Source organism: Petromyzon marinus, unplaced genomic scaffold, assembly GCF_048934315.1.
Source record: "Petromyzon marinus isolate PM22_M1 ecotype Great Lakes invasive population unplaced genomic scaffold, UKy_Petmar_22M1.pri1.0 PM_Scaffold_10, whole genome shotgun sequence".
In the NCBI taxonomy this organism is placed as follows: Eukaryota; Metazoa; Chordata; class Hyperoartia; order Petromyzontiformes; family Petromyzontidae; genus Petromyzon; species Petromyzon marinus.
This window is the reverse complement of record NW_027423058.1, coordinates 2,506,351-2,650,529: the sequence shown is the minus strand read 5'-3', so window position 1 is coordinate 2,650,529 and position 144,179 is coordinate 2,506,351.

Here is a 144,179-nt window from a genome sequence, read left to right as displayed (position 1 = left end):
ATAGGGTTAAGTGTTAATCAGTGAGACTCCCACAGGGTTCAGTGTTAATCAGTGAGACTCCCTTAGGGTTCAGTGTTAATCAGTGAGACTCCCTCAGGGTTCAGTGTTAATCAGTGAGACTCCCATAGGGTTAAGTGTTAATCAGTAAGACTCCCAGAGGGTTCAGTGTTAATCAGTGAGACTCCCATAGGGTTCAGTGTTAATCAGTGAGTCCCCCACAAGGTTCAGTGTTAATCAGTGAGACTCCCACAGGGTTCAGTGTTAATCAGTGAGACTCCCATAGGCTTCAGTGTTAATCAGTGAGACTGCCATAGGTTTCAGTGTTAATCAGTGAGACTCCCACAGGGTTCAGTGTTAATCAGTGAGACTCCCATAGGGTTCAGTGTTAATCAGTGAGACTCCCACAGGTTTCAGTGTTAATCAGTGAGACTCCAATAGGGTTAAGTGTTAATCAGTGAGACTCCCACAGGGTTCAGTGTTAATCAGTGAGACAGCCTTAGGGTTAAGTGTTAATTAGTGAGACTCCCTCAGGGTTCAGTGTTAATCAGTGAGACTCCCATAGGGTTAAGTGTTAATCAGTGAGACTCCCATGGGGTTCAGTGTTAATCAGTGAGACTCCCATAGGCTTCAGTGTTAATCAGTGAGACTCCCACATGGTTCAGTGTTAATCAGTGAGACTCCCACAGGGTTCAGTGTTAATCAGTGAGACTCCCACAGGGTTCAGTGTTAATCAGTGAGACTCCCATAGGGTTCAGTGTTAATCAGTGAGACTCCCATAGGGTTCAGTGTTAATCAGTTAGACTCCCATACGGTTCACTGTAAATCAGTGAGACTCCCACAGGGTTCATGTGTTAATCAGTGAGACTCCCATAGGGTTCAGTGTTAATCAATGAGACTCCCATAGGGTTCAGTGTTAATCAGTGAGACTCCCACAGGTTTCAGTGTTAATCAGTGAGACTCCCACAGGGTTCAGTGTTAATCAGTGAGACTCCCTCAGGGTTCATGTGTTAATCAGTGAGACTCCCATAGGGTTCATTGTTAATCAGTGAGACTCCCACAGGATTCAGTGTTAATCATTGAGACTCCCACAGTGTTCGGTGTTAATCAGTGAGACTCCCACAGGGTTCAGTGTTAATCAGTGAGACTCCCATAGGGTTCAGTGTTAATCAAGTGACACTCCCACAGTGTTCAGTGTTAATCAGTGAGACTCCCACAGGGTTCAGTGTTAATGAGTGAGACTCCCGTAGGGTTAAGTGTTAATCAGTGAGACTCCCATAGGGTTCAGTGTTAATCAGTGAGAATCCCATAGAGTTCAGTGTTAATCAGTGAGACTCCCACAGGGTTCAGTGTTAATCAGTGAGACTCCCATAGGGGTCAGTGTTAATCAATGAGACTCCCATAGGGTTCAGTGTTAATCAGTAAGACTCCCACAGGTTTCAGTGTTAATCAGTGAGACTCTCACAGGGTTCAGTGTTAATCAGTGAGACTCCCATAGGGTTCAGTGTTAATCAGTGAGTCCCCCACAAGGTTCAGTGTTAATCAGTGAGACTCCCACAGGGTTCAGTGTTAATCAGTGAGACTCCCACAGGGTTCAGTGTTAATCAGTGAGACTGCCATAGGTTTCAGTGTTAATCAGTGAGACTCCCACAGGGTTCAGTGTTAATCAGTGAGACTCCCACAGGGTTCAGTGTTAATCAGTGAGACTCTCACAGGGTTTATGGGTAATCAGTGAGACTCCCACAGGGTTCAGTGTTAATCAGTGAGACTCCCACAGGGTTCCGTGTTAATCAGTGAGACTCCCACAGGGTTCAGTGTTAATCAGTAAGACTCCCATAGGGTTCAGTGTTCATCAGTGAGACTCTCACAGGGTTCAGTGTTAATCAGTAAGACTCCCAGAGGGTTCAGTGTTAATCAGTGAGACTCCCATAGGGTTCAGTGTTAATCAGTGAGTCCCCCACAAGGTTCAGTGTTAATCAGTGAGACTCCCACAGGGTTCAGTGTTAATCAGTGAGACTCCCACAGGGTTCAGTGTTAATCAGTGAGACTGCCATAGGTTTCAGTGTTAATCAGTGAGACTCCCACAGGGTTCAGTGTTAATCAGTGAGACTCCCATAGGGTTCAGTGTTAATCAGTGAGACTCCCACAGGTTTCAGTGTTAATCAGTGAGACTCCAATAGGGTTAAGTGTTAATCAGTGAGACTCCCACAGGGTTCAGTGTTAATCAGTGAGACAGCCTTAGGGTTAAGTGTTAATTAGTGAGACTCCCTCAGGGTTCAGTGTTAATCAGTGAGACTCCCATAGGGTTAAGTGTTAATCAGTGAGACTCCCATGGGGTTCAGTGTTAATCAGTGAGACTCCCATAGGCTTCAGTGTTAATCAGTGAGACTCCCACATGGTTCAGTGTTAATCAGTGAGACTCCCACAGGGTTCAGTGTTAATCAGTGAGACTCCCACAGGGTTCAGTGTTAATCAGTGAGACTCCCATAGGGTTCAGTGTTAATCAGTGAGACTCCCATAGGGTTCAGTGTTAATCAGTGAGACTCCCATACGGTTCACTGTAAATCAGTGAGACTCCCACAGGGTTCATGTGTTAATCAGTGAGACTCCCATAGGGTTCAGTGTTAATCAATGAGACTCCCATAGGGTTCAGTGTTAATCAGTGAGACTCCCACAGGTTTCAGTGTTAATCAGTGAGACTCCCACAGGGTTCAGTGTTAATCAGTGAGACTCCCTCAGGGTTCATGTGTTAATCAGTGAGACTCCCATAGGGTTCATTGTTAATCAGTGAGACTCCCACAGGATTCAGTGTTAATCATTGAGACTCCCACAGTGTTCGGTGTTAATCAGTGAGACTCCCACACTCTTCAGTGTTAATCAGTGAGACTCCCTCAGGGTTCAGTGTTAATCACTGAGACTCCCACAGGGTTCAGTGTTAATCAGTGAGACTCCCATAGGGTTCAGCGTTAATCAGTGAGAATCCCATAGAGTTCAGTGTTAATCAGTGAGACTCCCACAGGGTTCAGTGTTAATCAGTGAGACTCCCACAGGTTTCAGTGTTAATCAGTGAGACTCCAATAGGGTTCAGTATTAATCAGTGAGACTCCCTTAGGGTTTCAGTGTTAATCAGTGAGACTCCAATAGGGTTAAGTGTTAATCAGTGAGACTCCCACAGGGTTCAGTGTTAATCAGTGAGACTCCCACAGGGTTCAGTGTTAATCAGTGAGACTCCCATAGGGTTAAGTGTTAATCAGTGAGACTCCCATGGGGTTCAGTGTTAATCAGTGAGACTCCCACAGGGTTCAGTGTTAATCAGTGAGACTCCCATAGGGTTCAGTGTTAATCAGTGAGACTCCCATAGGGTTCAGTGTTAATCAGTGAGACTCCCATACGGTTCACTGTAAATCAGTGAGACTCCCACAGGGTTCATGTGTTAATCAGTGAGACTCCCATAGGGTTCAGTGTTAATCAGTGAGACTCCCATAGGGTTCAGTGTTAATCAGTGAGACTCCCATACGGTTCACTGTAAATCAGTGAGACTCCCACAGGGTTCATGTGTTAATCAGTGAGACTCCCATAGGGTTCAGTGTTAATCAATGAGACTCCCATAGGGTTCAGTGTTAATCAGTGAGACTCCCACAGGGTTCAGTGTTAATCAGCGAGACTCCCTCAGGGTTCATGTGTTAATCAGTGAGACTCCCATAGGGTTCATTGTTAATCAGTGAGACTCCCACAGGATTCAGTGTTAATCATTGAGACTCGCACAGTGTTCGGTGTTAATCAGTGAGACTCCCACACTCTTCAGTGTTAATCAGTGAGACTCCCTCAGGGTTCAGTGTTAATCACTGAGACTCCCACAGGGTTCAGTGTTAATCAGTGAGACTCCCATAGGGTTCAGTGTTAATCAGTGAGAATCCCATAGAGTTCAGTGTTAATCAGTGAGACTCCCACAGGGTTCAGTGTTAATCAGTGAGACTCCCATAGGATTCAGTGTTAATCAGTGAGACTCCCACAGGTTTCAGTGTTAATCAGTGAGACTCCAATAGGGTTAAGTGTTAATCAGTGAGACTCCCATAGGCTTCAGTGTTAATCAGTGAGACTCCCATAGGGTTCAGTGTTAATCAAGTGACACTCCCACAGTGTTCAGTGTTAATCAGTGAGACTCCCACAGGGTTCAGTGTTAATGAGTGAGACTCCCGTAGGGTTAAGTGTTAATCAGTGAGACTCCCATAGGGTTCAGTGTTAATCAGTGAGAATCCCATAGAGTTCAGTGTTAATCAGTGAGACTCCCACAGGGTTCAGTGTTAATCAGTGAGACTCCCATAGGGGTCAGTGTTAATCAATGAGACTCCCATAGGGTTCAGTGTTAATCAGTAAGACTCCCACAGGTTTCAGTGTTAATCAGTGAGACTCTCACAGGGTTCAGTATTAATCAGTGAGACTCCCTTAGGGTTTCAGTGTTAATCAGTGAGACTCCAATAGGGTTAAGTGTTAATCAGTGAGACGCCCATAGGGTTCAGTATTAATCAGTGAGACTCCCTTAGGGTTTCAGTGTTAATCAGTGAGACTCCAATAGGGTTAAGTGTTAATCAGTGAGACTCCCACAGGGTTCAGTGTTAATCAGTGAGACTCCCTTAGGGTTCAGTGTTAATCAGTGAGACTCCCTCAGGGTTCAGTGTTAATCAGTGAGACTCCCATAGGGTTAAGTGTTAATCAGTAAGACTCCCAGAGGGTTCAGTGTTAATCAGTGAGACTCCCATAGGGTTCAGTGTTAATCAGTGAGTCCCCCACAAGGTTCAGTGTTAATCAGTGAGACTCCCACAGGGTTCAGTGTTAATCAGTGAGACTCCCATAGGCTTCAGTGTTAATCAGTGAGACTGCCATAGGTTTCAGTGTTAATCAGTGAGACTCCCACAGGGTTCAGTGTTAATCAGTGAGACTCCCATAGGGTTCAGTGTTAATCAGTGAGACTCCCACAGGTTTCAGTGTTAATCAGTGAGACTCCAATAGGGTTAAGTGTTAATCAGTGAGACTCCCACAGGGTTCAGTGTTAATCAGTGAGACAGCCTTAGGGTTAAGTGTTAATTAGTGAGACTCCCTCAGGGTTCAGTGTTAATCAGTGAGACTCCCATAGGGTTAAGTGTTAATCAGTGAGACTCCCATGGGGTTCAGTGTTAATCAGTGAGACTCCCATAGGCTTCAGTGTTAATCAGTGAGACTCCCACATGGTTCAGTGTTAATCAATGAGACTCCCACAGGGTTCAGTGTTAATCAGTGAGACTCCCACAGGGTTCAGTGTTAATCAGTGAGACTCCCATAGGGTTCAGTGTTAATCAGTGAGACTCCCATAGGGTTCAGTGTTAATCAGTGAGACTCCCATACGGTTCACTGTAAATCAGTGAGACTCCCACAGGGTTCATGTGTTAATCAGTGAGACTCCCATAGGGTTCAGTGTTAATCAATGAGACTCCCATAGGGTTCAGTGTTAATCAGTGAGACTCCCACAGGTTTCAGTGTTAATCAGTGAGACTCCCACAGGGTTCAGTGTTAATCAGTGAGACTCCCTCAGGGTTCATGTGTTAATCAGTGAGACTCCCATAGGGTTCATTGTTAATCAGTGAGATTCCCACAGGATTCAGTGTTAATCATTGAGACTCCCACAGTGTTCGGTGTTAATCAGTGAGACTCCCACAGGGTTCAGTGTTAATCAGTGAGACTCCCTCAGGGTTCAGTGTTAATCAGTGAGACTCCCACAGGGTTCAGTGTTAATCAGTGAGACTCCCATAGGGTTCAGCGTTAATCAGTGAGAATCCCATAGAGTTCAGTGTTAATCAGTGAGACTCCCACAGGGTTCAGTGTTAATCAGTGAGACTCCCACAGGTTTCAGTGTTAATCAGTGAGACTCCAATAGGGTTCAGTATTAATCAGTGAGACTCCCTTAGGGTTTCAGTGTTAATCAGTGAGACTCCAATAGGGTTAAGTGTTAATCAGTGAGACTCCCACAGGGTTCAGTGTTAATCAGTGAGACTCCCACAGGGTTCAGTGTTAATCAGTGAGACTCCCATAGGGTTAAGTGTTAATCAGTGAGACTCCCATGGGGTTCAGTGTTAATCAGTGAGACTCCCACAGGGTTCAGTGTTAATCAGTGAGACTCCCATAGGGTTCAGTGTTAATCAGTGAGACTCCCATAGGGTTCAGTGTTAATCAATGAGACTCCCACAGGGTTCATGTGTTAATCAGTGAGACTCCCATAGGGTTCAGTGTTAATCAGTGAGACTCCCATAGGGTTCAGTGTTAATCAGTGAGACTCCCATACGGTTCACTGTAAATCAGTGAGACTCCCACAGGGTTCATGTGTTAATCAGTGAGACTCCCATAGGGTTCAGTGTTAATCAATGAGACTCCCATAGGGTTCAGTGTTAATCAGTGAGACTCCCACAGGGTTCAGTGTTAATCAGCGAGACTCCCTCAGGGTTCATGTGTTAATCAGTGAGACTCCCATAGGGTTCATTGTTAATCAGTGAGACTCCCACAGGATTCAGTGTTAATCATTGAGACTCCCACAGTGTTCGGTGTTAATCAGTGAGACTCCCACACTCTTCAGTGTTAATCAGTGAGACTCCCTCAGGGTTCAGTGTTAATCACTGAGACTCCCACAGGGTTCAGTGTTAATCAGTGAGACTCCCATAGGGTTCAGTGTTAATCAGTGAGAATCCCATAGAGTTCAGTGTTAATCAGTGAGACTCCCACAGGGTTCAGTGTTAATCAGTGAGACTCCCATAGGATTCAGTGTTAATCAGTGAGACTCCCACAGGTTTCAGTGTTAATCAGTGAGACTCCAATAGGGTTAAGTGTTAATCAGTGAGACTCCCATAGGCTTCAGTGTTAATCAGTGAGACTCCCATAGGGTTCAGTGTTAATCAAGTGACACTCCCACAGTGTTCAGTGTTAATCAGTGAGACTCCCACAAGGTTCAGTGTTAATGAGTGAGACTCCCGTAGGGTTAAGTGTTAATCAGTGAGACTCCCATAGGGTTCAGTGTTAATCAGTGAGAATCCCATAGAGTTCAGTGTTAATCAGTGAGACTCCCACAGGGTTCAGTGTTAATCAGTGAGACTCCCATAGGGGTCAGTGTTAATCAATGAGACTCCCATAGGGTTCAGTGTTAATCAGTAAGATTCCCACAGGTTTCAGTGTTAATCAGTGAGACTCTCACAGGGTTCAGTATTAATCAGTGAGACTCCCTTAGGGTTTCAGTGTTAATCAGTGAGACTCCAATAGGGTTAAGTGTTAATAAGTGAGACGCCCATAGGGTTCAGTATTAATCAGTGAGACTCCCTTAGGGTTTCAGTGTTAATCAGTGAGACTCCAATAGGGTTAAATGTTAATCAGTGAGACTCCCACAGGGTTCAGTGTTAATCAGTGAGACTCCCTTAGGGTTCAGTGTTAATCAGTGAGACTCCCTCAGGGTTCAGTGTTAATCAGTGAGACTCCCATAGGGTTAAGTGTTAATCAGTAAGACTCCCAGAGGGTTCAGTGTTAATCAGTGAGACTCCCATAGGGTTCAGTGTTAATCAGTGAGTCCCCCACAAGGTTCAGTGTTAATCAGTGAGACTCCCACAGGGTTCAGTGTTAATCAGTGAGACTCCCATAGGCTTCAGTGTTAATCAGTGAGACTGCCATAGGTTTCAGTGTTAATCAGTGAGACTCCCACAGGGTTCAGTGTTAATCAGTGAGACTCCCATAGGGTTCAGTGTTAATCAGTGAGACTCCCACAGGTTTCAGTGTTAATCAGTGAGACTCCAATAGGGTTAAGTGTTAATCAGTGAGACTCCCACAGGGTTCAGTGTTAATCAGTGAGACAGCCTTAGGGTTAAGTGTTAATTAGTGAGACTCCCTCAGGGTTCAGTGTTAATCAGTGAGACTCCCATAGGGTTAAGTGTTAATCAGTGAGACTCCCATGGGGTTCAGTGTTAATCAGTGAGACTCCCATAGGCTTCAGTGTTAATCAGTGAGACTCCCACATGGTTCAGTGTTAATCAGTGAGACTCCCACAGGGTTCAGTGTTAATCAGTGAGACTCCCACAGGGTTCAGTGTTAATCAGTGAGACTCCCATAGGGTTCAGTGTTAATCAGTGAGACTCCCATAGGGTTCAGTGTTAATCAGTGAGACTCCCATACGGTTCACTGTAAATCAGTGAGACTCCCACAGGGTTCATGTGTTAATCAGTGAGACTCCCATAGGGTTCAGTGTTAATCAATGAGACTCCCATAGGGTTCAGTGTTAATCAGTGAGACTCCCACAGGTTTCAGTGTTAATCAGTGAGACTCCCACAGGGTTCAGTGTTAATCAGTGAGACTCCCTCAGGGTTCATGTGTTAATCAGTGAGACTCCCATAGGGTTCATTGTTAATCAGTGAGACTCCCACAGGATTCAGTGTTAATCATTGAGACTCCCACAGTGTTCGGTGTTAATCAGTGAGACTCCCACACTCTTCAGTGTTAATCAGTGAGACTCCCTCAGGGTTCAGTGTTAATCACTGAGACTCCCACAGGGTTCAGTGTTAATCAGTGAGACTCCCATAGGGTTCAGCGTTAATCAGTGAGAATCCCATAGAGTTCAGTGTTAATCAGTGAGACTCCCACAGGGTTCAGTGTTAATCAGTGAGACTCCCATAGGGTTCAGTGTTAATCAGTGAGACTCCCACAGGTTTCAGTGTTAATCAGTGAGACTCCCATAGGGTTCCAGTGTTAATCAGTGAGACTCCAACAGGGTTAAGTGTTAATCAGTCAGACTCCCACAGGGTTCAGTGTTAATCAGTGAGACTCCCTTAGGGTTCAGTGTTAATCAGTGAGACTCCCTCAGGGTTCAGTGTTAATCAGTGAGACTCCCATAGGGTTAAGTGTTAATCAGTAAGACTCCCAGAGGGTTCAGTGTTAATCAGTGAGACTCCCATAGGGTTCAGTGTTAATCAGTGAGTCCCCCACAAGGTTCAGTGTTAATCAGTGAGACTCCCACAGGGTTCAGTGTTAATCAGTGAGACTCCCACAGGGTTCAGTGTTAATCAGTGAGACTGCCATAGGTTTCAGTGTTAATCAGTGAGTCTCCCACAGGGTTCAGTGTTAATCAGTGAGACTCCCATAGGGTTCAGTGTTAATCAGTGAGACTCCCACAGGTTTCAGTGTTAATCAGTGAGACTCCAATAGGGTTAAGTGTTAATCAGTGAGACTCCCACAGGGTTCAGTGTTAATCAGTGAGACAGCCTTAGGGTTAAGTGTTAATTAGTGAGACTCCCTCAGGGTTCAGTGTTAATCAGTGAGACTCCCATAGGGTTAAGTGTTAATCAGTGAGACTCCCATGGGGTTCAGTGTTAATCAGTGAGACTCCCATAGGCTTCAGTGTTAATCAGTGAGACTCCCACATGGTTCAGTGTTAATCAGTGAGACTCCCACAGGGTTCAGTGTTAATCAGTGAGACTCCCACAGGGTTCAGTGTTAATCAGTGAGACTCCCATAGGGTTCAGTGTTAATCAGTGAGACTCCCATAGGGTTCAGTGTTAATCAGTGAGACTCCCATACGGTTCACTGTAAATCAGTGAGACTCCCACAGGGTTCATGTGTTAATCAATGAGACTCCCATAGGGTTCAGTGTTAATCAATGAGACTCCCATAGGGTTCAGTGTTAATCAGTGAGACTCCCACAGGTTTCAGTGTTAATCAGTGAGACTCCCACAGAGTTCAGTGTTAATCAGTGAGACTCCCTCAGGGTTCATGTGTTAATCAGTGAGACTCCCATAGGGTTCATTGTTAATCAGTGAGACTCCCACAGGATTCAGTGTTAATCATTGAGACTCCCACAGTGTTCGGTGTTAATCAGTGAGACTCCCACACTCTTCAGTGTTAATCAGTGAGACTCCCTCAGGGTTCAGTGTTAATCACTGAGACTCCCACAGGGTTCAGTGTTAATCAGTGAGACTCCCATAGGGTTCAGTGTTAATCAGTGAGAATCCCATAGAGTTCAGTGTTAATCAGTGAGACTCCCACAGGGTTCAGTGTTAATCAGTGAGACTCCCATAGGATTCAGTGTTAATCAGTGAGACTCCCACAGGTTTCAGTGTTAATCAGTGAGACTCCAATAGGGTTAAGTGTTAATCAGTGAGACTCCCATAGGCTTCAGTGTTAATCAGTGAGACTCCCATAGGGTTCAGTGTTAATCAAGTGACACTCCCACAGTGTTCAGTGTTAATCAGTGAGACTCCCACAGGGTTCAGTGTTAATGAGTGAGACTCCCGTAGGGTTAAGTGTTAATCAGTGAGACTCCCATAGGGTTCAGTGTTAATCAGTGAGAATCCCATAGAGTTCAGTGTTAATCAGTGAGACTCCCACAGGGTTCAGTGTTAATCAGTGAGACTCCCATAGGGGTCAGTGTTAATCAATGAGACTCCCATAGGGTTCAGTGTTAATCAGTAAGACTCCCACAGGTTTCAGTGTTAATCAGTGAGACTCTCACAGGGTTCAGTATTAATCAGTGAGACTCCCTTAGGGTTTCAGTGTTAATCAGTGAGACTCCAATAGGGTTAAGTGTTAATCAGTGAGACGCCCATAGGGTTCAGTATTAATCAGTGAGACTCCCTTAGGGTTTCAGTGTTAATCAGTGAGACTCCAATAGGGTTAAGTGTTAATCAGTGAGACTCCCACAGGGTTCAGTGTTAATCAGTGAGACTCCCTTAGGGTTCAGTGTTAATCAGTGAGACTCCCTCAGGGTTCAGTGTTAATCAGTGAGACTCCCATAGGGTTAAGTGTTAATCAGTAAGACTCCCAGAGGGTTCAGTGTTAATCAGTGAGACTCCCATAGGGTTCAGTGTTAATCAGTGAGTCCCCCACAAGGTTCAGTGTTAATCAGTGAGACTCCCACAGGGTTCAGTGTTAATCAGTGAGACTCCCATAGGCTTCAGTGTTAATCAGTGAGACTGCCATAGGTTTCAGTGTTAATCAGTGAGACTCCCACAGGGTTCAGTGTTAATCAGTGAGACTCCCATAGGGTTCAGTGTTAATCAGTGAGACTCCCACAGGTTTCAGTGTTAATCAGTGAGACTCCAATAGGGTTAAGTGTTAATCAGTGAGACTCCCACAGGGTTCAGTGTTAATCAGTGAGACAGCCTTAGGGTTAAGTGTTAATTAGTGAGACTCCCTCAGGGTTCAGTGTTAATCAGTGAGACTCCCATAGGGTTAAGTGTTAATCAGTGAGACTCCCATGGGGTTCAGTGTTAATCAGTGAGACTCCCATAGGCTTCAGTGTTAATCAGTGAGACTCCCACATGGTTCAGTGTTAATCAATGAGACTCCCACAGGGTTCAGTGTTAATCAGTGAGACTCCCACAGGGTTCAGTGTTAATCAGTGAGACTCCCATAGGGTTCAGTGTTAATCAGTGAGACTCCCATAGGGTTCAGTGTTAATCAGTGAGACTCCCATACGGTTCACTGTAAATCAGTGAGACTCCCACAGGGTTCATGTGTTAATCAGTGAGACTCCCATAGGGTTCAGTGTTAATCAATGAGACTCCCATAGGGTTCAGTGTTAATCAGTGAGACTCCCACAGGTTTCAGTGTTAATCAGTGAGACTCCCACAGGGTTCAGTGTTAATCAGTGAGACTCCCTCAGGGTTCATGTGTTAATCAGTGAGACTCCCATAGGGTTCATTGTTAATCAGTGAGATTCCCACAGGATTCAGTGTTAATCATTGAGACTCCCACAGTGTTCGGTGTTAATCAGTGAGACTCCCACAGGGTTCAGTGTTAATCAGTGAGACTCCCTCAGGGTTCAGTGTTAATCAGTGAGACTCCCACAGGGTTCAGTGTTAATCAGTGAGACTCCCATAGGGTTCAGCGTTAATCAGTGAGAATCCCATAGAGTTCAGTGTTAATCAGTGAGACTCCCACAGGGTTCAGTGTTAATCAGTGAGACTCCCACAGGTTTCAGTGTTAATCAGTGAGACTCCAATAGGGTTCAGTATTAATCAGTGAGACTCCCTTAGGGTTTCAGTGTTAATCAGTGAGACTCCAATAGGGTTAAGTGTTAATCAGTGAGACTCCCACAGGGTTCAGTGTTAATCAGTGAGACTCCCACAGGGTTCAGTGTTAATCAGTGAGACTCCCATAGGGTTAAGTGTTAATCAGTGAGACTCCCATGGGGTTCAGTGTTAATCAGTGAGACTCCCACAGGGTTCAGTGTTAATCAGTGAGACTCCCATAGGGTTCAGTGTTAATCAGTGAGACTCCCATAGGGTTCAGTGTTAATCAATGAGACTCCCACAGGGTTCATGTGTTAATCAGTGAGACTCCCATAGGGTTCAGTGTTAATCAGTGAGACTCCCATAGGGTTCAGTGTTAATCAGTGAGACTCCCATACGGTTCACTGTAAATCAGTGAGACTCCCACAGGGTTCATGTGTTAATCAGTGAGACTCCCATAGGGTTCAGTGTTAATCAATGAGACTCCCATAGGGTTCAGTGTTAATCAGTGAGACTCCCACAGGGTTCAGTGTTAATCAGCGAGACTCCCTCAGGGTTCATGTGTTAATCAGTGAGACTCCCATAGGGTTCATTGTTAATCAGTGAGACTCCCACAGGATTCAGTGTTAATCATTGAGACTCCCACAGTGTTCGGTGTTAATCAGTGAGACTCCCACACTCTTCAGTGTTAATCAGTGAGACTCCCTCAGGGTTCAGTGTTAATCACTGAGACTCCCACAGGGTTCAGTGTTAATCAGTGAGACTCCCATAGGGTTCAGTGTTAATCAGTGAGAATCCCATAGAGTTCAGTGTTAATCAGTGAGACTCCCACAGGGTTCAGTGTTAATCAGTGAGACTCCCATAGGATTCAGTGTTAATCAGTGAGACTCCCACAGGTTTCAGTGTTAATCAGTGAGACTCCAATAGGGTTAAGTGTTAATCAGTGAGACTCCCATAGGCTTCAGTGTTAATCAGTGAGACTCCCATAGGGTTCAGTGTTAATCAAGCGACACTCCCACAGTGTTCAGTGTTAATCAGTGAGACTCCCACAGGGTTCAGTGTTAATGAGTGAGACTCCCGTAGGGTTAAGTGTTAATCAGTGAGACTCCCATAGGGTTCAGTGTTAATCAGTGAGAATCCCATAGAGTTCAGTGTTAATCAGTGAGACTCCCACAGGGTTCAGTGTTAATCAGTGAGACTCCCATAGGGGTCAGTGTTAATCAATGAGACTCCCATAGGGTTCAGTGTTAATCAGTAAGATTCCCACAGGTTTCAGTGTTAATCAGTGAGACTCTCACAGGGTTCAGTATTAATCAGTGAGACTCCCTTAGGGTTTCAGTGTTAATCAGTGAGACTCCAATAGGGTTAAGTGTTAATAAGTGAGACGCCCATAGGGTTCAGTATTAATCAGTGAGACTCCCTTAGGGTTTCAGTGTTAATCAGTGAGACTCCAATAGTGTTAAATGTTAATCAGTGAGACTCCCACAGGGTTCAGTGTTAATCAGTGAGACTCCCTTAGGGTTCAGTGTTAATCAGTGAGACTCCCTCAGGGTTCAGTGTTAATCAGTGAGACTCCCATAGGGTTAAGTGTTAATCAGTAAGACTCCCAGAGGGTTCAGTGTTAATCAGTGAGACTCCCATAGGGTTCAGTGTTAATCAGTGAGTCCCCCACAAGGTTCAGTGTTAATCAGTGAGACTCCCACAGGGTTCAGTGTTAATCAGTGAGACTCCCATAGGCTTCAGTGTTAATCAGTGAGACTGCCATAGGTTTCAGTGTTAATCAGTGAGACTCCCACAGGGTTCAGTGTTAATCAGTGAGACTCCCATAGGGTTCAGTGTTAATCAGTGAGACTCCCACAGGTTTCAGTGTTAATCAGTGAGACTCCAATAGGGTTAAGTGTTAATCAGTGAGACTCCCACAGGGTTCAGTGTTAATCAGTGAGACAGCCTTAGGGTTAAGTGTTAATTAGTGAGACTCCCTCAGGGTTCAGTGTTAATCAGTGAGACTCCCATAGGGTTAAGTGTTAATCAGTGAGACTCCCATGGGGTTCAGTGTTAATCAGTGAGACTCCCATAGGCTTCAGTGTTAATCAGTGAGACTCCCACATGGTTCAGTGTTAATCAGTGAGACTCCCACAGGGTTCAGTGTTAATCAGTGAGACTCCCACAGGGTTCAGTGTTAATCAGTGAGACTCCCATAGGGTTCAGTGTTAATCAGTGAGACTCCCATAGGGTTCAGTGTTAATCAGTGAGACTCCCATACGGTTCACTGTAAATCAGTGAGACTCCCACAGGGTTCATGTGTTAATCAGTGAGACTCCCATAGGGTTCAGTGTTAATCAATGAGACTCCCATAGGGTTCAGTGTTAATCAGTGAGACTCCCACAGGTTTCAGTGTTAATCAGTGAGACTCCCACAGGGTTCAGTGTTAATCAGTGAGACTCCCTCAGGGTTCATGTGTTAATCAGTGAGACTCCCATAGGGTTCATTGTTAATCAGTGAGACTCCCACAGGATTCAGTGTTAATCATTGAGACTCCCACAGTGTTCGGTGTTAATCAGTGAGACTCCCACACTCTTCAGTGTTAATCAGTGAGACTCCCTCAGGGTTCAGTGTTAATCACTGAGACTCCCACAGGGTTCAGTGTTAATCAGTGAGACTCCCATAGGGTTCAGCGTTAATCAGTGAGAATCCCATAGAGTTCAGTGTTAATCAGTGAGACTCCCACAGGGTTCAGTGTTAATCAGTGAGACTCCCATAGGGTTCAGTGTTAATCAGTGAGACTCCCACAGGTTTCAGTGTTAATCAGTGAGACTCCCATAGGGTTCCAGTGTTAATCAGTGAGACTCCAACAGGGTTAAGTGTTAATCAGTCAGACTCCCACAGGGTTCAGTGTTAATCAGTGAGACTCCCTTAGGGTTCAGTGTTAATCAGTGAGACTCCCTCAGGGTTCAGTGTTAATCAGTGAGACTCCCATAGGGTTAAGTGTTAATCAGTAAGACTCCCAGAGGGTTCAGTGTTAATCAGTGAGACTCCCATAGGGTTCAGTGTTAATCAGTGAGTCCCCCACAAGGTTCAGTGTTAATCAGTGAGACTCCCACAGGGTTCAGTGTTAATCAGTGAGACTGCCATAGGTTTCAGTGTTAATCAGTGAGTCTCCCACAGGGTTCAGTGTTAATCAGTGAGACTCCCATAGGGTTCAGTGTTAATCAGTGAGACTCCCACAGGTTTCAGTGTTAATCAGTGAGACTCCAATAGGGTTAAGTGTTAATCAGTGAGACTCCCACAGGGTTCAGTGTTAATCAGTGAGACAGCCTTAGGGTTAAGTGTTAATTAGTGAGACTCCCTCAGGGTTCAGTGTTAATCAGTGAGACTCCCATAGGGTTAAGTGTTAATCAGTGAGACTCCCATGGGGTTCAGTGTTAATCAGTGAGACTCCCATAGGCTTCAGTGTTAATCAGTGAGACTCCCACATGGTTCAGTGTTAATCAGTGAGACTCCCACAGGGTTCAGTGTTAATCAGTGAGACTCCCACAGGGTTCAGTGTTAATCAGTGAGACTCCCATAGGGTTCAGTGTTAATCAGTGAGACTCCCATAGGGTTCAGTGTTAATCAGTGAGACTCCCATACGGTTCACTGTAAATCAGTGAGACTCCCACAGGGTTCATGTGTTAATCAATGAGACTCCCATAGGGTTCAGTGTTAATCAATGAGACTCCCATAGGGTTCAGTGTTAATCAGTGAGACTCCCACAGGTTTCAGTGTTAATCAGTGAGACTCCCACAGAGTTCAGTGTTAATCAGTGAGACTCCCTCAGGGTTCATGTGTTAATCAGTGAGACTCCCATAGGGTTCATTGTTAATCAGTGAGACTCCCACAGGATTCAGTGTTAATCATTGAGACTCCCACAGTGTTCGGTGTTAATCAGTGAGACTCCCACACTCTTCAGTGTTAATCAGTGAGACTCCCTCAGGGTTCAGTGTTAATCACTGAGGCTCCCACAGGGTTCAGTGTTAATCAGTGAGACTCCCATAGGGTTCAGCGTTAATCAGTGAGAATCCCATAGAGTTCAGTGTTAATCAGTGAGACTCCCACAGGGTTCAGTGTTAATCAGTGAGACTCCCATAGGGTTCAGTGTTAATCAGTGAGACTCCCACAGGTTTCAGTGTTAATCAGTGAGACTCCAATAGGGTTAAGTGTTAATCAGTGAGACTCCCATAGGGTTCAGTATTAATCAGTGAGACTCCCATAGGGTTCAGCGTTAATCAGTGAGAATCCCATAGAGTTCAGTGTTAATCAGTGAGACTCCCACAGGGTTCAGTGTTAATCAGTGAGACTCCCATAGGGTTCAGTGTTAATCAGTGAGACTCCCACAGGTTTCAGTGTTAATCAGTGAGACTCCAATAGGGTTAAGTGTTAATCAGTGAGACTCCCATAGGGTTCAGTATTAATCAGTGAGACTCCCTTAGGGTTTCAGTGTTAATCAGTGAGACTCCAATAGGGTTAAGTGTCAATCAGTGAGACTCCCACAGGGTTCAGTGTTAATCAGTGAGACTCCCTTAGGGTTCAGTGTTAATCAGTGAGACTCCCTCAGGGTTCAGTGTTAATCAGTGAGACTCCCATAGGGTTAAGTGTTAATCAATGAGACTCCCATGGGGTTCAGTGTTAATCAGTGAGTCTCCCATAGGCTTCAGTGTTAATCAGTGAGTCCCCCACAAGGTTCAGTGTTAATCAGTGAGACTCCCACAGGGTTCAGTGTTAATCAGTGAGACTCCCACAGGGTTCAGTGTTAATCAGTGAGACTGCCATAGGTTTCAGTGTTAATCAGTGAGACTCCCACAGGGTTCAGTGTTAATCAGTGAGACTCCCATAGGGTTCAGTGATAATCAGTGAGACTCCCACAGGTTTCAGTGTTAATCAGTGAGACTCCAATAGGGTTAAGTGTTAATCAGTGAGACTCCCACAGGGTTCAGTGTTAATCAGTGAGACAGCCTTAGGGTTAAGTGTTAATTAGTGAGACTCCCTCAGGGTTCAGTGTTAATCAGTGAGACTCCCATAGGGTTAGGTGTTAATCAGTGAGACTCTCATGGGGTTCAGTGTTAATCAGTGAGACTCCCATAGGCTTCAGTGTTAATCAGTGAGACTCCCATAGGGTTCAGTGTTAATCAAGTGACACTCCCACAGTGTTCAGTGTTAATCAGTGAGACTCCCACAGGGTTCAGTGTTAATGAGTGAGACTCCCGTAGGGTTAAGTGTTAATCAGTGAGACTCCCATAGGGTTCAGTGTTAATCAGTGAGAATCCCATAGAGTTCAGTGTTAATCAGTGAGACTCCCACAGGGTTCAGTGTTAATCAGTGAGACTACCATAGGGGTCAGTGTTAATCAATGAGACTCCCATAGGGTTCAGTGTTAATCAGTAAGACTCCCACAGGGTTCAGTGTTAATCAGTGAGACTCTCACAGGGTTCAGTGTTAATCAGTGAGACTCCCATAGGCTTCAGTGTTAATCAGTGAGTCCCCCACAAGGTTCAGTGTTAATCAGTGAGACTCCCACAGGGTTCAGTGTTAATCAGTGAGACTCCCACAGGGTTCAGTGTTAATCAGTGAGACTGCCATAGGTTTCAGTGTTAATCAGTGAGACTCCCACAGGGTTCAGTGTTAATCAGTGAGACTCCCATAGGGTTCAGTGTTAATCAGTGAGACTCCCACAGGTTTCAGTGTTAATCAGTGAGACTCCAATAGGGTTGAGTGTTAATCAGTGAGACTCCCATGGGGTTCAGTGTTAATCAGTGAGACTCCCATAGGCTTCAGTGTTAATCAGTGAGACTCCCACGTGGTTCAGTGTTAATCAGTGAGACTCCCACAGGGTTCAGTGTTAATCAGTGAGACTCCCACAGGGTTCAGTGTTAATCAGTGAGACTCCCATAGGGTTCAGTGTTAATCAGTGAGACTCCCATAGGGTTCAGTGTTAATCAGTGAGACTCCCATACGGTTCACTGTAAATCAGTGAGACTCCCACAGGGTTCATGTGTTAATCAGTGAGACTCCGATAGGGTTCAGTGTTAATCAATGAGACTCCCATAGGGTTCAGTGTTAATCAGTGAGACTCCCACAGGTTTCAGTGTTAATCAGTGAGACTCCCATGGGGTTCAGTGTTAATCAGTGAGACTCCCATAGGCTTCAGTGTTAATCAGTGAGACTCCCATAGGGTTCAGTGTTAATCAAGTGACACTCCCACAGTGTTCAGTGTTAATCAGTGAGACTCCCACAGGGTTCAGTGTTAATGAGTGAGACTCCCGTAGGGTTAAGTGTTAATCAGTGAGACTCCCATAGGGTTCAGTGTTAATCAGTGAGAATCCCATAGAGTTCAGTGTTAATCAGTGAGACTCCCACAGGGTTCAGTGTTAATCAGTGAGACTACCATAGGGGTCAGTGTTAATCAATGAGACTCCCATAGGGTTCAGTGTTAATCAGTAAGACTCCCACAGGGTTCAGTGTTAATCAGTGAGACTCTCACAGGGTTCAGTGTTAATCAGTGAGACTCCCATAGGCTTCAGTGTTAATCAGTGAGTCCCCCACAAGGTTCAGTGTTAATCAGTGAGACTCCCACAGGGTTCAGTGTTAATCAGTGAGACTCCCACAGGGTTCAGTGTTAATCAGTGAGACTGCCATAGGTTTCAGTGTTAATCAGTGAGACTCCCACAGGGTTCAGTGTTAATCAGTGAGACTCCCACAGGGTTCAGTGTTAATCAGTGAGACTCCCATAGGGTTCAGCGTTAATCAGTGAGAATCCCATAGAGTTCAGTGTTAATCAGTGAGACTCCCACAGGGTTCAGTGTTAATCAGTGAGACTCCCATAGGGTTCAGTGTTAATCAGTGAGACTCCCATGGGGTTCAGTGTTAATCAGTGAGACTCCCACATGGTTCAGTGTTAATCAGTGAGACTCCCACAGGGTTCAGTGTTAATCAGTGAGACTACCACAGGGTTCACTGTTAATCAGTGAGACTCCCATAGGGTTCAGTGTTAATCAGTGAGACTCCCACAGGGTTCAGTGTTAATGAGTGAGACTCCCTAGGGTTAAGTGTTAATCAGTGAGACTCCCTTAGGGTTCAGTGTTAATCAGTGAGACTCCCATAGGGTTAAGTGTTAATCAGTGAGACTCCCATGGGGTTCAGTGTTAATCAGTGAGACTCCCATAGGCTTCAGTGTTAATCAGTGAGTCCCCCACAAGGTTCAGTGTTAATCAGTGAGACTCCCACAGGGTTCAGTGTTAATCAGTGAGACTCCCACAGGGTTCAGTGTTAATCAGTGAGACTGCCATAGGTTTCAGTGTTAATCAGTGAGACTCCCACAGGGTTCAGTGTTAATCAGTGAGACTCCCATAGGGTTCAGTGTTAATCAGTGAGACTCCCACAGGTTTCAGTGTTAATCAGTGAGACTCCAATAGGGTTAAGTGTTAATCAGTGAGACTCCCACAGGGTTCAGTGTTAATCAGTGAGACAGCCTTAGGGTTAAGTGTTAATTAGTGAGACTCCCTCAGGGTTCAGTGTTAATCAGTGAGACTCCCATAGGGTTCACTGTAAATCAGTGAGACTCCCATAGGGTTCAGTGTTAATCAGTGAGAATCCCATAGAGTTCAGTGTTAATCAGTGAGACTCCCACAGGGTTCAGTGTTAATCAGTGAGACTACCATAGGGGTCAGTGTTAATCAATGAGACTCCCATAGGGTTCAGTGTTAATCAGTAAGACTCCCACAGGGTTCAGTGTTAATCAGTGAGACTCTCACAGGGTTCAGTGTTAATCAGTGAGACTCCCATAGGCTTCAGTGTTAATCAGTGAGTCCCCCACAAGGTTCAGTGTTAATCAGTGAGACTCCCACAGGGTTCAGTGTTAATCAGTGAGACTCCCACAGGGTTCAGTGTTAATCAGTGAGACTGCCATAGGTTTCAGTGTTAATCAGTGAGACTCCCACAGGGTTCAGTGTTAATCAGTGAGACTCCCATAGGGTTCAGTGTTAATCAGTGAGACTCCCACAGGTTTCAGTGTTAATCAGTGAGACTCCAATAGGGTTAAGTGTTAATCAGTGAGACTCCCATGGGGTTCAGTGTTAATCAGTGAGACTCCCATAGGCTTCAGTGTTAATCAGTGAGACTCCCACGTGGTTCAGTGTTAATCAGTGAGACTCCCACAGGGTTCAGTGTTAATCAGTGAGACTCCCACAGGGTTCAGTGTTAATCAGTGAGACTCCCATAGGGTTCAGTGTTAATCAGTGAGACTCCCATAGGGTTCAGTGTTAATCAGTGAGACTCCCATACGGTTCACTGTAAATCAGTGAGACTCCCACAGGGTTCATGTGTTAATCAGTGAGACTCCCATAGGGTTCAGTGTTAATCAATGAGACTCCCATAGGGTTCAGTGTTAATCAGTGAGACTCCCACAGGTTTCAGTGTTAATCAGTGAGACTCCCATGGGGTTCAGTGTTAATCAGTGAGACTCCCATAGGCTTCAGTGTTAATCAGTGAGACTCCCATAGGGTTCAGTGTTAATCAAGTGACACTCCCACAGTGTTCAGTGTTAATCAGTGAGACTCCCACAGGGTTCAGTGTTAATGAATGAGACTCCCGTAGGGTTAAGTGTTAATCAGTGAGACTCCCATAGGGTTCAGTGTTAATCAGTGAGAATCCCATAGAGTTCAGTGTTAATCAGTGAGACTCCCACAGGGTTCAGTGTTAATCAGTGAGACTACCATAGGGGTCAGTGTTAATCAATGAGACTCCCATAGGGTTCAGTGTTAATCAGTAAGACTCCCACAGGGTTCAGTGTTAATCAGTGAGACTCTCACAGGGTTCAGTGTTAATCAGTGAGACTCCCATAGGCTTCAGTGTTAATCAGTGAGTCCCCCACAAGGTTCAGTGTTAATCAGTGAGACTCCCACAGGGTTCAGTGTTAATCAGTGAGACTCCCACAGGGTTCAGTGTTAATCAGTGAGACTGCCATAGGTTTCAGTGTTAATCAGTGAGACTCCCACAGGGTTCGGTGTTAATCAGTGAGACTCCCACAGGGTTCAGTGTTAATCAGTGAGACTCCCATAGGGTTCAGCGTTAATCAGTGAGAATCCCATAGAGTTCAGTGTTAATCAGTGAGTCCCCCACAAGGTGCAGTGTTAATCAGTGAGATTCCCATAGGGTTCAGTGTTAATCAGTGAGACTCCCATAGGGTTCAGTGTTAATCAGTGAGACTCCCATAGAGTTCAGTGTTAATCAGTGAGACTCCCATAGGGTTCATTGTTAATCAATGAGACTCCCACCGGGTTCAGTTTTAATCAGTAAGACTCCCATGGGGTTCAGTGTTAATCCTGTGGGAGTCTCATTGATTAACACTGAACCCTATTGGAGCCTCACTGATTAACACTGAACCCTGTGGGAGTCTCACTGATTAACACTTAACCCTATTGGAGCCTCACTGATTAACACTGAACCCCATGGGAGTCTCACTGATTAACACTTAACCCTATTGGAGCCTCACTGATTAACACTGAAACCCTAAGGGAGTCTCACTGATTAACACTGACCCCTATGGGAGTCTCACTGATTAACACTGAACCCTATGGGAGTCTCACTGATTAACACTTAACCCTATTGGAGTCTCACTGATTAACACTGAAACCTGTGGGAGTCTCACTGATTAACACTGAACCCTATGGGAGTCTCACTGATTAAAACTGAACCCTGTGGGAGTCTCACTGATTAACACTGAACCCTGTGGGAGTCTCACTGATTAACACTGAACCCTATGGGAGTCTCACTGATTAACACTGAACCCTGTGGGAGTCTCACTGATTAACACTGAACCCTGTGGGAGTCTCACTGATTAACACTGAAACCTATGGGAGTCTCACTGATTAACACTGAACCCTGTGGGAGTCTCACTGATTAACAATGAACCCTATGGGAGTCTCACTGATTAACACTGAACCCTGTGGGAGTCTCACTGATTAACAATGAACCCTGTGGGAGTCTCACTGATTAACACTGAACCCTGTGGAAGTCTCACTGATTAACACTGAACCCTATGGGATTCTCACTGATTAACAATGAACCCTATGGGAGTCTCACTGATTAATACTGAACCCTGTGGGAGTCTCAGTGATTAACACTGAACCCTATGGGAGTCTCACTGATTAACACTGAACACTGTGGGAATCTCACTGATTAACACTGCACACTGTGGGAGTCTCACTGATTAACACTGAACCCTGTGGGAGTCTCACTGATTAACACATGGACCCAGTGGGAGTCTCACTGATTTACACTGAACCCTATGGGAGTCTCATTGATTAACACTGAACCCCATGGGAGTCTCACTGATTAACACTGAACCCTGTGGGAGTCTCACTGATTAACACTGAACCCTGTGGGCGTCTCACTGATTAACACTGAACCATATGGGAGTCTCATTGATTAACACTGAACCCCATGGGAGTCTCACTGATTAACACTTAACCCTATGGGAGTCTCACTGATTAACACTGAACCCTGAGGGAATCTCACTGATTAACACTGAACCCTAAGGGAGTCTCACTGATTAACACTTAACCCTATTGGAGTCTCACTGATTAACACTGAAACCTGTGGGAGTCTCACTGATTAACACTGAACCCTATGGGAGTCTCATTGATTAACACTGAACCCTATGGGAGTCTCAATGATTAACACTGAATCCTGTGGGAGTCTCACTGATTAACACTGAACCCTAAGGGAGTCTCACTGATTAACACTGAACCCTGTGGGAGTCTCACTGATTAACACTTAACCCTATTGGAGTCTCACTGATTAACACTGAAACCTGTGGGAGTCTCACTGATTAACACTGAACCCTATGGGAGTCTCACTGATTAACACTGAACCCTGTGGGAGTCTCACTGATTAACACTGAAACCTATGGCAGTCCCACTGATTAACACTGAACCCTGTGGGAGTCTCACTGATTAACACTGAACCTTGTGGGGGACTCACTGATTAACACTGAAACTTGTGGGGGACTCACTGATTAACACTGAAACCCTAAGGGAGTCTCACTGATTAACACTGAACCCTATGGGAGTCTCACTGATTAACACTTAACCCTATTGGAGTCTCACTGATTAACACTGAAACCTGTGGGAGTCTCACTGATTAACACTGAACCCTATGGGAGTCTCACTGATTAAAACTGAACCCTGTGGGAGTCTCACTGATTAACACTGAACACTGTGGGAGTCTCATTGATTAACAGTGAACCCTATGGGAGTCTCAATGATTAACACTGAACCCTATGGGAGTCTCACTGATTAACATTGAACCCTATGGGAGTCTCACTGATTAACACTGAACCCTGTGGGAGTCTCACTGATTAACACTGAACCCTATGGGAGTCTCACTGATTAACACTGAACCCTGTGGGAGTCTCACTGATTAACACTGAACCCTGTGGGAGTCTCACTGATTAACACTGAACCCTGTGGAAGTCTCACTGATTAACACTGAACCCTATGGGATTCTCACTGATTAACACTGAACCCTATGGGAGTCTCACTGATTAACACTGAACCCTGTGGGAGTCTCAGTGATTAACACTGAACCCTATGGGAGACTCACTGATTAACACTGAACACTGTGGGAGTCTCACTGATTAACACTGAACCCTGTGGGAGTCTCACTGATTAACACATGGACCCTGTGGGAGTCTCACTGATTTACACTGAACCCTATGGGAGTCTCACTGATTAACACTGAACCCTATGGGAGTCTCACTGATTAACACTGAACCCTGTGGGAGTCTCACTGATTAACACTGAACCCTGTGGGCGTCTCACTTATTAACACTGAACCATATGGGAGTCTCATTGATTAACACTGAACCCTATGGGAGTCTCAATGATTAACACTGAACCCTGTGGGAGTCTCACTGATTAACACTGAACCCTATGGGAGTCTCACTGATTAACACTGAACAGTATGGGATTCTCACTGATTAACACCGAACACTGTGGGAGTCTCAATGATTAACACTGAATCCTGTGGGAGTCTCACTGATTGACAATGAACCCTATGGGAGTCTCACTGATTAACAAATGAACCATGAGGGAGTCTCAATGATTAACACTGAACCCTGTGAGAGTCTCACTGATTAACACTGAAACCTGTGGGAGTCTCACTGATTAACACTGAATCCTGTGGGAGTCTCACTGATTAACACTGAACCCTAAGGGAGTCTCACTGATTAACACTGAACCCTGTGGGAGTCTCACTGATTAACACTTAACCCTATTGGAGTCTCACTGATTAACACTGAAACCTATGGGAGTCTCACTGATTACCACTGAAGCCTATGGGAGTCTCACTGATTAACACTGAACCCCATGGGAGTCTTACTGATTAAAACTGAACCCGGTGGGAGTCTCATTGATTAACACTGAAACCTGTGGGAGTCTCACTGATTAACACTGAACCCTATGGGAGTCTCACTGATTAACAGTGAACCCTGTGGGAGTCTCACTGATTAACACTGAACCCTGTGGGAGTCTCACTGATTAACACTGATCCCTGTGGGAGTCTCACTGATTAACACTGAAGCCTATGGGAGTCTCACTGATTAACACTGAACCCCATGGGAGTCTCACTGATTAACACTTAACCCTATGGGAGTCTCACTGATTAACACTGAACCCTGAGGGAATCTCACTGATTAACACTGAACCCTAAGGGAGTCTCACTGATTAACACTTAACCCTATTGGAGTCTCACTGATTAACACTGAAACCTGTGGGCGTCTCACTGATTAACACTGAACCCTATGGGAGTCTCATTGATTAACACTGAACCCTATGGGAGTCTCAATGATTAACACTGAACCCTGTTGGAGTCTCAGTGATTAACACTGAACCCTATGGGAGTCTCACTGATTAACACTGCCCCCTGTGGGAGTCTCACTGATTAACACTGAACCCTATGGGAGTCTCACTGATTAACAGTGAACCCTGTGGGAGTCTCACTGATTAACACTGAATCCTGTGGGAGTCTGACTGACTAACACTGAACCCTGTGGGAGTCTCATTGATTTACACTGAACCCTGTTGGAGTCTCAGTGATTAACACTGAACCCTATGTGAGTCTCACTGATTAACACTGCCCCCTGTGGGAGTCTCACTGATTAACACTGAACCCTATGGGAGTCTCACTGATTAACAGTGAACCCTGTGGGAGTCTCACTGATTAACACTGAATCCTGTGGGAGTCTCACTGATTAACACTGAACCCTGTGGGAGTCTCACTGATTAACACTGAAGCCTATGGGAGTCTCACTGATTAACACTGAACCCCATGGGAGTCTCACTGATTAACACTGAACCCTATAGGAGTCTCACTGATTAACACTGAACCCTGTGGGAGTCTCACTGATTAACACTGAAACCTATGGCAGTCTCACTGATTAACACTGAACCCTGAGGGAGTCTCACTGATTAATACTGAACAGTGTGGGATTCTCACTGATTAACACCGAACACTGTGGGAGTCTCAATGATTAACACTGAATCCTGTGGGAGTCTCACTGATTAACAATGAACCCTATGGGAGTCTCACTGATTAACAAATGAACCCTGAGGGAGTCTCAATGATTAACACAGAACCCTGTGAGAGTCTCACTGATTAACACTGAAACCTGTCGAAGTCTCACTGATTAACACTGAACCCTATGGGAGTCTCATTGATTAACACTGAACCCTATGGGAGTCTCACTGATTAACACTGAACCCTATGGGAGTCTCACTGATTAACACTGAACCCTATGGGAGTCTCACTCATTAACACTGAACCCTGTGGGAGTCTCACTGATTAACACTGAACACTGTGGGAGTGTCACTTGATTAACACTGAACCCTGTGGGAGTCTCACTGATTAACACTGAACCCTATGGGAGTCTCACTGATTAACACTGCCCCCTGTGGGAGTCTCACTGATTAACACTGAACCCTAAGGGAGTCTCACTGATTAACACTTAACCCTATTGGAGCCTCACTGATTAACACTGAAACCCTAAGGGAGTCTCACTGATTAACACTGAACCCTATGGGAGTCTCACTGATTAACACTTAACCCTATTGGAGTCTCACTGATTAACACTGAAACCTGTGGGAGTCTCACTGATTAACACTGAACCCTATGGGAGTCTCACTGATTAAAACTGAACCCTGTGGGAGTCTCACTGATTAACACTGAACCCTATGGGAGTCTCACTGATTAACACTGAACCCTGTGGGAGTCTCACTGATTAACACTGAACCCTGTGGGAGTCTCACTGATTAACACTGAAACCTATGGGAGTCTCACTGATTAACACTGAACCCTGTGGGAGTCTCACTGATTAACAATGAACCCTATGGGAGTCTCACTGATTAACACTGAACCCTGTGGGAGTCTCACTGATTAACAATGAACCCTGTGGGAGTCTCACTGATTAACACTGAACCCTGTGGAAGTCTCACTGATTAACACTGAACCCTATGGGATTCTCACTGATTAACACTGAACCCTATGGGAGTCTCACTGATTAATACTGAACCCTGTGGGAGTCTCAGTGATTAACACTGAACCCTATGGGAGTCTCACTGATTAACACTGAACACTGTGGGAGTCTCACTGATTAACACTGCACACTGTGGGAGTCTCACTGATTAACACTGAACCCTGTGGGAGTCTCACTGATTAACACATGGACCCAGTGGGAGTCTCACTGATTTACACTGAACCCTATGGGAGTCTCACTGATTAACACTGAACCCTGAGGGAATCTCACTGATTAACACTGAACCCTAAGGGAGTCTCACTGATTAACACTTAACCCTATTGGAGTCTCACTGATTAACACTGAAACCTGTGGGAGTCTCACTGATTAACACTGAACCCTATAGGAGTCTCATTGATTAACACTGAACCCTATGGGAGTCTCAATGATTAACACTGAATCCTGTGGGAGTCTCACTGATTAACACTGAACCCTAAGGGAGTCTCACTGATTAACACTGAACCCTGTGGGAGTCTCACTGATTAACACTTAACCCTATTGGAGTCTCACTGATTAACACTGAAACCTGTGGGAGTCTCACTGATTAACACTGAACCCTATGGGAGTCTCACTGATTAACACTGAACCCTGTGGGAGTCTCACTGATTAACACTGAAACCTATGGCAGTCTCACTGATTAACATTGAACCCTATGGGAGTCTCGCTGATTAACACTGAACTCTATGGGATTCTCACTGATTAACACTGAACCCTATGGGAGTCTCACTGATTAACACTGAACCCTGTGGGAGTCTCAGTGATTAACACTGAACCCTATGGGAGTCTCACTGATTAACACTGCCCCCTGTGGGAGTCTCACTGATTAACACTGAACCCTAAGGGAGTCTCACTGATTAACACTTAACCCTATTGGAGCCTCACTGATTAACACTGAAACCCTAAGGGAGTCTCACTGATTAACACTGAACCCTATGGGAGTCTCACTGATTAACACTTAACCCTATTGGAGTCTCACTGATTAACACTGAAACCTGTGGGAGTCTCACTGATTAACACTGAACCCTATGGGAGTCTCACTGATTAAAACTGAACCCTGTGGGAGTCTCACTGATTAACACTGAACACTGTGGGAGTCTCATTGATTAACAGTGAACCCTATGGGAGTCTCACTGATTAACACTGAACCCTATGGGAGTCTCACTGATTAACATTGAACCCTATGGGAGTCTCACTGATTAACACTGAACCCTGTGGGAGTCTCACTGATTAACACTGAACCCTATGGGAGTCTCACTGATTAACACTGAACCCTGTGGGAGTCTCACTGATTAACACTGAACCCTGTGGGAGTCTCACTGATTAACACTGAAACCTATGGGAGTCTCACTGATTAACACTGAACCCTGTGGGAGTCTCACTGATTAACAATGAACCCTATGGGAGTCTCACTGATTAACACTGAACCCTGTGGGAGTCTCACTGATTAACAATGAACCCTGTGGGAGTCTCACTGATTAACACTGAACCCTGTGGAAGTCTCACTGATTAACACTGAACCCTATGGGATTCTCACTGATTAACAATGAACCCTATGGGAGTCTCACTGATTAATACTGAACCCTGTGGGAGTCTCAGTGATTAACACTGAACCCTATGGGAGTCTCACTGATTAACACTGAACACTGTGGGAGTCTCACTGATTAACACTGCACACTGTGGGAGTCTCACTGATTAACACTGAACCCTGTGGGAGTCTCACTGATTAACACATGGACCCAGTGGGAGTCTCACTGATTTACACTGAACCCTATGGGAGTCTCACTGATTAACACTGAACCCTATGGGAGTCTCACTGATTAACACTGAACCCTGAGGGAGTCTCACTGATTAACACTGAACCCTGTGGGAGTCTCACTGATTAACACTGAACCCTGTGGGCGTCTCACTGATTAACACTGAACCATATGGGAGTCTCATTGATTAACACTGAACCCCATGGGAGTCTCACTGATTAACACTTAACCCTATGGGAGTCTCACTGATTAACACTGAACCCTGAGGGAATCTCACTGATTAACACTGAACCCTAAGGGAGTCTCACTGATTAACACTGAACCCTGTGGGAGTCTCACTGATTAACACTGAAGCCTATGGGAGTCTCACTGATTAACACTGAACCCCATGGGAGTCTCACTGATTAACACTGAACCCTGTGGGAGTCTCACTGATTAACACTGAAACCTATGGCAGTCTCACTGATTAACACTGAACCCTATGGGAGTCTCGCTGATTAACACTGAACTCTATGGGATTCTCACTGATTAACACTGAACCCTATGGGAGTCTCACTGATTAACACTGAACCCTGTGGGAGTCTCAGTGATTAACACTGAACCCTGAGGGAGTCTCACTGATTAATACTGAACAGTGTGGGATTCTCACTGATTAACACCGAACACTGTGGGAGTCTCACTGATTAACACTGCCCCCTGTGGGAGTCTCACTGATTAACACTGAACCCTATGGGAGTCTCACTGATTAACAGTGAACCCTGTGGGAGTCTCACTGATTAACACTGAATCCTGTGGGAGTCTGACTGACTAACACTGAACCGTATGGGAGTCTCATTGATTTACACTGAACCCTGTGGGAGTCTCACTGATTAATACTGAACCCTGTGGGAGTCTCACTGATTAACACTGAAACCTATGGGAGTCTCACTGATTAACACTGAACCCTGTGGGAGTCTCACTGATTAACAATGAACCCTATGGGAGTCTCACTGATTAACACTGAACCCTGTGGGAGTCTCACTGATTAACAATGAACCCTGTGGGAGTCTCACTGATTAACACTGAACCCTGTGGAAGTCTCACTGATTAACACTGAACCCTATGGGATTCTCACTGATTAACACTGAACCCTATGGGAGTCTCACTGATTAATATTGAACCCTGTGGGAGTCTCAGTGATTAACACTGAACCCTATGGGAGTCTCACTGATTAACACTGAACACTGTGGGAGTCTCACTGATTAACACTGCACACTGTGGGAGTCTCACTGATTAACACTGAACCCTGTGGGAGTCTCACTGATTAACACATGGACCCAGTGGGAGTCTCACTGATTTACACTGAACCCTATGGGAGTCTCACTGATTAACACTGAACCTTATGGGAGTCTCACTGATTAACACTGAACCCTGAGGGAGTCTCACTGATTAACACTGAACCCTGTGGGAGTCTCACTGATTAACACTGAACCCTGTGGGCGTCTCACTGATTAACACTGAACCATATGGGAGTCTCATTGATTAACACTGAACCCCATGGGAGTCTCACTGATTAACACTTAACCCTATGGGAGTCTCACTGATTAACACTGAACCCTGAGGGAATCTCACTGATTAACACTGAACCCTAAGGGAGTCTCACTGATTAACACTTAACCCTATTGGAGTCTCACTGATTAACACTGAAACCTGTGGGAGTCTCACTGATTAACACTGAACCCTATGGGAGTCTCATTGATTAACACTGCCCCCTGTGGGAGTCTCACTGATTAACACTGAACCCTATGGGAGTCTCACTGATTAACAGTGAACCCTGTGGGAGTCTCACTGATTAACACTGAATCCTGTGGGAGTCTGACTGACTAACACTGAACCCTGTGGGAGTCTCATTGATTTACACTGAACCCTGTTGGAGTCTCAGTGATTAACACTGAACCCTATGTGAGTCTCACTGATTAACACTGCCCCCTGTGGGAGTCTCACTGATTAACACTGAACCCTATGGGAGTCTCACTGATTAACAGTGAACCCTGTGGGAGTCTCACTGATTAACACTGAATCCTGTGGGAGTCTCACTGATTAACACTGAACCCTGTGGGAGTCTCACTGATTAACACTGAAGCCTATGGGAGTCTCACTGATTAACACTGAACCCCATGGGAGTCTCACTGATTAACACTGAACCCTATGGGAGTCTCACTGATTAACACTGAACCCTGTGGGAGTCTCACTGATTAACACTGAAACCTATGGCAGTCTCACTGATTAACACTGAACCCTGAGGGAGTCTCACTGATTAATACTGAACAGTGTGGGATTCTCACTGATTAACACCGAACACTGTGGGAGTCTCAATGATTAACACTGAATCCTGTGGGAGTCTCACTGATTAACAATGAACCCTATGGGAGTCTCACTGATTAACAAATGAACCCTGAGGGAGTCTCAATGATTAACACAGAACCCTGTGAGAGTCTCACTGATTAACACTGAAACCTGTCGAAGTCTCACTGATTAACACTGAACCCTATGGGAGTCTCATTGATTAACACTGAACCCTATGGGAGTCTCACTGATTAACACTGAACCCTATGGGAGTCTCACTGATTAACACTGAACCCTATGGGAGTCTCACTCATTAACACTGAACCCTGTGGGAGTCTTACTGATTAACACTGAACACTGTGGGAGTGTCACTTGATTAACACTGAACCTTATGGGAGTCTCACTGATTAACACTGAACCCTGAGGGAGTCTCACTGATTAACACTGAACCCTGTGGGAGTCTCACTGATTAACACTGAACCCTGTGGGCGTCTCACTGATTAACACTGAACCATATGGGAGTCTCATTGATTAACACTGAACCCCATGGGAGTCTCACTGATTAACACTTAACCCTATGGGAGTCTCACTGATTAACACTGAACCCTGAGGGAATCTCACTGATTAACACTGAACCCTAAGGGAGTCTCACTGATTAACACTTAACCCTATTGGAGTCTCACTGATTAACACTGAAACCTGTGGGAGTCTCACTGATTAACACTGAACCCTATGGGAGTCTCATTGATAAACACTGAACCCTATGGGAGTCTCAATGATTAACACTGAATCCTGTGGGAGTCTCACTGATTAACACTGAACCCTAAGGGAGTCTCACTGATTAACACTGAACCCTGTGGGAGTCTCACTGATTAACACTTAACCCTATTGGAGTCTCACTGATTAACACTGAAACCTGTGGGAGTCTCACTGATTAACACTGAACCCTATGGGAGTCTCACTGATTAACACTGAACCCTGTGGGAGTCTCACTGATTAACACTGAAACCTATGGCAGTCTCACTGATTAACACTGAACCCTATGGGAGTCTCGCTGATTAACACTGAACTCTATGGGATTCTCATTGATTAACACTGAACCCTATGGGAGTCTCACTGATTAACACTGAACCCTGTGGGAGTCTCAGTGATTAACACTGAACCCTGAGGGAGTCTCACTGATTAATACTGAACAGTGTGGGATTCTCACTGATTAACACCGAACACTGTGGGAGTCTCAATGATTAACACTGAACCCTGTTGGAGTCTCAGTGATTAACACTGAACCCTATGGGAGTCTCACTGATTAACACTGCCCCCTGTGGGAGTCTCACTGATTAACACTGAACCCTATGGGAGTCTCACTGATTAACAGTGAACCCTGTGGGAGTCTCACTGATTAACACTGAATCCTGTGGGAGTCTGACTGACTAACACTGAACCCTGTGGGAGTCTCATTGATTTACACTGAACCCTGTTGGAGTCTCAGTGATTAACACTGAACCCTATGTGAGTCTCACTGATTAACACTGCCCCCTGTGGGAGTCTCACTGATTAACACTGAACCCTATGGGAGTCTCACTGATTAACAGTGAACCCTGTGGGAGTCTCACTGATTAACACTGAATCCTGTGGGAGTCTCACTGATTAACACTGAACCCTGTGGGAGTCTCACTGATTAACACTGAAGCCTATGGGAGTCTCACTGATTAACACTGAACCCCATGGGAGTCTCACTGATTAACACTGAACCCTATGGGAGTCTCACTGATTAACACTGAACCCTGTGGGAGTCTCACTGATTAACACTGAAACCTATGGCAGTCTCACTGATTAACACTGAACCCTGAGGGAGTCTCACTGATTAATACTGAACAGTGTGGGATTCTCACTGATTAACACCGAACACTGTGGGAGTCTCAATGATTAACACTGAATCCTGTGGGAGTCTCACTGATTAACAATGAACCCTATGGGAGTCTCACTGATTAACAAATGAACCCTGAGGGAGTCTCAATGATTAACACAGAACCCTGTGAGAGTCTCACTGATTAACACTGAAACCTGTCGAAGTCTCACTGATTAACACTGAACCCTATGGGAGTCTCATTGATTAACACTGAACCCTATGGGAGTCTCACTGATTAACACTGAACCCTATGGGAGTCTCACTGATTAACACTGAACCCTATGGGAGTCTCACTCATTAACACTGAACCCTGTGGGAGTCTTACTGATTAACACTGAACACTGTGGGAGTGTCACTTGATTAACACTGAACCCTGTGGGAGTCTCACTGATTAACACTGAACCCTATGGGAGTCTCACTGATTAACACTGCCCCCTGTGGGAGTCTCACTGATTAACACTGAACCCTTAGGGAGTCTCACTGATTAACACTTAACCCTATTGGAGCCTCACTGATTAACACTGAAACCCTAAGGGAGTCTCACTGATTAACACTGAACCCTATGGGAGTCTCACTGATTAACACTTAACCCTATTGGAGTCTCACTGATTAACACTGAAACCTGTGGGAGTCTCACTGATTAACACTGAACCCTATGGGAGTCTCACTGATTAAAACTGAACCCTGTGGGAGTCTCACTGATTAACACTGAACACTGTGGGAGTCTCATTGATTAACAGTGAACCCTATGGGAGTCTCACTGATTAACACTGAACCCTATGGGAGTCTCACTGATTAACATTGAACCCTATGGGAGTCTCACTGATTAACACTGAACCCTGTGGGAGTCTCACTGATTAACACTGAACCCTATGGGAGTCTCACTGATTAACACTGAACCCTGTGGGAGTCTCACTGATTAACACTGAACCCTGTGGGAGTCTCACTGATTAACACTGAAACCTATGGGAGTCTCACTGATTAACACTGAACCCTGTGGGAGTCTCACTGATTAACAATGAACCCTATGGGAGTCTCACTGATTAACACTGAACCCTGTGGGAGTCTCACTGATTAACAATGAACCCTGTGGGAGTCTCACTGATTAACACTGAACCCTGTGGAAGTCTCACTGATTAACACTGAACCCTATGGGATTCTCACTGATTAACACTGAACCCTATGGGAGTCTCACTGATTAATACTGAACCCTGTGGGAGTCTCAGTGATTAACACTGAACCCTATGGGAGTCTCACTGATTAACACTGAACACTGTGGGAGTCTCACTGATTAACACTGCACACTGTGGGAGTCTCACTGATTAACACTGAACCCTGTGGGAGTCTCACTGATTAACACATGGACCCAGTGGGAGTCTCACTGATTTACACTGAACCCTATGGGAGTCTCACTGATTAACACTGAACCTTATGGGAGTCTCACTGATTAACACTGAACCCTGAGGGAGTCTCACTGATTAACACTGAACCCTGTGGGAGTCTCACTGATTAACACTGAACCCTGTGGGCGTCTCACTGATTAACACTGAACCATATGGGAGTCTCATTGATTAACACTGAACCCCATGGGAGTCTCACTGATTAACACTTAACCCTATGGGAGTCTCACTGATTAACACTGAACCCTGAGGGAATCTCACTGATTAACACTGAACCCTAAGGGAGTCTCACTGATTAACACTTAACCCTATTGGAGTCTCACTGATTAACACTGAAACCTGTGGGAGTCTCACTGATTAACACTGAACCCTATGGGAGTCTCATTGATAAACACTGAACCCTCTGGGAGTCTCAATGATTAACACTGAATCCTGTGGGAGTCTCACTGATTAACACTGAACCCTAAGGGAGTCTCACTGATTAACACTGAACCCTGTGGGAGTCTCACTGATTAACACTTAACCCTATTGGAGTCTCACTGATTAACACTGAAACCTGTGGGAGTCTCACTGATTAACACTGAACCCTATGGGAGTCTCACTGATTAACACTGAACCCTGTGGGAGTCTCACTGATTAACACTGAAACCTATGGCAGTCTCACTGATTAACACTGAACCCTATGGGAGTCTCGCTGATTAACACTGAACTCTATGGGATTCTCACTGATTAACACTGAACCCTATGGGAGTCTCACTGATTAACACTGAACCCTGTGGGAGTCTCAGTGATTAACACTGAACCCTGAGGGAGTCTCACTGATTAATACTGAACAGTGTGGGATTCTCACTGATTAACACCGAACACTGTGGGAGTCTCAATGATTAACACTGAACCCTGTTGGAGTCTCAGTGATTAACACTGAACCCTATGGGAGTCTCACTGATTAACACTGCCCCCTGTGGGAGTCTCACTGATTAACACTGAACCCTATGGGAGTCTCACTGATTAACAGTGAACCCTGTGGGAGTCTCACTGATTAACACTGAATCCTGTGGGAGTCTGACTGACTAACACTGAACCCTGTGGGAGTCTCATTGATTTACACTGAACCCTGTTGGAGTCTCAGTGATTAACACTGAACCCTATGTGAGTCTCACTGATTAACACTGCCCCCTGTGGGAGTCTCACTGATTAACACTGAACCCTATGGGAGTCTCACTGATTAACAGTGAACCCTGTGGGAGTCTCACTGATTAACACTGAATCCTGTGGGAGTCTCACTGATTAACACTGAACCCTGTGGGAGTCTCACTGATTAACACTGAAGCCTATGGGAGTCTCACTGATTAACACTGAACCCCATGGGAGTCTCACTGATTAACACTGAACCCTGTGGGAGTCTCACTGATTAACACTGAAACCTATGGCAGTCTCACTGATTAACACTGAACCCTATGGGAGTCTCGCTGATTAACACTGAACTCTATGGGATTCTCACTGATTAACACTGAACCCTATGGGAGTCTCACTGATTAACACTGAACCCTGTGGGAGTCTCAGTGATTAACACTGAACCCTGAGGGAGTCTCACTGATTAATACTGAACAGTGTGGGATTCTCACTGATTAACACCGAACACTGTGGGAGTCTCACTGATTAACACTGCCCCCTGTGGGAGTCTCACTGATTAACACTGAACCCTATGGGAGTCTCACTGATTAACAGTGAACCCTGTGGGAGTCTCACTGATTAACACTGAATCCTGTGGGAGTCTGACTGACTAACACTGAACCGTATGGGAGTCTCATTGATTTACACTGAACCCTGTGGGAGTCTCACTGATTAATACTGAACCCTGTGGGAGTCTCACTGATTAACACTGAAACCTATGGGAGTCTCACTGATTAACACTGAACCCTGTGGGAGTCTCACTGATTAACAATGAACCCTATGGGAGTCTCACTGATTAACACTGAACCCTGTGGGAGTCTCACTGATTAACAATGAACCCTGTGGGAGTCTCACTCATTAACACTGAACCCTATGGGAGTCTCACTGATTAATATTGAACCCTGTGGGAGTCTCAGTGATTAACACTGAACCCTATGGGAGTCTCACTGATTAACACTGAACACTGTGGGAGTCTCACTGATTAACACTGCACACTGTGGGAGTCTCACTGATTAACACTGAACCCTGTGGGAGTCTCACTGATTAACACATGGACCCAGTGGGAGTCTCACTGATTTACACTGAACCCTATGGGAGTCTCACTGATTAACACTGAACCTTATGGGAGTCTCACTGATTAACACTGAACCCTGAGGGAGTCTCACTGATTAACACTGAACCCTGTGGGAGTCTCACTGATTAACACTGAACCCTGTGGGCGTCTCACTGATTAACACTGAACCATATGGGAGTCTCATTGATTAACACTGAACCCCATGGGAGTCTCACTGATTAACACTTAACCCTATGGGAGTCTCACTGATTAACACTGAACCCTGAGGGAATCTCACTGATTAACACTGAACCCTAAGGGAGTCTCACTGATTAACACTTAACCCTATTGGAGTCTCACTGATTAACACTGAAACCTGTGGGAGTCTCACTGATTAACACTGAACCCTATGGGAGTCTCATTGATAAACACTGAACCCTATGGGAGTCTCAATGATTAACACTGAATCCTGTGGGAGTCTCACTGATTAACACTGAACCCTAAGGGAGTCTCACTGATTAACACTGAACCCTGTGGGAGTCTCACTGATTAACACTTAACCCTATTGGAGTCTCACTGATTAACACTGAAACCTGTGGGAGTCTCACTGATTAACACTGAACCCTATGGGAGTCTCACTGATTAACACTGAACCCTGTGGGAGTCTCACTGATTAACACTGAAACCTATGGCAGTCTCACTGATTAACACTGAACCCTATGGGAGTCTCGCTGATTAACACTGAACTCTATGGGATTCTCACTGATTAACACTGAACCCTATGGGAGTCTCACTGATTAACACTGAACCCTATGGGAGTCTCACTGATTAATACTGAACCCTGTGGGAGTCTCAGTGATTAACACTGAACCCTATGGGAGTCTCACTGATTAACACTGAACACTGTGGGAGTCTCACTGATTAACACTGCACACTGTGGGAGTCTCACTGATTAACACTGAACCCTGTGGGAGTCTCACTGATTAACACATGGACCCAGTGGGAGTCTCACTGATTTACACTGAACCCTATGGGAGTCTCACTGATTAACACTGAACCTTATGGGAGTCTCACTGATTAACACTGAACCCTGAGGGAGTCTCACTGATTAACACTGAACCCTGTGGGAGTCTCACTGATTAACACTGAACCCTGTGGGCGTCTCACTGATTAACACTGAACCATATGGGAGTCTCATTGATTAACACTGAACCCCATGGGAGTCTCACTGATTAACACTTAACCCTATGGGAGTCTCACTGATTAACACTGAACCCTGAGGGAATCTCACTGATTAACACTGAACCCTAAGGGAGTCTCACTGATTAACACTTAACCCTATTGGAGTCTCACTGATTAACACTGAAACCTGTGGGAGTCTCACTGATTAACACTGAACCCTATGGGAGTCTCATTGATAAACACTGAACCCTCTGGGAGTCTCAATGATTAACACTGAATCCTGTGGGAGTCTCACTGATTAACACTGAACCCTAAGGGAGTCTCACTGATTAACACTGAACCCTGTGGGAGTCTCACTGATTAACACTTAACCCTATTGGAGTCTCACTGATTAACACTGAAACCTGTGGGAGTCTCACTGATTAACACTGAACCCTATGGGAGTCTCACTGATTAACACTGAACCCTGTGGGAGTCTCACTGATTAACACTGAAACCTATGGCAGTCTCACTGATTAACACTGAACCCTATGGGAGTCTCGCTGATTAACACTGAACTCTATGGGATTCTCACTGATTAACACTGAACCCTATGGGAGTCTCACTGATTAACACTGAACCCTGTGGGAGTCTCAGTGATTAACACTGAACCCTGAGGGAGTCTCACTGATTAATACTGAACAGTGTGGGATTCTCACTGATTAACACCGAACACTGTGGGAGTCTCAATGATTAACACTGAACCCTGTTGGAGTCTCAGTGATTAACACTGAACCCTATGGGAGTCTCACTGATTAACACTGCCCCCTGTGGGAGTCTCACTGATTAACACTGAACCCTATGGGAGTCTCACTGATTAACAGTGAACCCTGTGGGAGTCTCACTGATTAACACTGAATCCTGTGGGAGTCTGACTGACTAACACTGAACCCTGTGGGAGTCTCATTGATTTACACTGAACCCTGTTGGAGTCTCAGTGATTAACACTGAACCCTATGTGAGTCTCACTGATTAACACTGCCCCCTGTGGGAGTCTCACTGATTAACACTGAACCCTATGGGAGTCTCACTGATTAACAGTGAACCCTGTGGGAGTCTCACTGATTAACACTGAATCCTGTGGGAGTCTCACTGATTAACACTGAACCCTGTGGGAGTCTCACTGATTAACACTGAAGCCTATGGGAGTCTCACTGATTAACACTGAACCCCATGGGAGTCTCACTGATTAACACTGAACCCTGTGGGAGTCTCACTGATTAACACTGAAACCTATGGCAGTCTCACTGATTAACACTGAACCCTATGGGAGTCTCGCTGATTAACACTGAACTCTATGGGATTCTCACTGATTAACACTGAACCCTATGGGAGTCTCACTGATTAACACTGAACCCTGTGGGAGTCTCAGTGATTAACACTGAACCCTGAGGGAGTCTCACTGATTAATACTGAACAGTGTGGGATTCTCACTGATTAACACCGAACACTGTGGGAGTCTCACTGATTAACACTGCCCCCTGTGGGAGTCTCACTGATTAACACTGAACCCTATGGGAGTCTCACTGATTAACAGTGAACCCTGTGGGAGTCTCACTGATTAACACTGAATCCTGTGGGAGTCTGACTGACTAACACTGAACCGTATGGGAGTCTCATTGATTTACACTGAACCCTGTGGGAGTCTCACTGATTAATACTGAACCCTGTGGGAGTCTCACTGATTAACACTGAAACCTATGGGAGTCTCACTGATTAACACTGAACCCTGTGGGAGTCTCACTGATTAACAATGAACCCTATGGGAGTCTCACTGATTAACACTGAACCCTGTGGGAGTCTCACTGATTAACAATGAACCCTGTGGGAGTCTCACTCATTAACACTGAACCCTATGGGAGTCTCACTGATTAATATTGAACCCTGTGGGAGTCTCAGTGATTAACACTGAACCCTATGGGAGTCTCACTGATTAACACTGAACACTGTGGGAGTCTCACTGATTAACACTGCACACTGTGGGAGTCTCACTGATTAACACTGAACCCTGTGGGAGTCTCACTGATTAACACATGGACCCAGTGGGAGTCTCACTGATTTACACTGAACCCTATGGGAGTCTCACTGATTAACACTGAACCTTATGGGAGTCTCACTGATTAACACTGAACCCTGAGGGAGTCTCACTGATTAACACTGAACCCTGTGGGAGTCTCACTGATTAACACTGAACCCTGTGGGCGTCTCACTGATTAACACTGAACCATATGGGAGTCTCATTGATTAACACTGAACCCCATGGGAGTCTCACTGATTAACACTTAACCCTATGGGAGTCTCACTGATTAACACTGAACCCTGAGGGAATCTCACTGATTAACACTGAACCCTAAGGGAGTCTCACTGATTAACACTTAACCCTATTGGAGTCTCACTGATTAACACTGAAACCTGTGGGAGTCTCACTGATTAACACTGAACCCTATGGGAGTCTCATTGATAAACACTGAACCCTATGGGAGTCTCAATGATTAACACTGAATCCTGTGGGAGTCTCACTGATTAACACTGAACCCTAAGGGAGTCTCACTGATTAACACTGAACCCTGTGGGAGTCTCACTGATTAACACTTAACCCTATTGGAGTCTCACTGATTAACACTGAAACCTGTGGGAGTCTCACTGATTAACACTGAACCCTATGGGAGTCTCACTGATTAACACTGAACCCTGTGGGAGTCTCACTGATTAACACTGAAACCTATGGCAGTCTCACGGATTAACACTGAACCCTATGGGAGTCTCGCTGATTAACACTGAACTCTATGGGATTCTCACTGATTAACACTGAACCCTATGGGAGTCTCACTGATTAACACTGAACCCTGTGGGAGTCTCAGTGATTAACACTGAACCCTGAGGGAGTCTCACTGATTAATACTGAACAGTGTGGGATTCTCACTGATTAACACCGAACACTGTGGGAGTCTCAATGATTAACACTGAACCCTGTTGGAGTCTCAGTGATTAACACTGAACCCTATGGGAGTCTCACTGATTAACACTGCCCCCTGTGGGAGTCTCACTGATTAACACTGAACCCTATGGGAGTCTCACTGATTAACAGTGAACCCTGTGGGAGTCTCACTGATTAACACTGAATCCTGTGGGAGTCTGACTGACTAACACTGAACCCTGTGGGAGTCTCATTGATTTACACTGAACCCTGTTGGAGTCTCAGTGATTAACACTGAACCCTATGTGAGTCTCACTGATTAACACTGCCCCCTGTGGGAGTCTCACTGATTAACACTGAACCCTATGGGAGTCTCATTGATTAACAGTGAACCCTGTGGGAGTCTCACTGATTAACACTGAACCCTGTGGGCGTCTCACTGATTAACACTGAACCATATGGGAGTCTCATTGATTAACACTGAACCCCATGGGAGTCTCACTGATTAACACTTAACCCTATGGGAGTCTCACTGATTAACACTGAACCCTGAGGGAATCTCACTGATTAACACTGAACCCTAAGGGAGTCTCACTGATTAACACTTAACCCTATTGGAGTCTCACTGATTAACACTGAAACCTGTGGGAGTCTCACTGATTAACACTGAACCCTATGGGAGTCTCATTGATAAACACTGAACCCTATGGGAGTCTCAATGATTAACACTGAATCCTGTGGGAGTCTCACTGATTAACACTGAACCCTAAGGGAGTCTCACTGATTAACACTGAACCCTGTGGGAGTCTCACTGATTAACACTTAACCCTATTGGAGTCTCACTGATTAACACTGAAACCTGTGGGAGTCTCACTGATTAACACTGAACCCTATGGGAGTCTCACTGATTAACACTGAACCCTGTGGGAGTCTCACTGATTAACACTGAAACCTATGGCAGTCTCACGGATTAACACTGAACCCTATGGGAGTCTCGCTGATTAACACTGAACTCTATGGGATTCTCACTGATTAACACTGAACCCTATGGGAGTCTCACTGATTAACACTGAACCCTGTGGGAGTCTCAGTGATTAACACTGAACCCTGAGGGAGTCTCACTGATTAATACTGAACAGTGTGGGATTCTCACTGATTAACACCGAACACTGTGGGAGTCTCAATGATTAACACTGAACCCTGTTGGAGTCTCAGTGATTAACACTGAACCCTATGGGAGTCTCACTGATTAACACTGCCCCCTGTGGGAGTCTCACTGATTAACACTGAACCCTATGGGAGTCTCACTGATTAACAGTGAACCCTGTGGGAGTCTCACTGATTAACACTGAATCCTGTGGGAGTCTGACTGACTAACACTGAACCCTGTGGGAGTCTCATTGATTTACACTGAACCCTGTTGGAGTCTCAGTGATTAACACTGAACCCTATGTGAGTCTCACTGATTAACACTGCCCCCTGTGGGAGTCTCACTGATTAACACTGAACCCTATGGGAGTCTCACTGATTAACAGTGAACCCTGTGGGAGTCTCACTGATTAACACTGCATCCTGTGGGAGTCTCACTGATTAACACTGAACCCTGTGGGAGTCTCACTGATTAACACTGAAGCCTATGGGAGTCTCACTGATTAACACTGAACCCCATGGGAGTCTCACTGATTAACACTGCACCCTATGGGAGTCTCACTGATTAACACTGAACCCTGTGGGAGTCTCACTGATTAACACTGAAACCTATGGCAGTCTCACTGATTAACACTGAACCCTGAGGGAGTCTCACTGATTAATACTGAACAGTGTGGGATTCTCACTGATTAACACCGAACACTGTGGGAGTCTCAATGATTAACACTGAATCCTGTGGGAGTCTCACTGATTAACAATGAACCCTATGGGAGTCTCACTGATTAACAAATGAACCCTGAGGGAGTCTCAATGATTAACACAGAACCCTGTGAGAGTCTCACTGATTAACACTGAAACCTGTCGAAGTCTCACTGATTAACACTGAACCCTATGGGAGTCTCATTGATTAACACTGAACCCTATGGGAGTCTCACTGATTAACACTGAACCCTATGGGAGTCTCACTGATTAACACTGAACCCTATGGGAGTCTCACTCATTAACACTGAACCCTGTGGGAGTCTCACTGATTAACACTGAACACTGTGGGAGTGTCACTTGATTAACACTGAACCCTGTGGGAGTCTCACTGATTAACACTGAACCCTATGGGAGACTCACTGATTAACACTGCCCCCTGTGGGAGTCTCACTGATTAACACTGAACCCTTAGGGAGTCTCACTGATTAACACTTAACCCTATTGGAGCCTCACTGATTAACACTGAAACCCTAAGGGAGTCTCACTGATTAACACTGAACCCTATGGGAGTCTCACTGATTAACACTTAACCCTATTGGAGTCTCACTGATTAACACTGAAACCTGTGGGAGTCTCACTGATTAACACTGAACCCTATGGGAGTCTCACTGATTAAAACTGAACCCTGTGGGAGTCTCACTGATTAACACTGAACACTGTGGGAGTCTCATTGATTAACAGTGAACCCTATGGGAGTCTCACTGATTAACACTGAACCCTATGGGAGTCTCACTGATTAACATTGAACCCTATGGGAGTCTCACTGATTAACACTGAACCCTGTGGGAGTCTCACTGATTAACACTGAACCCTATGGGAGTCTCACTGATTAACACTGAACCCTGTGGGAGTCTCACTGATTAACACTGAACCCTGTGGGAGTCTCACTGATTAACACTGAAACCTATGGGAGTCTCACTGATTAACACTGAACCCTGTGGGAGTCTCACTGATTAACACTGAACCCTATGGGAGTCTCACTGATTAACACTGAACCCTGTGGGAGTCTCACTGATTAACAATGAACCCTGTGGGAGTCTCACTGATTAACACTGAACCCTATGGGAGTCTCACTGATTAACACTGAACCCTATGGGATTCTCACTGATTAACACTGAACCCTATGGGAGTCTCACTGATTAATACTGAACCCTGTGGGAGTCTCAGTGATTAACACTGAACCCTATGGGAGTCTCACTGATTAACACTGAACACTGTGGGAGTCTCACTGATTAACACTGCACACTGTGGGAGTCTCACTGATTAACACTGAACCCTGTGGGAGTCTCACTGATTAACACATGGACCCAGTGGGAGTCTCACTGATTTACACTGAACCCTATGGGAGTCTCACTGATTAACACTGAACCCTATGGGAGTCTCACTGATTAACACTGAACCCTGAGGGAGTCTCACTGATTAACACTGAACCCTGTGGGAGTCTCACTGATTAACACTGAACCCTGTGGGCGTCTCACTGATTAACACTGAACCATATGGGAGTCTCATTGATTAACACTGAACCCTATGGGAGTCTCAATGATTAACACTTAACCCTGTGGGAGTCTCACTGATTAACACTGAACCCTATGGGAGTCTCACTGATTAACACTGAACCCTGTGAGAGTCTCACTGATTAACACTGAACAGTATGGGATTCTCACTGATTAACACCGAACCCTATGGGAGTCTCACTGATTAACACTGAACCCTGTGGGAGTCTCACTGATTAACACTGAACCCTATGGGAGTCTCACTGATTAACACTGAACCCTGTGGGAGTCTCACTGATTAACACTGAACCCTGTGGGAGTCTCACTGATTAACACTGAAACCTATGGGAGTCTCACTGATTAACACTGAACCCTGTGGGAGTCTCACTGATTAACAATGAACCCTATGGGAGTCTCACTGATTAACACTGAACCCTGTGGGAGTCTCACTGATTAACAATGAACCCTGTGGGAGTCTCACTGATTAACACTGAACCCTGTGGAAGTCTCACTGATTAACACTGAACCCTATGGGATTCTCACTGATTAACACTGAACCCTATGGGAGTCTCACTGATTAATACTGAACCCTGTGGGAGTCTCAGTGATTAACACTGAACCCTATGGGAGTCTCACTGATTAAAACTGAACACTGTGGGAGTCTCACAGATTAACACTGCACACTGTGGGAGTCTCACTGATTAACACTGAACCCTGTGGGAGTCTCACTGATTAACACATGGACCCAGTGGGAGTCTCACTGATTTACACTGAACCCTATGGGAGTCTCACTGATTAACACTGAACCCTATGGGAGTCTCACTGATTAACACTGAACCCTGAGGGAGTCTCACTGATTAACACTGAACCCTGTGGGAGTCTCACTGATTAACACTGAACCCTGTGGGCGTCTCACTGATTAACACTGAACCATATGGGAGTCTCATTGATTAACACTGAACCCTATGGGAGTCTCAATGATTAACACTGAACCCTGTGGGAGTCTCACTGATTAACACTGAACCCTATGGGAGTCTCACTGATTAACACTGAACAGTATGGGATTCTCACTGATTAACACCGAACACTGTGGGAGTCTCAATGATTAACACTGAATCCTGAGGGAGTCTCACTGATTGACAATGAACCCTATGGGAGTCTCACTGATTAACAAATGAACCCTGAGGGAGTCTCAATGATTAACACTGAACCCTGTGAGAGTCTCACTGATTAACACTGAAACCTGTGGGAGTCTCACTGATTAACACTGAATCCTGTGGGAGTCTCACTGATTAACACTGAACCCTGTGGGAGTCTCACTGATTAACACTTAACCCTATTGGAGTCTCACTGATTAACACTGAAACCTGTGGGAGTCTCACTGATTACCACTGAAGCCTATGGGAGTCTCACTGATTAACACTGAACCCCATGGGAGTCTCACTGATTAACACTTAACCCTATGGGAGTCTCACTGATTAACACTGAACCCCATGGGAGTCTCACTGATTAACACTTAACCCTATGGGAGTCTCACTGATTAACACTGAACCCTGAGGGAGTCTCACTGATTAACACTGAACCCTATGGGAGTCTTACTGATTAAAACTGAACCCGGTGGGAGTCTCATTGATTAACACTGAAACCTGTGGGAGTCTCACTGATTAACACTGAACCCTATGGGAGTCTCACTGATTAACAGTGAACCCTGTGGGAGTCTCACTGATTAACACTGAACCCTGTGGGAGTCTCACTGATTAACACTGAACCCTGTGGGAGTCTCACTGATTAACACTGAAGCCTATGGGAGTCTCACTGATTAACACTGAACCCCATGGGAGTCTCACTGATTAACACTTAACCCTATGGGAGTCTAACTGATTAACACTGAACCCTGAGGGAATCTCACTGATTAATACTGAACCCTAAGGGAGTCTCACTGATTAACACTTAACCCTATTGGAGTCTCACTGATTAACACTGAAACCCTAAGGGAGTCTCACTGATTAACACTGAACCCTATTGGAGTCTCACTGATTAACACTTAACCCTATTGGAGTCTCACTGATTAACACTGAAACCTGTGGGAGTCTCACTGATTAACACTGAACCCTATGGGAGTCTCACTGATTAAAACTGAACCCAGTGGGAGTCTCACTGATTAACACTGAACACTGTGGGAGTCTCATTGATTAACAGTGAACCCTATGGGAGTCTCACTGATTAACACTGAACCCTATGGGAGTCTCACTGATTAACATTGAACCCTATGGGAGTCTCACTGATTAAAACTGAACCCTGTGGGAGTCTCACTGATTAACACTGAACCCTATGGGAGTCTCACTGATTAACACTGAACCCTGTGGGAGTCTCACTGATTAACACTGAACCCTGTGGGAGTCTCACTGATTAACACTGAACCCTATGGGAGTCTCACTGATTAACACTGAACCCTATGGGAGTCTCACTGATTAACACTGAACCCTGAGGGAGTCTCACTGATTAATACTGAACAGTGTGGGATTCTCACTGATTAACACCGAACACTGTGGGAGTCTCAATGATTAACACTGAATCCTGTGGGAGTCTCACTGATTAACAATGAACCCTATGGGAGTCTCACTGATTAACAAATGAACCCTGAGGGAGTCTCAATGATTAACACAGAACCCTGTGAGAGTCTCACTGATTAACACTGAAACCTGTCGAAGTCTCACTGATTAACACTGAACCCTATGGGAGTCTCATTGATTAACACTGAACCCTATGGGAGTCTCACTGATTAACACTGAACCCTATGGGAGTCTCACTGATTAACACTGAACCCTATGGGAGTCTCACTCATTAACACTGAACCCTGTGGGAGTCTCACTGATTAACACTGAACACTGTGGGAGTGTCACTTGATTAACACTGAACCCTGTGGGAGTCTCACTGATTAACACTGAACCCTATGGGAGTCTCACTGATTAACACTGCCCCCTGTGGGAGTCTCACTGATTAACACTGAACCCTTAGGGAGTCTCACTGATTAACACTTAACCCTATTGGAGCCTCACTGATTAACACTGAAACCCTAAGGGAGTCTCACTGATTAACACTGAACCCTATGGGAGTCTCACTGATTAACACTTAACCCTATTGGAGTCACACTGATTAACACTGAAACCTGTGGGAGTCTCACTGATTAACACTGAACCCTATGGGAGTCTCACTGATTAAAACTGAACCCTATGGGAGTCTCACTGATTAACACTGAACCCTATGGGATTCTCACTGATTAACATTGAACCCTATGGGAGTCTCACTGATTAACACTGAACCCTGTGGGAGTCTCACTGATTAACACTGAACCCTATGGGAGTCTCACTGATTAACACTGAACCCTGTGGGAGTCTCACTGATTAACACTGAACCCTGTGGGAGTCTCACTGATTAACACTGAAACCTATGGGAGTCTCACTGATTAACACTGAACCCTGTGGGAGTCTCACTGATTAACAATGAACCCTATGGGAGTCTCACTGATTAACACTGAACCCTGTGGGAGTCTCACTGATTAACAATGAACCCTGTGGGAGTCTCACTGATTAACACTGAACCCTGTGGAAGTCTCACTGATTAACACTGAACCCTATGGGATTCTCACTGATTAACACTGAACCCTATGGGAGTCTCACTGATTAATACTGAACCCTGTGGGAGTCTCAGTGATTAACACTGAACCCTATGGGAGTCTCACTGATTAACACTGAACACTGTGGGAGTCTCACTGATTAACACTGCACACTGTGGGAGTCTCACTGATTAACACTGAACCCTGTGGGAGTCTCACTGATTAACACATGGACCCAGTGGGAGTCTCACTGATTTACACTGAACCCTATGGGAGTCTCACTGATTAACACTGAACCCTATGGGAGTCTCACTGATTAACACTGAACCCTGACGGAGTCTCACTGATTAACACTGAACCCTGTGGGAGTCTCACTGATTAACACTGAACCCTGTGGGCGTCTCACTGATTAACACTGAACCATATGGGAGTCTCATTGATTAACACTGAACCCTATGGGAGTCTCAATGATTAACACTGAACCCTGTGGGAGTCTCACTGATTAACACTGAACCCTATGGGAGTCTCACTGATTAACACTGAACAGTATGGGATTCTCACTGATTAACACCGAACACTGTGGGAGTCTCAATGATTAACACTGAATCCTGTGGGAGTCTCACTGATTGACAATGAACCCTATGGGAGTCTCACTGATTAACAAATGAACCCTGAGGGAGTCTCAATGATTAACACTGAACCCTGTGAGAGTCTCACTGATTAACACTGAAACCTGTGGGAGTCTCACTGATTAACACTGAATCCTGTGGGAGTCTCACTGATTAACACTGAACCCTGTGGGAGTCTCACTGATTAACACTTAACCCTATTGGAGTCTCACTGATTAACACTGAAACCTGTGGGAGTCTCACTGATTACCACTGAAGCCTATGGGAGTCTCACTGATTAACACTGAACCCCATGGGAGTCTCACTGATTAACACTTAACCCTATGGGAGTCTCACTGATTAACACTGAACCCCATGGGAGTCTCACTGATTAACACTTAACCCTATGGGAGTCTCACTGATTAACACTGAACCCTGAGGGAGTCTCACTGATTAACACTGAACCCTATGGGAGTCTTACTGATTAAAACTGAACCCGGTGGGAGTCTCATTGATTAACACTGAAACCTGTGGGAGTCTCACTGATTAACACTGAACCCTATGGGAGTCTCACTGATTAACAGTGAACCCTGTGGGAGTCTCACTGATTAACACTGAACCCTGTGGGAGTCTCACTGATTAACACTGAACCCTGTGGGAGTCTCACTGATTAACACTGAAGCCTATGGGAGTCTCACTGATTAACACTGAACCCCATTGGAGTCTCACTGATTAACACTTAACCCTATGGGAGTCTAACTGATTAACACTGAAACCTGAGGGAATCTCACTGATTAATACTGAACCCTAAGGGAGTCTCACTGATTAACACTTAACCCTATTGGAGTCTCACTGATTAACACTGAAACCCTAAGGGAGTCTCACTGATTAACACTGAACCCTATTGGAGTCTCACTGATTAACACTTAACCCTATTGGAGTCTCACTGATTAACACTGAAACCTGTGGGAGTCTCACTGATTAACACTGAACCCTATGGGAGTCTCACTGATTAAAACTGAACCCAGTGGGAGTCTCACTGATTAACACTGAACACTGTGGGAGTCTCATTGATTAACAGTGAACCCTATGGGAGTCTCACTGATTAACAGTGAACCCTATGGGAGTCTCACTGATTAACATTGAACCCTATGGGAGTCTCACTGATTAAAACTGAACCCTGTGGGAGTCTCACTGATTAACACTGAACCCTATGGGAGTCTCACTGATTAACACTGAACCCTGTGGGAGTCTCACTGATTAACACTGAACCCTGTGGGAGTCTCACTGATTAACACTGAACCCTATGGGAGTCTCACTGATTAACACTGAACCCTATGGGAGTCTCACTGATTAACACTGAACCCTGTGGGAGTCTCACTGATTAACAATGAACCCTGTGGGAGTCTCACTGTTTAACACTGAACCCTGTGGAAGTCTCACTGATTAACACTGAACCCTATGGGATTCTCACTGATTAACACTGAACCCTATGGGAGTCTCACTGATTAACACTGAACCCTGTGGGAGTCTCAGTGATTAACACTGAACCCTATGGGAGTCTCACTGATTAACACTGAACACTGTGGGAGTCTCACTGATTAACACTGCACACTGTGGGAGTCTCACTGATTAACACTGAACCCTGTGGGAGTTTCACTGATTAACACTGAACCCTATGGGAGTCTCACTGATTAACACTGAACACTGTGGGAGTCTCACTTGATTAACACTGAACCCTGTGGGAGTCTCACTGATTAACACTGAACCCTGTGGGAGTCTCATTGATTAACACTGAACCCTGTGGGAGTCTCACTGATTAACACTGAACCCGGTGGGAGTCTCACTGATTAACACTGAAGCCTGTGGGAGTCTCACTGTTTAACACTGAACCCTATGGGAGTCTCACTGATTAACACTGAACCCTATGGGAGTCTCACTGATTAACACTGAACCCTGTGGGAGTCTCACTGATTAACAATGAACCCTGTGGGAGTCTCACTGTTTAACACTGAACCCTGTGGAAGTCTCACTGATTAACACTGAACCCTATGGGATTCTCACTGATTAACACTGAACCCTATGGGAGTCTCACTGATTAACACTGAACCCTGTGGGAGTCTCAGTGATTAACACTGAACCCTATGGGAGTCTCACTGATTAACACTGAACACTGTGGGAGTCTCACTGATTAACACTGCACACTGTGGGAGTCTCACTGATTAACACTGAACCCTGTGGGAGTTTCACTGATTAACACTGAACCCTATGGGAGTCTCACTGATTAACACTGAACACTGTGGGAGTCTCACTTGATTAACACTGAACCCTGTGGGAGTCTCACTGATTAACACTGAACCCTGTGGGAGTCTCATTGATTAACACTGAACCCTGTGGGAGTCTCACTGATTAACACTGAACCCGGTGGGAGTCTCACTGATTAACACTGAAGCCTGTGGGAGTCTCACTGATTAACACTGAACCCTATGGGAGTCTCATTGATTAACACTGAACCCTATGGGAGTCTCACTGATTAACACATGGACCCTGTGGGAGTCTCACTGATTTACACTGAACCCTATGGGAGTCTCACTGATTAACACTGAACCCTATGGGAGTCTCACTGATTAACACTTAACCCTATTGGAGTCTCACTGATTAACACTGAACCCGGTGGGAGTCTCACTGATTAACACTGAAGCCTGTGGGAGTCTCACTGATTAACACTGAACCCTATGGGAGTCTCACTGATTAACACTGAACCCTATGGGAGTCTCACTGATTAACACTGAACCCTGTGGGAGTCTCACTGATTAACAATGAACCCTGTGGGAGTCTCACTGTTTAACACTGAACCCTGTGGAAGTCTCACTGATTAACACTGAACCCTATGGGATTCTCACTGATTAACACTGAACCCTATGGGAGTCTCACTGATTAACACTGAACCCTGTGGGAGTCTCAGTGATTAACACTGAACCCTATGGGAGTCTCACTGATTAACACTGAACACTGTGGGAGTCTCACTGATTAACACTGCACACTGTGGGAGTCTCACTGATTAACACTGAACCCTGTGGGAGTTTCACTGATTAACACTGAACCCTATGGGAGTCTCACTGATTAACACTGAACACTGTGGGAGTCTCACTTGATTAACACTGAACCCTGTGGGAGTCTCACTGATTAACACTGAACCCTGTGGGAGTCTCATTGATTAACACTGAACCCTGTGGGAGTCTCACTGATTAACACTGAACCCGGTGGGAGTCTCACTGATTAACACTGAAGCCTGTGGGAGTCTCACTGATTAACACTGAACCCTATGGGAGTCTCATTGATTAACACTGAACCCTATGGGAGTCTCACTGATTAACACATGGACCCTGTGGGAGTCTCACTGATTTACACTGAACCCTATGGGAGTCTCACTGATTAACACTGAACCCTATGGGAGTCTCACTGATTAACACTGAACCCTGAGGGAGTCTCACTGATTAACACTGAACCCTGTGGGAGTCTCACTGATTAACACTGAACCCTGTGGGCGTCTCACTGATTAACACTGAACCATATGGGAGTCTCAATGATTAACACTGAACCCTGTGGGAGTCTCACTGATTAACACTGAACCCTATGGGAGTCTCACTGATTAACACTGAACAGTATGGGATTCTCACTGATTAACACCGAACACTGTGGGAGTCTCAATGAATAACACTGAATCCTGTGGGAGTCTCACTGATTGACAATGAACCCTATGGGAGTCTCACTGATTAACAAATGAACCCTGAGGGAGTCTCAAAGATTAACACTGGACCCTGTGAGAGTCTCACTGATTAACACTGAAACCTGTGGGAGTCTCACTGATTAACACTGAATCCTGTGGGAGTCTCACTGATTAACACTGAACCCTAAGGGAGTCTCACTGATAAACACTGAACCCTGTGGGAGTCTCACTGATTAACACTTAACCCTATTGGAGTCTCACTGATTAACACTGAAACCTGTGGGAGTCTCACTGATTACCACTGAAGCCTATGGGAGTCTCACTGATTAACACTGAACCCCATGGGAGTCTCACTGATTAACACTTAACCCTATGGGAGTCTCACTGATTAACACTGAACCCCATGGGAGTCTCACTGATTAACACTTAACCCTATGGGAGTCTCACTGATTAACACTGAACCCTGAGGGAGTCTCACTGATTAACACTGAACCCTATGGGAGTCTTACTGATTAAAACTGAACCCGGTGGGAGTCTCATTGATTAACACTGAAACCTGTGGGAGTCTCATTGATTAACACTGAAACCTGTGGGAGTCTCACTGATTAACACTGAACCCTATGGGAGTCTCACTGATTAACACTGAACCCTGTGGGAGTCTCACTGATTAACACTTAACCCTATTGGAGCCTCACTGATTAACACTGAACCCCATGGGAGTCTCACTGATTAACACTTAACCCTATGGGAGTCTCAGTGATTAACACTGAACCCTGAGGGAGTCTCACTGATTAACACTGAACCCTAAGGGAGTCTCACTGATTAACACTGAACCCTGTGGGAGTCTCACTGATTAACACTGAACCCCATGGGAGTCTCACTGATTAACACTTAACCCTATGGGAGTCTCACTGATTAACACTGAACCCTGAGGGAGTCTCACTGATTAACAGTGAACCCTATGGGAGTCTCACTGATTAACACTGAACCCTATGGGAGTCTCACTGATTAACATTGAACCCTATGGGAGTCTCACTGATTAAAACTGAACCCTGTGGGAGTCTCACTGATTAACACTGAACCCTATGGGAGTCTCACTGATTAACACTGAACCCTGTGGGAGTCTCACTGATTAACACTGAACCCTGTGGGAGTCTCACTGATTAACACTGAACCCTATGGGAGTCTCACTGATTAACACTGAACGCTGTGGGAGTCTCACTGATTAACAATGAACCCTATGGGAGTCTCACTGATTAACACTGAACCCTGTGGGAGTCTCACTGATTAACAATGAACCCTGTGGGAGTCTCACTGATTAACACTGAACCCTGTGGAAGTCTCACTGATTAACACTGAACTCTATGGGATTCTCACTGATTAACACTGAACCCTATGGGAGTCTCACTGATTAACACTGAACCCTGTGGGAGTCTCAGTGATTAACACTGAACCCTATGGGAGTCTCACTGATTAACACTGAACACTGTGGGAGTCTCACTGATTAACACTGCACACTGTGGGAGTCTCACTGATTAACACTGAACCCTGTGGGAGTCTCACTGATTAACACTGAACCCTATGGGAGTCTCACTGATTAACACTGAACACTGTGGGAGTCTCACTTGATTAACACTGAACCCTGTGGGAGTCTCACTGATTAACACTGAACCCTGTGGGAGTCTCATTGATTAACACTGAACCCTGTGGGAGTCTCACTGATTAACACTGAACCCTGTGGGAGTCTCACTGATTAACACTGAAGCCTGTGGGAGTCTCACTGATTAACACTGAACCCTATGGGAGTCTCATTGATTAACACTGAACCCTATGGGAGTCTCACTGATTAACACATGGACCCTGTGGGAGTCTCACTGAATTACACTGAACCCTATGGGAGTCTCACTGATTAACACTGAACCCTATGGGAGTCTCACTGATTAACACTGAACCCTGAGGGAGTCTCACTGATTAACACTGAACCCTGTGGGAGTCTCACTGATTAACACTGAACCCTGTGGGCGTCTCACTGATTAACACTGAACCATATGGGAGTCTCATTGATTAACACTGAACCCTATGGGAGTCTCAATGATTAACACTGAACCCTGTGGGAGTCTCACTGATTAACACTGAACCCTATGGGAGTCTCACTGATTAACACTGAACAGTATGGGATTCTCACTGATTAACACCGAACACTGTGGGAGTCTCAATGATTAACATTGAATCCTGTGGGAGTCTCACTGATTGACAATGAACCCTATGGGAGTCTCACTGATTAACAAATGAACCCTGAGGGAGTCTCAAAGATTAACACTGGACCCTGTGAGAGTCTCACTGATTAACACTGAAACCTGTGGGAGTCTCACTGATTAACACTGAATCCTGTGGGAGTCTAACTGATTAACACTGAACCCTAAGGGAGTCTCACTGATTAACACTGAACCCTGTGGGAGTCTCACTGATTAACACTTAACCCTATTGGAGTCTCACTGATTAACACTGAAACCTGTGGGAGTCTCACTGATTACCACTGAAGCCTATGGGAGTCTCACTGATTAACACTGAACCCCATGGGAGTCTCACTGATTAACACTTAACCCTATGGGAGTCTCACTGATTAACACTGAACCCCATGGGAGTCTCACTGATTAACACTTAACCCTATGGGAGTCTCACTGATTAACACTGAACCCTGAGGGAGTCTCACTGATTAACACTGAACCCTATGGGAGTCTTACTGATTAAAACTGAACCCGGTGGGAGTCTCATTGATTAACACTGAAACCTGTGGGAGTTTCATTGATTAACACTGAAACCTGTGGGAGTCTCACTGATTAACACTGAACCGTATGGGAGTCTCACTGATTAACACTGAACCCTGTGGGAGTCTCACTGATTAACACTTAACCCTATTGGAGCCTCACTGATTAACACTGAACCCCATGGGAGTCTCACTGATTAACACTTAACCCTATGGGAGTCTCACTGATTAACACTGAACCCTGAGGGAGTCTCACTGATTAACACTGAACCCTAAGGGAGTCTCACTGATTAACACTGAACCCTGTGGGAGTCTCACTGATTAACACTGAACCCCATGGGAGTCTCACTGATTAACACTTAACCCTATGGGAGTCTCACTGATTAACACTGAACCCTGAGGGAGTCTCACTGATTAACACTGAACCCTATGGGAGTCTTACTGATTAAAACTGAACCCTGTGGGAGTCTCATTGATTAACACTGAAACCTGTGGGAGTCTCATTGATTAACACTGAAACCTGTGGGAGTCTCACTGATTAACACTGAACCCTATGGGAGTCTCACTGATTAACACTGAACCCTGTGGGAGTCTCACTGATTAACACTTAACCCTATTGGTGCCTCACTGATTAACACTGAACCCCATGGGAGTCTCACTGATTAACACTTAACCCTATGGGAGTCTCACTGATTAACACTGAACCCTGAGGGAGTCTCACTGATTAACACTGAACCCTAAGGGAGTCTCACTGATTAACACTGAACCCTGTGGGAGTCTCACTGATTAACACTGAACCCCATGGGAGTCTCACTGATTAACACTTAACCCTATGGAAGTCTCACTGATTAACACTGAACCCTGAGGGAGTCTCACTGATTAACACTGAACCCTATGGGAGTCTTATTGATTAAACTGAACCCTGTGGGAGTCTCATTGATTAACACTGAAACCTGTGGGAGTCTCATTGATTAACACTGAAACCTGTGGGAGTCTCACTGATTAACACTGAACCCTTTGGGAGTCTCACTGATTAACACTGAACCCTGTGGGAGTCTCACTGATTAACACTTAACCCTATTGGAGCCTCACTGATTAACACTGAAACCCTAAGGGAGTCTCACTGATTAACACTGAACCCTATGGTAGTCTCACTGATTAACACTGAACCCTGTGGGAGTCTCACTGATTAATACTTAACCCTATTGGAGCCTCACTGATTAACACTGAAACCCTAAGGGAGTCTCACTGATTAACATTGAACCCTATGGGAGTCTTACTGATTAACACTTAACCCTATGGGAGTCTCACTGATTAACACTGAACCCTGAGGGAGTCTCACTGATTAACACTGAACCCTATGGGAGTCTTACTGATTAACACTGAACGCTGTGGGAGTCTCACTGATTAACCCTGAACCCTGTGGGAGTCTCACTGATTAACACTGAACCCTGTGGGAGTCTCACTGATTACCACTGAAGCCTATGGGAGTCTCACTGATTAACACTGAACCCCATGGGAGTCTCACTGATTAACACTTAACCCTATGGGAGTCTCACTGATTAACACTGAACCCCATGGGAGTCTCACTGATTAACACTTAACCCTATGGGAGTCTCACTGATTAACACTGAACCCTGAGGGAGTCTCACTGATTAACACTGAACCCTATGGGTGTCTTACTGATTAAAACTGAACCCTGTGGGAGTCTCATTGATTAACACTGAAACCTGTGGGAGTCTCATTGATTAACACTGAAACCTGTGGGAGTCTCACTGATTAACACTGAACCCTATGGGAGTCTCACTGACTAACACTGAACCCTGTGGGAGTCTCACTGATTAACACTTAACCCTATGGGAGTCTCACTGATTAACACTGAACCCCATGGGAGTCTCACTGATTAACACTTAACCCTATGGGAGTCTCACTGATTAACACTGAACCCTGAGGGAGTCTCACTGATTAACACTGAACCCTATGGGAGTCTTACTGATTAAAACTGAACCCGGTGGGAGTCTCATTGATTAACACTGAAACCTGTGGGAGTCTCATTGATTAACACTGAAACCTGTGGGAGTCTCACTGATTAACACTGAACCCTATGGGAGTCTCACTGATTAACACTGAACCCTGTGGGAGTCTCACTGATTAACACTTAACCCTATTGGAGCCTCACTGATTAACACTGAACCCCATGGGAGTCTCACTGATTAACACTTAACCCTATGGGAGTCTCACTGATTAACACTGAACCCTGAGGGAGTCTCACTGATTAACACTGAACCCTAAGGGAGTCTCACTGATTAACACTGAACCCTGTGGGAGTCTCACTGATTAACACTGAACCCAATGGGAGTCTCACTGATTAACACTGAACCCTATGGGAGTCTCACTGATTAACACTGAACCCTGAGGGAGTCTCACTGATTAACACTGAACCCTATGGGAGTCTTACTGATTAAAACTGAACCCTGTGGGAGTCTCATTGATTAACACTGAAACCTGTGGGAGTCTCATTGATTAACACTGAAACCTGTGGGAGTCTCACTGATTAACACTGAACCCTATGGGAGTCTCACTGATTAACACCGAACCCTGTTGGAGTCTCACTGATTAACACTGAAGCCTGTGGGAGTCTCACTGATTAACACTGAACCCTATGGGAATCTCATTGATTAACACTGAACCCTATGGGAGTCTCACTGATTAACACATGGACCCTGTGGGAGTCTCACTGATTTACACTGAACCCTATGGGAGTCTCACTGATTAACACTGAACCCTATGGGAGTCTCACTGATTAACACTGAACCCTGAGGGAGTCTCACTGATTAACACTGAACCCTGTGGGAGTCTTACTGATTAACACTGAACCCTGTGGGCGTCTCACTGATTAACACTGAACCATATGGGAGTCTCATTGATTAACACTGAACCCTATGGGAGTCTCAATGATTAACACTGAACCCTGTGGGAGTCTCACTGATTAACACTGAACCCTATGGGAGTCTCACTGATTAACACTGAACAGTATGGGATTCTCACTGATTAACACCGAACACTGTGGGAGTCTCAATGATTAACACTGAATCCTTTGGGAGTCTCACTGATCGACAATGAACCCTATGGGAGTCTCACTGATTAACACTGAACCCTGAGGGAGTCTCACTGATTAACACTGAACCCTATGGGTGTCTTACTGATTAAAACTGAACCCTGTGGGAGTCTCATTGATTAACACTGAAACCTGTGGGAGTCTCATTGATTAACACTGAAACCTGTGGGAGTCTCACTGATTAACACTGAACCCTATGGGAGTCTCACTGACTAACACTGAACCCTGTGGGAGTCTCACTGATTAACACTTAACCCTATGGGAGTCTCACTGATTAACACTGAACCCCATGGGAGTCTCACTGATTAACACTTAACCCTATGGGAGTCTCACTGATTAACACTGAACCCTGAGGGAGTCTCACTGATTAACACTGAACCCTATGGGAGTCTTACTGATTAAAACTGAACCCGGTGGGAGTCTCATTGATTAACACTGAAACCTGTGGGAGTCTCATTGATTAACACTGAAACCTGTGGGAGTCTCACTGATTAACACTGAACCCTATGGGAGTCTCACTGATTAACACTGAACCCTGTGGGAGTCTCACTGATTAACACTTAACCCTATTGGAGCCTCACTGATTAACACTGAACCCCATGGGAGTCTCACTGATTAACACTTAACCCTATGGGAGTCTCACTGATTAACACTGAACCCTGAGGGAGTCTCACTGATTAACACTGAACCCTAAGGGAGTCTCACTGATTAACACTGAACCCTGTGGGAGTCTCACTGATTAACACTGAACCCCATGGGAGTCTCACTGATTAACACTTAACCCTATGGGAGTCTCACTGATTAACACTGAACCCTGAGGGAGTCTCACTGATTAACACTGAACCCTATGGGAGTCTTACTGATTAAAACTGAACCCTGTGGGAGTCTCATTGATTAACACTGAAACCTGTGGGAGTCTCATTGATTAACACTGAAACCTGTGGGAGTCTGACTGATTAACACTGAACCCTATGGGAGTTTCACTGATTAACACCGAACCCTGTTGGAGTCTCACTGATTAACACTGAAGCCTGTGGGAGTCTCACTGATTAACACTGAACCCTATGGGAATCTCATTGATTAACACTGAACCCTATGGGAGTCTCACTGATTAACACATGGACCCTGTGGGAGTCTCACTGATTTACACTGAACCCTATGGGAGTCTCACTGATTAACACTGAACCCTATGGGAGTCTCACTGATTAACACTGAACCCTGAGGGAGTCTCACTGATTAACACTGAACCCTGTGGGAGTCTTACTGATTAACACTGAACCCTGTGGGCGTCTCACTGATTAACACTGAACCATATGGGAGTCTCATTGATTAACACTGAACCCTATGGGAGTCTCAATGATTAACACTGAACCCTGTGGGAGTCTCACTGATTAACACTGAACCCTATGGGAGTCTCACTGATTAACACTGAACAGTATGGGATTCTCACTGATTAACACCGAACACTGTGGGAGTCTCAATGATTAACACTGAATCCTTTGGGAGTCTCACTGATCGACAATGAACCCTATGGGAGTCTCACTGATTAACAAATGAACCCTGAGGGAGTCTCAATGATTAACACTGAACCCTGTGAGAGTCTCACTGATTAACACTGAAACCTGTGGGAGTCTCACTGATTAACACTGAACCCTGTGGGAGTCTCACTGATTAACACTTAACCCTATTGGAGTCTCACTGATTAACACTGAAACCTGTGGGAGTCTCACTGATTACCACTGAAGCCTATGGGAGTCTCACTGATTAACACTGAACCCCATGGGAGTCTCACTGATTAACACCGAACCCTGTTGGAGTCTCACTGATTAACACTGAAGCCTGTGGGAGTCTCACTGATTAACACTGAACCCTATGGGAATCTCATTGATTAACACTGAACCCTATGGGAGTCTCACTGATTAACACATGGACCCTGTGGGAGTCTCACTGATTTACACTGAACCCTATGGGAGTCTCACTGATTAACACTGAACCCTATGGGAGTCTCACTGATTAACACTGAACCCTGAGGGAGTCTCACTGATTAACACTGAACCCTGTGGGAGTCTTACTGATTAACACTGAACCCTGTGGGCGTCTCACTGATTAACACTGAACCATATGGGAGTCTCATTGATTAACACTGAACCCTATGGGAGTCTCAATGATTAACACTGAACCCTGTGGGAGTCTCACTGATTAACACTGAACCCTATGGGAGTCTCACTGATTAACACTGAACAGTATGGGATTCTCACTGATTAACACCGAACACTGTGGGAGTCTCAATGATTAACACTGAATCCTTTGGGAGTCTCACTGATCGACAATGAACCCTATGGGAGTCTCACTGATTAACAAATGAACCCTGAGGGAGTCTCAATGATTAACACTGAACCCTGTGAGAGTCTCACTGATTAACACTGAAACCTGTGGGAGTCTCACTGATTAACACTGAACCCTGTGGGAGTCTCACTGATTAACACTTAACCCTATTGGAGTCTCACTGATTAACACTGAAACCTGTGGGAGTCTCACTGATTACCACTGAAGCCTATGGGAGTCTCACTGATTAACACTGAACCCCATGGGAGTCTCACTGATTAACACTTAACCATATGGGAGTCTCACTGATTAACACTGAACCCCATGGGAGTCTCACTGATTAACACTTAACCCTATGGGAGTCTCACTGATTAACACTGAACCCTATGGGAGTCTTACTGATTAAAACTGAACCCTGTGGGAGTCTCATTGATTAACACTGAAACCTGTGGGAGTCTCATTGATTAACACTGAAACCTGTGGGAGTCTCACTGATTAACACTGAACCCTATGGGAGTCTCACTGATTAACACTGAACCCTGTGGGAGTCTCACTGATTAACACTTAACCCTATTGGTGCCTCACTGATTAACACTGAACCCCATGGGAGTCTCACTGATTAACACTTAACCCTATGGGAGTCTCACTGATTAACACTGAACCCTGAGGGAGTCTCACTGATTAACACTGAACCCTAAGGGAGTCTCACTGATTAACACTGAACCCTGTGGGAGTCTCACTGATTAACACTGAACCCCATGGGAGTCTCACTGATTAACACTTAACCCTATGGGAGTCTCACTGATTAACACTGAACCCTGAGGGAGTCTCACTGATTAACACTGAACCCTATGGGAGTCTTATTGATTAAACTGAACCCTGTGGGAGTCTCATTGATTAACACTGAAACCTGTGGGAGTCTCATTGATTAACACTGAAACCTGTGGGAGTCTCACTGATTAACACTGAACCCTATGGGAGTCTCACTGATTAACACTTAACCCTATTGGAGCCTCACTGATTAACACTGAAACGCTAAGGGAGTCTCACTGATTAACACTGAACCCTATGGTAGTCTCACTGATTAACACTGAACCCTGTGGGAGTCTCACTGATTAATACTTAACCCTATTGGAGCCTCACTGATTAACACTGAAACCCTAAGGGAGTCTCACTGATTAACATTGAACCCTATGGGAGTCTTACTGATTAACACTTAACCCTATGGGAGTCTCACTGATTAACACTGAACCCTGAGGGAGTCTCACTGATTAACACTGAACCCTATGGGAGTCTTACTGATTAACACTGAACGCTGTGGGAGTCTCACTGATTAACCCTGAACCCTGTGGGAGTCTCACTGATTAACACTGAACCCTGTGGGAGTCTCACTGATTACCACTGAAGCCTATGGGAGTCTCACTGATTAACACTGAACCCCATGGGAGTCTCACTGATTAACACTTAACCCTATGGGAGTCTCACTGATTAACACTGAACCCCATGGGAGTCTCACTGATTAACACTTAACCCTATGGGAGTCTCACTGATTAACACTGAACCCTGTGGGAGTCTCACTGATTAACACTGAACCCTGTGGGAGTCTCACTGATTAACACTGAAGCCTGTGGGAGTCTCACTGATTAACACTGAACCCTATGGGAGTCTCATTGATTAACACTGAACCCTATGGGAGTCTCACTGATTAACACATGGACCCTGTGGGAGTCTCACTGATTTACACTGAACCCTATGGGAGTCTCACTGATTAACACTGAACCCTATGGGAGTCTCACTGATTAACAGTGAACCCTGAGGGAGTCTCACTGATTAACACTGAACCCTGTGGGAGTCTCACTGATTAACACTGAACCCTGTGGGCGTCTCACTGATTAACACTGAACCATATGGGAGTCTCATTGATTAACACTGAACCCTATGGGAGTCTCAATGATTAACACTGAACCCTGTGGGAGTCTCACTGATTAACACTGAACCCTATGGGAGTCTCACTGATTAACACTGAACAGTATGGGATTCTCACTGATTAACACCGAACACTGTGGGAGTCTCAATGATTAACACTGAATCCTGTGGGAGTCTCACTGATTGACAATGAACCCTATGGGAGTCTCACTGATTAACAAATGAACCCTGAGGGAGTCTCAATGATTAACACTGAACCCTGTGAGAGTCTCACTGATTAACACTGAAACCTGTGGGAGTCTCACTGATTAACACTGAATCCTGTGGGAGTCTCACTGATTAACACTGAACCCTAAGGGAGTCTCACTGATTAACACTGAACCCTGTGGGAGTCTCACTGATTAACACTTAACCCTATTGGAGTCTCACTGATTAACACTGAAACCTGTGGGAGTCTCACTGATTACCACTGAAGCCTATGGGAGTCTCACTGATTAACACTGAACACCATGGGAGTCTCACTGATTAACACTGAACCCCATGGGAGTCTCACTGATTAACACTGAACCCCATGGGAGTCTCACTGATTAACACTGAACCCCATGGGAGTCTCACTGATTAACACTTAACCCTATGGGAGTCTCACTGATTAACACTGAACCCTGAGGGAGTCTCACTGATTAACACTGAACCCTATGGGAGTCTTACTGATTAAAACTGAACCCTGTGGGAGTCTCATTGATTAACACTGAAACTTGTGGGAGTCTCATTTATTAACACTGACACCTGTGGGAGTCTCACTGATTAACACTGAACCCTATGGGAGTCTCACTGATTAACACTGTACCCTGTGGGAGTCTCACTGATTAACACTTAACCCTATTGGAGCCTCACTGATTAACACTGAACCCCATGGGAGTCTCACTGATTAACACTTAACCCTATGGGAGTCTCACTGATTAACACTGAACCCTGAGGGAGTCTCACTGATTAACACTGAACCCTAAGGGAGTCTCACTGATTAACACTGAACCCTGTGGGAGTCTCACTGATTAACACTGAACCCCATGGGAGTCTCACTGATTAACACTGAACCCTGAGGGAGTCTCACTGATTAACACTGAACCCTATGGGAGTCTTACTGATTAAAACTGAACCCTGTGGGAGTCTCACTGATTAACACTGAACCCTGTGGGAGTCTCACTGATTAACACTGAACCCTGTGGGAGTCTCACTGATTGACACTGAACCCTGTGGGAGTCTCACTGATTAACACTGAACCCTGTGGGAGTCTCACTGATTAACACTGAACCCTGTGGGAGTCTCACTGATTAACACTGAAGCCTGTGGGAGTCTCACTGATTAACACTGAACCCTATGGGAGTCTCATTGATTAACACTGAACCCTATGGGAGTCTCACTGATTAACACATGGACCCTGTGGGAGTCTCACTGATTTACACTGAACCCTATGGGAGTCTCACTGATTAACACTGAACCCTATGGGAGTCTCACTGATTAACAGTGAACCCTGAGGGAGTCTCACTGATTAACACTGAACCCTGTGGGAGTCTCACTGATTAACAATGAACCCTGTGGGCGTCTCACTGATTAACACTGAACCATATGGGAGTCTCATTGATTAACACTGAACCCTATGGGAGTCTCATTGATTAACACTGAAACCTGTGGGAGTCTCATTGATTAACACTGAAACCTGTGGGCGTCTCACTGATTAACACTGAACCATATGGGAGTCTCATTGATTAACACTGAACCCTATGGGAGTCTCAATGATTAACACTGAACCCTGTGGGAGTCTCACTGATTAACACTGAACCCTATGGGAGTCTCACTGATTAACACTGAACAGTATGGGATTCTCACTGATTAACACCGAACACTGTGGGAGTCTCAATGATTAACACTGAATCCTTTGGGAGTCTCACTGATCGACAATGAACCCTATGGGAGTCTCACTGATTAACAAATGAACCCTGAGGGAGTCTCAATGATTAACACTGAACCCTGTGAGAGTCTCACTGATTAACACTGAAACCTGTGGGAGTCTCACTGATTAACACTGAACCCTGTGGGAGTCTCACTGATTAACACTTAACCCTATTGGAGTCTCACTGATTAACACTGAAACCTGTGGGAGTCTCACTGATTACCACTGAAGCCTATGGGAGTCTCACTGATTAACACTGAACCCCATGGGAGTCTCACTGATTAACACCGAACCCTGTTGGAGTCTCACTGATTAACACTGAAGCCTGTGGGAGTCTCACTGATTAACACTGAACCCTATGGGAATCTCATTGATTAACACTGAACCCTATGGGAGTCTCACTGATTAACACATGGACCCTGTGGGAGTCTCACTGATTTACACTGAACCCTATGGGAGTCTCACTGATTAACACTGAACCCTATGGGAGTCTCACTGATTAACACTGAACCCTGAGGGAGTCTCACTGATTAACACTGAACCCTGTGGGAGTCTTACTGATTAACACTGAACCCTGTGGGCGTCTCACTGATTAACACTGAACCATATGGGAGTCTCATTGATTAACACTGAACCCTATGGGAGTCTCAATGATTAACACTGAACCCTGTGGGAGTCTCACTGATTAACACTGAACCCTATGGGAGTCTCACTGATTAACACTGAACAGTATGGGATTCTCACTGATTAACACCGAACACTGTGGGAGTCTCAATGATTAACACTGAATCCTTTGGGAGTCTCACTGATCGACAATGAACCCTATGGGAGTCTCACTGATTAACAAATGAACCCTGAGGGAGTCTCAATGATTAACACTGAACCCTGTGAGAGTCTCACTGATTAACACTGAAACCTGTGGGAGTCTCACTGATTAACACTGAACCCTGTGGGAGTCTCACTGATTAACACTTAACCCTATGGGAGTCTCACTGATTAACACTGAACCCTGAGGGAGTCTCACTGATTAACACTGAACCCTAAGGGAGTCTCACTGATTAACACTGAACCCTGTGGGAGTCTCACTGATTAACACTGAACCCCATGGGAGTCTCACTGATTAACACTTAACCCTATGGGAGTCTCACTGATTAACACTGAACCCTGAGGGAGTCTCACTGATTAACACTGAACCCTATGGGAGTCTTATTGATTAAACTGAACCCTGTGGGAGTCTCATTGATTAACACTGAAACCTGTGGGAGTCTCATTGATTAACACTGAAACCTGTGGGAGTCTCACTGATTAACACTGAACCCTATGGGAGTCTCACTGATTAACACTTAACCCTATTGGAGCCTCACTGATTAACACTGAAACGCTAAGGGAGTCTCACTGATTAACACTGAACCCTATGGTAGTCTCACTGATTAACACTGAACCCTGTGGGAGTCTCACTGATTAATACTTAACCCTATTGGAGCCTCACTGATTAACACTGAAACCCTAAGGGAGTCTCACTGATTAACATTGAACCCTATGGGAGTCTTACTGATTAACACTTAACCCTATGGGAGTCTCACTGATTAACACTGAACCCTGAGGGAGTCTCACTGATTAACACTGAACCCTATGGGAGTCTTACTGATTAACACTGAACGCTGTGGGAGTCTCACTGATTAACCCTGAACCCTGTGGGAGTCTCACTGATTAACACTGAACCCTGTGGGAGTCTCACTGATTACCACTGAAGCCTATGGGAGTCTCACTGATTAACACTGAACCCCATGGGAGTCTCACTGATTAACACTTAACCCTATGGGAGTCTCACTGATTAACACTGAACCCCATGGGAGTCTCACTGATTAACACTTAACCCTATGGGAGTCTCACTGATTAACACTGAACCCTGTGGGAGTCTCACTGATTAACACTGAACCCTGTGGGAGTCTCACTGATTAACACTGAAGCCTGTGGGAGTCTCACTGATTAACACTGAACCCTATGGGAGTCTCATTGATTAACACTGAACCCTATGGGAGTCTCACTGATTAACACATGGACCCTGTGGGAGTCTCACTGATTTACACTGAACCCTATGGGAGTCTCACTGATTAACACTGAACCCTATGGGAGTCTCACTGATTAACAGTGAACCCTGAGGGAGTCTCACTGATTAACACTGAACCCTGTGGGAGTCTCACTGATTAACACTGAACCCTGTGGGCGTCTCACTGATTAACACTGAACCATATGGGAGTCTCATTGATTAACACTGAACCCTATGGGAGTCTCAATGATTAACACTGAACCCTGTGGGAGTCTCACTGATTAACACTGAACCCTATGGGAGTCTCACTGATTAACACTGAACAGTATGGGATTCTCACTGATTAACACCGAACACTGTGGGAGTCTCAATGATTAACACTGAATCCTGTGGGAGTCTCACTGATTGACAATGAACCCTATGGGAGTCTCACTGATTAACAAATGAACCCTGAGGGAGTCTCAATGATTAACACTGAACCCTGTGAGAGTCTCACTGATTAACACTGAAACCTGTGGGAGTCTCACTGATTAACACTGAATCCTGTGGGAGTCTCACTGATTAACACTGAACCCTAAGGGAGTCTCACTGATTAACACTGAACCCTGTGGGAGTCTCACTGATTAACACTTAACCCTATTGGAGTCTCACTGATTAACACTGAAACCTGTGGGAGTCTCACTGATTACCACTGAAGCCTATGGGAGTCTCACTGATTAACACTGAACCCCATGGGAGTCTCACTGATTAACACTGAACCCCATGGGAGTCTCACTGATTAACACTGAACCCCATGGGAGTCTCACTGATTAACACTGAACCCCATGGGAGTCTCACTGATTAACACTTAACCCTATGGGAGTCTCACTGATTAACACTGAACCCTGAGGGAGTCTCACTGATTAACACTGAACCCTATGGGAGTCTTACTGATTAAAACTGAACCCTGTGGGAGTCTCATTGATTAACACTGAAACTTGTGGGAGTCTCATTTATTAACACTGACACCTGTGGGAGTCTCACTGATTAACACTGAACCCTATGGGAGTCTCACTGATTAACACTGTACCCTGTGGGAGTCTCACTGATTAACACTTAACCCTATTGGAGCCTCACTGATTAACACTGAACCCCATGGGAGTCTCACTGATTAACACTTAACCCTATGGGAGTCTCACTGATTAACACTGAACCCTGAGGGAGTCTCACTGATTAACACTGAACCCTAAGGGAGTCTCACTGACTAACACTGAACCCTGTGGGAGTCTCACTGATTAACACTGAACCCCATGGGAGTCTCACTGATTAACACTGAACCCTGAGGGAGTCTCACTGATTAACACTGAACCCTATGGGAGTCTTACTGATTAAAACTGAACCCTGTGGGAGTCTCACTGATTAACACTGAACCCTGTGGGAGTCTCACTGATTAACACTGAACCCTGTGGGAGTCTCACTGATTGACACTGAACCCTGTGGGAGTCTCACTGATTAACACTGAACCCTGTGGGAGTCTCACTGATTAACACTGAACCCTGTGGGAGTCTCACTGATTAACACTGAAGCCTGTGGGAGTCTCACTGATTAACACTGAACCCTATGGGAGTCTCATTGATTAACACTGAACCCTATGGGAGTCTCACTGATTAACACATGGACCCTGTGGGAGTCTCACTGATTTACACTGAACCCTATGGGAGTCTCACTGATTAACACTGAACCCTATGGGAGTCTCACTGATTAACAGTGAACCCTGAGGGAGTCTCACTGATTAACACTGAACCCTGTGGGAGTCTCACTGATTAACAATGAACCCTGTGGGCGTCTCACTGATTAACACTGAACCATATGGGAGTCTCATTGATTAACACTGAACCCTATGGGAGTCTCATTGATTAACACTGAAACCTGTGGGAGTCTCATTGATTAACACTGAAACCTGTGGGCGTCTCACTGATTAACACTGAACCATATGGGAGTCTCATTGATTAACACTGAACCCTATGGGAGTCTCAATGATTAACACTGAACCCTGTGGGAGTCTCACTGATTAACACTGAACCCTATGGGAGTCTCACTGATTAACACTGAACAGTATGGGATTCTCACTGATTAACACCGAACACTGTGGGAGTCTCAATGATTAACACTGAATCCTTTGGGAGTCTCACTGATCGACAATGAACCCTATGGGAGTCTCACTGATTAACAAATGAACCCTGAGGGAGTCTCAATGATTAACACTGAACCCTGTGAGAGTCTCACTGATTAACACTGAAACCTGTGGGAGTCTCACTGATTAACACTGAACCCTGTGGGAGTCTCACTGATTAACACTTAACCCTATTGGAGTCTCACTGATTAACACTGAAACCTGTGGGAGTCTCACTGATTACCACTGAAGCCTATGGGAGTCTCACTGATTAACACTGAACCCCATGGGAGTCTCACTGATTAACACCGAACCCTGTTGGAGTCTCACTGATTAACACTGAAGCCTGTGGGAGTCTCACTGATTAACACTGAACCCTATGGGAATCTCATTGATTAACACTGAACCCTATGGGAGTCTCACTGATTAACACATGGACCCTGTGGGAGTCTCACTGATTTACACTGAACCCTATGGGAGTCTCACTGATTAACACTGAACCCTATGGGAGTCTCACTGATTAACACTGAACCCTGAGGGAGTCTCACTGATTAACACTGAACCCTGTGGGAGTCTTACTGATTAACACTGAACCCTGTGGGCGTCTCACTGATTAACACTGAACCATATGGGAGTCTCATTGATTAACACTGAACCCTATGGGAGTCTCAATGATTAACACTGAACCCTGTGGGAGTCTCACTGATTAACACTGAACCCTATGGGAGTCTCACTGATTAACACTGAACAGTATGGGATTCTCACTGATTAACACCGAACACTGTGGGAGTCTCAATGATTAACACTGAATCCTTTGGGAGTCTCACTGATCGACAATGAACCCTATGGGAGTCTCACTGATTAACAAATGAACCCTGAGGGAGTCTCAATGATTAACACTGAACCCTGTGAGAGTCTCACTGATTAACACTGAAACCTGTGGGAGTCTCACTGATTAACACTGAACCCTGTGGGAGTCTCACTGATTAACACTTAACCCTATTGGAGTCTCACTGATTAACACTGAAACCTGTGGGAGTCTCACTGATTACCACTGAAGCCTATGGGAGTCTCACTGATTAACACTGAACCCCATGGGAGTCTCACTGATTAACACCGAACCCTGTTGGAGTCTCACTGATTAACACTGAAGCCTGTGGGAGTCTCACTGATTAACACTGAACCCTATGGGAATCTCATTGATTAACACTGAACCCTATGGGAGTCTCACTGATTAACACATGGACCCTGTGGGAGTCTCACTGATTTACACTGAACCCTATGGGAGTCTCACTGATTAACACTGAACCCTATGGGAGTCTCACTGATTAACACTGAACCCTGAGGGAGTCTCACTGATTAACACTGAACCCTGTGGGAGTCTTACTGATTAACACTGAACCCTGTGGGCGTCTCACTGATTAACACTGAACCATATGGGAGTCTCATTGATTAACACTGAACCCTATGGGAGTCTCAATGATTAACACTGAACCCTGTGGGAGTCTCACTGATTAACACTGAACCCTATGGGAGTCTCACTGATTAACACTGAACAGTATGGGATTCTCACTGATTAACACCGAACACTGTGGGAGTCTCAATGATTAACACTGAATCCTTTGGGAGTCTCACTGATCGACAATGAACCCTATGGGAGTCTCACTGATTAACAAATGAACCCTGAGGGAGTCTCAATGATTAACACTGAACCCTGTGAGAGTCTCACTGATTAACACTGAAACCTGTGGGAGTCTCACTGATTAACACTGAACCCTGTGGGAGTCTCACTGATTAACACTTAACCCTATTGGAGTCTCACTGATTAACACTGAAACCTGTGGGAGTCTCACTGATTACCACTGAAGCCTATGGGAGTCTCACTGATTAACACTGAACCCCATGGGAGTCTCACTGATTAACACTTAACCATATGGGAGTCTCACTGATTAACACTGAACCCCATGGGAGTCTCACTGATTAACACTTAACCCTATGGGAGTCTCACTGATTAACACTGAACCCTATGGGAGTCTTACTGATTAAAACTGAACCCTGTGGGAGTCTCATTGATTAACACTGAAACCTGTGGGAGTCTCATTGATTAACACTGAAACCTGTGGGAGTCTCACTGATTAACACTGAACCCTATGGGAGTCTCACTGATTAACACTGAACCCTGTGGGAGTCTCACTGATTAACACTTAACCCTATTGGTGCCTCACTGATTAACACTGAACCCCATGGGAGTCTCACTGATTAACACTTAACCCTATGGGAGTCTCACTGATTAACACTGAACCCTGAGGGAGTCTCACTGATTAACACTGAACCCTAAGGGAGTCTCACTGATTAACACTGAACCCTGTGGGAGTCTCACTGATTAACACTGAACCCCATGGGAGTCTCACTGATTAACACTTAACCCTATGGGAGTCTCACTGATTAACACTGAACCCTGAGGGAGTCTCACTGATTAACACTGAACCCTATGGGAGTCTTATTGATTAAACTGAACCCTGTGGGAGTCTCATTGATTAACACTGAAACCTGTGGGAGTCTCATTGATTAACACTGAAACCTGTGGGAGTCTCACTGATTAACACTGAACCCTATGGGAGTCTCACTGATTAACACTTAACCCTATTGGAGCCTCACTGATTAACACTGAAACGCTAAGGGAGTCTCACTGATTAACACTGAACCCTATGGTAGTCTCACTGATTAACACTGAACCCTGTGGGAGTCTCACTGATTAATACTTAACCCTATTGGAGCCTCACTGATTAACACTGAAACCCTAAGGGAGTCTCACTGATTAACATTGAACCCTATGGGAGTCTTACTGATTAACACTTAACCCTATGGGAGTCTCACTGATTAACACTGAACCCTGAGGGAGTCTCACTGATTAACACTGAACCCTATGGGAGTCTTACTGATTAACACTGAACGCTGTGGGAGTCTCACTGATTAACCCTGAACCCTGTGGGAGTCTCACTGATTAACACTGAACCCTGTGGGAGTCTCACTGATTACCACTGAAGCCTATGGGAGTCTCACTGATTAACACTGAACCCCATGGGAGTCTCACTGATTAACACTTAACCCTATGGGAGTCTCACTGATTAACACTGAACCCCATGGGAGTCTCACTGATTAACACTTAACCCTATGGGAGTCTCACTGATTAACACTGAACCCTGAGGGAGTCTCACTGATTAACACTGAACCCTATGGGTGTCTTACTGATTAAAACTGAACCGTGTGGGAGTCTCATTGATTAACACTGAAACCTGTGGGAGTCTCATTGATTAACACTGAAACCTGTGGGAGTCTCACTGATTAACACTGAACCCTATGGGAGTCTCACTGACTAACACTGAACCCTGTGGGAGTCTCACTGATTAACACTTAACCCTATTGGAGCCTCACTGATTAACACTGAACCCCATGGGAGTCTCACTGATTAACACTTAACCCTATGGGAGTCTCACTGATTAACACTGAACCCTGAGGGAGTCTCACTGATTAACACTGAACCCTAAGGGAGTCACACTGATTAACACTGAACCCTGTGGGAGTCTCACTGATTAACACTGAACCCCATGGGAGTCTCACTGATTAACACTTAACCCTATGGGAGTCTCACTGATTAACACTGAACAGTATGGGATTCTCACTGATTAACACCGAACACTGTGGGAGTCTCAATGATTAACACTGAATCCTTTGGGAGTCTCACTGATCGACAATGAACCCTATGGGAGTCTCACTGATTAACAAATGAACCCTGAGGGAGTCTCAATGATTAACACTGAACCCTGTGAGAGTCTCACTGATTAACACTGAAACCTGTGGGAGTCTCACTGATTAACACTGAACCCTGTGGGAGTCTCACTGATTAACACTTAACCCTATTGGAGTCTCACTGATTAACACTGAAACCTGTGGGAGTCTCACTGATTACCACTGAAGCCTATGGGAGTCTCACTGATTAACACTGAACCCCATGGGAGTCTCACTGATTAACACCGAACCCTGTTGGAGTCTCACTGATTAACACTGAAGCCTGTGGGAGTCTCACTGATTAACACTGAACCCTATGGGAATCTCATTGATTAACACTGAACCCTATGGGAGTCTCACTGATTAACACATGGACCCTGTGGGAGTCTCACTGATTTACACTGAACCCTATGGGAGTCTCACTGATTAACACTGAACCCTATGGGAGTCTCACTGATTAACACTGAACCCTGAGGGAGTCTCACTGATTAACACTGAACCCTGTGGGAGTCTTACTGATTAACACTGAACCCTGTGGGCGTCTCACTGATTAACACTGAACCATATGGGAGTCTCATTGATTAACACTGAACCCTATGGGAGTCTCAATGATTAACACTGAACCCTGTGGGAGTCTCACTGATTAACACTGAACCCTATGGGAGTCTCACTGATTAACACTGAACAGTATGGGATTCTCACTGATTAACACCGAACACTGTGGGAGTCTCAATGATTAACACTGAATCCTTTGGGAGTCTCACTGATCGACAATGAACCCTATGGGAGTCTCACTGATTAACAAATGAACCCTGAGGGAGTCTCAATGATTAACACTGAACCCTGTGAGAGTCTCACTGATTAACACTGAAACCTGTGGGAGTCTCACTGATTAACACTTAACCCTATTGGAGCCTCACTGATTAACACTGAACCCCATGGGAGTCTCACTGATTAACACTTAACCCTATGGGAGTCTCACTGATTAACACTGAACCCTGAGGGAGTCTCACTGATTAACACTGAACCCTAAGGGAGTCACACTGATTAACACTGAACCCTGTGGGAGTCTCACTGATTAACACTGAACCCCATGGGAGTCTCACTGATTAACACTTAACCCTATGGGAGTCTCACTGATTAACACTGAACAGTATGGGATTCTCACTGATTAACACCGAACACTGTGGGAGTCTCAATGATTAACACTGAATCCTTTGGGAGTCTCACTGATCGACAATGAACCCTATGGGAGTCTCACTGATTAACAAATGAACCCTGAGGGAGTCTCAATGATTAACACTGAACCCTGTGAGAGTCTCACTGATTAACACTGAAACCTGTGGGAGTCTCACTGATTAACACTGAACCCTGTGGGAGTCTCACTGATTAACACTTAACCCTATTGGAGTCTCACTGATTAACACTGAAACCTGTGGGAGTCTCACTGATTACCACTGAAGCCTATGGGAGTCTCACTGATTAACACTGAACCCCATGGGAGTCTCACTGATTAACACCGAACCCTGTTGGAGTCTCACTGATTAACACTGAAGCCTGTGGGAGTCTCACTGATTAACACTGAACCCTATGGGAATCTCATTGATTAACACTGAACCCTATGGGAGTCTCACTGATTAACACATGGACCCTGTGGGAGTCTCACTGATTTACACTGAACCCTATGGGAGTCTCACTGATTAACACTGAACCCTATGGGAGTCTCACTGATTAACACTGAACCCTGAGGGAGTCTCACTGATTAACACTGAACCCTGTGGGAGTCTTACTGATTAACACTGAACCCTGTGGGCGTCTCACTGATTAACACTGAACCATATGGGAGTCTCATTGATTAACACTGAACCCTATGGGAGTCTCAATGATTAACACTGAACCCTGTGGGAGTCTCACTGATTAACACTGAACCCTATGGGAGTCTCACTGATTAACACTGAACAGTATGGGATTCTCACTGATTAACACCGAACACTGTGGGAGTCTCAATGATTAACACTGAATCCTTTGGGAGTCTCACTGATCGACAATGAACCCTATGGGAGTCTCACTGATTAACAAATGAACCCTGAGGGAGTCTCAATGATTAACACTGAACCCTGTGAGAGTCTCACTGATTAACACTGAAACCTGTGGGAGTCTCACTGATTAACACTGAACCCTGTGGGAGTCTCACTGATTAACACTTAACCCTATTGGAGTCTCACTGATTAACACTGAAACCTGTGGGAGTCTCACTGATTACCACTGAAGCCTATGGGAGTCTCACTGATTAACACTGAACCCCATGGGAGTCTCACTGATTAACACTTAACCATATGGGAGTCTCACTGATTAACACTGAAGCCTGTGGGAGTCTCACTGATTAACACTGAACCCTATGGGAATCTCATTGATTAACACTGAACCCTATGGGAGTCTCACTGATTAACACATGGACCCTGTGGGAGTCTCACTGATTTACACTGAACCCTATGGGAGTCTCACTGATTAACACTGAACCCTATGGGAGTCTCACTGATTAACACTGAACCCTGAGGGAGTCTCACTGATTAACACTGAACCCTGTGGGAGTCTTACTGATTAACACTGAACCCTGTGGGCGTCTCACTGATTAACACTGAACCATATGGGAGTCTCATTGATTAACACTGAACCCTATGGGAGTCTCAATGATTAACACTGAACCCTGTGGGAGTCTCACTGATTAACACTGAACCCTATGGGAGTCTCACTGATTAACACTGAACAGTATGGGATTCTCACTGATTAACACCGAACACTGTGGGAGTCTCAATGATTAACACTGAATCCTTTGGGAGTCTCACTGATCGACAATGAACCCTATGGGAGTCTCACTGATTAACAAATGAACCCTGAGGGAGTCTCAATGATTAACACTGAACCCTGTGAGAGTCTCACTGATTAACACTGAAACCTGTGGGAGTCTCACTGATTAACACTGAACCCTGTGGGAGTCTCACTGATTAACACTTAACCCTATTGGAGTCTCACTGATTAACACTGAAACCTGTGGGAGTCTCACTGATTACCACTGAAGCCTATGGGAGTCTCACTGATTAACACTGAACCCCATGGGAGTCTCACTGATTAACACCGAACCCTGTTGGAGTCTCACTGATTAACACTGAAGCCTGTGGGAGTCTCACTGATTAACACTGAACCCTATGGGAATCTCATTGATTAACACTGAACCCTATGGGAGTCTCACTGATTAACACATGGACCCTGTGGGAGTCTCACTGATTTACACTGAACCCTATGGGAGTCTCACTGATTAACACTGAACCCTATGGGAGTCTCACTGATTAACACTGAACCCTGAGGGAGTCTCACTGATTAACACTGAACCCTGTGGGAGTCTTACTGATTAACACTGAACCCTGTGGGCGTCTCACTGATTAACACTGAACCATATGGGAGTCTCATTGATTAACACTGAACCCTATGGGAGTCTCAATGATTAACACTGAACCCTGTGGGAGTCTCACTGATTAACACTGAACCCTATGGGAGTCTCACTGATTAACACTGAACAGTATGGGATTCTCACTGATTAACACCGAACACTGTGGGAGTCTCAATGATTAACACTGAATCCTTTGGGAGTCTCACTGATCGACAATGAACCCTATGGGAGTCTCACTGATTAACAAATGAACCCTGAGGGAGTCTCAATGATTAACACTGAACCCTGTGAGAGTCTCACTGATTAACACTGAAACCTGTGGGAGTCTCACTGATTAACACTTAACCCTATTGGAGCCTCACTGATTAACACTGAACCCCATGGGAGTCTCACTGATTAACACTTAACCCTATGGGAGTCTCACTGATTAACACTGAACCCTGAGGGAGTCTCACTGATTAACACTGAACCCTAAGGGAGTCACACTGATTAACACTGAACCCTGTGGGAGTCTCACTGATTAACACTGAACCCCATGGGAGTCTCACTGATTAACACTTAACCCTATGGGAGTCTCACTGATTAACACTGAACAGTATGGGATTCTCACTGATTAACACCGAACACTGTGGGAGTCTCAATGATTAACACTGAATCCTTTGGGAGTCTCACTGATCGACAATGAACCCTATGGGAGTCTCACTGATTAACAAATGAACCCTGAGGGAGTCTCAATGATTAACACTGAACCCTGTGAGAGTCTCACTGATTAACACTGAAACCTGTGGGAGTCTCACTGATTAACACTGAACCCTGTGGGAGTCTCACTGATTAACACTTAACCCTATTGGAGTCTCACTGATTAACACTGAAACCTGTGGGAGTCTCACTGATTACCACTGAAGCCTATGGGAGTCTCACTGATTAACACTGAACCCCATGGGAGTCTCACTGATTAACACCGAACCCTGTTGGAGTCTCACTGATTAACACTGAAGCCTGTGGGAGTCTCACTGATTAACACTGAACCCTATGGGAATCTCATTGATTAACACTGAACCCTATGGGAGTCTCACTGATTAACACATGGACCCTGTGGGAGTCTCACTGATTTACACTGAACCCTATGGGAGTCTCACTGATTAACACTGAACCCTATGGGAGTCTCACTGATTAACACTGAACCCTGAGGGAGTCTCACTGATTAACACTGAACCCTGTGGGAGTCTTACTGATTAACACTGAACCCTGTGGGCGTCTCACTGATTAACACTGAACCATATGGGAGTCTCATTGATTAACACTGAACCCTATGGGAGTCTCAATGATTAACACTGAACCCTGTGGGAGTCTCACTGATTAACACTGAACCCTATGGGAGTCTCACTGATTAACACTGAACAGTATGGGATTCTCACTGATTAACACCGAACACTGTGGGAGTCTCAATGATTAACACTGAATCCTTTGGGAGTCTCACTGATCGACAATGAACCCTATGGGAGTCTCACTGATTAACAAATGAACCCTGAGGGAGTCTCAATGATTAACACTGAACCCTGTGAGAGTCTCACTGATTAACACTGAAACCTGTGGGAGTCTCACTGATTAACACTGAACCCTGTGGGAGTCTCACTGATTAACACTTAACCCTATTGGAGTCTCACTGATTAACACTGAAACCTGTGGGAGTCTCACTGATTACCACTGAAGCCTATGGGAGTCTCACTGATTAACACTGAACCCCATGGGAGTCTCACTGATTAACACTTAACCATATGGGAGTCTCACTGATTAACACTGAAGCCTGTGGGAGTCTCACTGATTAACACTGAACCCTATGGGAATCTCATTGATTAACACTGAACCCTATGGGAGTCTCACTGATTAACACATGGACCCTGTGGGAGTCTCACTGATTTACACTGAACCCTATGGGAGTCTCACTGATTAACACTGAACCCTATGGGAGTCTCACTGATTAACACTGAACCCTGAGGGAGTCTCACTGATTAACACTGAACCCTGTGGGAGTCTTACTGATTAACACTGAACCCTGTGGGCGTCTCACTGATTAACACTGAACCATATGGGAGTCTCATTGATTAACACTGAACCCTATGGGAGTCTCAATGATTAACACTGAACCCTGTGGGAGTCTCACTGATTAACACTGAACCCTATGGGAGTCTCACTGATTAACACTGAACAGTATGGGATTCTCACTGATTAACACCGAACACTGTGGGAGTCTCAATGATTAACACTGAATCCTTTGGGAGTCTCACTGATCGACAATGAACCCTATGGGAGTCTCACTGATTAACAAATGAACCCTGAGGGAGTCTCAATGATTAACACTGAACCCTGTGAGAGTCTCACTGATTAACACTGAAACCTGTGGGAGTCTCACTGATTAACACTGAACCCTGTGGGAGTCTCACTGATTAACACTTAACCCTATTGGAGTCTCACTGATTAACACTGAAACCTGTGGGAGTCTCACTGATTACCACTGAAGCCTATGGGAGTCTCACTGATTAACACTGAACCCCATGGGAGTCTCACTGATTAACACTTAACCATATGGGAGTCTCACTGATTAACACTGAACCCCATGGGAGTCTCACTGATTAACACTTAACCCTATGGGAGTCTCACTGATTAACACTGAACCCTATGGGAGTCTTACTGATTAAAACTGAACCCTGTGGGAGTCTCATTGATTAACACTGAAACCTGTGGGAGTCTCATTGATTAACACTGAAACCTGTGGGAGTCTCACTGATTAACACTGAACCCTATGGGAGTCTCACTGATTAACACTGAACCCTGTGGGAGTCTCACTGATTAACACTTAACCCTATTGGTGCCTCACTGATTAACACTGAACCCCATGGGAGTCTCACTGATTAACACTTAACCCTATGGGAGTCTCACTGATTAACACTGAACCCTGAGGGAGTCTCACTGATTAACACTGAACCCTAAGGGAGTCTCACTGATTAACACTGAACCCTGTGGGAGTCTCACTGATTAACACTGAACCCCATGGGAGTCTCACTGATTAACACTTAACCCTATGGGAGTCTCACTGATTAACACTGAACCCTGAGGGAGTCTCACTGATTAACACTGAACCCTATGGGAGTCTTATTGATTAAACTGAACCCTGTGGGAGTCTCATTGATTAACACTGAAACCTGTGGGAGTCTCATTGATTAACACTGAAACCTGTGGGAGTCTCACTGATTAACACTGAACCCTATGGGAGTCTCACTGATTAACACTTAACCCTATTGGAGCCTCACTGATTAACACTGAAACGCTAAGGGAGTCTCACTGATTAACACTGAACCCTATGGTAGTCTCACTGATTAACACTGAACCCTGTGGGAGTCTCACTGATTAATACTTAACCCTATTGGAGCCTCACTGATTAACACTGAAACCCTAAGGGAGTCTCACTGATTAACATTGAACCCTATGGGAGTCTTACTGATTAACACTTAACCCTATGGGAGTCTCACTGATTAACACTGAACCCTGAGGGAGTCTCACTGATTAACACTGAACCCTATGGGAGTCTTACTGATTAACACTGAACGCTGTGGGAGTCTCACTGATTAACCCTGAACCCTGTGGGAGTCTCACTGATTAACACTGAACCCTGTGGGAGTCTCACTGATTACCACTGAAGCCTATGGGAGTCTCACTGATTAACACTGAACCCCATGGGAGTCTCACTGATTAACACTTAACCCTATGGGAGTCTCACTGATTAACACTGAACCCCATGGGAGTCTCACTGATTAACACTTAACCCTATGGGAGTCTCACTGATTAACACTGAACCCTGAGGGAGTCTCACTGATTAACACTGAACCCTATGGGTGTCTTACTGATTAAAACTGAACCCTGTGGGAGTCTCATTGATTAACACTGAAACCTGTGGGAGTCTCATTGATTAACACTGAAACCTGTGGGAGTCTCACTGATTAACACTGAACCCTATGGGAGTCTCACTGACTAACACTGAACCCTGTGGGAGTCTCACTGATTAACACTTAACCCTATTGGAGCCTCACTGATTAACACTGAACCCCATGGGAGTCTCACTGATTAACACTTAACCCTATGGGAGTCTCACTGATTAACACTGAACCCTGAGGGAGTCTCACTGATTAACACTGAACCCTAAGGGAGTCACACTGATTAACACTGAACCCTGTGGGAGTCTCACTGATTAACACTGAACCCCATGGGAGTCTCACTGATTAACACTTAACCCTATGGGAGTCTCACTGATTAACACTGAACAGTATGGGATTCTCACTGATTAACACCGAACACTGTGGGAGTCTCAATGATTAACACTGAATCCTTTGGGAGTCTCACTGATCGACAATGAACCCTATGGGAGTCTCACTGATTAACAAATGAACCCTGAGGGAGTCTCAATGATTAACACTGAACCCTGTGAGAGTCTCACTGATTAACACTGAAACCTGTGGGAGTCTCACTGATTAACACTGAACCCTGTGGGAGTCTCACTGATTAACACTTAACCCTATTGGAGTCTCACTGATTAACACTGAAACCTGTGGGAGTCTCACTGATTACCACTGAAGCCTATGGGAGTCTCACTGATTAACACTGAACCCCATGGGAGTCTCACTGATTAACACCGAACCCTGTTGGAGTCTCACTGATTAACACTGAAGCCTGTGGGAGTCTCACTGATTAACACTGAACCCTATGGGAATCTCATTGATTAACACTGAACCCTATGGGAGTCTCACTGATTAACACATGGACCCTGTGGGAGTCTCACTGATTTACACTGAACCCTATGGGAGTCTCACTGATTAACACTGAACCCTATGGGAGTCTCACTGATTAACACTGAACCCTGAGGGAGTCTCACTGATTAACACTGAACCCTGTGGGAGTCTTACTGATTAACACTGAACCCTGTGGGCGTCTCACTGATTAACACTGAACCATATGGGAGTCTCATTGATTAACACTGAACCCTATGGGAGTCTCAATGATTAACACTGAACCCTGTGGGAGTCTCACTGATTAACACTGAACCCTATGGGAGTCTCACTGATTAACACTGAACAGTATGGGATTCTCACTGATTAACACCGAACACTGTGGGAGTCTCAATGATTAACACTGAATCCTTTGGGAGTCTCACTGATCGACAATGAACCCTATGGGAGTCTCACTGATTAACAAATGAACCCTGAGGGAGTCTCAATGATTAACACTGAACCCTGTGAGAGTCTCACTGATTAACACTGAAACCTGTGGGAGTCTCACTGATTAACACTGAACCCTGTGGGAGTCTCACTGATTAACACTTAACCCTATTGGAGTCTCACTGATTAACACTGAAACCTGTGGGAGTCTCACTGATTACCACTGAAGCCTATGGGAGTCTCACTGATTAACACTGAACCCCATGGGAGTCTCACTGATTAACACTTAACCATATGGGAGTCTCACTGATTAACACTGAACCCCATGGGAGTCTCACTGATTAACACTTAACCCTATGGGAGTCTCACTGATTAACACTGAACCCTATGGGAGTCTTACTGATTAAAACTGAACCCTGTGGGAGTCTCATTGATTAACACTGAAACCTGTGGGAGTCTCATTGATTAACACTGAAACCTGTGGGAGTCTCACTGATTAACACTGAACCCTATGGGAGTCTCACTGATTAACACTGAACCCTGTGGGAGTCTCACTGATTAACACTTAACCCTATTGGTGCCTCACTGATTAACACTGAACCCCATGGGAGTCTCACTGATTAACACTTAACCCTATGGGAGTCTCACTGATTAACACTGAACCCTGAGGGAGTCTCACTGATTAACACTGAACCCTAAGGGAGTCTCACTGATTAACACTGAACCCTGTGGGAGTCTCACTGATTAACACTGAACCCCATGGGAGTCTCACTGATTAACACTTAACCCTATGGGAGTCTCACTGATTAACACTGAACCCTGAGGGAGTCTCACTGATTAACACTGAACCCTATGGGAGTCTTATTGATTAAACTGAACCCTGTGGGAGTCTCATTGATTAACACTGAAACCTGTGGGAGTCTCATTGATTAACACTGAAACCTGTGGGAGTCTCACTGATTAACACTGAACCCTATGGGAGTCTCACTGATTAACACTTAACCCTATTGGAGCCTCACTGATTAACACTGAAACGCTAAGGGAGTCTCACTGATTAACACTGAACCCTATGGTAGTCTCACTGATTAACACTGAACCCTGTGGGAGTCTCACTGATTAATACTTAACCCTATTGGAGCCTCACTGATTAACACTGAAACCCTAAGGGAGTCTCACTGATTAACATTGAACCCTATGGGAGTCTTACTGATTAACACTTAACCCTATGGGAGTCTCACTGATTAACACTGAACCCTGAGGGAGTCTCACTGATTAACACTGAACCCTATGGGAGTCTTACTGATTAACACTGAACGCTGTGGGAGTCTCACTGATTAACCCTGAACCCTGTGGGAGTCTCACTGATTAACACTGAACCCTGTGGGAGTCTCACTGATTACCACTGAAGCCTATGGGAGTCTCACTGATTAACACTGAACCCCATGGGAGTCTCACTGATTAACACTTAACCCTATGGGAGTCTCACTGATTAACACTGAACCCCATGGGAGTCTCACTGATTAACACTTAACCCTATGGGAGTCTCACTGATTAACACTGAACCCTGAGGGAGTCTCACTGATTAACACTGAACCCTATGGGTGTCTTACTGATTAAAACTGAACCCTGTGGGAGTCTCATTGATTAACACTGAAACCTGTGGGAGTCTCATTGATTAACACTGAAACCTGTGGGAGTCTCACTGATTAACACTGAACCCTATGGGAGTCTCACTGACTAACACTGAACCCTGTGGGAGTCTCACTGATTAACACTTAACCCTATTGGAGCCTCACTGATTAACACTGAACCCCATGGGAGTCTCACTGATTAACACTTAACCCTATGGGAGTCTCACTGATTAACACTGAACCCTGAGGGAGTCTCACTGATTAACACTGAACCCTAAGGGAGTCACACTGATTAACACTGAACCCTGTGGGAGTCTCACTGATTAACACTGAACCCCATGGGAGTCTCACTGATTAACACTTAACCCTATGGGAGTCTCACTGATTAACACTGAACCCTGAGGGAGTCTCACTGATTAACACTGAACCCTATGGGAGTCTTACTGATTAAAACTGAAACCTGTGGGAGTCTCATTGATTAACACTGAAACCTGTGGGAGTCTCACTGATTAACACTGAACCCTATGGGAGTCTCACTGATTAACACTGAACCCTGTGGGAGTCTCACTGATTAACACTTAACCCTATTGGAGCCTCACTGATTAACACTGAAACCCTAAGGGAGTCTCACTGATTAACACTGAACCCTATGGGAGTCTCACTGATTAACACTGAACCCTGTGGGAGTCTCACTGATTAACAATGAACCCTATGGGAGTCTCACTGATTAACACTGAACCCTGTGGGAGTCTCACTGATTAACAATGAACCCTGTGGGAGTCTCACTGATTAACACTGAACCCTGTGGAAGTCTCACTGATTAACACTGAACCCTATGGGATTCTCACTGATTAACACTGAACCCTATGGGAGTCTCACTGATTATCACTGAACCCTTTGGGAGTCTCAGTGATTAACACTGAACCCTATGGGAGTCTCACTGATTAAGACTGAACACTGTGGGAGTCTCACTGATTAACACTGCACACTGTGGGAGTCTCACTGATTAACACTGAACCCTGTGGGAGTCTCACTGATTAACACTGAACCCTATGGGAGTCTCACTGATTAACACTGAACACTGTGGGAGTCTCACTTGATTAACACTGAACCCTGTGGGAGTCTCACTGATTGACACTGAACCCTGTGGGAGTCTCACTGATTAACACTGAACCCTGTGGGAGTCTCACTGATTAACACTGAACCCTGTGGGAGTCTCACTGATTAACACTGAAGCCTGTGGGAGTCTCACTGATTAACACTGAACCCTATGGGAGTCTCATTGATTAACACTGAACCCTATGGGAGTCTCACTGATTAACACATGGACCCTGTGGGAGTCTCACTGATTTACACTGAACCCTATGGGAGTCTCACTGATTAACACTGAACCCTATGGGAGTCTCACTGATTAACAGTGAACCCTGAGGGAGTCTCACTGATTAACACTGAACCCTGTGGGAGTCTCACTGATTAACACTGAACCCTGTGGGCGTCTCACTGATTAACACTGAACCATATGGGAGTCTCATTGATTAACACTGAACCCTATGGGAGTCTCATTGATTAACACTGAAACCTGTGGGAGACTCATTGATTAACACTGAAACCTGTGGGAGTCTCACTGATGAACACTGAACCCTATGGGAGTCTCACTGATTAACACTGAACCCTGTGGGAGTCTCACTGATTAACACTTAACCCTATTGGAGCCTCACTGATTAACACTGAACCCCATGGGAGTCTAACTGATTAACACTTAACCCTATGGGAGTCTCACTGATTAACACTTAACCCTATTGGAGTCTCACTGATTAACACTGAAACCTGTGGGAGTCTCACTGATTACCACTGAAGCCTATGGGAGTCTCACTGATTAACACTGACCCCAATGGGAGTCTCACTGATTAACACTTAACCCTATGGGAGTCTCACTGATTAACACTGAACCCCATGGGAGTCTCACTGATTAACACTTAACCCTATGGGAGTCTCACTGATTAACACTGAACCCTGAGGGAGTCTCACTGATTAACACTGAACCCTATGGGAGTCTTACTGATTAAAACTGAACCCGGTGGGAATCTCATTGATTAACACTGAAACCTGTGGGAGTCTCATTGATTAACACTGAAACCTGTGGGAGTCTCACTGATTAACACTGAACCCTATGGGAGTCTCACTGATTAACACTGAACCCCATGGGAGTCTCACTGATTAACACTTAACCCTATGGGAGTCTCACTGATTAACACTGAACCCTGAGGGAGTCTCACTGATTAACACTGAACCCTATGGGAGTCTTACTGATTAAAACTGAACCCGGTGGGAATCTCATTGATTAACACTGAAACCTGTGGGAGTCTCATTGATTAACACTGAAACCTGTGGGAGTCTCACTGATTAACACTGAACCCTATGGGAGTCTCACTGATTAACACTGAACCCTGTGGGAGTCTCACTGATTAACACTTAACCCTATTGGAGCCTCACTGATTAACACTGAACCCCATGGGAGTCTCACTGATTAACACTTAACCCTATGGGAGTCTCACTGATTAACACTGAACCCTGAGGGAGTCTCACTGATTAACACTGAACCCTAAGGGAGTCTCACTGATTAACACTGAACCCTGTGGGAGTCTCACTGATTAACACTGAACCCCATGGGAGTCTCACTGATTAACACTTAACCCTATGGGAGTCTCACTGATTAACACTGAACCCTGAGGGAGTCTCACTGATTAACACTGAACCCTATGGGAGTCTCACTGATTAACACTGAACCCTGTTGGAGTCTCACTGATTAACACTGAAGCCTGTGGGAGTCTCACTGATTAACACTGAACCCTATGGGAATCTCATTGATTAACACTGAACCCTATGGGAGTCTCACTGATTAACACATGGACCCTGTGGGAGTCTCACTGATTTACACTGAACCCTATGGGAGTCTCACTGATTAACACTGAACACTATGGGAGTCTCACTGATTAACACTGAACCCTGAGGGAGTCTCACTGATTAACACTGAACCCTGTGGGAGTCTCACTGATTAACACTGAACCCTGTGGGCGTCTCACTGATTAACACTGAACCATATGGGAGTCTCATTGATTAACACTGAACCCTATGGGAGTCTCAATGATTAACACTGAACCCTGTGGGAGTCTCACTGATTAACACTGAACCCTATGGGAGTCTCACTGATTAACACTGAACAGTATGGGATTCTCACTGATTAACACCGAACACTGTGGGAGTCTCAATGATTAACACTGAATCCTGTGGGAGTCTCACTGATCGACAATGAACCCTATGGGAGTCTCACTGATTAACAAATGAACCCTGAGGGAGTCTCAATGATTAACACTGAACCCTGTGAGAGTCTCACTGATTAACACTGAAACCTGTGGGAGTCTCACTGCTTAACACTGAATCCTGTGGGAGTCTCACTGATTAACACTGAACCCTAAGGGAGTCTCACTGATTAACACTGAACCCTGTGGGAGTCTCACTGATTAACACTTAACCCTATTGGAGTCTCACTGATTAACACTGAAACCTGTGGGAGTCTCACTGATTACCACTGAAGCCTATGGGAGTCTCACTGATTAACACTGAACCCCATGGGAGTCTCACTGATTAACACTTAACCCTATGGGAGTCTCACTGATTAACACTGAACCCCATGGGAGTCTCACTGATTAACACTTAACCCTATGGGAGTCTCACTGATTAACACTGAACCCTATGGGAGTCTTACTGATTAAAACTGAACCCTGTGGGAGTCTCATTGATTAACACTGAAACCTGTGGGAGTCTCATTGATTAACACTGAAACCTGTGGGAGTCTCACTGATTAACACTGAACCCTATGGGAGTCTCACTGATTAACACTGAACCCTGTGGGAGTCTCACTGATTAACACTTAACCCTATTGGTGCCTCACTGATTAACACTGAACCCCATGGGAGTCTCACTGATTAACACTGAACCCTATGGTAGTCTCACTGATTAACACTGAACCCTGTGGGAGTCTCACTGATTAATACTTAACCCTATTGGAGCCTCACTGATTAACACTGAAACCCTAAGGGAGTCTCACTGATTAACACTGAACCCTATGGGAGCCTTACTGATTAACACTTAACCCTATGGGAGTCTCACTGATTAACACTGAAACCTGAGGGAGTCTCACTGATTAACACTGAACCCTAAGGGAGTCTCACTGATTAACACTGAACCCTGTGGGAGTCTCACTGATTAACACTGAACCCCATGGGAGTCTCACTGATTAACACTTAACCCTATGGGAGTCTCACTGATTAACACTGAACCCTGAGGGAGTCTCACTGATTAACACTGAACCCTATGGGAGTCTTATTGATTAAAACTGAACCCTGTGGGAGTCTCATTGATTAACACTGAAACCTGTGGGAGTCTCATTGATTAACACTGAAACCTGTGGGAGTCTCACTGATTAACACTGAACCCTATGGGAGTCTCACTGATTAACACTGAACCCTGTGGGAGTCTCACTGATTAACACTTAACCCTATTGGAGCCTCACTGATTAACACTGAAACCCTAAGGGAGTCTCACTGATTAACACTGAACCCTATGGTAGTCTCACTGATTAACACTGAACCCTGTGGGAGTCTCACTGATTAATACTTAACCCTATTGGAGCCTCACTGATTAACACTGAAACCCTAAGGGAGTCTCACTGATTAACACTGAACCCTATGGGAGCCTTACTGATTAACACTTAACCCTATGGGAGTCTCACTGATTAACACTGAACCCTGAGGGAGTCTCACTGATTAACACTGAACCCTATGGGAGTCTTACTGATTAACACTGAACGCTGTGGGAGTCTCACTGATTAACCCTGAACCCTGTGGGAGTCTCACTGATTAACACTGAACCCTGTGGGAGTCTCACTGATTACCACTGAAGCCTATGGGAGTCTCACTGATTAACACTGAACCCCATGGGAGTCTCACTGATTAACACTTAACCCTATGGGAGTCTCACTGATTAACACTGAACCCCATGGGAGTCTCACTGATTAACACTTAAACCTATGGGAGTCTCACTGATTAACACTGAACCCTGAGGGAGTCTCACTGATTAACACTGAACCCTGAGGGAGTCTCACTGATTAACACTGAACCCTGTGGGAGTCTCACTGATTAACACTGAACCCTGTGGGCGTCTCACTGATTAACACTGAACCATATGGGAGTCTCATTGATTAACACTGAACCCTATGGGAGTCTCAATGATTAACACTGAACCCTGTGGGAGTCTCACTGATTAACACTGAACCCTATGGGAGTCTCACTGATTAACACTGAACAGTATGGGATTCTCACTGATTAACACCGAACACTGTGGGAGTCTCAATGATTAACACTGAATCCTGTGGGAGTCTCACTGATCGACAATGAACCCTATGGGAGTCTCACTGATTAACAAATGAACCCTGAGGGAGTCTCAATGATTAACACTGAACCCTGTGAGAGTCTCACTGATTAACACTGAAACCTGTGGGAGTCTCACTGCTTAACACTGAATCCTGTGGGAGTCTCACTGATTAACACTGAACCCTAAGGGAGTCTCACTGATTAACACTGAACCCTGTGGGAGTCTCACTGATTAACACTTAACCCTATTGGAGTCTCACTGATTAACACTGAAACCTGTGGGAGTCTCACTGATTACCACTGAAGCCTATGGGAGTCTCACTGATTAACACTGAACCCCATGGGAGTCTCACTGATTAACACTTAACCCTATGGGAGTCTCACTGATTAACACTGAACCCCATGGGAGTCTCACTGATTAACACTTAACCCTATGGGAGTCTCACTGATTAACACTGAACCCTATGGGAGTCTTACTGATTAAAACTGAACCCTGTGGGAGTCTCATTGATTAACACTGAAACCTGTGGGAGTCTCATTGATTAACACTGAAACCTGTGGGAGTCTCACTGATTAACACTGAACCCTATGGGAGTCTCACTGATTAACACTGAACCCTGTGGGAGTCTCACTGATTAACACTTAACCCTATTGGTGCCTCACTGATTAACACTGAACCCCATGGGAGTCTCACTGATTAACACTGAACCCTATGGTAGTCTCACTGATTAACACTGAACCCTGTGGGAGTCTCACTGATTAATACTTAACCCTATTGGAGCCTCACTGATTAACACTGAAACCCTAAGGGAGTCTCACTGATTAACACTGAACCCTATGGGAGCCTTACTGATTAACACTTAACCCTATGGGAGTCTCACTGATTAACACTGAAACCTGAGGGAGTCTCACTGATTAACACTGAACCCTAAGGGAGTCTCACTGATTAACACTGAACCCTGTGGGAGTCTCACTGATTAACACTGAACCCCATGGGAGTCTCACTGATTAACACTTAACCCTATGGGAGTCTCACTGATTAACACTGAACCCTGAGGTAGTCTCACTGATTAACACTGAACCCTATGGGAGTCTTATTGATTAAAACTGAACCCTGTGGGAGTCTCATTGATTAACACTGAAACCTGTGGGAGTCTCATTGATTAACACTGAAACCTGTGGGAGTCTCACTGATTAACACTGAACCCTATGGGAGTCTCACTGATTAACACTGAACCCTGTGGGAGTCTCACTGATTAACACTTAACCCTATTGGAGCCTCACTGATTAACACTGAAACCCTAAGGGAGTCTCACTGATTAACACTGAACCCTATGGTAGTCTCACTGATTAACACTGAACCCTGTGGGAGTCTCACTGATTAATACTTAACCCTATTGGAGCCTCACTGATTAACACTGAAACCCTAAGGGAGTCTCACTGATTAACACTGAACCCTATGGGAGCCTTACTGATTAACACTTAACCCTATGGGAGTCTCACTGATTAACACTGAACCCTGAGGGAGTCTCACTGATTAACACTGAACCCTATGGGAGTCTTACTGATTAACACTGAACGCTGTGGGAGTCTCACTGATTAACCCTGAACCCTGTGGGAGTCTCACTGATTAACACTGAACCCTGTGGGAGTCTCACTGATTACCACTGAAGCCTATGGGAGTCTCACTGATTAACACTGAACCCCATGGGAGTCTCACTGATTAACACTTAACCCTATGGGAGTCTCACTGATTAACACTGAACCCCATGGGAGTCTCACTGATTAACACTTAAACCTATGGGAGTCTCACTGATTAACACTGAACCCTGAGGGAGTCTCACTGATTAACACTGAACCCTATGGGAGTCTTACTGATTAAAACTGAACCCTGTGGGAGTCTCATTGATTAACACTGAAACCTGTGGGAGTCTCATTGATTAACACTGAAACCTGTGGGAGTCTCACTGATTAACACTGAACCCTATGGGAGTCTCACTGACTAACACTGAACCCTGTGGGAGTCTCACTGATTAACACTTAACCCTATTGGAGCCTCACTGATTAACACTGAACCCCATGGGAGTCTCACTGATTAACACTTAACCCTATGGGAGTCTCACTGATTAACACTGAACCCTGAGGGAGTCTCACTGATTAACACTGAACCCTAAGGGAGTCACACTGATTAACACTGAACCCTGTGGGAGTCTCACTGATTAACACTGAACCCCATGGGAGTCTCACTGATTAACACTTAAACCTATGGGAGTCTCACTGATTAACACTGAACCCTGAGGGAGTCTCACTGATTAACACTGAACCCTATGGGAGTCTTACTGATTAAAACTGAAACCTGTGGGAGTCTCATTGATTAACACTGAAACCTGTGGGAGTCTCACTGATTAACACTGAACCCTATGGGAGTCTCACTGATTAACACTGAACCCTGTGGGAGTCTCACTGATTAACACTTAACCCTATTGGAGCCTCACTGATTAACACTGAAACCCTAAGGGAGTCTCACTGATTAACACTGAACCCTATGGGAGTCTCACTGATTAACACTGAACCCTGTGGGAGTCTCACTGATTAACAATGAACCCTATGGGAGTCTCACTGATTAACACTGAACCCTGTGGGAGTCTCACTGATTAACAATGAACCCTGTGGGAGTCTCACTGATTAACACTGAACCCTGTGGAAGTCTCACTGATTAACACTGAACCCTATGGGATTCTCACTGATTAACACTGAACCCTATGGGAGTCTCACTGATTAACACTGAACCCTGTGGGAGTCTCAGTGATTAACACTGAACCCTATGGGAGTCTCACTGATTAAGACTGAACACTGTGGGAGTCTCACTGATTAACACTGCACACTGTGGGAGTCTCACTGATTAACACTGAACCCTGTGGGAGTCTCACTGATTAACACTGAACCCTATGGGAGTCTCACTGATTAACACTGAACACTGTGGGAGTCTCACTTGATTAACACTGAGCCCTGTGGGAGTCTCACTGATTGACACTGAACCCTGTGGGAGTCTCACTGATTAACACTAAACCCTGTGGGAGTCTCACTGATTAACACTGAACCCTGTGGGAGTCTCACTGATTAACACTGAAGCCTGTGGGAGTCTCACTGATTAACACTGAACCCTATGGGAGTCTCATTGATTAACACTGAACCCTATGGGAGTCTCACTGATTAACACATGGACCCTGTGGGAGTCTCACTGATTTACACTGAACCCTATGGGAGTCTCACTGATTAACACTGAACCCTATGGGAGTCTCACTGATTAACAGTGAACCCTGAGGGAGTCTCACTGATTAACACTGAACCCTGTGGGAGTCTCACTGATTAACACTGAACCCTGTGGGCGTCTCACTGATTAACACTGAACCATATGGGAGTCTCATTGATTAACACTGAACCCTATGGGAGTCTCATTGATTAACACTGAAACCTGTGGGAGTCTCATTGATTAACACTGAAACCTGTGGGAGTCTCACTGATTAACACTGAACCCTATGGGAGTCTCACTGATTAACACTGAACCCTGTGGGAGTCTCACTGATTAATACTTAACCCTATTGGAGCCTCACTGATTAACACTGAAACCCTAAGGGAGTCTCACTGATTAACACTGAACCCTATGGGAGTCTTACTGATTAACACTTAACCCTATGGGAGTCTCACTGATTAACACTGAACCATGAGGGAGTCTCACTGATTAACACTGAACCCTATGGGAGTCTTACTGATTAACACTGAATGCTGTGGGAGTCTCACTGATTAACCCTGAACCCTGTGGGAGTCTCACTGATTAACACTGAACCCTGTGGGAGTCTCACTGATTACCACTGAAGCCTATGGGAGTCTCACTGATTAACACTGAACCCCATGGGAGTCTCACTGATGAACACTTAACCCTATGGGAGTCTCACTGATTAACACTGAACCCCATGGGAGTCTCACTGATTAACACTTAACCCTATGGGAGTCTCACTGATTAACACTGAACCCTGAGGGAGTCTCACTGATTAACACTTAACCCTATGGGAGTCTTACTGATTAAAACTGAACCCTGTGGAAGTCTCATTGATTAACACTGAAACCTGTGGGAGTCTCATTGATTAACACTGAAACCTGTGGGAGTCTCACTGATTAACACTGAACCCTATGGGAGTCTCACTGACTAACACTGAACCCTGTGGGAGTCTCACTGATTAACACTTAACCCTATTGGAGCCTCACTGATTAACACTGAACCCCATGGGAGTCTCACTGATTAACACTTAACCCTATGGGAGTCTCACTGATTAACACTGAACCCTGAGGGAGTCTCACTGATTAACACTGAACCCTAAGGGAGTCACACTGATTAACACTGAACCCTGTGGGAGTCTCACTGATTAACACTGAACCCCATGGGAGTCTCACTGATTAACACTTAACCCTATGGGAGTCTCACTGATTAACACTGAACCCTGAGGGAGTCTCACTGATTAACACTGAACCCTATGGGAGTCTTACTGATTAAAACTGAAACCTGTGGGAGTCTCATTGATTAACACTGAAACCTGTGGGAGTCTCACTGATTAACACTGAACCCTATGGGAGTCTCACTGATTAACACTGAACCCTGTGGGAGTCTCACTGATTAACACTTAACCCTATTGGAGCCTCACTGATTAACACTGAAACCCTCAGGGAGTCTCACTGATTAACACTGAACCCTATGGGAGTCTCACTGATTAACACTGAACCCTGTGGGAGTCTCACTGATTAACAATGAACCCTATGGGAGTCTCACTGATTAACACTGAACCCTGTGGGAGTCTCACTGATTAACAATGAACCCTGTGGGAGTCTCACTGATTAACACTGAACCCTGTGGAAGTCTCACTGATTAACACTGAACCCTATGGGATTCTCACTGATTAACACTGAACCCTATGGGAGTCTCACTGATTAACACTGAACCCTGTGGGAGTCTCAGTGATTAACACTGAACCCTATGGGAGTCTCACTGATTAAGACTGAACACTGTGGGAGTCTCACTGATTAACACTGCACACTGTGGGAGTCTCACTGAATAACACTGAACCCTGTGGGAGTCTCACTGATTAACACTGAACCTTATGGGAGTCTCACTGATTAACACTGAACACTGTGGGAGTCTCACTTGATTAACACTGAACCCTGTGGGAGTCTCACTGATTGACACTGAACCCTGTGGGAGTCTCACTGATTAACACTGAACCCTGTGGGAGTCTCACTGATTAACACTGAACCCTGTGGGAGTCTCACTGATTAACACTGAAGCCTGTGGGAGTCTCACTGATTAACACTGAACCCTATGGGAGTCTCATTGATTAACACTGAACCCTATGGGAGTCTCACTGATTAACACATGGACCCTGTGGGAGTCTCACTGATTTACACTGAACCCTATGGGAGTCTCACTGATTAACACTGAACCCTATGGGAGTCTCACTGATTAACAGTGAACCCTGAGGGAGTTTCACTGATTAACACTGAACCCTGTGGGAGTCTCACTGATTAACACTGAACCCTGTGGGCGTCTCACTGATTAACACTGAACCATATGGGAGTCTCATTGATTAACACTGAACCCTATGGGAGTCTCATTGATTAACACTGAAACCTGTGGGAGTCTCATTGATTAACACTGAAACCTGTGGGAGTCTCACTGATTAACACTGAACCCTATGGGAGTCTCACTGATTAACACTGAACCCTGTGGGAGTCTCACTGATTAACACTTAACCCTATTGGAGCCTCACTGATTAACACTGAACCCCATGGGAGTCTCACTGATTAACACTTAACCCTATGGGAGTCTCACTGATTAACACTGAACCCTGAGGGAGTCTCACTGATTAACACTGAACCCTAAGGGAGTCACACTGATTAACACTGAACCCTGTGGGAGTCTCACTGATTAACACTGAACCCCATGGGAGTCTCACTGATTAACACTTAACCCTATGGGAGTCTCACTGATTAACACTGAACCCTGAGGGAGTCTCACTGATTAACACTGAACCCTATGGGAGTCTTACTGATTAAAACTGAAACCTGTGGGAGTCTCATTGATTAACACTGAAACCTGTGGGAGTCTCACTGATTAACACTGAACCCTATGGGAGTCTCACTGATTAACACTGAACCCTGTGGGAGTCTCACTGATTAACACTTAACCCTATTGGAGCCTCACTGATTAACACTGAAACCCTAAGGGAGTCTCACTGATTAACACTGAACCCTATGGGAGTCTCACTGATTAACACTGAACCCTGTGGGAGTCTCACTGATTAACAATGAACCCTATGGGAGTCTCACTGATTAACACTGAACCCTGTGGGAGTCTCACTGATTATCAATGAACCCTGTGGGAGTCTCACTGATTAACACTGAACCCTGTGGAAGTCTCACTGATTAACACTGAACCCTATGGGAGTCTCACTGATTAACACTGAACCCTGTGGGAGTCTCAGTGATTAACACTGAACCCTGTGGGAGTCTCACTGATTAACACTGCACACTGTGGGAGTCTCACTGATTAACACTGAACCTTGTGGGAGTCTCACTGATTAACACTGAACCCTATGGGAGTCTCACTGATTAACACTGAACACTGTGGGAGTCTCACTTGATTAACACTGAACCCTGTGGGAGTCTCACTGATTGACACTGAACCCTGTGGGAGTCTCACTGATTAACACTGAACCCTGTGGGAGTCTCACTGATTAACACTGAACCCTGTGGGAGTCTCACTGATTAACACTGAAGCCTGTGGGAGTCTCACTGATTAACACTGAACCCTATGGGAGTCTCATTGATTAACACTGAACCCTATGGGAGTCTCACTGATTAACACATGGACCCTGTGGGAGTCTCACTGATTTACACTGAACCCTATGGGAGTCTCACTGATTAACACTGAACCCTATGGGAGTCTCACTGATTAACAGTGAACCCTGAGGGAGTCTCACTGATTAACACTGAACCCTGTGGGAGTCTCACTGATTAACACTGAACCCTGTGGGCGTCTCACTGATTAACACTGAACCATATGGGAGTCTCATTGATTAACACTGAACCCTATGGGAGTCTCAATGATTAACACTGAACCCTGTGGGAGTCTCACTGATTAACACTGAACCCTATGGGAGTCTCACTGATTAACACTGAACAGTATGGGATTCTCACTGATTAACACCGAACACTGTGGGAGTCTCAATGATTAACACTGAATCCTGTGGGAGTCTCACTGATTGACAATGAACCCTATGGGAGTCTCACTGATTAACAAATGAACCCTGAGGGAGTCTCAATGATTAACACTGAACCCTGTGAGAGTCTCACTGATTAACACTGAAACCTGTGGGAGTCTCACTGATTAACACTGAATCCTGTGGGAGTCTCACTGATTAACACTGAACCCTAAGGGAGTCTCACTGATTAACACTGAACCCTGTGGGAGTCTCACTGATTAACACTTAACCCTATTGGAGTCTCACTGATTAACACTGAAACCTGTGGGAGTCTCACTGATTACCACTGAAGCCTATGGGAGTCTCACTGATTAACACTGAACCCCATGGGAGTCTCACTGATTAACACTGAACCCCATGGGAGTCTCACTGATTAACACTGAACCCCATGGGAGTCTCACTGATTAACACTGAACCCCATGGGAGTCTCACTGATTAACACTTAACCCTATGGGAGTCTCACTGATTAACACTGAACCCTGAGGGAGTCTCACTGATTAACACTGAACCCTATGGGAGTCTTACTGATTAAAACTGAACCCTGTGGGAGTCTCATTGATTAACACTGAAACTTGTGGGAGTCTCATTTATTAACACTGACACCTGTGGGAGTCTCACTGATTAACACTGAACCCTATGGGAGTCTCACTGATTAACACTGTACCCTGTGGGAGTCTCACTGATTAACACTTAACCCTATTGGAGCCTCACTGATTAACACTGAACCCCATGGGAGTCTCACTGATTAACACTTAACCCTATGGGAGTCTCACTGATTAACACTGAACCCTGAGGGAGTCTCACTGATTAACACTGAACCCTAAGGGAGTCTCACTGATTAACACTGAACCCTGTGGGAGTCTCACTGATTAACACTGAACCCCATGGGAGTCTCACTGATTAACACTGAACCCTGAGGGAGTCTCACTGATTAACACTGAACCCTATGGGAGTCTTACTGATTAAAACTGAACCCTGTGGGAGTCTCACTGATTAACACTGAACCCTGTGGGAGTCTCACTGATTAACACTGAACCCTGTGGGAGTCTCACTGATTGACACTGAACCCTGTGGGAGTCTCACTGATTAACACTGAACCCTGTGGGAGTCTCACTGATTAACACTGAACCCTGTGGGAGTCTCACTGATTAACACTGAAGCCTGTGGGAGTCTCACTGATTAACACTGAACCCTATGGGAGTCTCATTGATTAACACTGAACCCTATGGGAGTCTCACTGATTAACACATGGACCCTGTGGGAGTCTCACTGATTTACACTGAACCCTATGGGAGTCTCACTGATTAACACTGAACCCTATGGGAGTCTCACTGATTAACAGTGAACCCTGAGGGAGTCTCACTGATTAACACTGAACCCTGTGGGAGTCTCACTGATTAACAATGAACCCTGTGGGCGTCTCACTGATTAACACTGAACCATATGGGAGTCTCATTGATTAACACTGAACCCTATGGGAGTCTCATTGATTAACACTGAAACCTGTGGGAGTCTCATTGATTAACACTGAAACCTGTGGGAGTCTCACTGATTAACACTGAACCCTATGGGAGTCTCACTGATTAACACTGAACCCTGTGGGAGTCTCACTGATTAACACTTAACCCTATTGGATCCTCACTGATTAACACTGAACCCCATGGGAGTCTCACTGATTAACACTTAACCCTATGGGAGTCTCACTGATTAACACTGAACCCTGAGGGAGTCTCACTGATTAACACTGAACCCTAAGGGAGTCACACTGATTAACACTGAACCCTGTGGGAGTCTCACAGATTAACACTGAACCCCATGGGAGTCTCACTGATTAACACTTAACCCTATGGGAGTCTCACTGATTAACACTGAACCCTGAGGGAGTCTCACTGATTAACACTGAACCCTATGGGAGTCTTACTGATTAAAACTGAAACCTGTGGGAGTCTCACTGATTAACACTGAACCCTGTGGGAGTCTCACAGATTAACACTTAACCCTATTGGAGCCTCACTGATTAACACTGAACCCCATGGGAGTCTCACTGATTAACACTGAACCCTATGGGAGTCTCACTGATTAACACTGAACCCTGTGGGAGTCTCACTGATTAACAATGAACCCTATGGGAGTCTCACTGATTAACACTGAACCCTGTGGGAGTCTCACTGATTATCAATGAACCCTGTGGGAGTCTCACTGATTAACACTGAACCCTGTGGAAGTCTCACTGATTAACACTGAACCCTATGGGATTCTCACTGATTAACACTGAACCCTATGGGAGTCTCACTGATTAACACCGAACCCTGTGGGAGTCTCAGTGATTAACACTGAACCCTGTGGGAGTCTCACTGATTAACACTGCACACTGTGGGAGTCTCACTGATTAACACTGAACCCTGTGGGAGTCTCACTGATTAACACTGAACCCTATGGGAGTCTCACTGATTAACACTGAACACTGTGGGAGTCTCACTTGATTAACACTGAACCCTGTGGGAGTCTCACTGATTGACACTGAACCCTGTGGGAGTCTCACTGATTAACACTGAACCCTGTGGGAGTCTCACTGATTAACACTGAACCCTGTGGGAGTCTCACTGATTAACACTGAAGCCTGTGGGAGTCTCACTGATTAACACTGAACCCTATGGGAGTCTCATTGATTAACACTGAACCCTATGGGAGTCTCACTGATTAACACATGGACCCTGTGGGAGTCTCACTGATTTACACTGAACCCTATGGGAGTTTCACTGATTAACACTGAACCCTGAGGAAGTCTCACTGATTAACACTGAACCCTAAGGGAGTCTCACTGATTAACACTGAACCCTGTGGGAGTCTCACTGATTAACACTGAACCCCATGGGAGTCTCACTGATTAACACTGAACCCTGAGGGAGTCTCACTGATTAACACTGAACCCTATGGGAGTCTTACTGATTAAAACTGAACCCTGTGGGAGTCTCACTGATTAACACTGAACCCTGTGGGAGTCTCACTGATTAACACTGAACCCTGTGGGAGTCTCACTGATTGACACTGAACCCTGTGGGAGTCTCACTGATTAACACTGAACCCTTTGGGAGTCTCACTGATTAACACTGAACCCTGTGGGAGTCTCACTGATTAACACTGAAGCCTGTGGGAGTCTCACTGATTAACACTGAACCCTATGGGAGTCTCATTGATTAACACTGAACCCTATGGGAGTCTCACTGATTAACACATGGACCCTGTGGGAGTCTCACTGATTTACACTGAACCCTATGGGAGTCTCACTGATTAACACTGAACCCTATGGGAGTCTCACTGATTAACAGTGAACCCTGAGGGAGTCTCACTGATTAACACTGAACCCTGTGGGAGTCTCACTGATTAACACTGAACCCTGTGGGCGTCTCACTGATTAACACTGAACCATATGGGAGTCTCATTGATTAACACTGAACCCTATGGGAGTCTCATTGATTAACAATGAAACCTGTGGGAGTCTCATTGATTAACACTGAAACCTGTGGGAGTCTCACTGATTAACACTGAACCCTATGGGAGTCTCACTGATTAACACTGAACCCTGTGGGAGTCTCACTGATTAACACTTAACCCTATTGGAGCCTCACTGATTAACACTGAACCCCATGGGAGTCTCACTGATTAACACTTAACCCTATGGGAGTCTCACTGATTAACACTGAACCCTGAGGGAGTCTCACTGATTAACACTGAACCCTAAGGGAGTCACACTGATTAACACTGAACCCTGTGGGAGTCTCACTGATTAACACTGAACCCCATGGGAGTCTCACTGATTAACACTTAACCCTATGGGAGTCTCACTGATTAACACTGAACCCTGAGGGAGTCTCACTGATTAACACTGAACCCTATGGGAGTCTTACTGATTAAAACTGAAACCTGTGGGAGTCTCATTGATTAACACTGAAACCTGTGGGAGTCTCACTGATTAACACTGAACCCTATGGGAGTCTCACTGATTAACACTGAACCCTGTGGGAGTCTCACTGATTAACACTTAACCCTATTGGAGCCTCACTGATTAACACTGAAATCCTAAGGGAGTCTCACTGATTAACACTGAACCCTATGGGAGTCTCACTGATTAACACTGAACCCTGTGGGAGTCTCACTGATTAACAATGAACCCTATGGGAGTCTCACTGATTAACACTGAACCCTGTGGGAGTCTCACTGATTATCAATGAACCCTGTGGGAGTCTCACTGATTAACACTGAACCCTGTGGAAGTCTCACTGATTAACACTGAACCCTATGGGATTCTCACTGATTAACACTGAACCCTATGGGAGTCTCACTGATTAACACTGAACCCTGTGGGAGTCTCAGTGATTAACACTGAACCCTGTGGGAGTCTCACTGATTAACACTGCACACTGTGGGAGTCTCACTGATTAACACTGAACCCTGTGGGAGTCTCACTGATTAACACTGAACCCTATGGGAGTCTCACTGATTAACACTGAACACTGTGGGAGTCTCACTTGATTAACACTGAACCCTGTGGGAGTCTCACTGATTGACACTGAACCCTGTGGGAGTCTCACTGATTAACACTGAACCCTGTGGGAGTCGCACTGATTAACACTGAACCCTGTGGGAGTCTCACTGATTAACACTGAAGCCTGTGGGAGTCTCACTGATTAACACTGAACCCTATGGGAGTCTCATTGATTAACACTGAACCCTATGGGAGTCTCACTGATTAACACATGGACCCTGTGGGAGTCTCACTGATTTACACTGAACCCTATGGGAGTCTCACTGATTAACACTGAACCCTATGGGAGTCTCACTGATTAACAGTGAACCCTGAGGGAGTCTCACTGATTAACACTGAACCCTGTGGGAGTCTCACTGATTAACACTGAACCCTGTGGGCGTCTCACTGATTAACACTGAACCATATGGGAGTCTCATTGATTAACACTGAACCCTATGGGAGTCTCAATGATTAACACTGAACCCTGTGGGAGTCTCACTGATTAACACTGAACCCTATGGGAGTCTCACTGATTAACACTGAACAGTATGGGATTCTCACTGATTAACACCGAACACTGTGGGAGTCTCAATGATTAACACTGAATCCTGTGGGAGTCTCACTGATTGACAATGAACCCTATGGGGGTCTCACTGATTAACAAATGAACCCTGAGGGAGTCTCAATGATTAACACTGAACCCTGTGAGAGTCTTACTGATTAACACTGAAACCTGTGGGAGTCTCACTGATTAACACTGAATCCTGTGGGAGTCTCACTGATTAACACTGAACCCTAAGGGAGTCTCACTGATTAACACTGAACCCTGTGGGAGTCTCACTGATTAACACTTAACCCTATTGGAGTCTCACTGATTAACACTGAAACCTGTGGGAGTCTCACTGATTACCACTGAAGCCTATGGGAGTCTCACTGATTAACACTGAACCCCATGGGAGTCTCACTGATTAACACTGAACCCCATGGGAGTCTCACTGATTAACACTTAACCCTATGGGAGTCTCACTGATTAACACTGAACCCTGAGGGAGTCTCACTGATTAACACTGAACCCTATGGGAGTCTTACTGATTAAAACTGAACCCTGTGGGAGTCTCATTGATTAACACTGAAACCTGTGGGAGTCTCATTGATTAACACTGAAACCTGTGGGAGTCTCACTGATTAACACTGAACCCTATGGGAGTCTCACTGATTAACACTTAACCCTATGGGAGTCTCACTGATTAACACTGAACCCTGAGGGAGTCTCACTGATTAACAAATGAACCCTGAGGGAGTCTCAATGATTAACACTGAACCCTGTGAGAGTCTTACTGATTAACACTGAAACCTGTGGGAGTCTCACTGATTAACACATGGACCCTGTGGGAGTCTCACTGATTTACACTGAACCCTATGGGAGTCTCACTGATTAACACTGAACCCTATGGGAGTCTCACTGATTAACAGTGAACCCTGAGGGAGTCTCACTGATTAACACTGAACCCTAAGGGAGTCTCACTGATTAACACTGAACCCTGTGGGAGTCTCACTGATTAACACTGAACCCCATGGGAGTCTCACTGATTAACACTGAACCCTGAGGGAGTCTCACTGATTAACACTGAACCCTATGGGAGTCTTACTGATTAAAACTGAACCCTGTGGGAGTCTCATTGATTAACACTGAAACCTGTGGGAGTCTCATTGATTAACACTGAAACCTGTGGGAGTCTCACTGATTAACACTGAACCCTATGGGAGCCTCACTGATTAACACTGAACCCTGTGGGAGTCTCACTGATTAACACTTAACCCTATTGGAGCCTCACTGATTAACACTGAAACCCTAAGGGAGTCTCACTGATTAACACTGAACCCTATGGGAGTCTCACTGATTAACACTTAACCCTATTGGAGTCTCACTGATTAACACTGAAACCTGTGGGAGTCTCACTGATTAACACTGAACCCTATGGGAGTCTCACTGATTAACACTGAACCCTATGGGAGTCTCACTGATTAACACCGAACACTGTGGGAGTCTCAATGATTAACACTGAATCCTGTGGGAGTCTCACTGATTGACAATGAACCCTATGGGAGTCTCACTGATTAACAAATGAACCCTGAGGGAGTCTCAATGATTAACACTGAACCCTGTGAGAGTCTTACTGATTAACACTGAAACCTGTGGGAGTCTCACTGATTAACACTGAATCCTGTGGGAGTCTCACTGATTAACACTGAACCCTAAGGGAGTCTCACTGATTAACACTGAACCCTGTGGGAGTCTCACTGATTAACACTTAACCCTATTGGAGTCTCACTGATTAACACTGAAACCTGTGGGAGTCTCACTGATTACCACTGAAGCCTATGGGAGTCTCACTGATTAACACTGAACCCCATGGGAGTCTCACTGATTAACACTGAACCCCATGGGAGTCTCACTGATTAACACTTAACCCTATGGGAGTCTCACTGATTAACACTGAACCCTGAGGGAGTCTCACTGATTAACACTGAACCCTATGGGAGTCTTACTGATTAAAACTGAACCCTGTGGGAGTCTCATTGATTAACACTGAAACCTGTGGGAGTCTCATTGATTAACACTGAAACCTGTGGGAGTCTCACTGATTAACACTGAACCCTATGGGAGTTTCACTGATTAACACTTAACCCTATGGGAGTCTCACTGATTAACACTGAACCCTGAGGGAGTCTCACTGATTAACACTGAACCCTAAGGGAGTCTCACTGATTAACACTGAACCCTGTGGAAGTCTCACTGATTAACACTGAACCCCATGGGAGTCTCACTGATTAACACTGAACCCTGAGGGAGTCTCACTGATTAACACTGAACCCTATGGGAGTCTTACTGATTAAAACTGAACCCTGTGGGAGTCTCATTGATTAACACTGAAACCTGTGGGTGTCTCATTGATTAACACTGAAACCTGTGGGAGTCTCACTGATTAACACTGAACCCTATGGGAGTCTCACTGATTAACACTGAACCCTGTGGGAGTCTCACTGATTAACACTTAACCCTATTGGAGCCTCACTGATTAACACTGAAACCCTAAGGGAGTCTCACTGATTAACACTGAACCCTATGGGAGTCTCACTGATTAACACTTAACCCTATTGGAGTCTCACTGATTAACACTGAAACCTGTGGGAGTCTCACTGATTAACACTGAACCCTATGGGAGTCTCACTGATTAACACTGAACCCTATGGGAGTCTCACTGATTAACACTGAACCCTGTGGGAGTCTCACTGATTAACACAACCCTATTGGAGCCTCACTGATTAACACTGAAACCCTAAGGGAGTCTCACTGATTAACACTGAACCCTATGGGAGTCTCACTGATTAACACTTAACCCTATTGGAGTCTCACTGATTAACACTGAAACCTGTGGGAGTCTCACTGATTAACACTGAACCCTATGGGAGTCTCACTGATTAACACTGAACCCTGTGGGAGTCTCACTGATTAACACTGAAGCCTGTGGGAGTCTCACTGATTAACACTGAACCCTATGGGAGTCTCATTGATTAACACTGAACCCTATGGGATTCTCACTGATTAACACATGGACCCTGTGGGAGTCTCACTGATTTACACTGAACCCTATGGGAGTCTCACTGATTAACACTGAACCCTATGGGAGTCTCACTGATTAACAGTGAACCCTGAGGGAGTCTCACTGATTAACACTGAACCCTGTGGGAGTCTCACTGATTAACACTGAACCCTGTGGGCGTCTCACTGATTAACACTGAACCATATGGGAGTCTCATTGATTAACACTGAACCCTATGGGAGTCTCAATGATTAACACTGAACCCTGTGGGAGTCTCACTGATTAACACTGAACCCTATGGGAGTCTCACTGATTAACACTGAACAGTATGGGATTCTCACTGATTAACACCGAACACTGTGGGAGTCTCAATGATTAACACTGAATCCTGTGGGAGTCTCACTGATTGACAATGAACCCTATGGGAGTCTCACTGATTAACAAATGAACCCTGAGGGAGTCTCAATGATTAACACTGAACCCTGTGAGAGTCTTACTGATTAACACTGAAACCTGTGGGAGTCTCACTGATTAACACTGAATCCTGTGGGAGTCTCACTGATTAACACTGAACCCTAAGGGAGTCTCACTGATTAACACTGAACCCTGTGGGAGTCTCACTGATTAACACTTAACCCTATTGGAGTCTCACTGATTAACACTGAAACCTGTGGGAGTCTCACTGATTACCACTGAAGCCTATGGGAGTCTCACTGATTAACACTGAACCCCATGGGAGTCTCACTGATTAACACTGAACCCCATGGGAGTCTCACTGATTAACACTTAACCCTATGGGAGTCTCACTGATTAACACTGAACCCTGAGGGAGTCTCACTGATTAACACTGAACCCTATGGGAGTCTTACTGATTAAAACTGAACCCTGTGGGAGTCTCATTGATTAACACTGAAACCTGTGGGAGTCTCATTGATTAACACTGAAACCTGTGGGAGTCTCACTGATTAACACTGAACCCTATGGGAGTCTCACTGATTAACACTTAACCCTATGGGAGTCTCACTGATTAACACTGAACCCTGAGGGAGTCTCACTGATTAACACTGAACCCTAAGGGAGTCTCACTGATTAACACTGAACCCTGTGGGAGTCTCACTGATTAACACTGAACCCCATGGGAGTCTCACTGATTAACACTGAACCCTGTGGGAGTCTCACTGATTAACACAACCCTATTGGAGCCTCACTGATTAACACTGAAACCCTAAGGGAGTCTCACTGATTAACACTGAACCCTATGGGAGTCTCACTGATGAACACTTATCCCTATTGGAGTCTCACTGATTAACACTGAAACCTGTGGGAGTCTCACTGATTAACACTGAACCCTATGGGAGTCTCACTGATTAACACTGAACCCTGTGGGAGTCTCACTGATTAACACTGAAGCCTGTGGGAGTCTCACTGATTAACACTGAACCCTATGGGAGTCTCATTGATTAACACTGAACCCTATGGGAGTCTCACTGATTAACACATGGACCCTGTGGGAGTCTCACTGATTTACACTGAACCCTATGGGAGTCTCACTGATTAACACTGAACCCTATGGGAGTCTCACTGATTAACAGTGAACCCTGAGGGAGTCTCACTGATTAACACTGAACCCTGTGGGAGTCTCACTGATTAACACTGAACCCTGTGGGCATCTCACTGATTAACACTGAACCATATGGGAGTCTCATTGATTAACACTGAACCCTATGGGAGTCTCAATGATTAACACTGAACCCTGTGGGAGTCTCACTGATTAACACTGAACCCTATGGGAGTCTCACTGATTAACACTGAACAGTATGGGATTCTCACTGATTAACACCGAACACTGTGGGAGTCTCAATGATTAACACTGAATCCTGTGGGAGTCTCACTGATTGACAATGAACCCTATGGGAGTCTCACTGATTAACAAATGAACCCTGAGGGAGTCTCAATGATTAACACTGAACCCTGTGAGAGTCTTACTGATTAACACTGAAACCTGTGGGAGTCTCACTGATTAACACTGAATCCTGTGGGAGTCTCACTGATTAACACTGAACCCTAAGGGAGTCTCACTGATTAACACTGAACCCTGTGGGAGTCTCACTGATTAACACTTAACCCTATTGGAGTCTCACTGATTAACACTGAAACCTGTGGGAGTCTCACTGATTACCACTGAAGCCTATGGGAGTCTCACTGATTAACACTGAACCCCATGGGAGTCTCACTGATTAACACTGAACCCCATGGGAGGTCTCACTGATTAACACTTAACCCTATGGGAGTCTCACTGATTAACACTGAAACCTGTGGGAGTCTCACTGATTACCACTGAAGCCTATGGGAGTCTCACTGATTAACACTGAACCCCATGGGAGTCTCACTGATTAACACTGAACCCCATGGGAGTCTCACTGATTAACACTTAACCCTATGGGAGTCTCACTGATTAACACTGAACCCTGAGGGAGTCTCACTGATTAACACTGAACCCTATGGGAGTCTTACTGATTAAAACTGAACCCTGTGGGAGTCTCATTGATTAACACTGAAACCTGTGGGAGTCTCATTGATTAACACTGAAACCTGTGGGAGTCTCACTGATTAACACTGAACCCTATGGGAGTCTCACTGATTAACAGTTAACCCTATGGGAGTCTCACTGATTAACACTGAACCCTGAGGGAGTCTCACTGATTAACACTGAACCCTAAGGGAGTCTCACTGATTAACACTGAACCCTGTGGGAGTCTCACTGATTAACACTGAACCCCATGGGAGTCTCACTGATTAACACTGAACCCTGTGGGAGTCTCACTGATTAACACAACCCTATTGGAGCCTCACTGATTAACACTGAAACCCTAAGGGAGTCTCACTGATTAACACTGAACCCTATGGGAGTCTCACTGATTAACACTTAACCCTATTGGAGTCTCACTGATTAACACTGAAACCTGTGGGAGTCTCACTGATTAACACTGAACCCTATGGGAGTCTCACTGATTAACACTGAACCCTGTGGGAGTCTCACTGATTAACACTGAAGCCTGTGGGAGTCTCATTGATTAACACTGAACCCTATGGGAGTCTCACTGATTAACACATGGACCCTGTGGGAGTCTCACTGATTAACACTGAACCCTATGGGAGTCTCATTGATTAACACTGAACCCTATGGGAGTCTCACTGATTAACACATGGACCCTGTGGGAGTCTCACTGATTTACACTGAACCCTATGGGAGTCTCACTGATTAACACTGAACCCTATGGGAGTCTCACTGATTAACAGTGAACCCTGAGGGAGTCTCACTGATTAACACTGAACCCTGTGGGAGTCTCACTGATTAACACTGAACCCTGTGGGCGTCTCACTGATTAACACTGAACCATATGGGAGTCTCATTGATTAACACTGAACCCTATGGGAGTCTCATTGATTAACAATGAAACCTGTGGGAGTCTCATTGATTAACACTGAAACCTGTGGGAGTCTCACTGATTAACACTGAACCCTATGGGAGTCTCACTGATTAACACTGAACCCTGTGGGAGTCTCACTGATTAACACTTAACCCTATTGGAGCCTCACTGATTAATACTGAACCCCATGGGAGTCTCACTGATTAACACTTAACCCTATGGGAGTCTCACTGATTAACACTGAACCCTGAGGGAGTCTCACTGATTAACACTGAACCCTAAGGGAGTCTCACTGATTAACACTGAACCCTGTGGGAGTCTCACTGATTAACACTGAACCCCATGGGAGTCTCACTGATTAACACTGAACCCTGTGGGAGTCTCACTGATTAACACAACCCTATTGGAGCCTCACTGATTAACACTGAAACCCTAAGGGAGTCTCACTGATTAACACTGAACCCTATGGGAGTCTCACTGATTAACACTTAACCCTATTGGAGTCTCACTGATTAACACTGAAACCTGTGGGAGTCTCACTGATTAACACTGAACCCTATGGGAGTCTCACTGATTAACACTGAACCCTGTGGGAGTCTCACTGATTAACACTGAAGCCTGTGGGAGTCTCACTGATTAACACTGAACCCTATGGGAGTCTCATTGATTAACACTGAACCCTATGGGAGTCTCACTGATTAACACATGGACCCTGTGGGAGTCTCACTGATTAACACTGAACCCTATGGGAGTCTCATTGATTAACACTGAACCCTATGGGAGTCTCACTGATTAACACATGGACCCTGTGGGAGTCTCACTGATTTACACTGAACCCTATGGGAGTCTCACTGATTAACACTGAACCCTATGGGAGTCTCACTGATTAACAGTGAACCCTGAGGGAGTCTCACTGATTAACACTGAACCCTGTGGGAGTCTCACTGATTAACACTGAACCCTGTGGGAGTCTCACTGATTAACACTTAACCCTATTGGAGCCTCACTGATTAACACTGAACCCCATGGGAGTCTCACTGATTAACACTTAACCCTATGGGAGTCTCACTGATTAACACTGAACCCTGAGGGAGTCTCACTGATTAACACTGAACCCTAAGGGAGTCACACTGATTAACACTGAACCCTGTGGGAGTCTCACTGATTAACACTGAAACCTGTGGGAGTCTCATTGATTAACACTGAAACCTGTGGGAGTCTCACTGATTAACACTGAACCCTATGGGAGTCTCACTGATTAACAGTTAACCCTATGGGAGTCTCACTGATTAACACAACCCTATTGGAGCCTCACTGATTAACACTGAAACCCTAAGGGAGTCTCACTGATTAACACTGAACCCTATGGGAGTCTCACTGATTAACACTTAACCCTATTGGAGTCTCACTGATTAACACTGAAACCTGTGGGAGTCTCACTGATTAACACTGAACCCTATGGGAGTCTCACTGATTAACACTGAACCCTGTGGGAGTCTCACTGATTAACACTGAAGCCTGTGGGAGTCTCACTGATTAACACTGAACCCTATGGGAGTCTCATTGATTAACACTGAACCCTATGGGAGTCTCACTGATTAACACATGGACCCTGTGGGAGTCTCACTGATTAACACTGAACCCTATGGGAGTCTCATTGATTAACACTGAACCCTATGGGAGTCTCACTGATTAACACATGGACCCTGTGGGAGTCTCACTGATTTACACTGAACCCTATGGGAGTCTCACTGATTAACACTGAACCCTGTGGGAGTCTCACTGATTAACACTGAACCCTGTGGGCGTCTCACTGATTAACACTGAACCATATGGGAGTCTCATTGATTAACACTGAACCCTATGGGAGTCTCATTGATTAACAATGAAACCTGTGGGAGTCTCATTGATTAACACTGAAACCTGTGGGAGTCTCACTGATTAACACTGAACCCTATGGGAGTCTCACTGATTAACACTGAACCCTGTGGGAGTCTCACTGATTAACACTTAACCCTATTGGAGCCTCACTGATTAACACTGAACCCCATGGGAGTCTCACTGATTAACACTTAACCCTATGGGAGTCTCACTGATTAACACTGAACACTGAGGGAGTCTCACTGATTAACACTGAACCCTAAGGGAGTCACACTGATTAACACTGAACCCTGTGGGAGTCTCACTGATTAACACTGAACCCCATGGGAGTCTCACTGATTAACACTTAACCCTATGGGAGTCTCACTGATTAACACTGAACCCTGAGGGAGTCTCACTGATTAACACTGAACCCTATGGGAGTCTTACTGATTAAAACTGAAACCTGTGGGAGTCTCATTGATTAACACTGAAACCTGTGGGAGTCTCACTGATTAACACTGAACCCTATGGGAGTCTCACTGATTAACACTGAACCCTGTGGGAGTCTCACTGATTAACACTTAACCCTATTGGAGCCTCACTGATTAACACTGAAATCCTAAGGGAGTCTCACTGATTAACACTGAACCCTATGGGAGTCTCACTGATTAACACTGAACCCTGTGGGAGTCTCACTGATTAACAATGAACCCTATGGGAGTCTCACTGATTAACACTGAACCCTGTGGGAGTCTCACTGATTATCAATGAACCCTGTGGGAGTCTCACTGATTAACACTGAACCCTGTGGAAGTCTCACTGATTAACACTGAACCCTATGGGATTCTCACTGATTAACACTGAACCCTATGGGAGTCTCACTGATTAACACTGAACCCTGTGGGAGTCTCAGTGATTAACACTGAACCCTGTGGGAGTCTCACTGATTAACACTGCACACTGTGGGAGTCTCACTGATTAACACTGAACCCTGTGGGAGTCTCACTGATTAAAACTGAACCCTATGGGAGTCTCACTGATTAACACTGAACACTGTGGGAGTCTCACTTGATTAACACTGAACCCTGTGGGAGTCTCACTGATTGACACTGAACCCTGTGGGAGTCTCACTGATTAACACTGAAGCCTGTGGGAGTCTCACTGATTAACACTGAACCCTATGGGAGTCTCATTGATTAACACTGAACCCTATGGGAGTCTCACTGATTAACACATGGACCCTGTGGGAGTCTCACTGATTTACACTGAACCCTATGGGAGTCTCACTGATTAACACTGAACCCTATGGGAGTCTCACTGATTAACAGTGAACCCTGAGGGAGTCTCACTGATTAACACTGAACCCTGTGGGAGTCTCACTGATTAACACTGAACCCTGTGGGCGTCTCACTGATTAACACTGAACCATATGGGAGTCTCATTGATTAACACTGAACCCTATGGGAGTCTCAATGATTAACACTGAACCCTGTGGGAGTCTCACTGATTAACACTGAACCCTATGGGAGTCTCACTGATTAACACTGAACAGTATGGGATTCTCACTGATTAACACCGAACACTGTGGGAGTCTCAATGATTAACACTGAATCCTGTGGGAGTCTCACTGATTGACAATGAACCCTATGGGAGTCTCACTGATTAACAAATGAACCCTGAGGGAGTCTCAATGATTAACACTGAACCCTGTGAGAGTCTTACTGATTAACACTGAAACCTGTGGGAGTCTCACTGATTAACACTGAATCCTGTGGGAGTCTCACTGATTAACACTGAACCCTAAGGGAGTCTCACTGATTAACACTGAACCCTGTGGGAGTCTCACTGATTAACACTTAACCCTATTGGAGTCTCACTGATTAACACTGAAACCTGTGGGAGTCTCACTGATTACCACTGAAGCCTATGGGAGTCTCACTGATTAACACTGAACCCCATGGGAGTCTCACTGATTAACACTGAACCCCATGGGAGTCTCACTGATTAACACTTAACCCTATGGGAGTCTCACTGATTAACACTGAACCCTGAGGGAGTCTCACTGATTAACACTGAACCCTATGGGAGTCTAACTGATTAAAACTGAACCCTGTGGGAGTCTCATTGATTAACACTGAAACCTGTGGGAGTCTCATTGATTAACACTGAAACCTGTGGGAGTCTCACTGATTAACACTGAACCCTATGGGAGTCTCACTGATTAACACTTAACCCTATGGGAGTCTCACTGATTAACACTGAACCCTGAGGGAGTCTCACTGATTAACACTGAACCCTAAGGGAGTCTCACTGATTAACACTGAACCCTGTGGGAGTCTCACTGATTAACACTGAACCCCATGGGAGTCTCACTGATTAACACTGAACCCTGAGGGAGTCTCACTGATTAACACTGAACCCTATGGGAGTCTTACTGATTAAAACTGAACCCTGTGGGAGTCTCATTGATTAACACTGAAACCTGTGGGAGTCTCATTGATTAACACTGAAACCTGTGGGAGTCTCACTGATTAACACTGAACCCTATGGGAGTCTCACTGATTAACACTGAACCCTGTGGGAGTCTCACTGATTAACACTTAACCCTATTGGAGCCTCACTGATTAACACTGAAACCCTAAGGGAGTCTCACTGATTAACACTGAACCCTATGGGAGTCTCACTGATTAACACTTAACCCTATTGGAGTCTCACTGATTAACACTGAAACCTGTGGGAGTCTCACTGATTAACACTGAACCCTATGGGAGTCTCACTGATTAACACTGAACCCTATGGGAGTCTCACTGATTAACACCGAACACTGTGGGAGTCTCAATGATTAACACTGAATCCTGTGGGAGTCTCACTGATTGACAATGAACCCTATGGGAGTCTCACTGATTAACAAATGAACCCTGAGGGAGTCTCAATGATTAACACTGGACCCTGTGAGAGTCTTACTGATTAACACTGAAACCTGTGGGAGTCTCACTGATTAACACTGAATCCTGTGGGAGTCTCACTGATTAACACTGAACCCTAAGGGAGTCTCACTGATTAACACTGAACCCTGTGGGAGTCTCAATGATTAACACTGAACCCTGTGGGAGTCTCACTGATTAACACTGAACCCTATGGGAGTCTCACTGATTAACACTGAACAGTATGGGATTCTCACTGATTAACACCGAACACTGTGGGAGTCTCAATGATTAACACTGAATCCTGTGGGAGTCTCACTGATTGACAATGAACCCTATGGGAGTCTCACTGATTAACAAATGAACCCTGAGGGAGTCTCAATGATTAACACTGAACCCTGTGAGAGTCTTACTGATTAACACTGAAACCTGTGGGAGTCTCACTGATTAACACTGAATCCTGTGGGAGTCTCACTGATTAACACTGAACCCTAAGGGAGTCTCACTGATTAACACTGAACCCTGTGGGAGTCTCACTGATTAACACTTAACCCTATTGGAGTCTCACTGATTAACACTGAAACCTGTGGGAGTCTCACTGATTACCACTGAAGCCTATGGGAGTCTCACTGATTAACACTGAACCCCATGGGAGTCTCACTGATTAACACTGAACCCCATGGGAGTCTCACTGATTAACACTTAACCCTATGGGAGTCTCACTGATTAACACTGAACCCTGAGGGAGTCTCACTGATTAACACTGAACCCTATGGGAGTCTTACTGATTAAAACTGAACCCTGTGGGAGTCTCATTGATTAACACTGAAACCTGTGGGAGTCTCATTGATTAACACTGAAACCTGTGGGAGTCTCACTGATTAACACTGAACCCTATGGGAGTCTCACTGATTAACACTTAACCCTATGGGAGTCTCACTGATTAACACTGAACCCTGAGGGAGTCTCACTGATTAACACTGAACCCTAAGGGAGTCTCACTGATTAACACTGAACCCTGTGGGAGTCTCACTGATTAACACTGAACCCCATGGGAGTCTCACTGATTAACACTGAACCCTGTGGGAGTCTCACTGATTAACACAACCCTATTGGAGCCTCACTGATTAACACTGAAACCCTAAGGGAGTCTCACTGATTAACACTGAACCCTATGGGAGTCTCACTGATTAACACTTATCCCTATTGGAGTCTCACTGATTAACACTGAAACCTGTGGGAGTCTCACTGATTAACACTGAACCCTATGGGAGTCTCACTGATTAACACTGAACCCTGTGGGAGTCTCACTGATTAACACTGAAGCCTGTGGGAGTCTCACTGATTAACACTGAACCCTATGGGAGTCTCATTGATTAACACTGAACCCTATGGGAGTCTCACTGATTAACACATGGACCCTGTGGGAGTCTCACTGATTTACACTGAACCCTATGGGAGTCTCACTGATTAACACTGAACCCTATGGGAGTCTCACTGATTAACAGTGAACCCTGAGGGAGTCTCACTGATTAACACTGAACCCTGTGGGAGTCTCACTGATTAACACTGAACCCTGTGGGCGTCTCACTGATTAACACTGAACCATATGGGAGTCTCATTGATTAACACTGAACCCTATGGGAGTCTCAATGATTAACACTGAACCCTGTGGGAGTCTCACTGATTAACACTGAACCCTATGGGAGTCTCACTGATTAACACTGAACAGTATGGGATTCTCACTGATTAACACCGAACACTGTGGGAGTCTCAATGATTGACACTGAATCCTGTGGGAGTCTCACTGATTGACAATGAACCCTATGGGAGTCTCACTGATTAACAAATGAACCCTGAGGGAGTCTCAATGATTAACACTGAACCCTGTGAGAGTCTTACTGATTAACACTGAAACCTGTGGGAGTCTCACTGATTAACACTGAATCCTGTGGGAGTCTCACTGATTAACACTGAACCCTAAGGGAGTCTCACTGATTAACACTGAACCCTGTGGGAGTCTCACTGATTAACACTTAACCCTATTGGAGTCTCACTGATTAACACTGAAACCTGTGGGAGTCTCACTGATTACCACTGAAGCCTATGGGAGTCTCACTGATTAACACTGAACCCCATGGGAGTCTCACTGATTAACACTGAACCCCATGGGAGGTCTCACTGATTAACACTTAACCCTATGGGAGTCTCACTGATTAACACTGAAACCTGTGGGAGTCTCACTGATTACCACTGAAGCCTATGGGAGTCTCACTGATTAACACTGAACCCCATGGGAGTCTCACTGATTAACACTGAACCCCATGGGAGTCTCACTGATTAACACTTAACCCTATGGGAGTCTCACTGATTAACACTGAACCCTGAGGGAGTCTCACTGATTAACACTGAACCCTATGGGAGTCTTACTGATTAAAACTGAACCCTGTGGGAGTCTCATTGATTAACACTGAAACCTGTGGGAGTCTCATTGATTAACACTGAAACCTGTGGGAGTCTCACTGATTAACACTGAACCCTATGGGAGTCTCACTGATTAACAGTTAACCCTATGGGAGTCTCACTGATTAACACTGAACCCTGAGGGAGTCTCACTGATTAACACTGAACCCTAAGGGAGTCTCACTGATTAACACTGAACCCTGTGGGAGTCTCACTGATTAACACTGAACCCCATGGGAGTCTCACTGATTAACACTGAACCCTGTGGGAGTCTCACTGATTAACACAACCCTATTGGAGCCTCACTGATTAACACTGAAACCCTAAGGGAGTCTCACTGATTAACACTGAACCCTATGGGAGTCTCACTGATTAACACTTAACCCTATTGGAGTCTCACTGATTAACACTGAAACCTGTGGGAGTCTCACTGATTAACACTGAACCCTATGGGAGTCTCATTGATTAACACTGAACCCTATGGGAGTCTCACTGATTAACACATGGACCCTGTGGGAGTCTCACTGATTTACACTGAACCCTATGGGAGTCTCACTGATTAACACTGAACCCTATGGGAGTCTCACTGATTAACAGTGAACCCTGAGGGAGTCTCACTGATTAACACTGAACCCTGTGGGAGTCTCACTGATTAACACTGAACCCTGTGGGCGTCTCACTGATTAACACTGAACCATATGGGAGTCTCATTGATTAACACTGAACCCTATGGGAGTCTCAATGATTAACACTGAACCCTGTGGGAGTCTCACTGATTAACACTGAACCCTATGGGAGTCTCACTGATTAACACTGAACAGTATGGGATTCTCACTGATTAACACCGAACACTGTGGGAGTCTCAATGATTAACACTGAATCCTGTGGGAGTCTCACTGATTGACAATGAACCCTATGGGAGTCTCACTGATTAACAAATGAACCCTGAGGGAGTCTCAATGATTAACACTGAACCCTGTGAGAGTCTTACTGATTAACACTGAAACCTGTGGGAGTCTCACTGATTAACACTGAATCCTGTGGGAGTCTCACTGATTAACACTGAACCCTAAGGGAGTCTCACTGATTAACACTGAACCCTGTGGGAGTCTCACTGATTAACACTTAACCCTATTGGAGTCTCACTGATTAACACTGAAACCTGTGGGAGTCTCACTGATTACCACTGAAGCCTATGGGAGTCTCACTGATTAACACTGAACCCCATGGGAGTCTCACTGATTAACACTGAACCCCATGGGAGGTCTCACTGATTAACACTTAACCCTATGGGAGTCTCACTGATTAACACTGAAACCTGTGGGAGTCTCACTGATTACCACTGAAGCCTATGGGAGTCTCACTGATTAACACTGAACCCCATGGGAGTCTCACTGATTAACACTGAACCCCATGGGAGTCTCACTGATTAACACTTAACCCTATGGGAGTCTCACTGATTAACACTGAACCCTGAGGGAGTCTCACTGATTAACACTGAACCCTATGGGAGTCTTACTGATTAAAACTGAACCCTGTGGGAGTCTCATTGATTAACACTGAAACCTGTGGGAGTCTCATTGATTAACACTGAAACCTGTGGGAGTCTCACTGATTAACACTGAACCCTATGGGAGTCTCACTGATTAACAGTTAACCCTATGGGAGTCTCACTGATTAACACTGAACCCTGAGGGAGTTTCACTGATTAACACTGAACCCTAAGGGAGTCTCACTGATTAACACTGAACCCTGTGGGAGTCTCACTGATTAACACTGAACCCCATGGGAGTCTCACTGATTAACACTGAACCCTGTGGGAGTCTCACTGATTAACACAACCCTATTGGAGCCTCACTGATTAACACTGAAACCCTAAGGGAGTCTCACTGATTAACACTGAACCCTATGGGAGTCTCACTGATTAACACTTATCCCTATTGGAGTCTCACTGATTAACACTGAAACCTGTGGGAGTCTCACTGATTAACACTGAACCCTATGGGAGTCTCACTGATTAACACTGAACCCTGTGGGAGTCTCACTGATTAACACTGAAGCCTGTGGGAGTCTCACTGATTAACACTGAACCCTATGGGAGTCTCATTGATTAACACTGAACCCTATGGGAGTCTCACTGATTAACACATGGACCCTGTGGGAGTCTCACTGATTTACACTGAACCCTATGGGAGTCTCACTGATTAACACTGAACCCTATGGGAGTCTCACTGATTAACAGTGAACCCTGAGGGAGTCTCACTGATTAACACTGAACCCTGTGGGAGTCTCACTGATTAACACTGAACCCTGTGGGCGTCTCACTGATTAACACTGAACCATATGGGAGTCTCATTGATTAACACTGAACCCTATGGGAGTCTCAATGATTAACACTGAACCCTGTGGGAGTCTCACTGATTAACACTGAACCCTATGGGAGTCTCACTGATTAACACTGAACAGTATGGGATTCTCACTGATTAACACCGAACACTGTGGGAGTCTCAATGATTGACACTGAATCCTGTGGGAGTCTCACTGATTGACAATGAACCCTATGGGAGTCTCACTGATTAACAAATGAACCCTGAGGGAGTCTCAATGATTAACACTGAACCCTGTGAGAGTCTTACTGATTAACACTGAAACCTGTGGGAGTCTCACTGATTAACACTGAATCCTGTGGGAGTCTCACTGATTAACACTGAACCCTAAGGGAGTCTCACTGATTAACACTGAACCCTGTGGGAGTCTCACTGATTAACACTTAACCCTATTGGAGTCTCACTGATTAACACTGAAACCTGTGGGAGTCTCACTGATTACCACTGAAGCCTATGGGAGTCTCACTGATTAACACTGAACCCCATGGGAGTCTCACTGATTAACACTGAACCCCATGGGAGGTCTCACTGATTAACACTTAACCCTATGGGAGTCTCACTGATTAACACTGAAACCTGTGGGAGTCTCACTGATTACCACTGAAGCCTATGGGAGTCTCACTGATTAACACTGAACCCCATGGGAGTCTCACTGATTAACACTGAACCCCATGGGAGTCTCACTGATTAACACTTAACCCTATGGGAGTCTCACTGATTAACACTGAACCCTGAGGGAGTCTCACTGATTAACACTGAACCCTATGGGAGTCTTACTGATTAAAACTGAACCCTGTGGGAGTCTCATTGATTAACACTGAAACCTGTGGGAGTCTCATTGATTAACACTGAAACCTGTGGGAGTCTCACTGATTAACACTGAACCCTATGGGAGTCTCACTGATTAACAGTTAACCCTATGGGAGTCTCACTGATTAACACTGAACCCTGAGGGAGTCTCACTGATTAACACTGAACCCTAAGGGAGTCTCACTGATTAACACTGAACCCTGTGGGAGTCTCACTGATTAACACTGAACCCCATGGGAGTCTCACTGATTAACACTGAACCCTGTGGGAGTCTCACTGATTAACACAACCCTATTGGAGCCTCACTGATTAACACTGAAACCCTAAGGGAGTCTCACTGATTAACACTGAACCCTATGGGAGTCTCACTGATTAACACTTAACCCTATTGGAGTCTCACTGATTAACACTGAAACCTGTGGGAGTCTCACTGATTAACACTGAACCCTATGGGAGTCTCATTGATTAACACTGAACCCTATGGGAGTCTCACTGATTAACACATGGACCCTGTGGGAGTCTCACTGATTTACACTGAACCCTATGGGAGTCTCACTGATTAACACTGAACCCTATGGGAGTCTCACTGATTAACAGTGAACCCTGAGGGAGTCTCACTGATTAACACTGAACCCTGTGGGAGTCTCACTGATTAACACTGAACCCTGTGGGCGTCTCACTGATTAACACTGAACCATATGGGAGTCTCATTGATTAACACTGAACCCTATGGGAGTCTCAATGATTAACACTGAACCCTGTGGGAGTCTCACTGATTAACACTGAACCCTATGGGAGTCTCACTGATTAACACTGAACAGTATGGGATTCTCACTGATTAACACCGAACACTGTGGGAGTCTCAATGATTAACACTGAATCCTGTGGGAGTCTCACTGATTGACAATGAACCCTATGGGAGTCTCACTGATTAACAAATGAACCCTGAGGGAGTCTCAATGATTAACACTGAACCCTGTGAGAGTCTTACTGATTAACACTGAAACCTGTGGGAGTCTCACTGATTAACACTGAATCCTGTGGGAGTCTCACTGATTAACACTGAACCCTAAGGGAGTCTCACTGATTAACACTGAACCCTGTGGGAGTCTCACTGATTAACACTTAACCCTATTGGAGTCTCACTGATTAACACTGAAACCTGTGGGAGTCTCACTGATTACCACTGAAGCCTATGGGAGTCTCACTGATTAACACTGAACCCCATGGGAGTCTCACTGATTAACACTGAACCCCATGGGAGGTCTCACTGATTAACACTTAACCCTATGGGAGTCTCACTGATTAACACTGAAACCTGTGGGAGTCTCACTGATTACCACTGAAGCCTATGGGAGTCTCACTGATTAACACTGAACCCCATGGGAGTCTCACTGATTAACACTGAACCCCATGGGAGTCTCACTGATTAACACTTAACCCTATGGGAGTCTCACTGATTAACACTGAACCCTGAGGGAGTCTCACTGATTAACACTGAACCCTATGGGAGTCTTACTGATTAAAACTGAACCCTGTGGGAGTCTCATTGATTAACACTGAAACCTGTGGGAGTCTCATTGATTAACACTGAAACCTGTGGGAGTCTCACTGATTAACACTGAACCCTATGGGAGTCTCACTGATTAACAGTTAACCCTATGGGAGTCTCACTGATTAACACTGAACCCTGAGGGAGTTTCACTGATTAACACTGAACCCTAAGGGAGTCTCACTGATTAACACTGAACCCTGTGGGAGTCTCACTGATTAACACTGAACCCCATGGGAGTCTCACTGATTAACACTGAACCCTGTGGGAGTCTCACTGATTAACACAACCCTATTGGAGCCTCACTGATTAACACTGAAACCCTAAGGGAGTCTCACTGATTAACACTGAACCCTATGGGAGTCTCACTGATTAACACTTAACCCTATTGGAGTCTCACTGATTAACACTGAAACCTGTGGGAGTCTCACTGATTAACACTGAACCCTATGGGAGTCTCACTGATTAACACTGAACCCTGTGGGAGTCTCACTGATTAACACTGAAGCCTGTGGGAGTCTCACTGATTAACACTGAACCCTATGGGAGTCTCATTGATTAACACTGAACCCTATGGGAGTCTCACTGATTAACACATGGACCCTGTGGGAGTCTCACTGATTTACACTGAACCCTATGGGAGTCTCACTGATTAACACTGAACCCTATGGGAGTCTCACTGATTAACAGTGAACCCTGAGGGAGTCTCACTGATTAACACTGAACCCTGTGGGAGTCTCACTGATTAACACTGAACCCTGTGGGCGTCTCACTGATTAACACTGAACCATATGGGAGTCTCATTGATTAACACTGAACCCTATGGGAGTCTCAATGATTAACACTGAACCCTGTGGGAGTCTCACTGATTAACACTGAACCCTATGGGAGTCTCACTGATTAACACTGAACAGTATGGGATTCTCACTGATTAACACCGAACACTGTGGGAGTCTCAATGATTAACACTGAATCCTGTGGGAGTCTCACTGATTGACAATGAACCCTATGGGAGTCTCACTGATTAACAAATGAACCCTGAGGGAGTCTCAATGATTAACACTGAACCCTGTGAGAGTCTTACTGATTAACACTGAAACCTGTGGGAGTCTCACTGATTAACACTGAATCCTGTGGGAGTCTCACTGATTAACACTGAACCCTAAGGGAGTCTCACTGATTAACACTGAACCCTGTGGGAGTCTCACTGATTAACACTTAACCCTATTGGAGTCTCACTGATTAACACTGAAACCTGTGGGAGTCTCACTGATTACCACTGAAGCCTATGGGAGTCTCACTGATTAACACTGAACCCCATGGGAGTCTCACTGATTAACACTGAACCCCATGGGAGTCTCACTGATTAACACTTAACCCTATGGGAGTCTCACTGATTAACACTGAAACCTGTGGGAGTCTCACTGATTACCACTGAAGCCTATGGGAGTCTCACTGATTAACACTGAACCCCATGGGAGTCTCACTGATTAACACTGAACCCCATGGGAGTCTCACTGATTAACACTTAACCCTATGGGAGTCTCACTGATTAACACTGAACCCTGAGGGAGTCTCACTGATTAACACTGAACCCTATGGGAGTCTTACTGATTAAAACTGAACCCTGTGGGAGTCTCATTGATTAACACTGAAACCTGTGGGAGTCTCATCGATTAACACTGAAACCTGTGGGAGTCTCACTGATTAACACTGAACCCTATGGGAGTCTCACTGATTAACACTGAACCCTGTGGGAGTCTCACTGATTAACACTTAACCCTATTGGAGCCTCACTGATTAACACTGAACCCCATGGGAGTCTCACTGATTAACACTTAACCCTATGGGAGTCTCACTGATTAACACTGAACCCTGAGGGAGTCTCACTGATTAACACTGAACCCTAAGGGAGTCTCACTGATTAACACTGAACCCTGTGGGAGTCTCACTGATTAACACTGAACCCCATGGGAGTCTCACTGATTAACACTGAACCCTATGGGAGTCTTACTGATTAAAACTGAACCCTGTGGGAGTCTCATTGATTAACACTGAAACCTGTGGGAGTCTCATTGATTAACACTGAAACCTGTGGGAGTCTCACTGATTAACACTGAACCCTATGGGAGTCTCACTGATTAACACTGAACCCTGTGGGAGTCTCACTGATTAACACTTAACCCTATTGGAGCCTCACTGATTAACACTGAAACCCTAAGGGAGTCTCACTGATTAACACTGAACCCTATGGGAGTCTCACTGTTTAACACTTAACCCTATTGGAGTCTCACTGATTAACACTGAAACCTGTGGGAGTCTCACTGATTAACACTGAACCCTATGGGAGTCTCACTGATTAACACTGAACCCTATGGGAGTCTCACTGATTAACACTGAACCCTGTGGGAGTCTCACTGATTAACACAACCCTATTGGAGCCTCACTGATTAACACTGAAACCCTAAGGGAGTCTCACTGATTAACACTGAACCCTATGGGAGTCTCACTGATTAACACTTAACCCTATTGGAGTCTCACTGATTAACACTGAAACCTGTGGGAGTCTCACTGATTAACACTGAACCCAATGGGAGTCTCACTGATTAACACTGAACCCTGTGGGAGTCTCACTGATTAACACTGAACTCTATGGGATTCTCACTCATTAACACTGAACCCTATGGGAGTCTCACTGATTAACACTGAACCCTGTGGGAGTCTCAGTGATTAACACTGAACCCTGAGGAAGTCTCACTGATTAACACTGAACAGTGTGGGAGTCTCACTGATTAACACTGAAGCCTGTGGGAGTCTCACTGATTAACACTGAACCCTATGGGAGTCTCATTGATTAACACTGAACCCTATGGGAGTCTCACTGATTAACACATGGACCCTGTGGGAGTCTCACTGATTTACACTGAACCCTATGGGAGTCTCACTGATTAACACTGAACCCTATGGGAGTCTCACTGATTAACAGTGAACCCTGAGGGAGTCTCACTGATTAACACTTAACCCTATTGGAGTCTCACTGATTAACACTGAAACCTGTGGGAGTCTCACTGATTACCACTGAAGCCTATGGGAGTCTCACTGATTAACACTGAACCCCATGCGAGTCTCACTGATTAACACTGAACCCCATGGGAGGTCTCACTGATTAACACTTAACCCTATGGGAGTCTCACTGATTAACACTGAAACCTGTGGGAGTCTCACTGATTACCACTGAAGCCTATGGGAGTCTCACTGATTAACACTGAACCCCATGGGAGTCTCACTGATTAACACTGAACCCCATGGGAGTCTCACTGATTAACACTGAACCCTGAGGGAGTCTCACTGATTAACACTGAACCCTATGGGAGTCTTACTGATTAAAACTGAACCCTGTGGGAGTCTCATTGATTAACACTGAAACCTGTGGGAGTCTCATTGATTAACACTGAAACCTGTGGGAGTCTCACTGATTAACACTGAACCCTATGGGAGTCTCACTGATTAACACTTAACCCTATGGGAGTCTCACTGATTAACACTGAACCCTGAGGGAGTCTCACTGATTAACACTGAACCCTAAGGGAGTCTCACTGATTAACACTGAACCCTGTGGGAGTCTCACTGATTAACACTGAACCCCATGGGAGTCTCACTGATTAACACTGAACCCTGTGGGAGTCTCACTGATTAACACAACCCTATTGGAGCCTCACTGATTAACACTGAAACCCTAAGGGAGTCTCACTGATTAACACTGAACCCTATGGGAGTCTCACTGATTAACACTTAACCCTATTGGAGTCTCACTGATTAACACTGAAACCTGTGGGAGTCTCACTGATTAACACTGAACCCTATGGGAGTCTCACTGATTAACACTGAACCCTGTGGGAGTCTCACTGATTAACACTGAAGCCTGTGGGAGTCTCACTGATTAACACTGAACCCTATGGGAGTCTCATTGATTAACACTGAACCCTATGGGAGTCTCACTGATTAACACATGGACCCTGTGGGAGTCTCACTGATTTACACTGAACCCTATGGGAGTCTCACTGATTAACACTGAACCCTATGGGAGTCTCACTGATTAACAGTGAACCTTGAGGGAGTCTCACTGATTAACACTGAACCCTGTGGGAGTCTCACTGATTAACATTGAACCCTGTGGGCGTCTCACTGATTAACACTGAACCATATGGGAGTCTCATTGATTAACACTGAACCCTATGGGAGTCTCAATGATTAACACTGAACCCTGTGGGAGTCTCACTGATTAACACTGAACCCTATGGGAGTCTCACTGATTAACACTGAACAGTATGGGATTCTCACTGATTAACACCGAACACTGTGGGAGTCTCAATGATTAACACTGAATCCTGTGGGAGTCTCACTGATTGACAATGAACCCTATGGGAGTCTCACTGATTAACAAATGAACCCTGAGGGAGTCTCAATGATTAACACTGAACCCTGTGAGAGTCTTACTGATTAACACTGAAACCTGTGGGAGTCTCACTGATTAACACTGAATCCTGTGGGAGTCTCACTGATTAACACTGAACCCTAAGGGAGTCTCACTGATTAACACTGAACCCTGTGGGAGTCTCACTGATTAACACTTAACCCTATTGGAGTCTCACTGATTAACACTGAAACCTGTGGGAGTCTCACTGATTACCACTGAAGCCTATGGGAGTCTCACTGATTAACACTGAACCCCATGGGAGTCTCACTGATTAACACTGAACCCCATGGGAGGTCTCACTGATTAACACTTAACCCTATGGGAGTCTCACTGATTAACACTGAAACCTGTGGGAGTCTCACTGATTACCACTGAAGCCTATGGGAGTCTCACTGATTAACACTGAACCCCATGGGAGTCTCACTGATTAACACTGAACCCCATGGGAGTCTCACTGATTAACACTTAACCCTATGGGAGTCTCACTGATTAACACTGAACCCTGAGGGAGTCTCACTGATTAACACTGAACCCTATGGGAGTCTTACTGATTAAAACTGAACCCTGTGGGAGTCTCATTGATTAACACTGAAACCTGTGGGAGTCTCATTGATTAACACTGAAACCTGTGGGAGTCTCACTGATTAACACTGAACCCTATGGGAGTCTCACTGATTAACAGTTAACCCTATGGGAGTCTCACTGATTAACACTGAACCCTGAGGGAGTCTCACTGATTAACACTGAACCCTAAGGGAGTCTCACTGATTAACACTGAACCCTGTGGGAGTCTCACTGATTAACACTGAACCCCATGGGAGTCTCACTGATTAACACTGAACCCTGTGGGAGTCTCACTGATTAACACAACCCTATTGGAGCCTCACTGATTAACACTGAAACCCTAAGGGAGTCTCACTGATTAACACTGAACCCTATGGGAGTCTCACTGATTAACACTTAACCCTATTGGAGTCTCACTGATTAACACTGAAACCTGTGGGAGTCTCACTGATTAACACTGAACCCTATGGGAGTCTCACTGATTAACACTGAACCCTGTGGGAGTCTCACTGATTAACACTGAAGCCTGTGGGAGTCTCACTGATTAACACTGAACCCTATGGGAGTCTCATTGATTAACACTGAACCCTATGGGAGTCTCACTGATTAACACATGGACCCTGTGGGAGTCTCACTGATTTACACTGAACCCTATGGGAGTCTCACTGATTAACACTGAACCCTATGGGAGTCTCACTGATTAACAGTGAACCCTGAGGGAGTCTCACTGATTAACACTGAACCCTGTGGGAGTCTCACTGATTAACACTGAACCCTGTGGGCGTCTCACTGATTAACACTGAACCATATGGGAGTCTCATTGATTAACACTGAACCCTATGGGAGTCTCAATGATTAACACTGAACCCTGTGGGAGTCTCACTGATTAACACTGAACCCTATGGGAGTCTCACTGATTAACACTGAACAGTATGGGATTCTCACTGATTAACACCGAACACTGTGGGAGTCTCAATGATTAACACTGAATCCTGTGGGAGTCTCACTGATTGACAATGAACCCTATGGGAGTCTCACTGATTAACAAATGAACCCTGAGGGAGTCTCAATGATTAACACTGAACCCTGTGAGAGTCTTACTGATTAACACTGAAACCTGTGGGAGTCTCACTGATTAACACTGAATCCTGTGGGAGTCTCACTGATTAACACTGAACCCTAAGGGAGTCTCACTGATTAACACTGAACCCTGTGGGAGTCTCACTGATTAACACTTAACCCTATTGGAGTCTCACTGATTAACACTGAAACCTGTGGGAGTCTCACTGATTACCACTGAAGCCTATGGGAGTCTCACTGATTAACACTGAACCCCATGGGAGTCTCACTGATTAACACTGAACCCCATGGGAGTCTCACTGATTAACACTTAACCCTATGGGAGTCTCACTGATTAACACTGAAACCTGTGGGAGTCTCACTGATTACCACTGAAGCCTATGGGAGTCTCACTGATTAACACTGAACCCCATGGGAGTCTCACTGATTAACACTGAACCCCATGGGAGTCTCACTGATTAACACTTAACCCTATGGGAGTCTCACTGATTAACACTGAACCCTGAGGGAGTCTCACTGATTAACACTGAACCCTATGGGAGTCTTACTGATTAAAACTGAACCCTGTGGGAGTCTCATTGATTAACACTGAAACCTGTGGGAGTCTCATCGATTAACACTGAAACCTGTGGGAGTCTCACTGATTAACACTGAACCCTATGGGAGTCTCACTGATTAACTCTGAACCCTGTGGGAGTCTCACTGATTAACACTTAACCCTATTGGAGCCTCACTGATTAACACTGAACCCCATGGGAGTCTCACTGATTAACACTTAACCCTATGGGAGTCTCACTGATTAACACTGAACCCTGAGGGAGTCTCACTGATTAACACTGAACCCTAAGGGAGTCTCACTGATTAACACTGAACCCTGTGGGAGTCTCACTGATTAACACTGAACCCCATGGGAGTCTCACTGATTAACACTGAACCCTATGGGAGTCTTACTGATTAAAACTGAACCCTGTGGGAGTCTCATTGATTAACACTGAAACCTGTGGGAGTCTCATTGATTAACACTGAAACCTGTGGGAGTCTCACTGATTAACACTGAACCCTTTGGGAGTCTCACTGATTAACACTGAACCCTGTGGGAGTCTCACTGATTAACACTTAACCCTATTGGAGCCTCACTGATTAACACTGAAACCCTAAGGGAGTCTCACTGATTAACACTGAACCCTATGGGAGTCTCACTGTTTAACACTTAACCCTATTGGAGTCTCACTGATTAACACTGAAACCTGTGGGAGTCTCACTGATTAACACTGAACCCTATGGGAGTCTCACTGATTAACACTGAACCCTATGGGAGTCTCACTGATTAACACTGAACCCTGTGGGAGTCTCACTGATTAACACAACCCTATTGGAGCCTCACTGATTAACACTGAAACCCTAAGGGAGTCTCACTGATTAACACTGAACCCTATGGGAGTCTCACTGATTAACACTTAACCCTATTGGAGTCTCACTGATTAACACTGAAACCTGTGGGAGTCTCACTGATTAACACTGAACCCTATGGGAGTCTCACTGATTAACACTGAACCCTGTGGGAGTCTCACTGATTAACACTGAACTCTATGGGATTCTCACTCATTAACACTGAACCCTATGGGAGTCTCACTGATTAACACTGAACCCTGTGGGAGTCTCAGTGATTAACACTGAACCCTGAGGGAGTCTCACTGATTAACACTGAACAGTGTGGGAGTCTCACTGATTAACACTGAAGCCTGTGGGAGTCTCACTGATTAACACTGAACCCTATGGGAGTCTCATTGATTAACACTGAACCCTATGGGAGTCTCACTGATTAACACATGGACCCTGTGGGAGTCTCACTGATTTACACTGAACCCTATGGGAGTCTCACTGATTAACACTGAACCCTATGGGAGTCTCACTGATTAACAGTGAACCCTGAGGGAGTCTCACTGATTAACACTTAACCCTATTGGAGTCTCACTGATTAACACTGAAACCTGTGGGAGTCTCACTGATTACCACTGAAGCCTATGGGAGTCTCACTGATTAACACTGAACCCCATGCGAGTCTCACTGATTAACACTGAACCCCATGGGAGGTCTCACTGATTAACACTTAACCCTATGGGAGTCTCACTGATTAACACTGAAACCTGTGGGAGTCTCACTGATTACCACTGAAGCCTATGGGAGTCTCACTGATTAACACTGAACCCCATGGGAGTCTCACTGATTAACACTGAACCCCATGGGAGTCTCACTGATTAACACTTAACCCTATGGGAGTCTCACTGATTAACACTGAACCCTGAGGGAGTCTCACTGATTAACACTGAACCCTATGGGAGTCTTACTGATTAAAACTGAACCCTGTGGGAGTCTCATTGATTAACACTGAAACCTGTGGGAGTCTCATTGATTAACACTGAAACCTGTGGGAGTCTCACTGATTAACACTGAACCCTATGGGAGTCTCACTGATTAACACTTAACCCTATGGGAGTCTCACTGATTAACACTGAACCCTGAGGGAGTCTCACTGATTAACACTGAACCCTAAGGGAGTCTCACTGATTAACACTGAACCCTGTGGGAGTCTCACTGATTAACACTGAACCCCATGGGAGTCTCACTGATTAACACTGAACCCTGTGGGAGTCTCACTGATTAACACAACCCTATTGGAGCCTCACTGATTAACACTGAAACCCTAAGGGAGTCTCACTGATTAACACTGAACCCTATGGGAGTCTCACTGATTAACACTTAACCCTATTGGAGTCTCACTGATTAACACTGAAACCTGTGGGAGTCTCACTGATTAACACTGAACCCTATGGGAGTCTCACTGATTAACACTGAACCCTGTGGGAGTCTCACTGATTAACACTGAAGCCTGTGGGAGTCTCACTGATTAACACTGAACCCTATGGGAGTCTCATTGATTAACACTGAACCCTATGGGAGTCTCACTGATTAACACATGGACCCTGTGGGAGTCTCACTGATTTACACTGAACCCTATGGGAGTCTCACTGATTAACACTGAACCCTATGGGAGTCTCACTGATTAACAGTGAACCCTGAGGGAGTCTCACTGATTAACACTGAACCCTGTGGGAGTCTCACTGATTAACATTGAACCCTGTGGGCGTCTCACTGATTAACACTGAACCATATGGGAGTCTCATTGATTAACACTGAACCCTATGGGAGTCTCAATGATTAACACTGAACCCTGTGGGAGTCTCACTGATTAACACTGAACCCTATGGGAGTCTCACTGATTAACACTGAACAGTATGGGATTCTCACTGATTAACACCGAACACTGTGGGAGTCTCAATGATTAACACTGAATCCTGTGGGAGTCTCACTGATTGACAATGAACCCTATGGGAGTCTCACTGATTAACAAATGAACCCTGAGGGAGTCTCAATGATTAACACTGAACCCTGTGAGAGTCTTACTGATTAACACTGAAACCTGTGGGAGTCTCACTGATTAACACTGAATCCTGTGGGAGTCTCACTGATTAACACTGAACCCTAAGGGAGTCTCACTGATTAACACTGAACCCTGTGGGAGTCTCACTGATTAACACTTAACCCTATTGGAGTCTCACTGATTAACACTGAAACCTGTGGGAGTCTCACTGATTACCACTGAAGCCTATGGGAGTCTCACTGATTAACACTGAACCCCATGGGAGTCTCACTGATTAACACTGAACCCCATGGGAGTCTCACTGATTAACACTTAACCCTATGGGAGTCTCACTGATTAACACTGAAACCTGTGGGAGTCTCACTGATTACCACTGAAGCCTATGGGAGTCTCACTGATTAACACTGAACCCCATGGGAGTCTCACTGATTAACACTGAACCCCATGGGAGTCTCACTGATTAACACTTAACCCTATGGGAGTCTCACTGATTAACACTGAACCCTGAGGGAGTCTCACTGATTAACACTGAACCCTATGGGAGTCTTACTGATTAAAACTGAACCCTGTGGGAGTCTCATTGATTAACACTGAAACCTGTGGGAGTCTCATCGATTAACACTGAAACCTGTGGGAGTCTCACTGATTAACACTGAACCCTATGGGAGTCTCACTGATTAACACTGAACCCTGTGGGAGTCTCACTGATTAACACTTAACCCTATTGGAGCCTCATTGATTAACACTGAACCCCATGGGAGTCTCACTGATTAACACTTAACCCTATGGGAGTCTCACTGATTAACACTGAACCCTGAGGGAGTCTCACTGATTAACACTGAACCCTAAGGGAGTCTCACTGATTAACACTGAACCCTGTGGGAGTCTCACTGATTAACACTGAACCCCATGGGAGTCTCACTGATTAACACTGAACCCTATTGGAGTCTCACTGATTAACACTGAAACCTGTGGGAGTCTCACTGATTAACACTGAACCCTATGGGAGTCTCACTGATTAACACTTAACCCTATTGGAGTCTCACTGATTAACACTGAAACCTGTGGGAGTCTCACTGATTAACACTGAACCCTATGGGAGTCTCACTGATTAACACTGAACCCTATGGGAGTCTCACTGATTAACACTGAACCCTGTGGGAGTCTCACTGATTAACACAACCCTATTGGAGCCTCACTGATTAACACTGAAACCCTAAGGGAGTCTCACTGATTAACACTGAACCCTATGGGAGTCTCACTGATTAACACTTAACCCTATTGGAGTCTCACTGATTAACACTGAAACCTGTGGGAGTCTCACTGATTAACACTGAACCCTATGGGAGTCTCACTGATTAACACTGAACCCTGTGGGAGTCTCACTGATTAACACTGAACTCTATGGGATTCTCACTCATTAACACTGAACCCTATGGGAGTCTCACTGATTAACACTGAACCCTGTGGGAGTCTCAGTGATTAACACTGAACCCTGAGGGAGTCTCACTGATTAACACTGAACAGTGTGGGAGTCTCACTGATTAACACTGAAGCCTGTGGGAGTCTCACTGATTAACACTGAACCCTATGGGAGTCTCATTGATTAACACTGAACCCTATGGGAGTCTCACTGATTAACACATGGACCCTGTGGGAGTCTCACTGATTTACACTCAACCCTATGGGAGTCTCACTGATTAACACTGAACCCTATGGGAGTCTCACTGATTAACAGTGAACCCTGAGGGAGTCTCACTGATTAACACTTAACCCTATTGGAGTCTCACTGATTAACACTGAAACCTGTGGGAGTCTCACTGATTACCACTGAAGCCTATGGGAGTCTCACTGATTAACACTGAACCCCATGCGAGTCTCACTGATTAACACTGAACCCCATGGGAGGTCTCACTGATTAACACTTAACCCTATGGGAGTCTCACTGATTAACACTGAAACCTGTGGTAGTCTCACTGATTACCACTGAAGCCTATGGGAGTCTCACTGATTAACACTGAACCCCATGGGAGTCTCACTGATTAACACTGAACCCCATGGGAGTCTCACTGATTAACACTTAACCCTATGGGAGTCTCACTGATTAACACTGAACCCTGAGGGAGTCTCACTGATTAACACTGAACCCTATGGGAGTCTTACTGATTAAAACTGAACCCTGTGGGAGTCTCATTGATTAACACTGAAACCTGTGGGAGTCTCATTGATTAACACTGAAACCTGTGGGAGTCTCACTGATTAACACTGAACCCTATGGGAGTCTCACTGATTAACACTTAACCCTATGGGAGTCTCACTGATTAACACTGAACCCTGAGGGAGTCTCACTGATTAACACTGAACCCTAAGGGAGTCTCACTGATTAACACTGAACCCTGTGGGAGTCTCACTGATTAACACTGAACCCCATGGGAGTCTCACTGATTAACACTGAACCCTGTGGGAGTCTCACTGATTAACACAACCCTATTGGAGCCTCACTGATTAACACTGAAACCCTAAGGGAGTCTCACTGATTAACACTGAACCCTATGGGAGTCTCACTGATTAACACTTAACCCTATTGGAGTCTCACTGATTAACACTGAAACCTGTGGGAGTCTCACTGATTAACACTGAACCCTATGGGAGTCTCACTGATTAACACTGAACCCTGTGGGAGTCTCACTGATTAACACTGAAGCCTGTGGGAGTCTCACTGATTAACACTGAACCCTATGGGAGTCTCATTGATTAACACTGAACCCTATGGGAGTCTCACTGATTAACACATGGACCCTGTGGGAGTCTCACTGATTTACACTGAACCCTATGGGAGTCTCACTGATTAACACTGAACCCTATGGGAGTCTCACTGATTAACAGTGAACCCTGAGGGAGTCTCACTGATTAACACTGAACCCTGTGGGAGTCTCACTGATTAACATTGAACCCTGTGGGCGTCTCACTGATTAACACTGAACCATATGGGAGTCTCATTGATTAACACTGAACCCTCTGGGAGTCTCAATGATTAACACTGAACCCTGTGGGAGTCTCACTGATTAACACTGAACCCTATGGGAGTCTCACTGATGAACACTGAACAGTATGGGATTCTCACTGATTAACACCGAACACTGTGGGAGTCTCAATGATTAACACTGAATCCTGTGGGAGTCTCACTGATTGACAATGAACCCTATGGGAGTCTCACTGATTAACAAATGAACCCTGAGGGAGTCTCAATGATTAACACTGAACCCTGTGAGAGTCTTACTGATTAACACTGAAACCTGTGGGAGTCTCACTGATTAACACTGAATCCTGTGGGAGTCTCACTGATTAACACTGAACCCTAAGGGAGTCTCACTGATTAACACTGAACCCTGTGGGAGTCTCACTGATTAACACTTAACCCTATTGGAGTCTCACTGATTAACACTGAAACCTGTGGGAGTCTCACTGATTACCACTGAAGCCTATGGGAGTCTCACTGATTAACACTGAACCCCATGGGAGTCTCACTGATTAACACTGAACCCCATGGGAGTCTCACTGATTAACACTTAACCCTATGGGAGTCTCACTGATTAACACTGAAACCTGTGGGAGTCTCACTGATTACCACTGAAGCCTATGGGAGTCTCACTGATTAACACTGAACCCCATGGGAGTCTCACTGATTAACACTGAACCCCATGGGAGTCTCACTGATTAACACTTAACCCTATGGGAGTCTCACTGATTAACACTGAACCCTGAGGGAGTCTCACTGATTAACACTGAACCCTATGGGAGTCTTACTGATTAAAACTGAACCCTGTGGGAGTCTCATTGATTAACACTGAAACCTGTGGGAGTCTCATCGATTAACACTGAAACCTGTGGGAGTCTCACTGATTAACACTGAACCCTATGGGAGTCTCACTGATTAACACTGAACCCTGTGGGAGTCTCACTGATTAACACTTAACCCTATTGGAGCCTCATTGATTAACACTGAACCCCATGGGAGTCTCACTGATTAACACTTAACCCTATGGGAGTCTCACTGATTAACACTGAACCCTGAGGGAGTCTCACTGATTAACACTGAACCCTAAGGGAGTCTCACTGATTAACACTGAACCCTGTGGGAGTCTCACTGATTAACACTGAACCCCATGGGAGTCTCACTGATTAACACTGAACCCTGAGGGAGTCTCACTGATTAACACTGAACCCTATGGGAGTCTTACTGATTAAAACTGAACCCTGTGGGAGTCTCATTGATTAACACTGAAACCTGTGGGAGTCTCATTGATTAACACTGAAACCTGTGGGAGTCTCACTGATTAACACTGAACCCTATGGGAGTCTCACTGATTAACACTGAACCCTGTGGGAGTCTCACTGATTAACACTTAACCCTATTGGGGCCTCACTGATTAACACTGAAACCCTAAGGGAGTCTCACTGATTAACACTGAACCCTATGGGAGTCTCACTGTTTAACACTTAACCCTATTGGAGTCTCACTGATTAACACTGAAACCTGTGGGAGTCTCACTGATTAACACTGAACCCTATGGGAGTCTCACTGATTAACACTGAACCCTATGGGAGTCTCACTGATTAACACTGAACCCTGTGGGAGTCTCACTGATTAACACAACCCTATTGGAGCCTCACTGATTAACACTGAAACCCTAAGGGAGTCTCACTGATTAACACTGAACCCTATGGGAGTCTCACTGATTAACACTTAACCCTATTGGAGTCTCACTGATTAACACTGAACCCCATGGGAGTCTCACTGATTAACACTTAACCCTATGGGAGTCTCACTGATTAACACTGAACCCTGAGGGAGTCTCACTGATTAACACTGAACCCTAAGGGAGTCTCACTGATTAACACTGAACCCTGTGGGAGTCTCACTGATTAACACTGAACCCTATGGGAGTCTCACTGATTAACACATGGACCCTGTGGGAGTCTCACTGATTTACACTGAACCCTATGGGAGTCTCACTGATTAACACTGAACCCTATGGGAGTCTCACTGATTAACAGTGAACCCTGAGGGAGTCTCACTGATTAACACTGAACCCTATGGGAGTCTCACTGTTTAACACTTAACCCTATTGGAGTCTCACTGATTAACACTGAAACCTGTGGGAGTCTCACTGATTAACACTGAACCCTATGGGAGTCTCACTGATTAACACTGAACTCTATGGGAGTCTCACTGATTAACACTGAACCCTGTGGGAGTCTCACTGATTAACACAACCCTATTGGAGCCTCACTGATTAACACTGAAACCCTAAGGGAGTCTCACTGATTAACACTGAACCCTATGGGAGTCTCACTGATTAACACTTAACCCTATTGGAGTCTCACTGATTAACACCGAACCCCATGGGAGTCTCACTGATTAACACTTAACCCTATGGGAGTCTCACTGATTAACACTGAACCCTGAGGGAGTCTCACTGATTAACACTGAACCCTAAGGGAGTCTCACTGATTAACACTGAACCCTGTGGGAGTCTCACTGATTAACACTGAACCCTATGGGAGTCTCACTGATTAACACATGGACCCTGTGGGAGTCTCACTGATTTACACTGAACCCTATGGGAGTCTCACTGATTAACACTGAACCCTATGGGAGTCTCACTGATTAACAGTGAACCCTGAGGGAGTCTCACTGATTAACACTGAACCCTGTGGGAGTCTCACTGATTAACACTGAACCCTGTGGGCGTCTCACTGATTAACACTGAACCATATGGGAGTCTCATTGATTAACACTGAACCCTATGGGAGTCTCAATGATTAACACTGAACCCTGTGGGAGTCTCACTGATTAACACTGAACCCTATGGGAGTCTCACTGATTAACACTGAACAGTATGGGATTCTCACTGATTAACACCGAACACTGTGGGAGTCTCAATGATTAACACTGAATCCTGTGGGAGTCTCACTGATTGACAATGAACCCTATGGGAGTCTCACTGATTAACAAATGAACCCTGAGGGAGTCTCAATGATTAACACTGAACCCTGTGAGAGTCTTACTGATTAACATTGAAACCTGTGGGAGTCTCACTGATTAACACTGAATCCTGTGGGAGTCTCACTGATTAACACTGAACCCTAAGGGAGTCTCACTGATTAACACTGAACCCTGTGGGAGTCTCATTGATTAACACTTAACCCTATTGGAGTCTCACTGATTAACACTGAAACCTGTGGGAGTCTCACTGATTACCACTGAAGCCTATGGGAGTCTCACTGATTAACACTGAACCCCATGGGAGTCTCACTGATTAACACTGAACCCCATGGGAGTCTCACTGATTAACACTTAACCCTATGGGAGTCTCACTGATTAACACTGAAACCTGTGGGAGTCTCACTGATTACCACTGAAGCCTATGGGAGTCTCACTGATTAACACTGAACCCCATGGGAGTCTCACTGATTAACACTGAACCCCATGGGAGTCTCACTGATTAACACTTAACCCTATGGGAGTCTCACTGATTAACACTGAACCCTGAGGGAGTCTCACTGATTAACACTGAACCCTATGGGAGTCTTACTGATTAAAACTGAACCCTGTGGGAGTCTCATTGATTAACACTGAAACCTGTGGGAGTCTCATCGATTAACACTGAAACCTGTGGGAGTCTCACTGATTAACACTGAACCCTATGGGAGTCTCACTGATTAACACTGAACCCTGTGGGAGTCTCACTGATTAACACTTAACCCTATTGGAGCCTCACTGATTAACACTGAACCCCATGGGAGTCTCACTGATTAACACTTAACCCTATGGGAGTCTCACTGATTAACACTGAACCCTGAGGGAGTCTCACTGATTAACACTGAACCCTAAGGGAGTCTCACTGATTAACACTGAACCCTGTGGGAGTCTCACTGATTAACACTGAACCCCATGGGAGTCTCACTGATTAACACTGAACCCTGAGGGAGTCTCACTGATTAACACTGAACCCTATGGGAGTCTTACTGATTAAAACTGAACCCTGTGGGAGTCTCATTGATTAACACTGAAACCTGTGGGAGTCTCATTGATTAACACTGAAACCTGTGGGAGTCTCACTGATTAACACTGAACCCTATGGGAGTCTCACTGATTAACACTGAACCCTGTGGGAGTCTCACTGATTAACACTGAACCCTATGGGAGTCTCACTGATTAACACTGAACCCTGTGGGAGTCTCACTGATTAACACAACCCTATTGGAGCCTCACTGATTAACACTGAAACCCTAAGGGAGTCTCACTGATTAACACTGAACCCTATGGGAGTCTCACTGATTAACACTTAACCCTATTGGAGTCTCACTGATTAACACTGAACCCCATGGGAGTCTCACTGATTAACACTTAACCCTATGGGAGTCTCACTGATTAACACTGAACCCTGAGGGAGTCTCACTGATTAACACTGAACCCTAAGGGAGTCTCACTGATTAACACTGAACCCTGTGGGAGTCTCACTGATTAACACTGAACCCTATGGGAGTCTCACTGATTAACACATGGACCCTGTGGGAGTCTCACTGATTTACACTGAACCCTATGGGAGTCTCACTGATTAACACTGAACCCTATGGGAGTCTCACTGATTAACAGTGAACCCTGAGGGAGTCTCACTGATTAACACTGAACCCTGTTGGAGTCTCACTGATTAACACTGAACCCTGTGGGCGTCTCACTGATTAACACTGAACCATATGGGAGTCTCATTGATTAACACTGAACCCTATGGGAGTCTCAATGATTAACACTGAACCCTGTGGGAGTCTCACTGATTAACACTGAACCCTATGGGAGTCTCACTGATTAACACTGAACAGTATGGGATTCTCACTGATTAACACCGAACACTGTGGGAGTCTCAATGATTAACACTGAATCCTGTGGGAATCTCACTGATTGACAATGAACCCTATGGGAGTCTCACTGATTAACAAATGAACCCTGAGGGAGTCTCAATGATTAACACTGAACCCTGTGAGAGTCTTACTGATTAACACTGAAACCTGTGGGAGTCTCACTGATTAACACTGAATCCTGTGGGAGTCTCACTGATTAACACTGAACCCTAAGGGAGTCTCACTGATTAACACTGAACCCTGTGGGAGTCTCACTGATTAACACTTAACCCTATTGGAGTCTCACTGATTAACACTGAAACCTGTGGGAGTCTCACTGATTACCACTGAAGCCTATGGGAGTCTCACTGATTAACACTGAACCCCATGGGAGTCTCACTGATTAACACTGAACCCCATGGGAGTCTCACTGATTAACACTTAACCCTATGGGAGTCTCACTGATTAACACTGAAACCTGTGGGAGTCTCACTGATTACCACTGAAGCCTATGGGAGTCTCACTGATTAACACTGAACCCCATGGGAGTCTCACTGATTAACACTGAACCCCATGGGAGTCTCACTGATTAACACTTAACCCTATGGGAGTCTCACTGATTAACACTGAACCCTGAGGGAGTCTCACTGATTAACACTGAACCCTATGGGAGTCTTACTGATTAAAACTGAACCCTGTGGGAGTCTCATTGATTAACACTGAAACCTGTGGGAGTCTCATCGATTAACACTGAAACCTGTGGGAGTCTCACTGATTAACACTGAACCCTATGGGAGTCTCACTGATTAACACTGAACCCTGTGGGAGTCTCACTGATTAACACTTAACCCTATTGGAGCCTCACTGATTAACACTGAACCCCATGGGAGTCTCACTGATTAACACTTAACCCTATGGGAGTCTCACTGATTAACACTGAACCCTGAGGGAGTCTCACTGATTAACACTGAACCCTAAGGGAGTCTCACTGATTAACACTGAACCCTGTGGGAGTCTCACTGATTAACACTGAACCCCATGGGAGTCTCACTGATTAACACTGAACCCTGAGGGAGTCTCACTGATTAACACTGAACCCTATGGGAGTCTTACTGATTAAAACTGAACCCTGTGGGAGTCTCATTGATTAACACTGAAACCTGTGGGAGTCTCATTGATTAACACTGAAACCTGTGGGAGTCTCACTGATTAACACTGAACCCTATGGGAGTCTCACTGATTAACACTGAACCCTGTGGGAGTCTCACTGATTAACACTTAACCCTATTGGAGCCTCACTGATTAACACTGAAACCCTAAGGGAGTCTCACTGATTAACACTGAACCCTATGGGAGTCTCACTGTTTAACACTTAACCCTATTGGAGTCTCACTGATTAACACTGAAACCTGTGGGAGTCTCACTGATTAACACTGAACCCTATGGGAGTCTCACTGATTAACACTGAACCCTATGGGAGTCTCACTGATTAACACTGAACCCTGTGGGAGTCTCACTGATTAACACAACCCTATTGGAGCCTCACTGATTAACACTGAAACCCTAAGGGAGTCTCACTGATTAACACTGAACCCTATGGGAGTCTCACTGATTAACACTGAACCCTGTGGGAGTCTCACTGATTAACACTGAACTCTATGGGATTCTCACTCATTAACACTGAACCCTATGGGAGTCTCACTGATTAACACTGAACCCTGTGGGAGTCTCAGTGATTAACACTGAACCCTGAGGGAGTCTCACTGATTAACACTGAACCCTGTTGGAGTCTCACTGATTAACACTTAACCCTATTGGAGTCTCACTGATTAACACTGAAACCTGTGGGAGTCTCACTGATTAACACTGAACCCTATGGGAGTCTCACTGATTAACACTGAACCCTGTGGGAATCTCACTGATTAACACTGAACTCTATGGGATTCTCACTCATTAACACTGAACCCTATGGGAGTCTCACTGATTAACACTGAACCCTGTGGGAGTCTCAGTGATTAACACTGAACCCTGAGGGAGTCTCACTGATTAACACTGAACAGTGTGGGAGTCTCACTGATTAACACTGAAGCCTGTGGGAGTCTCACTGATTAACACTGAACCCTATGGGAGCCTCATTGATTAACACTGAACCCTATGGGAGTCTCACTGATTAACACATGGACCCTGTGGGAGTCTCACTGATTTACACTGAACCCTATGGGAGTCTCACTGATTAACACTGAACCCTATGGGAGTCTCACTGATTAACAGTGAACCCTGAGGGAGTCTCACTGATTAACACTGAACCCTGTGGGAGTCTCACTGATTAACACTGAACCCTGTGGGCGTCTCACTGATTAACACTGAACCATATGGGAGTCTCATTGATTAACACTGAACCCTATGGGAGTCTCAATGATTAACACTGAACCCTGTGGGAGTCTCACTGATTAACACTGAACCCTATGGGAGTCTCACTGATTAACACTGAACAGTATGGGATTCTCACTGATTAACACCGAACACTGTGGGAGTCTCAATGATTAACACTGAATCCTGTGGGAGTCTCACTGATTGACAATGAACCCTATGGGAGTCTCACTGATTAACAAATGAACCCTGAGGGAGTCTCAATGATTAACACTGAACCCTGTGAGAGTCTTACTGATTAACACTGAAACCTGTGGGAGTCTCACTGATTAACACTGAATCCTGTGGGAGTCTCACTGATTAACACTGAACCCTAAGGGAGTCTCACTGATTAACACTGAACCCTGTGGGAGTCTCACTGATTAACACTTAACCCTATTGGAGTCTCACTGATTAACACTGAAACCTGTGGGAGTCTCACTGATTACCACTGAAGCCTATGGGAGTCTCACTGATTAACACTGAACCCCATGGGAGTCTCACTGATTAACACTGAACCCCATGGGAGTCTCACTGATTAACACTTAACCCTATGGGAGTCTCACTGATTAACACTGAAACCTGTGGGAGTCTCACTGATTACCACTGAAGCCTATGGGAGTCTCACTGATTAACACTGAACCCCATGGGAGTCTCACTGATTAACACTGAACCCCATGGCAGTCTCACTGATTAACACTGAACCCCATGGGAGTCTCACTGATTAACACTTAACCCTATGGGAGTCTCACTGATTAACACTGAAACCTGTGGGAGTCTCACTGATTACCACTGAAGCCTATGGGAGTCTCACTGATTAACACTGAACCCCATGAGAGTCTCACTGATTAACACTGAACCCCATGGGAGTCTCACTGATTAACACTTAACCCTATGGGAGTCTCACTGATTAACACTGAACCCTGAGGGAGTCTCACTGATTAACACTGAACCCTATGGGAGTCTTACTGATTAAAACTGAACCCTGTGGGAGTCTCATTGATTAACACTGAAACCTGTGGGAGTCTCATCGATTAACACTGAAACCTGTGGGAGTCTCACTGATTAACACTGAACCCTATGGGAGTCTCACTGATTAACACTGAACCCTGTGGGAGTCTCACTGATTAACACTTAACCCTATTGGAGCCTCACTGATTAACACTGAACCCCATGGGAGTCTCACTGATTAACACTTAACCCTATGGGAGTCTCAATGATTAACACTGAACCCTGAGGGAGTCTCACTGATTAACACTGAACCCTAAGGGAGTCTCACTGATTAACACTGAACCCTGTGGGAGTTTCACTGATTAACACTGAACCCCATGGGAGTCTCACTGATTAACACTGAACCCTGAGGGAGTCTCACTGATTAACACTGAACCCTATGGGAGTCTTACTGATTAAAACTGAACCCTGTGGGAGTCTCATTGATTAACACTGAAACCTGTGGGAGTCTCATTGATTAACACTGAAACCTGTGGGAGTCTCACTGATTAACACTGAACCCTATGGGAGTCTCACTGATTAACACTGAACCCTGTGGGAGTCTCACTGATTAACACTTAACCCTATTGGAGCCTCACTGATTAACACTGAAACCCTAAGGGAGTCTCACTGATTAACACTGAACCCTATGGGAGTCTCACTGATTAACACTTAACCCTATTGGAGTCTCACTGATTAACACTGAAACCTGTGGGAGTCTCACTGATTAACACTGAACCCTATGGGAGTCTCACTGATTAACACTGAACCCTATGGGAGTCTCACTGATTAACACTGAACCCTGTGGGAGTCTCACTGATTAACACAACCCTATTGGAGCCTCACTGATTAACACTGAAACCCTAAGGGAGTCTCACTGATTAACACTGAACCCTATGGGAGTCTCACTGATTAACACTTAACCCTATTGGAGTCTCACTGATTAACACTGAAACCTGTGGGAGTCTCACTGATTAACACTGAACCCTATGGGAGTCTCACTGATTAACACTGAACCCTGTGGGAGTCTCACTGATTAACACTGAACTCTATGGGATTCTCACTCATTAACACTGAACCCTATGGGAGTCTCACTGATTAACACTGAACCCTGTGGGAGTCTCAGTGATTAACACTGAACCCTGAGGGAGTCTCACTGTTTAACACTGAACAGTGTGGGAGTCTCACTGATTAACACTGAAGCCTGTGGGAGTCTCACTGATTAACACTGAACCCTATGGGAGTCTCATTGATTAACACTGAACCCTATGGGAGTCTCACTGATTAACACATGGACCCTGTGGGAGTCTCACTGATTTACACTGAACCCTATGGGAGTCTCACTGATTAACACTGAACCCTATGGGAGTCTCACTGATTAACAGTGAACCCTGAGGGAGTCTCACTGATTAACACTGAAACCTGTGGGAGTCTCATCGATTAACACTGAAACCTGTGGGAGTCTCACTGATTAACACTGAACCCTATGGGAGTCTCACTGATTAACACTGAACCCTGTGGGAGTCTCACTGATTAACACTTAACCCTATTGGAGCCTCACTGATTAACACTGAACCCCATGGGAGTCTCACTGATTAACACTTAACCCTATGGGAGTCTCACTGATTAACACTGAACCCTGAGGGAGTCTCACTGATTAACACTGAACCCTAAGGGAGTCTCACTGATTAACACTGAACCCTGTGGGAGTCTCACTGATTAACACTGAACCCCATGGGAGTCTCACTGATTAACACTGAACCCTGAGGGAGTCTCACTGATTAACACTGAACCCTATGGGAGTCTTACTGATTAAAACTGAACCCTGTGGGAGTCTCATTGATTAACACTGAAACCTGTGGGAGTCTCATTGATTAACACTGAAACCTGTGGGAGTCTCACTGATTAACACTGAACCCTATGGGAGTCTCACTGATTAACACTGAAACCTGTGGGAGTCTCATCGATTAACACTGAAACCCTAAGGGAGTCTCACTGATTAACACTGAACCCTATGGGAGTCTCACTGATTAACACTTAACCCTATTGGAGTCTCACTGATTAACACTGAACCCCATGGGAGTCTCACTGATTAACACTTAACCCTATGGGAGTCTCACTGATTAACACTGAACCCTGAGGGAGTCTCACTGATTAACACTGAACCCTAAGGGAGTCTCACTGATTAACACTGAACCCTGTGGGAGTCTCACTGATTAACACTGAACCCTATGGGAGTCTCACTGATTAACACATGGACCCTGTGGGAGTCTCACTGATTTACACTGAACCCTATGGGAGTCTCACTGATTAACACTGAACCCTATGGGAGTCTCACTGATTAACAGTGAACCCTGAGGGAGTCTCACTGATTAACACTGAACCCTGTGGGAGTCTCACTGATTAACACTGAACCCTGTGGGCGTCTCACTGATTAACACTGAACCATATGGGAGTCTCATTGATTAACACTGAACCCTATGGGAGTCTCAATGATTAACACTGAACCCTGTGGGAGTCTCACTGATTAACACTGAACCCTATGGGAGTCTCACTGATTAACACTGAACAGTATGGGATTCTCACTGATTAACACCGAACACTGTGGGAGTCTCAATGATTAACACTGAATCCTGTGGGAATCTCACTGATTGACAATGAACCCTATGGGAGTCTCACTGATTAACAAATGAACCCTGAGGGAGTCTCAATGATTAACACTGAACCCTGTGAGAGTCTTACTGATTAACACTGAAACCTGTGGGAGTCTCACTGATTAACACTGAATCCTGTGGGAGTCTCACTGATTAACACTGAACCCTAAGGGAGTCTCACTGATTAACACTGAACCCTGTGGGAGTCTCACTGATTAACACTTAACCCTATTGGAGTCTCACTGATTAACACTGAAACCTGTGGGAGTCTCACTGATTACCACTGAAGCCTATGGGAGTCTCACTGATTAACACTGAACCCCATGGGAGTCTCACTGATTAACACTGAACCCCATGGGAGTCTCACTGATTAACACTTAACCCTATGGGAGTCTCACTGATTAACACTGAAACCTGTGGGAGTCTCACTGATTACCACTGAAGCCTATGGGAGTCTCACTGATTAACACTGAACCCCATGGGAGTCTCACTGATTAACACTGAACCCCATGGGAGTCTCACTGATTAACACTTAACCCTATGGGAGTCTCACTGATTAACACTGAACCCTGAGGGAGTCTCACTGATTAACACTGAACCCTATGGGAGTCTTACTGATTAAAACTGAACCCTGTGGGAGTCTCATTGATTAACACTGAAACCTGTGGGAGTCTCATCGATTAACACTGAAACCTGTGGGAGTCTCACTGATTAACACTGAACCCTATGGGAGTCTCACTGATTAACACTGAACCCTGTGGGAGTCTCACTGATTAACACTTAACCCTATTGGAGCCTCACTGATTAACACTGAACCCCATGGGAGTCTCACTGATTAACACTTAACCCTATGGGAGTCTCACTGATTAACACTGAACCCTGAGGGAGTCTCACTGATTAACACTGAACCCTAAGGGAGTCTCACTGATTAACACTGAACCCTGTGGGAGTCTCACTGATTAACACTGAACCCCATGGGAGTCTCACTGATTAACACTGAACCCTGAGGGAGTCTCACTGATTAACACTGAACCCTATGGGAGTCTTACTGATTAAAACTGAACCCTGTGGGAGTCTCATTGATTAACACTGAAACCTGTGGGAGTCTCATTGATTAACACTGAAACCTGTGGGAGTCTCACTGATTAACACTGAACCCTATGGGAGTCTCACTGATTAACACTGAACCCTGTGGGAGTCTCACTGATTAACACTTAACCCTATTGGAGCCTCACTGATTAACACTGAAACCCTAAGGGAGTCTCACGGATTAACACTGAACCCTATGGGAGTCTCACTGTTTAACACTTAACCCTATTGGAGTCTCACTGATTAACACTGAAACCTGTGGGAGTCTCACTGATTAACACTGAACCCTATGGGAGTCTCACTGATCAACACTGAACCCTATGGGAGTCTCACTGATTAACACTGAACCCTGTGGGAGTCTCACTGATTAACACAACCCTATTGGAGCCTCACTGATTAACACTGAAACCCTAAGGGAGTCTCACTGATTAACACTGAACCCTATGGGAGTCTCACTGATTAACACTGAACCCTGTGGGAGTCTCACTGATTAACACTGAACTCTATGGGATTCTCACTCATTAACACTGAACCCTATGGGAGTCTCACTGATTAACACTGAACCCTGTGGGAGTCTCAGTGATTAACACTGAACCCTGAGGGAGTCTCACTGATTAACACTGAACCCTGTTGGAGTCTCACTGATTAACACTTAACCCTATTGGAGTCTCACTGATTAACACTGAAACCTGTGGGAGTCTCACTGATTAACACTGAACCCTATGGGAGTCTCACTGATTAACACTGAACCCTGTGGGAATCTCACTGATTAACACTGAACTCTATGGGATTCTCACTCATTAACACTGAACCCTATGGGAGTCTCACTGATTAACACTGAACCCTGTGGGAGTCTCAGTGATTAACACTGAACCCTGAGGGAGTCTCACTGATTAACACTGAACAGTGTGGGAGTCTCACTGATTAACACTGAAGCCTGTGGGAGTCTCACTGATTAACACTGAACCCTATGGGAGCCTCATTGATTAACACTGAACCCTATGGGAGTCTCACTGATTAACACATGGACCCTGTGGGAGTCTCACTGATTTACACTGAACCCTATGGGAGTCTCACTGATTAACACTGAACCCTATGGGAGTCTCACTGATTAACAGTGAACCCTGAGGGAGTCTCACTGATTAACACTGAACCCTGTGGGAGTCTCAC